The following is a 144,179-nucleotide window of genomic DNA, read 5'->3' as shown; positions in this document are numbered from 1 at the left end:
TCCGCTGTATTTTCTTGGCTTAGTGTGAACAGAAGAGACAGAGACAAATATCTATAGATTACTTATGGATTACTAAAATGTGGGCAAACTTAAAGGGGTAGTTCACTTGTAGATAGTCTTTTAGTATTGTGTAGACATTTATATTCTGAAGCAAGTTGCAATTTGTGCTTATTTTTTTATTTTTTGTGGTTTTTCAGTTATTTAGCATTCAGCTTTTTATTTCAGCATCTATTTGGTTGCTAGGGTCTTATTTACCCTAACAGCCAAGCATGGGTTTGCAAGAGAGACTGGAATATGAAAAGGAGAGGCTCTAAATAGGTAGATAAGTTATATGAATGAATAATACTAATAATAAAATGTTAGCCTCATGGAATAATAGTTTTTTGGCCGACGGGGTCAGTGACCCCCATTTGAAAACTGGAAAGAGGCAGAAGAAGGAGGCAAATAATAAGGTAAAAATGAAATAATGAATGTTGATTGAAAAGTTACTAAAAATATGATAGTCTGAAAGTTAATGTAAAGATGAACCACTCTTTTAAGACTTTTTATTACATTGCACCATTTGTTTGGCCAGGTCTAGAAACATACAAAAAACAATAAGCTGTTTGTTTTCAAACAGCTAAATAGTAAATGCTAGATTCTGAATGGTTGCTATGAGTTACTAGACCTTGATGTCATCTACATTATTTTAAAGTACATACCATTTCGGGTTCTGCAGTCAATTCTGTGCATTTATTGCATACATCTTGCTTATTTTCTAGTTCTATAGCAAACAATTGGCAGGTAGAATTTACATCTGATTGGTTGCTATGCATTACTCAAGCTACTGCAAAGATTATTGCATTTCAGCTGAAATACTGAATACAGTAGCAGCATTTTGCATTTGGAATTATTCACCTTATATTAGCATATGTGCAACTTACCTGAGCTTGTCATGCATGTATCTACAACCAAAAGAGGAGTTTAACGTTAATGATGCATATGAATTTATTTATTTAACATTTTCAGATACTATTAATGGAAATCCTTTTATTCAAGTGAATTTGTCCCTTTGGGGAGCTGTCGATCTTCAGTAGTATGTCAATGCGGGGAAAGTACAGGATTTTTTACTGGATAGATTGAACCACTGCCTTTTTGTAAACTGTTCATAGTCTTTGCACCAAATTTCGAATGGTCGAATATGGCTACTTCGACCATCGAATTGGCTACTTCGACCTTCGACTACTACTACGACTTCGAATTGAACGATTCGAACTAAAAATCGTTCGACTATTCGACCATTCGATAGTCGAAGTACTGTCTCTTTAAAAAATTCTTCGACCCCCTAGTTCGCCACCTAAAACCTACCGAGGCCAATGTTAGCCTATGGGGAAGGTCCCCATAGGCTTCATAACAATTTTCTGATCGAAGGAATATCCTTCGATCGATGGATTAAAATCCTTCGAATGGTTCGATTCCAAGGATTTAATCGTTCGATCGAGCGATTATTCCTTCGATCGTTCGATCGTAGGAATATCGCTAAATCCTTCGACTTCGATAGTCGAAGGATTTACATTCGGCAGTCGAATATCGAGGGTTAATTAAGCCTCGATATTCGACCCTATGTAAATCTGCCCCGTAGTATATTGCAATGTGCCATTTATATAATATATAAACATTTCCATAGAAGGGCTACATTGAATTTGAATTATTTGATTTAAATGGAGTCTATGGGAGATGGCCTTGCTGTAATTCGGATAACGGATCCCATAACTGTATATAATAAGTTACAGTTAGCGCAAGCTCTTGGCACACAGAGCATCTCCCCTTTTTCCAATAAAATCAGAGCTAAACACACATGGTTATCTCTATACAAGTTCAACCATAAAAAGGGGACAAACACACCACAAAGGTGAACTAACACACAGAATAGATGAGATACACACAATATCAGCAGATAGTGTTATAATACTTACATGATGGTGTGCATGCCTTTACACCGGATCTATAAGATGCCAAGAAAGAAATCAGCAATGTTAGCAATATATGCATTGCCATTTTTTACCCTGAAACAAAAAACACAAGTTATTTCAATGTTTCAAAGCAGCTTTCAGATGCAATGTTCTGCAGGTTGACTAGCTGCCCCTTTTATAGGGATTTCTAAAGGTGGTGACAATTATGAGATGTCATGATGGAATTCATATCTCCTATATGTCCATTTATGTCACGTTTACATTTTTAACATTACATTTTTATTAACAATAGGCGATAAATCATTTAGCAGTGATGTTGCACAAAAGGAAGTGACTTTTTTTTAAAGGCTAGGCATAATTCAGCTGTTTTTTACATTCCTTTAGATTGCAAAACTAATGTACAGTAAATGCTGTCCCATTCCTATATCTTTGCTTCTTTAACTGCCTTGTATAGAATACAGCTGGTAGTTTCAATATTATTTACTGTTTATGTCATGGTTATCCCAAATGCAATATTCCATACACAATAAACACCTATAAGTGGTGGTCATGCACTCTAGATTCTTGGACCGACCTAGCAAAGAGAATTAAAATTAGAGAGGTTGATGCCTAGTCCTACATGTTCTAGATCAGTGATCCCCAACCAATAGCTTGTGAGCAACATGTTGCTCTCCAACCCCTTGGATGTTGCTCCCAGTTGCCTCAAAGAAGGTGCTTAATTTTTAATTCCTGGCTTTGTGGCAAGTTTTGGTTGTATAAAAACCAGGTGCACTGCCAAACAGAGTCTCAATGTTGGTTGACAATCTACATAAGGGCTACCAAATGGCCAATCGCAGCACTTATTTGGCACCCCAAGAACATTTTTCATGCTAGTGTTGCTCCCCAACTCCTTTTACTTCTGAATGTTGCGTACAGATTCAAAAGGTTTGGGATCCCTGTTCTAGGGGAATGGGTTACCATGTGTGGGGGAAATTCAGCAACCACCTTTTATTAGATGTGTTGAGGTTTAAGTTCTTAGGCGCTTGAGTCGGACGAATAAATTTGCCAGGCATGGATTTGCGGCAGATTTCCACATTTTGCCACCATGAATAAATTCTAAAAAATGCAGAGAAAATTTGCCATGACAAAAAAAAATTGTTGCAGGTCAAAATTGCGGTGCACATACAAATTGTTGTATATCAAAATTATTCAGATGCCTGTTGACTTTAATGCATTTGGACAAAATAGTCGTGCTTATAAAAATTGACGATTATTGATGCCCTTTGACTTCAATGCCTTACGCAAATTTTTCACAGTTTCACACATTTTTTCACCCCTTTAATTTGAGAAAAAAAAATGTGTTGGAAAAATGCAAATACAAATACAAATATTTGACCAAGTCGTTTCTGAAATCTCAAACACAGTTATGGCACCTTTTATGCAGAATGCTCGAGACCTGGGGTTTTCTGGATAACAGATCTTTCTGTAATTTGGATCTTCATACTTTAGAAAATCATGTAAACATTAAATAAGCCCAATAGGCTGGTTTTGCTTCCAATAAGGATTAATTATATCTTAGTTTGGATCAAGTACAAGGTATTGTTTTTTTTTTTATTACAGAGAAAAAGGAACTCATTTCAAAAAATTTGGATTATTTGGATAAAATGGAGTCTATGGGAGATGGCCGTTCTGTAATTTGGAGCTTTCTGGATAACGGGTTTCCGGATAATGGATCCCATACCAGTAGTTGGGATTTATTAAAGAAAAAAATCCCAAAATGTCACCAAACAAAAAACTTGCTGAAAATGAATGGAACAATGTTATTTTTGCTTGTGTGCCACTTTTCTTTTCAAATAAAAACACAAGTGCAAATAATGTTGCGTCTTTTTCTCAAATAAGGTAGTGCTCCCAGAATTAAAACTTCAAAATGCGATACAGTATATTGCCCTCCCTGTGTAAAATAAATGTGAACTATATAAAATATTTTCCCCAACCATGGATTTGTGATGGGTTAGTTAATAGGCTTTGTATAAAGAGCTCAGCAGGAAGTTATACAAAGTTTATAATTCATGGGGTTCAACTGGGAGAGAGAAGCCAGATAATTCCCCAAAATAGAGTTAATAAAAACAAAAAAAACAAATCTATACACAGATGATATCTATAGATAATCAATATACATAAATGGTTCAAAACTGCAAATTACAGGTGAAAAATGACAGATGTATATGTTGTGAATGTTAGAAATAGAGTAATATTTTCAAAGCGAATTGACTGACATACATAACTGCTGTTTGAAGATACAACAAGCTTCATTTACCAATGCAATGCAATGTGCAAAATGCAAATTTTGGATGAATTGCCAGATTTTTCATTCACTATGCACTTTTTTTCATGGGCCCTGCCGTTCCAGTGTTACTTGATTTGCAGCTCCCCCCCCCCCCCCGATCATTTTGGAAGTTATGGAGGAGTCACATTGTGGGGTGGGAGTTTGCGACAGGGGGGCAACCTTGAGATGGCAGACCAGGTGAGCCCAGTCCAAAAGTGGCTTTTGAATGAGGCTTCTTAAATGAATCAGTGTGATTATAATATATGATAATCGTATATTATCACGTACGCATTACATATATTTTGGCCGTGTCCAGAATAGAAATGCCAAGCAGAATTTGTAGTACTTCCTGATATCCACAAAGTGGCAGTGTTAATTATCTTTATGATACAAATAGCATTTGTATGCAAAGCAGCAGTTATCCAAGGGCAGCAGGCCAAGTTTCTATACACATTTTCATTCTGTACTCTAGAGCAGTGGTTGCCAAGCTTTTTAACGTAACGCCCCACTTTAATGTTCAACTTTTGGCCAAGAGCCCCCTTGATTATACACCCTTAATCTGGACACCCCTTTAACTCTTCTACAGATATAGAAAAATATTGGTGAATCAGTCATTTAGTCATGTTTTCAAGAATATTTTAAAATATAAGCATCACTCCCGGTAAAGTGCTGCTTTGCTTATGGCTGAAACAGCACTGCTGCTTCTCCCACACGCTGATCAGAAAGCTTTGCATAATAGTAATGTAAGGCTATAGTAAAATGGAGAGGCCCCTTTCTCCTGAACTATAAGTGTTACTATAAATTGCTCCGGATAAGACGTTTCTTTCCCAGTTATAAGCCCTCAAATGTAGTAAAGGCAGTGTGATGCTGAACTACAATTATCTATAGTACACAATAATGGGTGCCAGTGGTTCCAAGGACAAAGGAGACAGAATAACATAGGAACAAAGAACATTTGTAGATGGGCATATACTTACAGACACACGTCAGTGTGTAAATATACACACAGGGTAAGCAAAGAGAACAGAGCAGCATATATAGCTTTCAGGCCTTATGCTGAGTGGAACCCAAACACATCTCTCTTATCCCTGAGTCCATATACTTAGTTCTAAACTTCTGGACGATGATTCACCTGGGAATCTCATCCCACCCACACTCCTTGGTGGAGCCTTGGCTGCTCACTTTGTAGCACTAATCTGTTTGGCACTCCTAGACTGACCTATTAAAGAGAAAAGTCTTGCACTTACTAGATCTGACCTGTCTAGGTTCCATGAGACCCTTCCTGTCTGCTCAGGTAAGTGGAGCTACAAAATGGACCCTCAGCACATGTGTGCTCAGTTTATTCTTACATATCAAAATAAAAACATATAGGGTTCATACTTTGACCCAGGAAGCAAGGCCTTACCTCCCTTACAAGGCTGTCTAACTTGTGCGAGGCCCACATAGCTGACCAAATATTGGGTGACTATTCTATAATTGAAGATAATGTACCAGTCCCCTACACTACTTAAGCACCAAGAAGCAGGGGGGACAGGTATATGGAATCTGATAAGTAACTGACCTTATTTTGCTTTAGAACCTAATGGGTGAGTTTTAGGTATGGGGTATTCCATAAAAATAGGAGCCTTGGATGAGGGAGAGAAATTTGATAGAAGGTATTGGGATTCTATGACAGTACAGTGCACAGAAGGTGGATTGTGATCACCCAGTATATCACAGTAACTCAGTATTCATACAGACTAGTGATGGGTGAATCTGTTTTGCTTCGCCGAAAAATTAGCGAAACTCTGAAGAAAATCTGCAAAACGGTGAAAATTTTGCGAAATTCATTGAAGTCAATGAGCATCAAAATAATTTTGACGTTATCAATTTATTAAGGACATTGAGACATTTTAGTGCATTAATCTACTAAACTACTAAAACAGTGATTGTATGTCCATATAATGTCACAGCCTTATTTCTCTCCTGCCTAATGGTTTAACATTGACTGGTCAGCACAACTCTCCCTTTTTTGTTATAGTATCTCAGTATTGTTCAAAACAGTCCTATCAAATTTCCCTTTCTGAAGACCATTATTGTTAAAACCACTTAAATAGGACATCTAGGTCTTATCAATGGTGATGGCTAGGGATGGGCGAATTAGAACTGTTTCACTTTGTCAAAAATACGCCATCAGCGAAAATTGCTGAAATGCATTAAAGTTTATGGACACCCACATTGAAAATGTCAAGAGAGAAGAGAATGTCATCCCATGTGTGGTATTTAATGGAGATTTTATCTCCTCACATTGAACTTGTGATGAACAGTAACAGCCTGCAGGGATCACATGCACTAGCCCATTTATTTCGCAAAAACTCAAGTGGCTTACATTCTTCTGGTTTTATTTGAATATGATGGTATTTTTTTTGTTGATTAATATTTTACTTTCTTTTATTTTGTATTTAATGCAAACGTAAAAAAAAATTAAGGAAATGTGGCGTTGCACATGTGCCCTTCCCCTGAGTGATGGGGACAAAAAAGTTATCATCTGCAAACGATGTGACTAGTGCAGTATTAAGTATGCAGACCTGTACCAACTGGTGCTGACCATAATGAGCTTAGAATAAGGCTATCCAGTTTGATGTTCAAAGGGCACAGCTTCTATACATAATCGATATAAGCAAGATACAGTATATGAATGTAGGCACACATAACATAACATAAGCCATAACATAAGAGAGTGTAATATTAGCAAGCCAAAACTGATTTTAGTAGCAAACATTTTAATTGGAGCATCCTATTGCATTAGTAACTAAGTTTGTGGCACCTCGTTTTATGAACTAGGGAATGACATTAGAATAGTGATGATCAGGTTGAAAAATATTCTGCCCACACCCAACCCGAAATGGCAGTAACCCAACACACACCTGACCTGGCCAGGCTGCTCCAATTTATATTTCCAAGCCCATCCCTTGTCTGACATCATTGGGGTAGCAGTGTGAAGCCAACTATATCAACAAGCTCCATGCCATCATTTGTGGGGCTTGGCATAGCACAAAGAGGTCATTAGAGCCGGCAAATTTGGGCCGCCTGCCATTGGAGACAAATGGTTTACCAGTACATGACTAAATGAGATCCTCTTACATTCCCTGACGACTAAAACCCAAAACTACTTTTTCCTTGATATCCATCTTCTCAAAAAGGTATGACTGCTTGGTAAAGGCAAATCTTACCCCAAAACTGCATATTGCATCTCATGTATCAGAGTAGGCACTAGTATTTATGTGTCTCATGAATATATGTCATTAGTGATGGGCGAATAAACTTGCTAGGTTTGACTTTATCAATATATTAAGGACATTGAGACATTTCAGTGCATTAATCTACTAAACTACTAAAACAGGGATTGTATGTCCATATATTGTCACAGCCTCATTTCTCTCCTGCCTAATGGTTTAACATTGACTGGTCAGCACAACTCTCCCTTTTTTGTTATAGTATCTCAGTATTGTTCAAAACAGTCCTATCAAATTTCCCTTTCTGAAGACCATTATTGTTAAAACCACTTAAATAGGACATCTAGGTCTTATCAATGGTGATGGCTAGGGATGGGCGAATTAGAACTGTTTCTCTTTGTCAAAAATACGCCATAAGCGAAAATTGCCGAAATGCATTAAAGTCTATGGACACCCACATTGAAAATGTCAAGAGAGAAGAGAATGTCATCCCATGTGTGGTATTTAATAGAGATTTTATCTCCTCACATTGAACTTGTGATGAACAGTAACAGCCTGCAGGGATCACATGCAATAGCTCAAAAAGGTATGACTGCTTGGTAAAGGCAAATCTTACCCCAAAACTGCATATTGCATCTCAAGTATCAGAGTAGGCGCTAATATTTATGTGTCTCATGAATATATGTCATTAGTGATGGGCGAATAAACTTGCTAGGTGCGAATTCGCGACAAATTTCCACGTTTCGATGACGGCGAATAAATTTGCAAAACTGCTGTGAAAATTCGCCGGCGAAAAATCTGCTGTGTCTAAAAAATTTGGGTGCACGTCAGAATAGTCACGTGCATAAACATTGTCGAGCAGCAAAATTATTCGGACGCCCATTGACTTTAATGCATTTGGCCAAAATAGGCGCATGTATAACAATTGTCGCTGGCGTCAAAATTGATACGCGTCATTGATGGCCATAGACTTTGACGCAATTTTTTTGCCGAACGGGACAAATTCTCCCATCACTATGGGGGTTATTTATCAAAGTCAGATTTTATCTCAACATTTACACTTATTTATTATTACATTTTCCCGAAAATTTGCTTTGCGGGAAAAAAAAAAAGATTTTTACTTTTTTTTTTTCTTTTTTTTTTGTGGAGAGGCCACCAAGGCCCGGGCCTAGGGTGGCAGGATTTAAGGGGGTGGCATGCTGCCCAACCATACCCGCATTTGGTTCAAAAACACTGGAGAGGCGCAGGAGATACAATCGTTTTTAAAATGTCCTGTATGCCAATCCCCATTGCTCCGGTCCTGATGATGAAATTTGATTGAATAAAAGTGAGGGGACTGGGCGATGAACGACAGTGGGCCTAGGGGCGCCTTCTATGCAAATCTGCCCTGCCTTTACACAAATTTAGCAAAGGGTGCAAGAGTCAAGGTTCTTACCAAAATAGAGACATAAAATACTCTAAGCTACAAAAGTTACTCTGCACACCCCATCATAAGTACAGACACTTAAGGCATGCAATTAAATGGTTTAATAGACCATATCATTACAACAATATATATTACAAAATCATTTAAACAAATAATTGAGTACATACCAAAGGGGGAATCTCCTTGACAAAGGACTTGGCGTCCGAAACGTTGGGGGATTCTCCCACACACCAACGTCCTTACCTCTGCCTTACAAGCCCGAGTGCTTTTGGTTTTTTGGGACACTGTGTTTGGTATGTACTAAATAATATTTTAATGACTTTGTAATTATATATTGTTGTAATTATATGCTTTATTAAACCATTTATTTCCATACATTTACATGTGTCTGTATTAATGATGTGGTGTGCAGAGTAACTTTTGTAGCTTAGAGATTTTACATGATACCTGGATTTCACAACACAGGCCGAAATTAAAAACATTCAAGCTGCAGGGCATATCACCTAAGGGTTGAATAACAATATATTGCAACATAAAAACTACAGAGAAAACATGACATGGGCAGGGACAAATACCTGCCGCTTTCCCCCAAACTGGCCTAGGAATAACCAACTCGCTCACCATACATTTTATTTATTGGAGTCTTTTTGTCCACAGCTTTATTGCAAAAAAGATTATTCAACAATAGATAACACATATATCAATAACAGTTATATTAACAGTGTTATAAACATACAAATATGAACAGCGATGTACCATTAACTTTTTAATCCTCTGCAAGGCCCCTGGCAATGGACCCAATTAGGTAAATGCAATCGTATAAGCCACCAGCCGTTGGGGCCTTCTAGCATGATAGGTACACAGGACTGCATGCTACCACCAATACAACATACCCTCCCAGAGACCACCACTCTTAGAGAGGAACACCACCAACCAAGTTCCATTAACCAACTTGGGACTTGGTTAAGGGATTCACTTAAAGGGATACTGTCATGGGAAAAAATTTTTTTCCAAAATGCATCAGTTAATAGTGCTGCTGTTACAGCAGAATTCTGCACTGAAATCCATTTCTCTAAAGAGCAAACAGATTTTTTTATATTCAATTTTGAAATCCGACATGGGGCTAGACATATTGTCAATTTCCCAGCTGCCCCAAGTCATGTGACTTGTGCTCTGATAAACTTCAATCACTCTTTACTGCTGTACTGCAAGTTAGAGTGATATCACCCCCCTCCTTTTTTCCCCCCAGCAGCCAAACAAAAGAACAATGGGAAGGTAACCAGATAGCAGCTCCCTAACACAAGATAACAGCTGCCTGGTAGATTTAAGAACAGCACTCAATCGTAAAATCCAGATCCCACTGAGACTCCTTCAGTTACATTGAGAAGGAAAAACGGCAGCCTGCCAGAAAGCATTTCTCTCCTAAAGTGCAGGCACAAGTCACATGACTTGGGGCAGCTGGGAAACTGACAAAATGTCTAACCCCATGTCAGATTTCAAAATTGAATATAAAAAAATCTGTTTCCTCTTTTGAGAAATGGATTTCACTGCAGAATTCTGCTGGAGTAGCACTATTAACTGATGCATTTTGAAAAAAACATGTTTTCTGATTACAGGATCCCTTTAATTAACTCTCCCCATTGCCAGAGACCCACCGCCCGGCTGTGACAACAGGCTATTCCCTCTCATCACCTCTTGGTTAGTCAGCCCAATACTTACCATTCCACATCAACTTATCGTGTCCCCCACTAACCCAGGCCACAATTGTGACAACTAGCACAAAGGGTTAATTCAAGGGAGGGAGGGTGGGACTCATTTTCTTCTTCCAAAATAGATGCCCTCCTTAGCAGTTAGTGCTATACATCTTACAACTCCACCCCCCAATTACGTCACTAAACCCATTGCTAAACCCCTGCCAGGCAGCTTTGTCCCGCCCCTGTCATGCACCCTTTGCCAGCATGCACTGTCCTGGGTTTCACTTTCTAGAGGCAAATTAATGAATACTTATTGAACCATTTCCCTAAATGTTCTCAAAGGTAATACAGGTGTGTATATGTCTATTATATCTATTAATTGTAATTAATCATATTGTCCATTAAATTGATGTGCCATTGAGTCCAAATATTCCTAAGGAACGGAAGTGGGAGGTTGGGTCCCGAAGGGGCCTTTAGCAGCCAGACTGTTCTGTGATTTGTCTGTTGCTGACCACAGCGAGTGAGCAGATTGGACTCAATGGCACATAAATTTATTGGAAAATATGATTAATTATAATTATTTGAATAAGTTTATTTGTTTAAGTGTGATCTTTAATTAATTAATTTTCTGCATTTCTGCACTTTTGCACACATTTTACCAACTTATAAGTTTTAATGGATGATGGATTTTTTGATTAATTTAGGAGTTCATGACAATAAAATTTAACGAATTAAGATATACATAGAGTGCATGCTTTGAGATTCTTTTTTTTATAAATCTGATTTTGTTTTGTTTTTTGGATCTCATGCACCACTGGCTATTTGCTGACTTATGTGTATCTCTCTTATACAGGTGAGTTTACAGTCGCTCATATATTTATAATTGTTACATAGTATGCTTAACCAATGTTTCAGTCCCTATTGGGACCTTTTTCAACTGAAATTAGATTTGTAAAAAAAGAATCTCAAAGCACGCACTCCATGTAAAGTATATTAATTTGTTAAATGTTATTGTTATGAACTCCTAAATTAATAAAAAAAAATCCATGATCCATTAAACCCCATAAGCTGATAAAATTTGTATATATCTGAATTCATGAGCCACCCCTGTAGCATCCCTGCAGCTATGCTTCAGGACAACACAAATGCTGTCAGGTTGTGCTGCAACTCCTCTGTCTTTGGGAGAGGAGTCATACTGCACCTGAGCTCCTGACCACCTTCCAGACTTAGGCCCAGCAGTGGTTCTCTCCCCGCCAGGCCCAAGCAGGTAATGTCATATGTGACAATGGGTGCAACCTGCTGGCCGCCCTCCACCTAGCCCGACTGACCCATGCGCCTTGCTTTGCACATGTTCTCAACCTTGTAGTGCAGCACCTGCTGGAGCACAGTGCCAGGGGTACTCAGAGGCAAATTTGGTATGTTTTAGTGCAGACCAGTGGCAGCAGATAAGGCAGCTCTGCCAAGTACTTGCCTCCTTTGAGCAGGCCACACATTTTGGTAGCAGGGACAATGCTTCATACCCCTTGATTTTCTCTTCAAGCACACGTTAGATGGCCTGCTAGAGGAGGGTGATGTGCCACACCACCCAACAACTTCAACTATTGTCAGTGGATGGGAGGGCAAAAGGAGGTAAATGATCTGCTGTATCTGTAGAGCAGTCATGGAGAGGTTGGTTGGGGCACCTCTTCTACATGGCTGCCCATACGCAGACTTGCTTCCAGAGCAATCTTTGGATCTGCTCCATCAAGGACTGTGAGGATTACTGGGTGGCCACTATGCTTGACCCACGGTACAAGGAAAAGTGAGGGGGGATTCTTCCTCGAGATGATGCTACTCAGACCGGGAGCTTGACTACCACCACCACACTGACCTGCTGTTGGCTCTTATTTAGGTCAATGCAACGAGGCAGGAGTGTCAAGGAACACGTCAATGTGTAATAATCCACACAGGGTAAGCAAAGAGAACAGAGCAGTATATATAGCTTTCAGGCCTTATGCTGAGTGGAACCCAAACACATCTCTCTTATCCCTGAGTCCATACACTTAGTTCTAAACTTCTGGACGATGGTTCACCTGGGAATCTCATCCCACCCACACTCCTTGGTGGAGCCTTGGCTGCTCACTTAGTTGCACTAATCTGTTTGGCACTCCTAGAGTGACCTATTAAAGAGAATAGTCTTGCACTTACTAGATCTGACCTGTCTAGGTTCCATGAGACCCTTCCTGTCTGCTCAGGTAAGTGGAGCTACAAAATGGACCCTCAGCACATGTGTGCTCAGTTTATTCTTACATATCAAAATAAAAACATATAGGGTTCATACTTTGACCCAGGAAGCAAGGCCTTACCTCCCTTATAAGGCTGTCTCACTTGTGGGAGGCCCACATAGCTGACCAAATATTGGGTGACTATTCTATAATTGAAGATAATGTACCGGTCCCCTACACTAATTAAGCACCAAGAAGCAGGGGGAACAGGTATATGGAATCTGATAAGCAACTGACCTTATTTTGCTTTAGAACCCAATGGGTGAGTCCCTGAGTCCATACACTTAGTTCTAAACTTCTGGACGATGATTCACCTGGGAATCTCATTCCACCCACACTCCTTGGTGGAGCACCCCCTACCTAATCCTTGACAACAGGCATGGGACCTGCTATCTAGAATACATGGGACCTGGGCTTTTCTAGATAAGTGGTCTTAAATCTATGAAAACCCCAATAGATTGTTCTGCTTCCAATAGCGATTAATTATATCTTATTTGGGATCAAGTACAAGGTACTATTTTATTATTACAGAGAAAAAGGAAATTATTTTTTAAAATGTAAATTATTTGGAAGATGGCTGAGCTTTCCGAATAATGGATTTCTGGATAATGCATCCTATACCTGTAGTTTATACCATAACTACCCTATATCCTCTAAATACAAATTAAATACCTAACTAAAGTACTAAAAAAGGGTAAATCAAACTAATTAAAAAGGCAACCTTGGTTTCTATTGTAGCACACTGAGGGAGAAGTCTTTGTATGTTGGCTGTATGTTGCAACATGTAGCACAATAGGAGAATTCCATTTTTTCACGTGCACTGGTAATGAAATTAGTAAATTACATTTTTCTGGAGGTTGAATATCTATATATTGCGACATTAAAAAAAAAGGACAAACACCCATACATCAACACACGTGGAACTCCTCACATGCATCAGAATAGGAGAGGTAAAAGGTAAAATATATACTGCTAACACAAAGGCTGTTAAACTATCCAACTCCATGAAATGACACCCCTTACTGGAAGAGGGCATTGAGCAACCAGAGAGGGCAACCAGAACTGCTCTGTGCCATAGATCTGATAAATAAGGATTACACCTATATATTTTTCATTGATTATTATCTAAAAATTTCATTCAAGTGTTAAGTTGAAAAAGTTAATTCAAGTGTTATTAAACCTCAATTTTTTTCTGGTCGAGCTTTAAAAGGAGAAAACTCACATTTTTAGAGATTTATTATACCCCAAAGCTGCAACAAATTCAAGTCAACAGCAGATGTCCCTGAAGATGTTTCTTGACATCGTGATCTGTGCTGGTTTTCGTACGATAATACAAAAAGTTTGCTGTTTTCAGATGACAACTCAAAAAAAAGTAGAATTTGAGTGTCAAACTGGAAAAAAATTGTATGATTCAAATTGTCGCACGATTTTTTGAGACCTTTCCTGCACTGCCTTTTTCAAGCTGATTTTTTTTGATAAATGAGTTAAATTTGTGAATGAGAAAAAAATTGATAAATTTGAGTTTAAGTAAATACCCCCTTAATGTTTGACAGAGATGCTGTCCTTTATCAGACCTAATGGTCAGAAATTAAATTTAAATGCATACCAACTGCAACAGCAAATATACGTTTCGAAAATGGAGGCTCTACAGACATGATATTTATGAGGTAATGTAATAAAAGAATGTAATAAAAGTAGGGATGCACCGAATCCACTTTTTTGGAATCCTTTGCAAAAGATTCTGCCGAATACCGAACCGAATCCGAACCCTAATTTGCATATGCAAATTAGGGGTGGGAAGGGAAAACATTTTTTACTTCCTTGTTTTGTGATTTCCCTTCCCATCCCTAATTTACATATGCAATTTAGGATTCAGATTTGGTTCGGCCAGGCAGAAGGATTCGGCCGAATCCGAATCCTGCTGAAAAAGGCTGAATCCTGGCCGAATCCCGAACCGAATCCTGGATTCGGTGCATCCCTAAATAAAAGTTGGACATGAAAAAACTTCAAAACAGTTATTGCAGTACACATTTTTTGGTACAAATATAATGACTTTTTTTTTACCATGTACTGCACAATGGGAAAATAATTGATTTTATATTTATTAATATGAAAATGAATAAAACATTCAAACAAATGCTGAGGATTACTATGATACCTAGATGCTGCAAAAAGGAGCAGAACAGGGCTATTTAATTTTTTTCAACTTCCCCCTTACTGATCAATATGAAACGAAAAACATAAGTTGAATGTGTAATCACATTTACTGATACAAATCAGTGTAGCAGAGATATTCAGGCTTCAGGGCATATCAGGCTGGAGGAGGAATAACTATATATTGCAACATAAAAAGCACAAAGAAAACATTCTAAAGGCAACTCAGTAATGACATCCATAATAGAGTCTATCTATGGAATTTCCACAAGGCATTCATGAGAGGTATTTTTATATAATAAAAAAATAAGGAAATAAAAAGAAATTCAAGTAGTAAAACAGTGCAAAGAATGACAAAACAATGCCATCCAAACCAACTCTAATGGTCTCTTATTTAAAAAAAAACGTGAATGGAAAAAACTCGATTCTGCAAGTTGTGAATTAATTGAGTTTTCAGCGGAAAAAAACTTGAATCGCTTGAATTGAGTTTTCAGGCAAAACCCTCCTAAAAAAACTCAAACATCATGAAGGCTATTAACATCTTCAAATGGTTCAAGGGACCTCTGCCATTGACTCCTACATTACCTCAACAGGTTTTTTGAAAAAAACTAAAAAAAAAATTAGTTTTTTTTTAACCCATAAATGTCAGTTTTGACCAAAAAAATAACTTTGAAGACTCGAAGTTTCCTGGGTGGAAAACACAAGTCGAACATTGATATATAACTTCCCGTCACATTTTAAGAGTTTTAGGGGCGGATTTATCAAAGGTCAAGTTGTGTTTGCAGTTTTTGAGGGTAGTTTTCAGTCAAAAACTCGAATTTTGTGGTTTTATAAAAAAAACTCTAATTTTTTTGGTCTTTGTAAAAAAAACTTGAATTTTTTTAAATTTCTTATACCCCGAAGCTGGAAATACTCCTGCTAAATCCTGTCGAGGTTATGTAGGAGTCAGTAGCAGAGGTCCCTTGAACTATCTGAAGATATGTTTTTTATCGGTGGGTTTGGCTTGAAAACTTGATTAATTCAAGCACTTCAAGTTTTTTTTCCTGCAGAATACATGAATTTTCAGGTTTTTGACCCCGAATTCAAACATTCGAGTTTTTTCCATTCGTGTTTTTTCTTAAATTAGAAAAAAATCTAATTGTGAGTTCATTCGAGGTATAAAAAAACCTAACAAACCTCTAAAACTTGACAAATAACCCCTTTGATAAAAAAAAAATTATTTAAAATTATGATTTATGAAAAAAACAAGAAATTGAAATGTTTGTAAATCTGCCCCTTAGATTTAGTTCTGTATTCCTCTAAATCTTCTCTGAAGAATTACATTTTCGGCAGAACCTAAAAATGTGGCCTCCCTATTCTAAATAGAAATTATATTTCACAACTGTCTCTTCAGTGTTTTGGAAATCATTCATCATGCACGGTAAGAATAGCTGTGTGCTAAAGGTCGGACCCTTTTTTCTTGTAGAAGAGAAAATATTAATGCCATTAAGCCCATAACAATTAGTTTAGTTTTGTAATATCTTAGTTCAGACCAAGAAGCTTGTTTCCCAGGTGCAGGTTTACATTTTTTATATAATATTTTATTAACAGACATTCACAGTTTATTGTTACAGTTTAGAGGATGTGATGGTCTTGTTTCTTGTTCAGAAATTCACATAATTACACAAAGGTGTCATGGCAACTCATTACATCTTTATAAGCTTCTCACAAGGCTTACTAGAAAAAATAGCTCTTTTAAAAGAGAACTAAACCCTTCTAATAATAAAAGCCTTATCCACTAACCTAGATAGTCCCCATCCATGCTTCCACCCCGCAGAGCACATTATTCCAAAAAATGTCCCTGAATATTATGCTCATGTATTCATGCAGAGTAGTGCAGTGGAGCTCATGAGCACCATCTTCCTCATCTTCAGTCTTCTCTAGATCCTTTTCCCTTCCCTTCAACAAATTTTCAGAACTTTTCAGAGCATGTGCAGTTTGCGGAAATATCGGTCTGGCTCCAACTGCGCATGCAACAAAGAGCTCAGTGTCAATGGTCCTTTACAGAAGAAGACCAAAGACCGAAGATGCAGAAGATGGCATCCTTGAGCTCCATTGCACTACTCTACATGGATACGTGAGCATGATATTCAGAGACACTTTTTGGAATAATCTGCTCTGCTGGGAGGAAGCAGGGAGGGGAGCTTTTCTTATTAGGGGGGTTCGTTCTCCTTTAAATCAGTGGTGAGCTGCGCATATCAGTGGCACTTCCTCAGTTACCCCGATATCACTTACCAAAAATCCACAAATCTCTAACACACCCCCAGGGTAGACCAATACTCTCAAGCATTGATTACCTAAATGAGGGACTTTCAATTTGGATTGACCAGCGTCTTCAACCAATAGTAAAAAATGTAAAATACTATCTAAAGGACAGGAGTCAGTTCTGAATTTAAATCGAATATCACAAACAAAATATTTAAAAATAACAAGTATAACAATTGCTGTAGCAGTCATGTGGTATATTTATTAGAATGTAAATCGTGTTCCAAACTGTACATTGGTCGTTCAACGCATCCTCTTAAAGACAGGATCAGAGAGCATTTAGAAAAAGGTGACAACAAATCTCCAATTGGTAAACACTTTAAATCTTGTAGTAGAAGCGGTGTTTGGATTTAGGAGTCAAGGTGGTTGAGAAAGTATATACCCCTTTAAGAGGGGTAGACCCGTTATGCCTTTTAAACACCCGGGAGGCCCCCCTGCCATCAGGGGTCACTGTCAGCTTTGACTATTTACATGATATTCTTACCATGCTCTCCAGCAGCGTGTTTTAATATGGATTAAATAAAGATTCCCAACTTTTAAAACTGCAGTTCAGTGTCTGGTGTGCAGAACTCCGTCGCTTTCTCGTTTGCACTTCCTTAGTCCCTCCATACCCACATTCTATGACCAGTAGTCAAGGTCTATCCCATTCCCCGGCTAACTGCCAGAAATTGGTAATTTAAAGAGATCCAAAGAAGTAATTAGCTGCACACGGTGAATGAGTTGTTGGCATCGGTGAATGAGTTCTTGGCATCGGTGCCAAAACTTACAGTCGGTTAATCGCATCATCGTCCCCATGGAATAAGAATGGTAATTGAGTTAAGGTTTGTGACATCCCTTCAAATTCAGATGGCACATCAGTTAAAGAATCCACCAGACCACATTGATAAAATTCCTTTACCCTTTGGCTGGGGCTATATTATAATAAGTATAATATAATAAGTAACTATCATTGTTAGGTGGAGCAGCAAAGCACCTATCATTGTTAGGTGGAGCAGCAAAGCATGATGGTTGAGACCAAAAGGATTTATAGCAACCATTTTTTTTTAAGTTGAAGCCATCAGTGCCAAGTAACATTAAGGAGAGAGCAGAAGGATCCTGGTAGCAGAGTTTAAGATTGATTGGAGGGGAGAGAGATGGGAGTCAGGAAGAGCGGGATAAGATAAGGACATGGATTAGTGTTTTGGCTGGTGTTTGTGAAAGAAAGAGGTGCATCTCGGCTATATTACGGAGGAAGAAACTACAGGTTTTGGCAGTATTCTTAATATGATTAGAGAAGGAGAGGGACTGGTCAAAGATGATCCCCAAGCAGCGTGCAGAGTTAATGGTAATGCCATCAACAGTAACGGTGAAAGGAAGAGAAGGGCTCGGTTTGGATAGAAAGACCATGAGCTCAGTCTTGGCCAAGTTGAGATTGAGGTGGCATTGGTTCATCCAGGAAGAGATAGCTACTAAGCAGTCTGCTATCTGGGTTTGAACATCAGCGGTTATTGAGGGAGTGTCTAAATATATCTGAATGTCATCGCCATACAGGTGATATTTAAGGCCAAATGAAGATATAAGGTCTCCTAAAGAGAGAGAACCCTGAGGCACCCCCACATTAAGATGAACAGGAGGAGAGGATTTGTTTGCAAAACTAACAGAGAAGGAGCAGTTAGAAAGGTAGGAAGAGAACCAGGATGCAGCATGATCATAGATACCAATCGAATGGAGAACTTGCATTAGAACAGAATGGTTAACAGTATCAAAAGCAGAAGTCCAGGAGAATGAGAATAGAGTAATGCCCTTTGGCCTTAACAGTCTGGAGATCATTTGCAACTCTAAATAAGGCAGTCTCAGTGGAGTGTGCAGGTCAAGCAGATTATTGGTGCAGAGAAAGTTAGTAATACGGGAGAAGACGAGACATTTAGAGGCTAACAGTAAGAGAGAGAGACAGGATGGTAGTTAGACAAACATGATGGGTCCAGTGTAGACATTTTCAGGATGGGCTTGACACAGGCCTGTTTGAATAATGAGGGGAAAGTAGCAGATGTTAACAGGGCCAACATTAGAAATCACGGGGCCCAGTACAACAACATTTTTGGGGCCCAAGCCCCGCCCCATATCCCGCCCACTCCACATCACAGTTAAAAGACCACACAGACATCAGCGTTAAAAAGTAACCCCCCCCCACACACACACACAAGTTATAAAAAGCTACTGATTGTCAGGGCCCCCTTATAAATTTAAAAAAGCATTGGTGCCAGGGCCCCCTTTACAAGTAAAAAAAATTGGGGCCCCAAAAATATTTTTTAAAAAAACATTGGTGGCAGGGGCTTATAGAATATTAAAATAATACATTGGTGACCAGGGTATTAAAAAAAAACACAAATTGGTGTTCAATAGAATTGAACTCATGGCTTCAGGACTTCACCTCCTTTAGGGTCTTTTCGCCGCTTCAGAACTTCAATTTCGGCTGTTTTCGTGACTTCGGTTCTTTTTGCCACTTCAGGACTTAAATTTCGGCTGTTTTCATGACTTTGGGTCTTTTTGCCACTTCGGGACTTCGGCTATTTTCGTGGCTTTAGATCTCTTCGCCGCTTCGGGAGTTCTGGAGTTCGACTGTTCGGCTTTTCGGCACTTCCGCATTTTCGGCTGTTCAAAAATGCCCGCAAATTGTCGGCGCTTGCAAGGGGGCCAGGCTCTTTCAAAAGTGCAGCACTGTCAGGCCCCCCTTCATGCCTGGGCCCAGGACACTTGTCCCCCCTGTCACCCCCTGATGGTGGCCCTGGATGTTAGTGAGGAATTGAATATATGAGTAAGTACTGGAGTAAGGACAGGAGCCCACTGTTTTAGTAGAGGTGATGGGAAAGGAAGTGAGCAAGTTGTTGATGGAGAGGATAGGAGAAGTTTAGAGACTTAAGGCTCAGATATACGATCAAAAGAGTTGAAAATGGAAAAAGAAGCTTTATGGGGAATGATAATATTGGTATCTGAGGGGTGGGAAAATTGTGTGTGGATAGAATCAACTTTGCTTTCAGATAAGTCAGCAAAGTCCTGGGGGGTATGTTCAGGTGTTATCGTATCATTTGTAGAGGGATGAAGTAGTGAGTTGAATATTGAAAATTATTTATAAGTGTATTGTAGAGGGGCATGGGTATTCATAACAGCAGACAGAACTGAGTTGTTGGTATTTACTAGTGAATCAGGATAAGAGGAAGTAGTAATGAGAGAGTCAGATAGAGCAGTTACATCAACAGTTGCGGGTGTTACGAACCAGAATTTTTGGTTGATGGTTAGCAGAGGGGGTAGTGTGCGAGATAGAAAAAGAGATAAGATGGTGATCAGAGAGAGGAAAAGGATCAATGTTAAATGTAGAAAGTTTTAGGTTTTTGGTAAAGACCCAAACATACATAAATCCGAACATTTTATTACAAAGAAAGTTAGTCACTTTGTATTATACACACATGCACTGATATATATATATATATATATACACTGATATATGTGAGTATTTATGTGAGTATCATATACCCATGTGCATATGTGTGTGTAGGTATATTCTATGATGGCTTTATCTGCTATTAACCAGGTGACGTGACCTTATCTCAGCTTCATTTCTCCTCCACATTTGAAAAACACTTAATTAAGGGGCCGATTCACTAAGGGTCGAATATCGAGCGTTAATTAACCCTCGATATTCGACTAGGAATTAAAATCCTTCGACTTCGAATATCGAAGTCGAAGGATTTAGAGCAAATAGTACGATCGAACGATCGAAGGATTATTCCTTTGATCGAATGATAAACGATTCGAAGGATTTTAATCCAAGGATCGAAGGAATATCCTTCGATCAAAAAAAGTTAGCCAAGCCTATGGGGACCTTCCGCATAGGCTAACCTTGGGTTTGGTAGCTTTTAGATGGCGAACTAGGGGGTCGAAGTTTTTTTTAAAGAGACAGTACTTCGACTATCGAATGGTCGAATAGTCGAACGATTTTTAGTTCGAATCGTTCGAATTGAAGTCGTAGTTGTAGTCGAAGGTCGAAGTAGCTCATTCGATGGTCGAAGTAGCCCAAAAAAAACTTTGAAATTCGAAGATTTTTAACTTCGAATCCTTCACTTGAAGTTAGTGAATCGGCCCCTTACTGTGACATATGTTTTCATTGTATTATTTCTGAATGTTATGAAACACATAAATCATCTCTCAGTATATTAAAACACAATGTGAACTTTTATGATGCCAGTAGCTAGTCTAGAATATATGTATTGTAAGTATTTCCACCCACCATTTCATTGTTAAAAGAAAAGGACACTGGTGCACAAGAAAAGTATTTCAAAATGTATTTTCATGTTTATGTGTTTGTCTCACCCCAGGCTGGGTTCAGCTTGTACATAATTCTCCAAATTAGCATTCCTTTCCATTTAAATCAGCACATTGCTCATAAATAAAATCTATTACCTAGAACTGTAATAGGGATCAGCCAGACACAATAAGGCATTGTCGGAATACCTTTCTTTTGGGGAAAGACATCAATGCACATAATTAAATATCCACATTTATTACATTCCATCATGTTATTAAAAAAACTACTCCTTCCATGTTAATGGTATGTAAAGTACTAGGGCTCATTTTCTAGAAAACAAGGTGCAGAGTGGGGATTCAACATGGATACCAGTGTAGTGGGTTTTTGGCATTTATAAAAATTACTTTTCAAATTCTTTAATATGGAGAAATGCACAGATAAACGTAAAGAATTATAACATAATCAAAACTAAAAGAAATACAAGCACTAAAAAAAATGGTGACAAAACGCATGCAACTTTTTTTCAACTTACCTTTACTACTAACCCCCTAAGAATATTTCTTCTTTTTTGATGACTTTTAGAAGGGACAATTTGGAACATACGGGATGTCATATTAAAGGATCCCTAGCAATTTGTCCCCATTTAGCAAAACCTTCCTCATTGTCAGAATTTTTGTAATACAAACATTTATTGATACCTGCTTTTGGCAGTAGTGATGGGCGAATTTGCGCCGTTCGCGAAATTCGCGAAACGGCCAAAAATTCACGAAACGGCGCCAGCGTCTAGTTTTTGATACCGGCGCCAGTTTTTGACGCTGGCGTCCGTTTTTTCGAAAACATTTTTTTTTGGGCGTTTCGCAAATTTATTCGCTGGCAGCGAATCGCGCAAATTCGCCGCGAATTCGCGCCTGGCGAATAAATTCGCCCATCACTATTTGCCAGTTTAGTGGAGGGTATTTGAGCAGTTGAACTCCTTTATGGTTTGTAGAGGTAAATGATGATCAGCACTTTTAGCATATTTAGATGACTTAAAAATAGCCAAACACGGTCATAAGTAGAAATATGTCAGAAAGAATAAACTGTGTATTTATATGGGCAGAAAATGAATAGTGAATCAGTCCAACATTTTTATTTTAACCAAATTGAACGGTGTCATTCTAATGTAGCTAAAGTATCTACAGTCATCTGAAGTATATACATGTATATATGTGTGTGTGCAAATGTTATCTTAAGTTCTTCTTTGTGCCTGTTAGTTTATATTTTTGCAAAGAACATTTATTACTGTTTGGAACAATGTTCTGACTGAGCTTAAATTGTAGTGTTTGACATAAAGAAACCTTGATCTCATTCAGGTTGATATGTTTCTATGTCTTTATTTCTCTCTTGTTGGAAGATGTCTTCTGCATTCTTATTAATTGAAGATATTGTTGCCGTGATGTTAGGTAGAAAAAAAGAAGAACTGGAAAAATCAGTTTTAAGGCAACATCTGCATCTAAACGACTCTCCATCCCTTCGCTACTAAATTCTCTCTTATTGCATTCCAGATTGATAACTGATCATAGACTTCAGAATATGAAAGTATCCAGTTGGCGCTAACACATGCTTTTCTTTAGGTAACATATTAGGGTAGGTGTAATAACAAAAGCCAGATATTTCCAAAGGCCCATAACAAAATCATTTTAGGGGCCCCTTGACCTTCTGGCATTTCTCTCCCCGTCAAATTATATGTTAAAGGGATTCTATCATGATTTTTATGGTTTACTTTTTATTTCTAAATTACACTGTTTACATTGCAAATAATTCACTGGACCATTTAAAATTTTATTCTTGAAACAACAAAAGTGTTTAGCTGTAATATTAGCGTGGAGGCAGCCATCCCAGTGCATTGTGCCTGATTCTACATTTTGAGAAGAAGCCAGCACTTCAGGATGGAACTGCTTTTAGACAGTTATTGTTTCTCCCCTTCTCATTGTACTTCAATATGGCCCAAGCCTCTCTAGCCCCACCGAAGCAGGAAAAAGCAGGGCACACTTTTAGCAATGCAAACTAATCTTTCAGCAGAGGTGTCAGGTAGTTGCTATCTGGTTAGCTGCTCATTGTTCTGTTGATAGGCTGCTGGTGGGCTGCTGGGGGGAATGGAGGGTGATATCACTCCAACCTGCAGTGTAGCAGTAAAGAGTTACTTAAGTTTCTCAAAACACAAGCCACATGATTGGGGGCACCTGGGAAATGAACAGCATGTCTAGCCCCATGCCAAATTTTAAAATTAAATATTAAAAAAAACAGTTTGCTCTTTTAAAAAAACAGATTTCAGTGCAGAATTCTGCTGGAGCATTTTTAAACAAACATTACATGACACTATCTCTTTAACGTGCCCTGCAGTTCAGATATAAATATATACTTTAAAGGATAAGTAACCCTTTGAAACAAATGTAAATTTATAAAAATTGCTATTCTAAGCACTTTTGCAATTTACATTCATTATTTATTTATTCTAAATTCCAAGATATTAAAGAATACATGTAATGTTAATATGAATATATTTTGTTACAACAGCACCATCTGCTGGTCATTTTCTGATCAGTCTGAACACCAAATAGTCAAGGAAGTTGTCAGGAAAGAGGCTGCTCTTGATTTTAAATGCACCACAAAGGCTGGGGATTAAAATCTCTCGTCACTTGAGCTCCTGATTTAAGGGTAAGTGCACCATTGTCTACTCAGTCACATTGGTTGCTAGGGAACTTGATTTTAAAATCACTACAAACTTATAATGCTCACATAATGTATGACTCGTACAATGAGGGAACTTGACGTAGCAAGTGAGCTTACATATTTTGGCCAAAGTGTGGTACTAACTTCGTTTTTTATAACAATTATTTTTAAAGGCAAACTGAGTGCTGGCAATTTTTCTTTTTTTTATGTATTTTTCCAGCTGATCTTTTTAAACATAATTTAGTTGATTTCTATTTTCCAGTATTACATTTGCTAGTTACCAGATACTAGAATGTTTTAAAAGGAGGGGGCGAAAAAATTCAATCACAATATTTCTAATGTTTAAATTCTTTAATATTGTTACACAACCTTAAAAAATGAAATCACTTATATGAATGTATTGCCCCCAAACCCACCATATTCTTAACTAGTATTAAAATGACATCTTTCATTATATGCATTGTTTTTAAAGCTATATCACATGAGAAATCACATTCAAAGCAAGTAAGCGATTAACAAGCAAACAGCAAAAGTAAACAGAGAATTGATGTTAAGGAGGTCAGTGATGGAACTGCAACTGGGGAAAAAAGAATAAAAAGATAGATTAACAGAAATATATATATATATATATATATATATATATATATATATATATATATATATATATATATAAACATATGTACATACACATATATACAACTGCTATATATATATCTATATGTTTTGAATGTAACTATATAATATAGTAGTAATATAGTAGTATAGCATGAATAGTTACTAATAGTAACTGTATAAAATTACAGTGACAGTGTCCAAAGGGTAAACAGGAAGAAGTGGGTTCTAGTGATGGGCAAATAAATTTGTCAGATGCAAATTTGTGGCAGGTACTGCCCCCTATCACTTCTACATATTTGTGCACCCACTAGCCCAGTGCTGTTCATTGTCAACAAGACATCACAAAGAGGATTAGCCCCTGCTGTTGTCTCCTCCCTGTAGACTATACAAGATGCAGACCCTCTGGGTAGCTGGGGATTTGCAAAAATTTGAGTGGGTTCACAGGTGACCTGCAATTTTGCATGCAAGCTGTGGCCTGCCATTTTAAATACTGTACATAACAGGTCACCCTTGGTTTGGGGGGGGCTGAGAAATATTTTTGCATGGGGGCCCCCTTACACCCCAACTGAGTGGGAACAGTTATTGAACACTTACTGCACACCCTGTATACATATAGTTTGAGGGGGCTGGAATATGAGCAAGATAGCTTGGGTAATGGGGAATGTGGTTATGACATTAGTTGTAGGGATGTAGCGAACCGCCGAGTATGTGTTCGCGAACGCCGTTCGCGAACACCGGCAAAAAATGCGAACAGTTCGCGAACTGTTCGCGAACTTCGAACATCCGAAAATCGTTCGATTTTAGCGATCGAATGGTCGAACGATTTTGACGCGAACGCCTATTGGCGAACGTCGCGCGACGTTCGCGAACTTGCGGCGGACGCGAACAGTCGAAGTTTGCGCGAACTAGTTCGCCGGCGAACAGTTCGCTACATGCCTAATTAGTTGCAAGTTGTTCTATGACTATTGTAAAAGAAAGAGAATGTGCTACTTGGAAACACATAATAAAGGGGGAAGAAATAAACGAGTTTCATAAAACATAACATTACTGATTAACTCCTGTTTACTTGGAGTTGAAAAGATGGGACTCATTTAGGAAGCACAATGTGGTGACACTTCCCCTTTAATAGAATTGTTTTATATTTGGTACAACTGTGAAATAAAGCTTACCTCCATTTGAAGAATGGGCTTCAGGAAGCTTTGCGGGTGCAGGTGCGGGTTGCATTGATGCCCCTAATAAAAACAATATATATATATATGTAAGCAGATGTAATTTGTCCCAAACTGAGACCCTGAATGTATTATACTTTTATAGAGGTATAGGATCTATTTTCAATAATGCTTGGAATCTGGCATTTTTGTAAAGTCCAACACCATGCTACTGAAATCATGAAAATGTAAAAAAAAATACAAAGTTTTAAGAAGATTTCTCCTTACTGGGGGTCATTTATAAAGTTTGTGCAGAGCATATTTTTCGCAAATGGTTGTATTGTGCATGTTTTTTCCTGAACGCTAATATATTGCACTGCTCTGCCCGTCTTTCCGTTTTTTGCGAATTCGCAGTGTGAATAAATTGTCGCAAATGGCGCGCAAATGAGGAGTTTGCGCAAGCGCACCCAATGTGCGAGGTTGTTGTGCGCGAAAATAGCATTGACAGTAACTTAAATTCGCAGTTTGCAAAACTGTTTTGCGAATATTTTATCCGCCACCAAAGTTGTGGCGTAATTGATTCGCAAAGTGTGCGCATAAAGATTTGCAATTTGCGAATTGTGACATATTTATAAAGCCCCTTTAGACATTCGCATTGTGAACAAAAAATTCGCAATTTTTTTTGCACCCTCTTATTCAGCTTTATAAATATAACCATGCGCAGGGCAAATATATTCACTTTGCGAACCAATCTGCCCTGCGCGATGTTTATAAATGACCCGTGTCTTCTAACCTACTACAGTTAAGTTTACCTCCTTATGTTCAAGGGTGCTCTATACTTTGCCCTCCTCCCCTTTTTTTAAATGGAATGACTATCTGTCAAAAGCTTACTACATATCATGCATTTTTCTGAGACAGTTCTCCTGACCCTTCACGTCATTGAACACTAAGGGGCTGATTCACTAAGGGTCGAATATCGAGGGTTAATTAACCCTCGATATTCCACTAGGAATTTAAATCCTTCGACTTCGAATATCGAAGTCGAAGGACTAAGCGCAGATAGTTCGATCGAACGATCAAAGGATTATTCCTTCGATCGAACGATTAAATCCTTTGAATCGAACGATTCGAAGGATTTAAATCCAACGATCGAAGGAATATCCTTCGATCAAAAAAAGTTAGCCAAGTCTATGGGGACCTTCCCCATAGGCTAACATTGACTTCAGTAGCTTTTAGCTGCCGAACTTGGGGGTCGAAGTTTTTTTTAAAGAGACAGTACTTCGACTATCGAATGGTCAAATAGTCGAACGATTTTTACTACGAATCCTTCGATTCGAAGTCGTAGTCGAAGGTCGAAGTAGCCCATTCGATGGTCGAAGTTGCCCAAAAAAACCTTCGAAATTCAACGTTTTTTTACTTCGAATCCTTCACTCGAAGTTAGTGAATCGGCCCCTTAGTAGTGAATTTGTGATGGGTTTGTGCTAAACTGAAAGCCTGCAGGAACAGCGACAGAACTGTTGGAGTTCTACTCCGAAGAGATGTGGCATGTGTCTGGAGCCAACGCTGAAGTGGGCACAACACGGAGTGAAGTTTTATGTTTACTTCTTCGGCTTAATATGAACTTTTACTATACTATGCTATACTTTTACTATAATGCAGACAAAGTTGTGCTGATTCTAACACTAATGGGCAGATTTATCAAAGGTCGAGGTGAATTTTCAAAGTTAAAAACGAATTTCAAGTTATTTTTTGTGTAGTTAACTTTGATTCGAAGTTGAAAAAAACGTTGAAATTCGAATATCGAAATGTATCTCTTTAAAACTTCAACTTTGACCATTCGCCACCTAAAAGCTGCCGAAGTGCTGTTTTTAGCCTATGGAGGCGATTGGTGGAGATCAAATTTTTTTGGGGGGAAAACTTCGAATTGAAGTAGATCGAAGGCGCTATTCCTTCGATCGTGCGATTCGAAGTAGGCCGAATTCGGACCACTTCGACCCCCAAAAACCTCTATTCGGTTAGTCTTTTTTAATTTGAAGTTCGAAGTTTTTTTAACTTCGAACTTTGACCCTTGATAAATATGCCCCTAAATGAGTCATTTACCTTTCCCATGGGAACACGTACAAGAACATTCACTTTCCAAGCATTATGTGATTAAACTACCAATGTTTGAAGAATCTTTTTCTGCAGAGTTTCATATAGTTAAAAACCTATTAACTTTAATGATCTATTAACCTTTAATTTAATATGTCAAATACATTTTTGCACAAGATGTTTGCTCTCTAGTTAAGCTGCCCATGCTTAGGCTGATATTGTCTTCTTACTCTCCCACTCCTTACTCAGCGACTGAAGAATGGGGCTAAAGACACAGCCTCCCAGACTAATATCTGATCAAGCATGGTGTAGATATATATTGGGTGAGTTTAAAAATGCAGGCCATATGGTTTTTTCACAATGGATGCATGGGCTCCTGCATAGTGATGGGCGAATTTGCGGCGTTCGCGGAAAAAAATTCTCGAAACGGCGCCGGCGTCAAAAACGAGACGCCGGCGCCGTTTCGAGAATTTTTTTTCGCAAACACCGGCGCCTGTTTTTGATGCCGGCGAATTTTTTCCACTAATTTTCGCGGGCATTTCGCGAATTTATTCGCTGGCGGCGAATCGGGCAAATTCGCTGCGAATTCGCCCATCACTGCTCCTGCAGGATTGCTCAGATCAGTCCAATATAACCCACTACCTGAATGGCCAGATAAGGCAAGGATCCTACTGCTGCATTAATGGCTATCTTAAATATCCGGGTGTTGTTTCCATTATGCTTATAAATTACACATTTTACCTGTGTTATATATAGGACCAAGTGTTAAACTCTGTGTGTCATTATTGTTATCTATAGAAGAGGACTTCATCCTACAGACCTGAAAAAGAGAACATGTGTAAGAAATATATGGCATTTAATAATTATGTACATATAACATTTATCCATCTGTTTTTCTTGAAATTGAAAATTTTCTTGAAATTTTCTTGAAATACAAACAATGTTATTTTGCCGTTTCTCACAAAAGTAAATTGTGTTGGAAAATCTTAACCTGTGCTATAGCTTTGCTTGAGTAATTTAAACAGAACTTTGAAAGCTCTCTCTTCAGAATGAAAAATTAGCAGATAACTCACATAACTGTTCTTCCTTTCCTCCCTCCGTATAACAAGAGCATAATAAAGCAAATCACACAAGAAAGATTTCGTTCCCACTTACAGGAATGCAGATTTCAGTTGATGTATCACACATGCGGATCTGACAGTGTAAAAAGAGTGTGTTGTAGCCAACGAACTTGAAGAGCTGAACAGAAAATCTACCACTGAGGGATTTTCCATTCTCTTCCATAAAAACTGTAGGGTCATTAACATTAGGGCAACTATGGAAAAAAAATATGAAAAGGAACAAGATAAGGCATACAGTACTTAAATATAAAATAACTATCCTGTGACTGTTTTGAAGCTAAACTTGTAGGACCACTGCTCTACCAGTTTCTAAAAAGCCCAATAACTTGCAAAAACACAATTAATATTTGTTTTATATTTATTTTACAGGGTCTAGGATGCACCGGAACTGGAATTTTCTGGATATGGGGGTCTTTCTATGTTACTATAAGTCTACAAAAAATTATTTAAATATTCAATAACCCCACTAGGAATGTATTTGCCACCAATGCGGTATCCAGGGCCGGACTTTCGGTGAGGGCGGCCGTCATCCATCGCCCCCTCCTTCTTAAAGGATAGCACGTATGCGCATCCTTTCTTCTTGCTGGAGCACTACCGCCTAGTGGCTAGTGCTCCGGAATTAAACTAATCGGCTGTGCGACTGGGCGGCATGCCGTCCCTAAATTTATGCCGCCCTAGGCCCAGGCCTTTGCAGCCTCGCGGGAAATCCGGGCCTGATGGTATAAGATAAGGGATCCAATATACCTGTACAGGTATAGGATCCCTTATCCGGAAACCCGATATCCTTAAAGCTCCGAATTACGGAATGGCTCCCATAGACTCCATTTTATCCAAATAATCAACATTTTTAAAAATTATTTCCTTTTTCTCTGTAATAATAAAACAGTAGCTTGTACTTGATCCCAACTAAGATATAATTAATCCTTATTGGAAGCAAAACCAGCCTATTGGGTTTATTTAATGTTTACATGATTTTCTAGTAGACTTAAGGTATCAAGACCAAAATTACGGAAAGATCCGTTATCCGGAAAACCCCAGGTCCCAAGTATTCTGGATAACAGGTCCCATACCTGTACTATATTTATCCAGACAACAGGTACTTCAAAAAATATCTCAGAGAATTAGAACCAACAATGCATCAATCATGGGCCTATTTGCAATAACAAAAATCATTTAGATATTAATCAATCATACTATGAAAAAGGGAATGAATGGCATATGATTAAATGAATCCATTATTAATGGTTTCATTGCGTGAAAATAAATTCACTAGTCTTGTTTATGACCTAGGGGCCAATTCACTAACTTCGAGTGAAGGATTCGAAGTAAAAAACTTTGAATTTCGAATTTTTTTTTGGGCTACTTCGACCATCGAATGGGCTACTTCGACCTTCGACTACGACTTCAACTTCGAATCGAAGGATTCGAACTAAAAATCGTTCAACTATTCGACCATTCGATAGTCGAAGTACTGTCTCTTTAAGACAAAAATTCGACCCCCTAGTTCGCCATCTAAAAGCTACCGAAGCTACCGAAGGTCCCCATAGGCTTTCCTAAGTTTTTTTGGTCGAAGGATATTCCTTCGATCGATGGATTAAAATCCTTCGAATCGTTCGATCGAAGAATTATTCCTTTGATCGTTCGATCGAACTATTTGCGCTAAAATCCTTCGACGGTTAATTAACCCTCGATATTCGACCCTTTGTGAATCGGCCCCTAAATGTTCTGTATTTCATTTATGACCTGCGTTCAAGTAACCTTTATACCACTGATATGAGTATTTCTGTGCAGAGCACCCTATTACCGCCAGGATTAACACTTAAATGTAAATTAAATTAAGAAAATCTTTTTCATATTTCTTTGGACAAATAACAAGCCAAAGAAGGTCATTTCTATTCACTGATAGTCATAAAATTCTTCCGCACTTGTTCTTTATGATGTAATATTTGACAGGGTGCCCACTGTCTCTCGTAGGTGTTGCATAACAGTCCTTCATTTGTAAGACAAACTGAGGTTCCTTTGTTTCTTCCACCATTACTCCAACATACAACACGGTTTCTGTGCTTAGCCATATTTCTGATCCCTCGTAGGGCCTCGAATAATCCCAATTTTGAAAAAGGGACATTCTTGCTGTATAGGATCCAGTTCCACCAACTGAAATATTGACAGAGCTATAAAAAAATTAAAACATGTTCTAATTATAATGCGTAATAACCACTTAGTTAATTTTATCACCCACAATTGCTCCTAATTGTAACTAATGCTTGCGACAGCAATAAAAACTGGAAGTCTAGGGGAGAAAACATGGCAATTAACCCTCAAAAATGCACTTTGCTCACTTGCAGTCGTAAATGACCCCTTATGTCTTGAGACAGAATCGCTTATACTTCATGTAAGATTGTAAATTAAAACAAATAGCTTTGGGATTGTAAAAATGTGTATTTCTGTAATTTGCAGTTATTATTTCAGAAAAAAATATGCTTTAGAAAACGGGTGCATTTCAAAATGGAGTAATGGAAGTAAGCTCCTTGCTCTACAGAACCTGTAGCCAGTATCTTTTTTTCCGTACCTGAGAACTGGATTTATTGCTGTCCACAGACTGACTTGCATGTTCCGTTCATAAGAGCAAAAAACTTCCAATGCTATCTCACCCCTCTGAATCATTTCATCAGATTTTGGAGAAACATATACGGTATTTATATATGTAAAATGTGTTGCATTAACCTAAAAAAATGTAAACTGTGTTAGTTCAATGAAAAAAATTACTTTTCTTTTTAGATCAAATAGGGATCCACCAAATCCATTATTTTGGGATTCAACTCGAACAATTCATGAAAAATTTGATTGAATCACAGAAGTGATTTTAAGGGTTCGGATTTGGTTTGGCCAGGCATTTGGATTAGACCGAATCCTGGCCAAATCCTGAACCAAAGCTTCTTTTCAGTGCCTAATATCAAATTAAATATATTCGTTAATATGACCCATATCATTTACCAGCCTGAATGCATTCCTTTATTTCAGACACATGAATGCCATAAAAAATGTAGTCATTCAGAAAAAAAAACGTCCAGGTAAGTGTTTTCTAAGATTGGTAAGCATTTTTGATAAATTAAGTAATAAAATAAAATAATACAATTTGTATTTATAACATAAACAATAGCTTATAAAGGAGATGCTTCAAAGGCTTGATCCATAGCTTCACTAAGAATCAGATGAATGCCACAAACCTCACATGGCATTTGGTAGAACCTGAGTTTTTATTATAGGGCTGATCATGTTGTGATTCATTTTTATTATGTTGAGTAAAGTCCACATTATAAGTTTTAATTAGAACTTAGAATAATATTGAAGCTAGTCTTTTATATTGGATAATGTAAATCCTAAAACGGTTGGTATGGTTAAACTCATAAAAAGCCTATTAAATAAACAGTGACATTTGGTCATCTTGCAATCCATTTAATTAGTTTAGTAAATGCATGTAATCTATAGCATTGAGTTCGACAATGGTGTCAATGTAGGGTTGCCACCTGTCCTTTTGGAAAGGCTGCCCACGTCAAAACTGAACGCCGGTTTTCAAATTACGAAAGCTAGGCAGGACTAGTTGTGATTGACATGGTGATCATCCACTTGCCGCATCATAGACCCACCCTGTGACATCATCACCCACCTCTTCAATACCAGTGCCAGATCCAGTAACTTTATCATCCCGCCTGGAGTTAAGGCAGGGAATGGTGGCAACCCTATCTCACTGACTTTTCAATACACTTGTAGACACCCAAAACAGAGATAGTTCATTGTAGTATAACTTGCCCTTAGCCAGTTTATTTAAAGCTTCTTTCAAGATGAAGAAAGCAAAACAAAATAAAGAAAATAAAACACTGTACCTGCCCTGCTCTACCTTATATAAAGGTGGCTTTCCTGTCTATTATGGTGTGAGGGAATATTGCCCAAGCCCCTTAAAAAACAGAATTCTCTTAGGAAAACACAGGGACCATTCAGCACTGTGGCTCTCATTCTTTATTACATTCAGGAAGAGCTGTCTATCCTTCACACATCCAAAAAAGAGGGGTGTGGGAGCACACCCATTTTACCTGTAGAAGCAGCTCTGCTCTCAGCTACCACTTTATTACCTGGCTGTGAATGGAAAGGTAACACTATTTCTCTTAGGCACCCCTCTGCAGCCCATATAATGTACCTTAAACCCATACTTCCTTGTACCTTTCTAGGCTGTCCTGCTACAAATCCTAGTTCAAAACATTTTAAGCTTTAAAACTGCACATTTTTTTTTTTACCTTAATTTGACCTCCACAGAACCCTCTTTGTGGCACCATGTCAATTTTAACCATTTGCATATCTTCTCTTTCGATATAAGCCTTGCAGCCATTATCTTTTAAATGTACAGTCGATGTATCCATTCCCATCTTCTCCAGTAGGCATTTTCTATAGGAGAGTCTCATTAGGCTTGTGCTGCATGTCAACTTAGGAAGAGGGAAATCTGTAATGATGAGAGAGAATGCAATGCACTACAGGTGTAAGTATAGTTTATTATAAAACTAAACAACTAGCTTTAAAGGTCATGTAAAGGCAAAAAAATAAAATCCCATTTGTACTTTCTTTAATAAAAAAGAAACCTATCTCCAATATAATTTAATTAAAAAATGTGTACCATTTTTATAAGAAACCTGACTGCATGCAGTGAAATTCTCCCTTGATTTACTGCTGTGGATAGGAATTGTCAGATGGTCCCTAACTGCTGAGCAGGGAAACAATCATACTTATGAACAGCAGGGGGAGCCCCCACCTTACTTCCCAGTCATGCAGAACTCAAGCAGCTTTGTTTATGACGATCCCTAAGCAGCCCAGACCACACTGAGCATGTGCACAGTCTTAGTCTTGCAAAGATGTTTAACAAAGTAACAAGATGGTGACCCCCTGTAGCCAACTTTGAAAGCATAAATCATTTGTTTGATTAGGCTTCTGGTGCAGTAAGTTCATGTTTATATTTAGTATACAAAATACAGCATTTCTAGCCTTATTCTATTTTAGACTTTATATGCCCTTTAAGTAAATGTGTGAATAAATACCTTCATGTATGTCGCCATGTATATCATCAGAATGTGTGCAGTAACAGCCCAAAACTCCGTTCACTCTCTTGCATTCTTCATCGTGAGAACAGTACAGAGATGAACAATTTAGCATTTTTAGATTTGGCTCTGTATAAAAAAATAACACTCTTAGTTTGACCTGTACTGAAAGGTGACCATATTCACCTCCTGAAAAACGAGGGGGGGGGGAAATCACTTCATCACTTACCAACACAGTAGGCTGAATTGCATGATGGGGTTCCAGTCAGTTTATACACATAAAAATCACCTGGACAGGCTTTAATTGAAACAGAAGAGCGCCAGTTGCAGCAATCTCCCCAGTTTGAACAAGTTGTGCGATTTACTATTCCGTCTTCTTCTATTGGATGAGTGCCATTCAGCCATATTGGACTAGATGTGCCACATCTTTGTTCCGCTATACAATATTCAGGAATCTTCTGATCAGTTTTTCCTTGAAAGCGATACCAACCACTAAGATAATTATCACAATGATACCAGTAGTAGTCATAATAATAATAATAGCCTGGAGGTTTATTATCCAGACTGCGCCATGGTTCATCTAGTACTGTATGGTTAGAACATGGATCTGAGCAGGTGTAATGCCCTTTGTATTTAATGCACTCTGTGTTGGGGTCACATGGTGTTCCTTGTTGGCATTCATTAACTTCACAGAAATAACCATCTCCAAAATATCCATATGGGCATCTACAACTGTACCAACTCCAATAATTGAGGCAAAGAGCCAAAGGGTGGCAGTTATTAAGATCTTTACTTGAACATTCATCAATGTCAACACAGCCTTCTTCAGTATATTTCAATCCACTATAACATGAGCAGTTGTAAGAACCTTCTGTATTCTCACAATAACCATTACACCGATTGAGCCAGTAATCTTCACATTCATTGATATCATAGCACTGAATTCCATCACCTCTAAATCCTTTTTTGCAAGTACATTCCTGATAGCCACCAAACTCCTCACATGTAGCATTTGGGTGGCAGTCAGAGTTGGAACATTCCCCTGTAGATCAAACAAAAACGGGGTTACCTGCTAATAAACCCCTGGTAATACTTTGTAGGTTGTGTTGAATAGTGTATTACTTACCTGTCAGTGGCAAACCTGAAAAAGCAATGTAGACAAAGTAAGTATATACAGTATAGCTACATTTATTTATAAATACAGATATCTCAACTATGACAATGACGACATATTTTATTAATCTTATCATTAGTAACAAATAACAACAGAAAAATAACTAATCAAATGGGAATCAAAACATTTCTTAATGATAAGATGCAAAGCTTTCTCTAAAAGTGTCAAATGGTCAGCGCCGTTTCTGACGAAGCAGCAGCCTGAGGCTTGTAATGTCACCCCCTCGCCATCTTACCTTTCCGGGGTGGATGCAGCAAAGCTAGTGCTCTCTCACACTAGTAAAGCCGAATTTCTGGTTTAAAAATCGGAAATTTGGCTCTTAAAGGCACCAGGAGTGGCTTTTTGCTGCCCCTGGAAAACAATCTGGTGCAGCCTCCTGAGGCGAGTTATTCAACTTGCCTCATTGGCGGAGCGCCCCTGCAAATGGTACAATATTTTTTGAGTAGTTTAACATCACATTGGCTGAAATGGCGGAAGAAACTATTGATGAAACCCAAGATTTATTTGACCCCATTTCCTTACTATGACTCTTTATGTATTCCCAGACCCTGGGTCTCATTAGGTAGCTTTTATTAAAATACAGGTATAGGAGCTATTATCCAGAAACCTGTTGTCCAGAAAGCTCTGGATTACCAGAAGGCCATCTTTATAGACTCCATTTAAATCACACAATTAAAATGTTTAAAAATTATTCTCTTTTTTCTGTAATAATAAAATTGTACATTGTACTTAATCCCGACCAAGTTATAAGAGACAAAACAATCTTACTGGGTTTAATTTATCTTTCAATGATTTTAAGCAGACTTAAAGGAGAACTATCACAAAAAAATTCATATAAAGCTTCAGTATACTGAAATAAGAAACGTTGTAAATACAATAAATTAAATATTCGGCATAATTTCTTAAATAATCAAGTTTATGTTCACTCTCGCTCTTTAAATATCTGTTTCTCTTCATTCTCTCTTCATGCAGGAGTTGGGTGTCAGATATTCATTGACAGTTAGATCCAATATATGTTATAGGGGGGGCTTCCTTTCCCAGCAGATGTATTAGAGCTTACTCAAATAACTAATTCCAGTACAAACAAAATCTAACAAAATAACTGCCTTTTGCACACATTCTGCATGTCGAGAGACAGTATTTCTGGTGATATTAAAAGAGTGAGATCTAATACATCTTCTAGGCAAAAGGAGCCCCCCTATAAGAGATATTGGATCTAACTGTCAATGAATATCTGACACCCAACTCCTGCATGAAGAGAGAATGAAGAGAAACAGATGCTGAGTGACGATAAACTTGATTATTTCAGTAACAGTATGGAATTTTTAATTGATTGTATAGATTTAGTTTCTTATTGTATTCTTAAGGTTTGGTGATCCAAATTACAATAGAGTCTATATCCAGAAAACTATAGATTTCAGACATTTTGGATAATAGATCTCAAACCTGTACAACCCAAAGCATTGCTCTACTGCAGTGACCCCCAGTGGCACATGAATAATATGTTTCTCACGAAGCCCTTGGATGTTGCTCCCAGTGGCCTCAATGTGACCTTAGTTTTGAATTGCAAGCTTGGAGGCAAGTTTTGATTGTATAAAAACCAATTTTACTGCAAAAACAGACCACACTTGTGTTGCTCTCCAACTTATTTTTACATCTGAATGTTATTTACAGGTAAAAAAAAAACATCCTGTCCTTGGGAGAATAATGGGAGATCCATTTCAGTACAAAATGTGGATGGACAACTGAATACTGACATGGTGATACTATCTTGCCTTACTCACATTTTCACAGTCCCTTTTTAGTTAGAAGATGCAAGGTCTGCCTGTAATGTTTGCTGTTGGGAGGACTGAAAATGTGCTCTTAAAGGAAAACTATACCCCCAAAATGAATACTTAAGCAACAGATAGTTTATATCAAATTGAATGACATATTAAGGAATCTTACCAAACTGGAATATATATTTACATAAATATTGCCCTTTTACATCTCTTGCCTTGAACCACCATTTCGTGACTCTATCTGTGCTGCCTCAGAGATCACCTGACCAGAAATACTACAACTCTAACTGAAACAGGAAGAAGTGAGGAAGCAAAAGGCAGAACTCTGTCTGTTAATTGGCTCATGTGACCTTACATGTGGTTTGTATGTGTGCACAGTGAATCTTACGATCTCAGGGGGTGGCCCTTATTTTTTAAAATGGCAATTTTCTATTTATGATTACCCAATGGCACATACTACTAAAAAAGTATATTATTATGATAATGGTTCATTTACATGAAGCAGGGTTTTACACATGAGCTGTTTTATTCAGTATCTTTTAATAGAGACCTACATTGTTTGGGGGGTATAGTTTTCCTTTAATCTTTCTACCACCTGCCTTTCTATTTACCTACATTGTCCAACTTAATTCTAAATAGAAACGTGTTAGAAAGAGTTTCGATGTACTTCCTAAGCAAAGGCAAGAGAAAAAACATTTTTATAAAATTAGTCTGCATTTAAATTACCATATTTTATGGTCACACAAATGTGGGGTATCTCCCTCTTTCCGTTTGCAGAATATTTCCCAAGTCACTGTACATTATTTTTTCTTTGTACAGTATGCTAAGCGGTCACCCACTTTTCAATGGGGATAGTGACTCTGCAATATCCTTTAAATTGCATATAATGTAGGATGCAAGAAGAAATGAGAGGCAGCATGAAATTAGAAACATTAATTGCAATACTCCTAGCATTCCCTTTATGTAATGTAATGTATTCCTAGAGTGCATGGCTATCTGCTGCCTGCATTGGGGGCATTGCTGCTTTATTACCATCTTTCAGACCCATAGACCAGCTGGGAACCTAGAAGTGATATCTGGATTGGTGGTATTAATAATGGATTGCAAGGTGGTGCTAGTGTTTTTGAAGGATCTTGATACATTTTGGAACTTTTCATTATCCCTTGAAATATAGAAAATAAACTGTGAGTGCTGAGTTGAGACATGTACATAGGTATGTGTATAGCAAATGAACTATGCATGGAACTGCTGACATTTCACAAGTCTCACAATGTTTCCACCTCCCAATATTTAATGGTTAATAATTATTGGGAGAAAACTTACCAGTAAAGCCCAAAACCATAACAGATATAGACCCATTGCATCTGAGATCTAAAGTCCATTCTCCCGACACAGAATGCTTCACTAGATAAGCGTGTCCAGAAGAGTACAATTGACTTTGTACAATATCTGGATCATTCCCTATAAACAAAGCAGAAGTATGGTTTAAAAAGATGTAGAAAGAACAATCTCTACAAGAATGAGATAAATCAATCAAATATTTAGTGGTTACAACCACTAAACAGCACATGAATTCCCCATTGTGTTCAAAAAGTAAGTTGTAGATGCCAATATAGTATACATATACAGTACATTAAGCATGCAAGTTTAAAATAAATTCTATTGTTTCCTCATACAGCTCAGACATTAAAGCATAAGCTCATGTTAATATACATGTATGCAATCTGGAAGTTTAAATACTCACTTTTAAGGGGGTTATTACTAAACCTCAATTTTTTCTGGTCGAGGTTTTTTGGGACAAACATTCAAATTTTTTGTTAAGAAAAGACTAACATTTTTTAATATTTATTATACCCCGAAGCTGCAAAAAGTCAGAATCTGAAAATCCAACCTGTCAAGGTCATGTGTAAGTAAATGGGAGATGTCCCTTTTAAAGTTTGAAGACATCATGATCTGTGCTGGGTTTCTTCTGATAATCTGAAAAACTCTTGGTTTTCGGGTGATAACCCGAAAATAGAGAGAAATTTGGGCATCAAATCCAAAATAAAATTGTACGATATGGGTTTTTACTCAATTTTATCTAGCTTTTTCCCAACCCGAGTTATTTTATTGATAAATACGATAGAATCATGGTTGGAAGTTTGGTCTAGCTTGGTTTCCTAAAAATATTAGATAAATTTAGTTTAAATAAATAATCCCCTTAGTTTCTTTATAATTATTATTAAATCATCTAGAGGTCTTTTTCATTGTGTCCAATTATGTATTAACTATATCAATAATTTATTCAGTGAACATACAGTCATGTGAAAAAGTTTGGGAACCCCTCTTAATTCTTTGGAATTTTGTTTATCATTGGCTGAGCTTTCAAAGTAGCAACTTCTTTTTAATATATAACATGCCTTATGGAATCAGTAGTATTTCAGCAGTGACATAAAGTTTATTGGATTAACAGAAAATATGCAATATGCATCATAACAAAATTAGACAGGTGCATAAATGTGGGCACCCAACAGAGATATTACATCAATACTTAGTTCAGCCTCCTTTTGCAAGTGTAACAGCCTCTAGACGCCTCCTATAGCTTTTGATGAGTGGATTCTTTGTGGCAGTATTTTTGACCATTCGTCCATACAAAATCTCTCCAGTTCAGTTAAATTTGATGGCTGCCGAGCATGGACAGTCTGCTTCAAATCATCCCATAGATTTTTGATGATATTCAAGTCAGGGGACTGTGATGGCCATTTCAGAATATTGTACTTCTCCCTCTGCATAAATGCCATTGTAGATTTCCAAGTGTGTTTAGGGTCATTGTCTTCTTGGAATATCCAACCCCTGCATAACTTCAACTTTTTGACTGATGCTTGAACATTATCCTGAAGAATTTGTTGATATTGTTTTGAATTGATCTGACCCTCGACTTTAACAAGGGCCCCAGTCCCAGAACTAGCCACACAGTCCACAGCATGATGGAACCTCCACCAAATTTGACAGTAGGTAGCAGGTGTTTTTGTGGAATGTGTTGTTCTTCATCTGTCATGCAAAGAACTTTTTGTTAAGAACAAATAACTATTTTTTTGTCTCATCAGTCCAAAGCACTTTGTTCCAAAATTACTATGGCTTGTCTAAATGAGCTTTTGCATACAACAAGTGACTCTTTTTTGTGGTGTGAGTGCAGAAAGGGCTTCTTTCTCATCACCCTGCCATACAGATGTTCTTTGTGCAAATTGGGCTGTAGAATGATGTACAGATACACCATCTGCAGCAAGATGTTCTTGCAGGTCTTTGGCGGTGATCTTTGGGTTGTCTGTAACCATTCTCACAATCCTCCGCATATGCGCTCCTGTATTTTTCTTGGCCTGCTAGACCTGGGTTTTACAGCAACTGTGCTTATGGCCTTCCATTTCCTGATTAAATTCCTTACAGTTAAAACTGACAGTTTAAACCTCTGAGATAGCTTTTTGTAGCCTTCCCCTATGATACTGAACAATCTTTGTTTTCAGATCTTTTGAGAGTTGCTTTGAGGATCCCATGCTGTCACTCTTCAGAGGAGAGTCAAACAGAAGCACAACTTGCAATTGGCCACCTTAAATACCTTTTTTCATGATTGGACACACTTGCCTATGAAGTTCAAGGCTTAATGAGCTAATCCACCCAATTTGGTGTTGCCAGTAATCAGTATTAAGCAGTTACATGCATTCAAATTAGCAAAATTACAAGGGTACTCAAATTTGTGCACAACCAGTTTTTTACATTTGATTTAATCTCATACAACTGAATACTGCTTTACTGATCTTTGTTCAGAAAACACCCCAGTACTCAGATGTTCCTGTGAAATGAAAGACATACCACTGTTATCTTTTTTGTTGAAAGTGGAGTAAATTATTATGTAGGCTGAGAGGGGTTCCCAATATTTTTCATATGACTGTAGAATAAATGGAAAAATCCTGATTCCCTCCTATAGTCCACTTGCGTTATAATATTCTCACAAAATATATGATATGTGGCTTAACAGCAAATGGTGTGTGGTACTATAATTTCAGTGCTAAATAACCTAAATCTTTGTGACATTAAAGCCAGTGCATGGTCTTTTGGTTTTGCACATTCTTGTCTGCAGTTTTATGCATTTTTATTTGAGACATTTTCTGCACATGCATGTGCATCCATTATGAAACCCTTTATCCAGAAAGTTCTGAATTACGGGAAGGCTGTCTCCCATTGACTCCATTTTATGCAACTAATTATAATTTTTAAAAATGTTTTCCCTTTTCTCTGTAATAATAAAACAGTACTTTGTACTTGATCCAAACTAAGATATAATTAATCCTTATTGAAAGCAAAATGTACTTGATCCAAACTAAGACATAATTAATCCTTATTGGGTTTATTTCATGTGTAAATATTTTTTGTAGAACACTTAAGATATGAAGATCCAAATGACAGATCTTCTGTTATCCTGAAAAGTGAAAACCCCAGGTCTTGAGCATTCTAAATTACAGATCCCATACCTGTATATACTTCTGTTCTCTTCAGTCCTATGGTCTTTGTTTGGATATTGTCTTATCAAACTGAGGCAGTATCTGTCATTGTGTTGCTTACCCAGTTTTTCCTTTATGGTTCCTGTCTTCTGATGTTGCTGTTCCTGTGCTCTGACTTTGTCTTCCTTAATTGTTCCTCTATTCCTGACATTACAACTTCTTAATCATTACTAATTTAAATGGTATTTATGAAGAACCAAGGTAGTGTTATACGTTAGATGAGTTTATATATACATCATAAAAAATTACATATAATTACCAATTGATACATTTAGAGCAAACATACCCTACCTGCCACCTGCACAGACCATGGCCTTTATCTCACCTATGCAATCCAACCCTCTACTTAGACCCTGGTGTGGATCTATGACCATTCAATGACATGAACTTACTCCATCACCTTTGACTTTTGCCCCCCATTTGAGTCCTGGTCATCATTCTGGGTCTCTTTCTATCAGTGTCTTACATCTTGATAATTTATGATATTATGATATTTTAGTATATGGTGGAACACTTACCATCAGGATTAGTCAGAGTAATGTTGACATTCCCATTAGTATAAACCAGCAGATGAGTTAGAGCCGTTGTATTGAAAGTCTCTTTGATCTCACCAGATGCATTTACATTTAGATTCAGAATGCGCACTGAAGCATTTAATGGTTTGGTGAGAAATAAATCCAAGCCATAGATTGCCTGCAGATCAACACGATTTTGAAATTCATATAATACATCATTATTTAATCCTAACATTAAACTAAGAGGCTGAATTAACAAAAGTTGGATTACAATTTGTATCACTATTCTGGGTTTTTAGAGCAAAAACAACATGGTTGTAAAAATTTGGCATCTAAAAGCTGGCGAGCGTATGTAGAAGTTGTTCTAGCAAAACATAAGAAATTTTGGTTTGGTTTGTAGACCTGCTGAAAATAATTAGAGTCAAATATGAGTTTGATACATTTGAGTTTTTTTTATTCAATCAAGTTTTTGTTTTTATGTTTTTTTGTTTTTGTTTTTTTTTTAGAAATAACCCACACATTCAAGTTTGGTAAGTTATCAAGTTGATTTGAACTAAAATTCACAAATTTGAATTTTGGCCTCCCAAACGTAATCACCCTTTAGGTGCACAAATTGGTAAATAGAAGGTATCAATAGTTACATGGAAAGGTATCTCTGTAGAACTACAATATAAAGGAGAACTAACCCCTAAATACAAATGCTGTGATGTTGGGTTGATTCAGAACCCTATCTACTTCTAATTAAGCCTTAGTTCTCCCTTAAGTGGGTGGGAGTGAAATTAGTGAAGCATTTCTCAGTAATGAATGAGCTTCTGTGGTACATATTCTGTAAATCTGTGTTTGAAGATTCTTATATAGATCAAGAAGTAAAGAATATAATTACATATAGAGGTATAGACCAGCTTTGTAAACAATGCTGGTTGTATATAGGAGTAGGAAGGGCTTACAAGATGTAAAAAAACAATGAAATAGATTAACAGATGTATGGTAGAACAGAAGGAAAGAAGCCATAAAGCACAATTTTAGACTTATTTATAAGTAGGAAGACCTTCAAAGAAAGTTGCAGTATTCTAAGCAGGATAGAATTAGAGCATGCATTGCCATATTAATGATTGCTTGTACAGTGTTTGTAAGAGTGTGTTAAGATTACAGTATAATTATTCTCGATATATGACAAAGTTCAATTCACAATGTACTTGTCCCTGCACAAAATGTACCTAACCCATGCTCTCACTTTTACTAACCTTGTGACAATTTGCCTGCTATACTACTTTAGTGTATGGAAAGAAGCATATTATCCTTCACCACAAATTTGAAATTACTCTTTAATAAGGTTAAGAAGATAGGCAGGTAGCCCATAGAAAGAAAAAATAATAATTTAAGGGGCTGATGTATTATTGCTGGAGGGTCAGGATCCTGTATATTGATGTATTCTTTATCATGACTACGTTTTTTGTATCAATTGCTTTTTAACCCTTCTTGTTTTATTCAGTGTAAACAAATGCAATTATCATAAAGTACAGGAATGACTCGGTTATGATTATGGCATAGTATTGTTATCGTAATTAAAGGGGTTGCTCACCTTTGAGCTAACTTTTAGTATGATGTAGCGCAGTGCTGTCCAACTTCTGTGGTACCGAGGGCCAAAATTTTACTGTTTTATGTGGTGGAGGGCCAATAATAAAAGTCAGTGTTGGCCACTCCCCCTTTTAAACCACACCCACTGTAAACCACACCCATGTTACCACAACAACTTTTAAGATCATATCCACATTAACGGTGGTAGCACACCAAAAAACCAAATGGTTGGTGATCACTGCAGGGAAATACCTCATCGCTCATATGTGAAAAATTATAATCATGTTAAAAACATACCCTTAAATCCATATGCCTCATCCTCCCCTGTGGATAATACAACAACCCCCCAACACATGATTAAACACCTTAGGGGCCCTTAACAACAATTTCCAAATGCTAACAAACCCCAAGAACAAACCCTTAACATTCCACAGGTAGCGTAGGACAAGCAGAGAATGGCACACTCAAGCAGCACTGGGCAAGCAGAGAATGGCACACACAAGCAGCACTGGGCAAACAGAGAACGGCACGCCCAAGCAGCACTGGGCAAGCAGAGAATGGCACGCACAGGGAGGGAAGGCAGAACAGAGCAGGAAACGGGAATCAGGACCAGTCTAATATGTACTACATACAGTGACACAGTGACACAGTGCTGGTGCCCCATTAGCATTTTGAATAAAGTGTGAACAGGTGATCAATGTGGGCAGTTTCAGTCTGGGTCTCAGGTAGAACAGTACAGGGCTGTAGGGGTGTGAACAATAGAGGTGTCACAGGTGTGAACAATACAGGAGGATCACAGGTGTGAACAATACAGGGGATTAGTCTGAATTTGAGGTTTAAACAATGCAGGGGCCAGTTAGTCAGGTGACGAAGGGGCAAGCCCCTAAAACGTTTTGCTTTTGTTTGACCTAATAAACACGTAGGGGATCACCCCTTTGCTATTGCTATTGAGTGCCAGTACTTTTCACTTTGAGCATTACTGTATTGTGGGGATTGCCGTATCCCCTAAGGACTGGGCACCTAGCAGGAATGACTAAGGAGGGCCAGGGAGTAGGGATGGGTGAATTTGACCCATTTCATTTTGCCAAAAATTTGCCACTGGTGAAATGACGCAGACACCCATTAAAGTCTACGGGCATCAAAAAAATTTTGCAGCGTGGCGAAATTTTTTTGACGCCCGTCTTTTTATTTTGGCGCACAACGCCATACAAGTCTATGGGCGTCATTTTTTCAGCAAAAAAAATTGCCCATCCCTACCAGGGAGTGCAAGCGGAAATCGTGTTGGACTGTGCTTTCATTAGCCCACGAACCAACGATCTAGTGCCTACAACACGCACAGGGAATGATCGCACATGAGCAAAAAAAAAGGAAAGGCTCTCATGCGATCAAGTCTAAAATGGTGGACGCAATCTGCTAATGGAAGGAAAGAGAACACTGTAACATTATGGACTTTACAGAGGGTATTTAAATAAAAAAAATTAGCCATCCGGGAGAGGGGAATATACCAATTCAAATGATGTACTTAGCAAAAAACAGGTTTCCTTGTCCTTTAAGGGTGAACCATCGCTTTCAATTACAAATGTAATCCTTATTGAGAACTTAAATACATCCACAAATTCGATATAATCGAAAACAGATATGTATTTTAAATATTGGATTACACAACATACTTACCCCCCAGATGTCATAGATGTAAGTGTTTGAAACCAGCCCATAACTGCGAGAAGCAATGTATTGAAGCAAACTGTTTTGAACATTTTTGGGAGTCCAATACCAATACACCATAAAGAACACCTGAAGAAAGTTGTAATACAGCGTTTCACAATGTGTTTCCAAAAAACAGAATTTCTAATATAATTTTTTAACTAGTTACCTGTGACTGTTTATCCTCAAGTAGACTATAAATGTCATTTAATAGTGCCGTGTCATTTGCATCAGAAATAGTGCCATCAGTTAAAACCAGAACAAATGAACCTGGAGGTGAAATGAGCAATGCTTCCTTCAACCCATACAATAGGGATTGATTGCAGTAATACTCTGGACCATAGAAGTAATAAGAACAGGATGAATAATATGAATAATCGGAGTTTATCTGGTTAACAAAATCATCCTTGGAGTGTGTAATATATTCAGAAATATCTAAAAACAAACAGAGGAAACCAAATCAAAAACAATTTACTAAAATCCATATTTCTATTTTTTTCACGAATCATATTCATTCTCAGAAATTCCATTTTCAAAAATTTCTCTAAAGCTGTAAAAATTTGGGATTTAAGGGGGTTATTTATCAAAGGTGGGGCGTTAGAGTCTTTTTTTTACCTCGAATGAACTCGAATGACCTCAAAACACAAAAGGTATCTTATTTAAGAAAAAAACAGAATGGCGAAAACACGATTCTGGGAGTTTGAGTCCTGCAACATGAAAACATGAAATTAATCGAGTTTTAGGTATAAAAAAAAACTTGAATTGATCAAATCGATTTTTAGATTCGAGTTTTCAGGCAAAACCCCCTGAAAAAAACTTGAACATTAAGCAGGCTGTTAAGCTATTTAAATGCTTCAAGGGACCTCTGCCATTGACTTCTACATGACCTTGCCAGGTTTTAGGTGGTGTATTTTTGGATTCAAGCTATATCCAGGGTTGGGGTATAATAAATCTAGAATATTCGATCTTTTGGGGGTTTTTTTTTTGGAAAAAAACTACTTGAACCTTAATAAATCTGCTCCTGAGTTAAATGAAATAGTAGCTTGATCCAAACTAAGACATAATTAATCCTTGTTTAAGGTAAACCCAATAAAGGCATGAACATCCAAATTATGGAAAGATCCGTCATCCGGAAAACCCCAGTTCCTGAGCTTTCTGGATAACAGGACCCATACCTGTACCAATTAAAAGTTTCCGTACCTGTGTTTTTAATTGATACCGATGTGTACTGTCTGATCCCACAGGGAAATCTGTTTGTTATTCGATTCAAAAGCCTCGCGGTTGAATAACTATACATCCATGAAGGTATGTAGTCCTTTACCAGTGTGAACGATGTAAGCTCTGCAAAATAAAATAATTCACTGTTATTGGACTGCATGCATGAAGTATAATGTGAGAGAATTCCAATAAATTAGAATGAATATTTTGAATTAAAAAAATCCATACAAATTAAGCAAATATAGGCACAATATACAGTATTTCTGTTTGGTGCAAGTGTTGGCCTGACAGCAAGGGCACTGCACAGTAAGCCAATTCAATAAGAAATAAAATCATGAACAATTGGCAAATAATAAAGGTAACCCAGTCATTGCATCAGCTGGCATGGATCTTGATCTGCAGTACAGTACTTCTGGCACTAACAGACTTGTGAGGCAAAATAATTACAGGTATGGGAGCTGTTATCCAAAATGCTCGGGGTTTTCTGGAAAAATAATTAATTATATCCTAGTTTGGATAAAGTACAAGGTACTGTTTTATTGTTACAGAGAAAAAAGGAAGTCTTTTTTAAAAAGTTTAATTATTTGGATAAAATGGAGTCTTTGTTAGTTGGCCTTCCCTTAAATCAGAGCTTTCTGGATAACGGTTTCTGTATAACAGATCCCATACCTGTATAGCCAAATGGTATGTCAGTGCACTACTAGGCTGTTCTGGATGTCCATGTGTACTCTAAAGGGCAGATTTATTTATGGCCAGATTTATCAAAGGTTGAGGTGAATTTTCAAATTGAAAAAATTCGAAAAAAAAAAAATATTTAAGTGTACTTCGACTAGAGAATAGTCCAAATTAGATATGAATTTGCAAAAAATTCAAAAATTTGAATATCGAAATTTATAATGTACTGTGTCTTTAAAAATTCGACTTCGACCATTTGCCATCTAAAACGTGGTGAGTTGTTGTTTTAGCCTATGGGGGACCTCCTAGAACCTATTTGGAGTCAATTGGTGGACTTTGAAAAATATAACTTTTTGGGGGGGAAAAACTTTGAATTCGATCTAATGCGCTATTCCTTTGATTTGCACCATTCGAAATCGGCCGAATACGAACCTATTCAATCGAAAACAGACATATTCGACCCCAACAACAAAAAATTTGACTTCATTTCGGTTGGTCTTTTGGAATCCGAATTTCGACATTTTTTCAATTCGAAATTTGACTCTTGATAAATCTGCCCCTAAGGGTCGAATTGAAAATTCTGGTCAAAACTGTCAAATTCGACTAGGGAATTATCCAAACTCGATTTGAGTTTTTTAACAAAAAATTCTAATTAGATTGTCGAGATTTATCATAGTCTGCCCTTTCAGAATTTGAATTTGATAACCACCTCAAACCTGCCAAATGACTGTATAAGTCAATGGGAGAGGTCCATGGATCAATTTGTTGATATTTGTAGCCTTGCTGACATTCAACTTTTTTTTTGGAGAAAAAGCTCAAATTGAGTTTTTTTAAATTCGAATCTAATTCGATTCGAGTTTTTGGATTGGTAAAATTAGACCGAGTTGTAACAATTAGATTTTATTAATACATTTCCCCAAGTCGAATTTCGAATTCAATCAAAGTTAAGGGAGTTTTAAAAAACTCACATGAATTCAAAATTCGACCCTTGATAAATGTGCCGCCCCATCAGAGAATGGTATGGTGTGCCCAGGGTCAGATTTTTCAAAACAGAGCCCCAAGGCCACATAGTCCCACATAGTACTTGCGTGCACACACCCCCCCCCGGCCGCCGCATGGTTCTAGCGCTGGCCCCTTAGCATACCCTCTCCGTGCACGCAATTGAACGCTCTCAAGCACTGGAGCACTGGGAAGATTTGAGTGCGCCTTAGGGATGTGACTGGGCGGCATGCCGCCCTAGGCCTGGGCCTTTGTGGCCTGACACAAATCCGGGCCTGGGTGTGCCTCAGTATACAACTCAGTCCATAAATTGTTGTTGCCCATGGACTACCTTTGCATTAAAGGAGAACTAAATATATATTATGATTATGGCTAGTTAGGCTAATTATACTAAACTTGCTGCATTACCCTAAAGGTTTAGCATCTCTATTGCATTAATGAATCAGGACTTCAAAGTTGTCATGGGAGTTCATCATTTTGGATTTTATTAGGCATGCCCATGGTACTGCACATGTTCAGTGTTTTTCTGGGCAGCTGTTGAACTTAGGGGTTACAAAGCATTAACCAATAAATGGGAATTATTATAGAAGCAGGTACTAAAGGGAATAAGCTATGGTCAAGCAAGTGAGAGACGCACAAAGCCTATGAATCAGCAGAAAATATGATGGGAAGCCATTGGGGGCATTTCTTAAGCAAAAGACCAATAATATCTTTGCTTTAATTCCAACTTGTAGTGGCCAATTGCTGGTTGGTTGCTAATGACAATGGAAGTTTAACACCTATGTTGGTAAACAAGCCCAACTGTTTACATGAAAAAAATAGTAGTTTAGAAAATGTTTTTATTACATTTAAAATAACGTTACATGCTTTTGTCCATTTTACTTTCTGTGAAAAAAAACACAGTTCTTTCTTGCTTTATAACAAAGAGTCAAGATATACACCAAGTACTGTATAACAGTTATCTCACAGGACACAGAGAAGGGTCTATTTCATTTTATCTAATAGTATAATATAACCATTCTCATGTTGTATCTTCGCAGACCATTCTCCAGGACGTCCAATGTTGAAAGGAACTTTCTATGCATACAAGACTTCCAATAATAATGAATAAAAAAAAAATAAGAGGCATTCTTCCCTGTACTTGTCAGTAATTTTACAACTTAAAATGTTGCTATATAGTACCTTTTGCTCGGCATGTATACCCTTCTGTAATTGAAGTGTAATAAGGTCCATCAGCTGAAAAAAAAATTAGATGTTTAATAAAATAATTTGAAACTTTGTAACTTGAATGCTTTTAACCTTTGTCATGCTGAAGAATATTAAATATATATATATATCCCTGTATATGGAACACAATCTTTTGCTTTTAATGCTTAATTGTCCCATGTCACTGATTTTACATGGAACTATCTATGATTGCATAAGTAGTCCTTTAGAAGTGGATAGTCTAGTCTTGGAGTCAATTTACAAAGGAGAAAGGGCAGGGATATCACCTTATATTGTATTCACCTTGTACTGTAATCAACAGAAAATGAAATGTAAAAAAAATATTTCTCTAAACCATTTTTTTTTGTTTCGACTACATAGTTCATGACAAAAAGAAAACAAAGGAAAATAAACCTAAGATTAAATCTGATATTGAATTCCTAATTTGAGAAGTTGCCTGAGGCTGTGAACATGGTTTATGTAATAAAGGCATTGTTTGTCACAAATATGCTGCACAAAATCAAATTAACATTATTAACAAAGCAAACACTAGGGGGGTTATTTACTTAAACTCGAATGGATCTCATTTTTTTTATTAATACAAAGTCGACCTAACTCCCATCCACAAAGTTAACTCATTTATCAAATAATCCGCTCAAAAAGGTTGATGCAGGAAAAGTCTTGATAAAATCGTGCAACAATTTAAATTGTACAGTTTTTTTAGTTGAACACCCAAATAACTATTTTTTCGAGTTGTCTGCAGAAAACCCAGACTTTTCCCGATTATTGTAGGAAAACCAGTGCCGATCATGACATCTTCAAATTGACTTCTACATGACCTCGACAAGTTTTAGCTGGAGTATTTTTGGATTTTTAGCAGCTTTGGGGTATAATAAATCTCTAAAAAAATTTAGTTTTTTCTCCCCTCAAAAAAAAAATCAACGTTTAATAGGTCCCTAAATAAGAAGAATATCTTCATTTTATACTAAATTAATCTGATCTTTCATGGAGATATGTAAAAACATCCCCCCTTCCACACAATAACCGACTTTTTAACCATCATTTTTATTTATTTTTCTTGTAAGGTCATGAAGAAGTCAAGGGGAGCGTTGTAAAATATTTATTTACTTAATTTTTCTTTTTTTCCACTTGTAAACTGATGAAAAATGTGAGTAAATGATAAATTCCCAAGTAAATTAGTTTTGAGGTATTTTTGAGGAATTTGAGATATTTGTGTTTGTTCCATGATTTTTTTTTGCTTTTTGTTTTCTGATTTTTTAATAAATAAGGAAATATTTGTATTTTTTTAAAATATAAGTTTATGTCTGATACAAAAATTCTCTAAAATTACAGAAACACTATTTAAAAAACAAACTAACCCCTAAGAGGAAACTCTACATCTTATGTTAATGTTGACCAAAGGATAAAAATACCACTGTTGGCATGAAATAATTGTAGTCAAGATGTCGCTCCATCAGAACTGCATCAACAAGCCAATGTAGTACTCATTTAACAGGATTTACTAATCTGTCCAATAGGCTGTTTATTTGACACCATACAAATGTCAGTAAGCTCAGACTCAGTCTGGATGGCTTGAGTTAGCAGCTGATAAAGTCTATCCAATTTTAGAAGTGGAGAAATAAACCGCCAGTGCTCACATTCTGGAGTTGACCAGCTGCTAGAAGTGATAAAAAGCCATTATTTGTACACAAAAAGGAGAATAATTGCCAGCACACAGTTTGCCTTTAAAAATAACGATTACAAAAAAAGAGGTGTTACAAGAGGACAACAATTCTGCAGCCAACTCCTATAAGAATACTTTCTTTAAGAACAAATCTAGCAGGGACATATATTCTAATACACCAGAAAACATTGGTATAAAAACTGTATTGAAAGTCATTATAGATTCCAATGTTGAATTCCTGTGTAAAAATTAATTCCCCTATAAATTACTTACTCCATTGGGATGTAGTCAACTGAGTAACTAGGAGAGCAACCAGAAGGTGGAAGACATATGCCATTTTAACAAGTGCATCAGGTATAAACAATCACCCCCTGTAAAGGAAACAAAGTCTGTCATCTTTGAAACAAGGTTTATTCTCTTTTCAATCTGTTTTACATTTCTTTATATTGCCCTTGTTGTGAAGATGTGATTTCATTTAAATGTAAAAGAAGAGCCTAGCTAAAATTGTGCCTAATGCAGGCTTCTTTAAAATAGCTTCATGGAGGATAACTTTTGAAATATGTGACCAATTTACCAAAAAGGTAATGGCAAGTCCAGTGACCTCTTGCACATGACATATTGGAACAAGGGCAAGTGGGGTTCCAACTAGCCAGATCTGATCATTCATCCTGCAGGACCACGGCCAGGTTACATAATGGCCTAGTGCAGACCCACATCTATGGCCAAGTGCATTTCTTTTCTGATGAGATTCTGTGGTCTGACAGATTGATATCTGAAGAAACCCTTATAATGATTGAAGAGGCCATTGTTTTGGACCCATACATAGGCAAATCTTGACATTGTCATTTCTTGATGGCATCTAACATAAATCTCAAGATACTTGCAATTGTTTAACTTACAATTAGATCTAAGATAATTTAATTTGAGATTGTTAGATTTTTAGCACATTATCTAGCACTGTAAACATATACTGTCAACGCAACCATGTTTTGAAAGTTGTTAAGCCATCAAATAGTGAAATTGGACTTTCGGGGTCCAGCCAAGAAACAAGAGTTTTCTAGGTTTGGTCAAAGTTGAAGCAAGTGTATGAAAGTAAAAACACATGAACAACTACAACACAATTTTCTATTTTGTAAATGAACTGTTTTGGCTATCCCTAATTCATCCTAATTTAGGCAAACTTTTCTCATTTATTTATAATATTTGCAAATATTTTCTCTGCCACAAATTTCTAAAAAGTTGTGTTTTTTTCATATTTTAATAATAATTTAATAATTTAGTAGTCAATGGGAGCTGTGCTGATTTTAAATCATTTTTTTTTTTATCAATTCTTTATTTTTGGAATTATCAGAAGAAAAGTAGAGGAAGGAGGAGTTACAGAAAGAAGAGGGAGGGGGGGATGGTAACAAAATTCCACAACAAACTCACATCTTGTACAAGAATTACAAGAAACAACAAGTCTTTACGCAAAACAGTTCATATGATCACATGTACATACTTATCAACACTTCACAATAAATTCTAAAAAGAGAGAAAGTAATTTTCAGTCATTCAAAATTGGCAATGGCATATTAGTATACTCTCAGGGGAGTAGGTCATAAGTAAGGCGAACTTTCCGACAATATTTCTCAAATAAGTTGTTATAAGGACTTCAAGAACTCTACCCAGGGGTTCCATATTTTCCAATATTTGGGAGTCTGATTATGTATTAAACATGTAATTTCTTCCAATTGTCTCACTTCTTCAACTTCTTCTCCATTCCCGCCATGAGGGAGCTTCTATTGACTTCCATTTTAAGGGGATTAATGCCTTAGCAGCTTGGAGAAGATGTAAAGTGAGAGGGTCTTTTATTATATTCCCAGTGTCAGAGTGCCTGTTTAATATGATTGTTTCAGGTTTATCAATGCGTACTTTCTGACCTGTCACCTTACCTATAATCTCAAGAACCACTTCCCAATATGTCTGTATAACAGGGCATAGTATCCACACATGAGTATGATTTCCTTCATATGTATTACACCTCCAGCAAAGCCCTGTACTATTGGGGTACATTTTTTTAACTTCATTGGCGTATAATGCCATCGTGTAAGTAGTTTGTACATAGCCTCCCTTGTTCTGGCAGCTTTAGATGTTTTGTAGACAGATTGAATGGATTCTTTCCACATAACATCTGTTATATCTACGCCCAGTTTTGTAGCCAAATCTTTGCGTTGCGATTCTGGACTTGTAGCCAAAGCTTCTACTAGGAGTTTATACAACTTAGATGGTTTATTGATATCTATCGGAGAAGATAATAGAGATTCCCAACGTGTTTCCGGTCTATGCCAATCTTGAGACCCCTTCGATTGGAGATATACGTGTAGTTGATTAAAGCCCCAAACATCTCTAGGGTGCCTTCCCCATCTCCTTTGTATGTCGGCTAAAGGAATGGTCTTTCCATTTTTTATTAGGTCACTTAGCGTGGTCTCTCTGGAGCCCAATAATCCCCATCTGGTAAATGACCCTTTCTCCAAGCTTGGAGCAATTTCAGGATTATACATTAGCGGTTGTAGGATATAGGGAATTTTTGTAAATCCAAATCTACATTTATTCCTATGCCATACTTTCAATGTAGCCCCCACCAGAGGGTGCTGCCACATTGCCTTAGGAATGTGTTCTTTAGAAATCCATAGGTAGTTAGCCAACGGGAAGCCTATTATTATGTGTTCCAGTTCTCACCAATCTTTTTGTTTAATTTTAGATTTTAAATCAATTTTAAAATCAATTCGACCTTTTAGGGGGGGTTTTCTATAGGAATTGTCCAAAAAACGAAGAGGTTTTTGAGCTATTAGTAGGATTTAGCTCAGTATTTTACCTTTCTACTTTTTTTTATTCAAATCTTATAATCAGTGTCATGACATTCATAGTTTTAAGGATTTGTGAGTTTAGTCATAGTTTCAAAAACCTCTAAAACCACTAAAATCTGACCTTTATCTTCCTATAAAAATTAAATTGAGCCTTTTTCATGTGTGTCCAGCTTATGAAATAGATGTCTTACTAGAAAATATCTTGTTACACTACAAATAAAAATGTATGGCACCTTTAACCAGGTCGTAAAAAGCACTTGTAATAGTAAGAAAATAGTGATGGGCAAATAAATTTGCCCGGTGCGAATTCACAGTGAATTTCCTCGTTTCGCCGCTGGCGAGTAAATTCACAAAACTCCAGTGAAAATTATCGAGTTTCACACAATTTCATGAATTTCACGTGAAATTCTCAAATGTTCCGGTGAAGCGAAAAGGGAGAAATTCGCCCATCGCGTAAATCTTGTGACATTGAGAAGCTCAAATGTTCTCTCTTATTTTTTTCAAAACTTTCATATTGTTTAAAAATTTGTTCCAACTATCGTTAATAACAATTTAGATTCATATCTAGTTATCTAGAACCACTGAAAAGTCTGGTAAGCAAAGAGAGAAAGTATAACATCACAACCTGCTTCAAGGCTATGCATTGCTTAAGTATTACACTATCATCTCTACAACATTCAGACAGCTGTATAACCTACTGTTGAAAATACAAAATAGAGAATGGTATCTGCAGTACTTACTTCTAGTAGATTTTGATATCAGAGAATAAAAAGCTTTAACGTGTCTCTACTTAAATAGGTTGCAACAAAAACAAAGAAACCAATCTATTCTATAGCAAAGGATTAGGTTTCCTATTGTTGCTGATTTTTTCCCAAATCATGATTGGGTTTCTCCTATTATGAGTGAGCACACCCAGTAAAATAAACACCTTATATATCCTGCAGTGTTTTGCTGTACATTTGGTGAATAGGTAAAATGCCTTTCTATGTTAGAAGGGTGTTTGAGGAAATAGTAAGCAAATAAAATGAAATCTAATCTCTTTATTTGTAAGAAAAAAACCTTGTGCAGGAGTAGTTTCATTTCTGGAGAAATGGGCACTGATAAATTAAAGGGACACATTTTCTGTGATTGTATTTTATTATATATATATAAAATTATGTAATATAATGTAATATAATAAAAATTCTTCAGTTTGGTCGCATGTTGAATATCATAGCAACAAATCATATGTTGTTTTCAAACATTTGTTACATGACCTCCTCTATCTCTAATAATTCTACTCACTTTCTGTGCTTTGTTCCAACTCCTGATTAATAATTAATTCTATCCTACTTCTTAATTTGGGAGTTAACAAAAATGTATGTTGTCTATAAAGATTCTCATCCATCCAGGTCATGATATAAAGTACAGTATAAGTAGAACTAAGTCAAAAGGCAACAAGCCTTTTCTTGAAAACGTTTCGCCACTCATCCATGTGGCTTCTACAGTTCTTGAAACATTTTTAAAACAGAATGTATGTTGTTTGGTCCCTGCTTTCCAGTGACCTGGTAATTTTCCTAATAAATCCAACAGTATTGCTTATGGGGCTGGGTACCTTCATCTGCCTGTAATAACAGTTACCCCAAAATGTAAAAAAATGCTCTTGTTCAGACTATCATCAAACTTATTATCTCCTTTTTCTTCGAAGCTTCTAGAAAGTATTGATCCTCATTTATACTGGGCAGTAACCAATAGCTATCAATCATTAATTAGTTTTTTTTACAGCATGCTGTGGGCAGAACAATGAAAGCAATACTTTGGCTGGTTGCCATGGATACTGCCCAAGTGCAAATTTGCCCCAATTGATCCATAAAAAGAACACCAAAGTCTGAAAAGTCTGTTTCATGGCATTTTCTGGCTTTTCTGGCTTCTTCTACTAGTGTTCTGTAACAGCAAAAATGCCTCATCTCTCATGCTACCCTTCTGTTTTGACAAAATTAACAGAATGTTTACTAAATATACAGTATTCTTGGTGCAAAAAACCCCCAATTTTTCGGATTATCGGACAAAACCCAGAGCGGCGCAAGATATCTTCAAATTGTAAAAGGGACATTATAAATTGACTTATAAATGACCTTGACAGGTTTGAGATGGCAGATTTTCGTATTTGGACTTTTTTAATTTTCATGGTATAATATATCTCAAAAAATGTGTTTTTTTCCTCTAAGAAGTCGAGTTAAAAAAAATCTCGACCAGAAAAAATGTTTCAATTTTCTTCAATTTATATTTACTGAGCCCCTGTAAATGTCAGTATGTTTTACAAAGTTCTTCAAACTCCCTTTTGAGTAAGTTGTTTGGCTGTGCTCTATACTTTTTTATATTTTCCACATTTTTGTTTTGTCACAATAAGGGGGTTATTTACTAAACCTTGTTTTTTTCTGGTCGAGATTTTATGGGCAAAAACTTAAATTCTTAGAGGAAAAAAAAAATTCACATTTTTCGAGATTTATCATACCCCAAAGCTGCAAAAAGTCCAAATACGAAAAACCACCATCTCAAACCCAGGGCCGCTCCTCAGGCGGCACGGAGCGGCCAGTTACCAGGAGCGGCAAAAAGCCGCCTCTGGTAACTTTAAGAGCCGAATTTCCGTTTTCTAAAACGGAAATTCGGCTCTTCTAGCGCAGCGAGCGCAATAGCGCTCACTGCACTAGCGATGCGGCCCCTCCTCCACCCGCTCCGACGCTGGTAGTTAGAAGAGCGGAGCAGGAGGAGGGGCGGCATTGGGGCTGCTGCCTCAGGCGGCAGCAGCCCCTGAAACGTGCCTGCTCAAACCTGTCGAGGTCATGTATAAATTTTTAGAAATCAACCCCTGAAACCACAAAGTAACCACCTATTACCTCTTGTAGTTTGACTCTCCTGCCATATTATTATATAGGTATGGGATCCTTTATCCAGAAACCCATAATACAAAAAGCTCAGAATTACGCACATTTTTAAAAATTATTTTATTTTTCTCTGTAATAATAAAAAAGAACCTTGTAATTGATCCAAACTAAGATATAATTAATCCTTATTGCAGGCAAAACCAGCCTGATGGGTTTATAAATTGTTTACATGATTTTCTGTAAGGCTTAAGGTATGAAAATCCAAATTACGGAAAGTTATCTGGAAAACCCCAGGTCCAGAGCATTCCGGATAACAGATCCAATACCTGTACTTGATTGAGTTTTTAAGTATCCCACCTGATAAGTATTTAAGGAACCAGAAGTTCTTGCAGTATATAACAAAGTCCTTGTACTTGATCCCAACTAAGATATAATACATATGCATTGGATGCAAAACAATCCTATTAAGTTTATTTAATGTTTACATTATTTATTTGTAACCTTAATGTATGTTAATCCAAATTACAGAAAGATCCATTACCTGGGTCCCAAGAATTCTGCATAGCTGGCTCCAGACCTGCAATAACATGGATGCAGAAAATAGCTTGAAAAAGGCCATAACTTGTTTACCAATGATATTTTAACAATACATTGTTCATTATTAAACAATTGAAACACTTTAGGCACTCCAGAATTTTTTATGTAACAAAAAAACTTGAATCACTATAACAAGAAGAAAATGGGAGAAAATGTGCGGAAAAAGCCAACTTACTCCAATGCATTTGGCACAAAAAAACATGAGAAAAAAATCCCCATTGGCTCCAATGCGTTAGTGCAAGAAAAAACAAAGCAAAATGCCCATTGACTCAAATGCCTTTGGTGAAATTTTGGCAAAACTTTATCATTTTTAGAATTTTTTTTTCAATTATTTTAGAAAAGGGGCAGTTTTTCTCACTCTGATGCAAACCTTTAGGTTTCAGAAGCGAGCCTATGACACTTGCTAATGATCCGAGTTGGTTAATCAGAAAACATTTATTGTAGGACACAGTTTGCCTCCCTGATATAAATATGTTCTATATGGAGACTAGAATGATAAATATGTCATATAAGAGCATCACACAGAGTTCCACAGCACAACAGGTCACAGCATTTGGTATGATAAGGTGTGATAAAATTTAAATTGAGTAACATGAGCTATCTGATCCAATGCCAACGTAATGACTCTTCCATACTTAGGTTAAGCATTACATAGCATATATGGTACAAATGATACCACAACAAAAGGGCCACAGAAATCTAAACAAAGAGTATTGCAACCAGTTTTAAGCCAATGAAAGAGGGCTCTTTAGTAGGTAACAAAAGCCTGTTTTTTTTCTGGCATATATATTTTAAAGCACATCTGTGGCCTTAGAAAATGTCACAATAGATCACTCTACATGCCAGTTACAGGAAAAGAAGTTCATTGTGCTTTGAACACAAAACAAAATAAAGCTCTCTCTTGGTTCATATTATATATATATAATGGAAGCTTTACTTAGCTTTAGTACTCTTGAACTTTCTTTAAAGGGATATTGTCATGGGAATTTTTTTTTTCCAAACCTCATCAGTTAATAGTGCTGCTCCAGCAGAATTTTGCACTGAAATCCATACCTCAAAAGATCAAAAAAAAAATTATATTTAATTTTGAAAATCTGACATGGGGCTGGACATATTGTCAGTTTCCCAGCTGCCCCAGTCATGTGACTTGTGCTCTGATAAACTTTAGTCACTCTTTATTGCTGTACTGCAAGTTGGAGTGATATCACCACCTCCCTTTCCCCCCAGCAGCCTAACAAAAGAACAATTGGAAGGTAACCAGATGACAACTCCCTAACACAAGATAACAGCTCCCTTGTAGCTCTAAGAACAGCACTCAATAGAAAAAGTCAGGTCCCACTGCGACACATTCAGTTACATTGAGTAGGATAAACAACAGCCTGCCAGAAAGTAATTCCATCCTAAAGTGCTGGCTCTTTCAGAAAGCACATGACCAGGCAAACTGACCTAAGATGGCTGCCTACACACCAATTATTTGCAGTGTAAACAGTGTAATTTAGAAATAAAAACTACATCATAAAAATCATGACAGAATCCCTTTAAGTTCAGAGGAACTGATCCAACAACTTCTTCATAAAGATGAACATCAAGTTATTTGTTGCGGCAATTTGTCTGGACAGCGGTAGTGCTTCAATTTAATGTAATTTTATTCTTGTTTAATCCCACCACACCACCCTTCTGCCTTTTCTGTATATTATGTGTATGTACAGGAGTATTCTGGATAAGGGGGTCTTTCTGTAATTTGGATCACCGTACCTTCAATCTACTAAAAAAATTATACCCAATAGCATTGTTTTACCTACAGTAAGAATTAATTACATCATTTTTGTTGATTATTATTTGATTGTAATAAACCATACCATATCGAATGAAACAAAACAAATTAGAATTGAATAGAACAATAGATGGTCCCTATAAGGTACAGTAGTGTTGATTGGTGATAATCAACTACAGTCTTGTTCAGACAACATGAAATTGTTGCTGGCGATTGCAGGTTTGTATAAACAGTAGTGATGGGCGAATTTATTCGCCAGGCGCGAATTCGCTGTGAATTTGCGCGATCCGCCGCCAGCGAATAAATTCGCGAAACGCCCGCGAAAATTCGAGGCAAAAATTCGCCGGCGTCCAAAAAAAATTTTCAGAAAAACCGGACGCCGGCGTCAAAAACGGGCGCCGGCGTCAAAAACGGGCGCCGGCGTCAAAAACGGGCGCCGGCGTCAAAAACGAGACGCCAGCGCCGTTTCGCAAATTTTTCGCCGTTTCGCGAATTTCGCAAATTTTTCGGCGAAGCGAAACGGTGCAAATTCGCCCATCACTAATAAACAGTGGTGGTGTATTTATGTTTACATGATTTTATAGTAGACTTAAGGTATGAAGATCCAAATAACGGAGAGATATGTTATTCAGAAACCCAGGTCCCAAGCATTCTGGATAACAGATCCCATACCTGTACATGGAAGAATTTTATAACTTTGAGGTGCAGGTCACATACACACATAAGTAAGATAACAGCTCCAGAGTGTCTAGTTTACACCAAGCCCCTACACCGTGACAAATTTATAATTTGCTCCCCGTATTTCAGATGGTAATTTGATACACATCTAGTAGTTCAGAACATTATGGAGGGGGGGGGGTATCTCCCATCCAATCCATAATCACAACCTTCCCTGCATAAAACATAAGAGATTGCTGCAGAATTTAGGCCACATTGGTGGGTAATATATCATCAACCACCCCTGGTAAGCAGACCACTGGGTCAACTATTTGTGTTGTACCCAGTTTGGTGGCCAGGTCCTCCTTTATGTTAGACCGATTTTGCATCAGGTGACAAGAACCTGATGCAAAAGGCACAAGTCATCCTGTCTTTTGCCAAAAGAAAAATATAAATTCTTATGATATACAGTAAGTCTGTCTACATAATTGAGATTAAGAAATTATAGGCAGTGTCTGTAACTTCTTCCCATTGGATTTTATCAGAGATGGATTTGGGGAAATGCAGATGTGGGGATGTAGGGATGTATGCTAGCCTCCTCAGGCACCAGTAAAAGTGTCCGAATAATAAGTAATGACACCAATACCTGAGGGTCAAACGTGGGTTGTTCCCTATTTTATTTTGGTGCTCTGGAAACACAGAATAGGATTGTATACAGTGTGTCAAGAGCACCACAATAAAATTGGGAACATCCTGCTTTTGAACTTCAGGTATTGATGTTATCATAAAAATAGACAACACAATAGAATTACATGAGAAATTATTCATATTATTATCATTATGACTATCATCACAACTTCACTACATCTGTTGCACATCTATGTATGGTAAAAAATTATAATTTTTAGCTAGGATTGCACAGAACAAAGTTGTGTGAGTGCCATTTGGTTATATTGTGATGTATGTGTAGGGATGTGAAAATTTAAACACCCTTACACATTATTGACAGGCACATCCCTATTGATATGGACGCCTAAGGGGTCCGCCTTATGGGGATCTTGTGCTTATGTAACCTCTGTAGTACTCACAGTGTACACCTGATGGCACTGTGTCAGAGTATAAAGGTCTTGGAAACCATGAGGTCTGGGTCCATTGCTTTAGCCCAACCAAGCAGGCTGGAAGGGAATGGGTATTGTGACCCTAGGCGCATTGGCCCTAGTAAAGTGATAGTATACTAGTTTATAGGTCACTCTAGGAGTGATAGAGAGGTTATATAGTTGAGCAGCTCAAGGCTCCGACAGGGATATTAGAGGGATTAAGATCCCAGGGTATTACTGACCCAGAGTAGGGACTAAAGTGTTGAGACTAGGGATAGTAGGAATTCCCCTAGACTGCCACTCAAAGAGATCCTGAAAACTGGGCAATACCCCTCACAAGCTGCAACTCTCTCTGCTGTGTATTCCCTGGCCTGCAGGGATTCAGCCTATACTGGTAGTGTGAGTATATGCTACCTTTATGCTGTCTGATTGTTCTAAGCTCCATTGTGGATATTTGCTATGTTAAATAAATACAGTTCATTGGTTAAGCATTAAAGAACTACTGGCGCCCATCATTTGTGCTATTTCATCTGGTTACAGTTGCACTACACCCTGCCTCCACCCCGCTGCGAGGGCTTACCCCTGGAGAGAGGGCCTCATATGTGGTATAACCCCACACCGATAGTAGCTTAAACTGGCCACAGTAAAGTCAGTTTATTATAGCTCTACATATGAAATTGTGATATATGCAATTCTTCAACAGGAATATGAAGTACCAAATAGAGCACCACCTTGATATGGACTCATTACTAAAGCTACAGACAGGGGCTTACTTTATGATTTATACTATCACAGTCCCACGACAACTGTGTAACTTCAGGATCTTAGAAATAATTATTTTGTGTCCTTGAAGACCTGAAAAACCCACCAACAGGAATGAGAAGACCTCTTTATTACTTTCAATATATTGGGTAGATAGAGAAATGACAGTAAAAAGTCAAAAAAATAGTGAGACTCTAATGTTTCTTCATTAAAAATACTTTATTGATTGAAGCATCTGTTTTCATTGACTTCATCATGTTACATATTGTTTCCTTAAATATTTATCACAGAATGTTGTGCATAAATTATTGATACATTTTTCGATTTGACAATCTTTAAAGAATATTACTCTGGCTTTCATTGTTAAACTGGGCATGGTGTTAATACAATACAATAGATAAACCATATTCCTCTATGGAAAATCATTTTGGAACATTACGTACAAACGTATATATATATATATATATATATATATATATATATATAGATATATATATATATACTGTATATGTATGTTACGTACAAACAAATATTATATAATGTGGGAAACTTCTAGAGGATCCAGCAAAAAGGGCTACTGCTATTGCATTTACTACTGTAACTCTCCTTCCCCCCGGAGATTGTCACCTCTTCAGTCTATAATGAACACTGCCACCAGGCTCATACATCTCAGCAACCGCTCCTCCTCTGCCATGCCACTCTGCCAATCCAAAACTGGCTTCCGCTACCTTTCAGAATAAAATTCAAACTGACATTCAAAGCACTTCATGACTCTGCCCCTGCTACATCTCTAAACTCATCTCTAGATACTCGCCCAACCGCTTACTACGCTCCTCTACAGACCTGCTCCTCAGCTCTTCTCTAATTACCGCCTCACGTGCTCACATTCAAGTCTTTACAAGAGCTGCACCCCTCTCTCACACTTCTGTCCAACTTTCTCCCAACCTATCTACATTCAAAAGATCTCTTAAAACATAGTTATTTCAAGAAGCCTACCCTCACTCTGTTTAGCTACCAAATGCAGTTCCATATGCTACGTCTCTTACCTGCACCTTGTGTCTCATTCCCTTCCCCTTTAGATTGTTAGCTCTTTTTTTCACAGGGACTTCCTCGTCTTTTGTACCAGTACTGGTTGTTATGTATGTTTGTGTATGTTTGATATACTGTATGTACTGTATGCAGTTCTTTGTATAATAATACTCAATATGTTGGCATTCTAAAAATACTTGTTAATAAAAATAGTTAATATACCTCCTTGTTCAACATGGGTTCAATGTATAGGGATTGTGCTTAATATTTGTAGTCTATTGTTTTAATTAAAAAAAATGTTTTTTGTCAGAAAGTTAAACTAACTCCTGTTTTGAATGTCCTAGTTTTTGCGTGGTAGTTTAATTCGATTACCACTGTACACTCCCCCATATGATGGACTTCTCCTTATCTGTAAGCCAAAACAGTTGCAGCAAAGGAATAAACGGGTCAGGGACTTGTTTCTATTATTATCTCTATCTAAACTAACAGAGCTGATTACAGGGAGGTAGAAACTCTAAAACTATAACGGTTATCCGCTATTGTTTTTTAAATGAATATTAAAATATGGGTTGTTTAAATTAAAAGAAGGGATAGCGTACATTTTCAGCACAAGTTCTATTTCATTTGTTCATACTGAAATAAAGGTGTGTATCGATGCATACTGCTCTTATGAAAACAATGAGTTGGCAATCGCTGCAACCTAACAGTTAGTAGACGTGTCCCTGATTTTTCAAATGATCTAGTTTCAATATAAGAAAATACATTTGGAATGCAACGCGTCATGATATTTTACAGTAGGAACTGTATTGGCACTCCCCAAACCATGCTGATGTGTTCCTTTCAGTTACCTATGCCTGCTCTAAAGGAAGATGCAGAAAAATGTATGTCATGCCGTGCAACCTGCTACCCGAGTAGTATAATTCCAAAGGCTGGAGCAAAGAGATTCTGAACATCCATTTAAATAAAATATATTTATATGAGTTTATAAATATAAACATATGTTTCATCTATGTATATGTTTCATCTGACCATGATGCAGCTGATCTTTTTTATTGTTTTCTTCTTTCCCACTTTACTTAAGGTTCATAGGCATGAAGCTGCCCCCTTGACCCCCATTTTGGCATTGGTTCTTATTAGCAGTGTTTTGGCACACTTTTTATCTAAAAGGGCAGCCAAGAATCCAGAAAAACTTTTACTAACAGTGAGAAATTTGGCCCCATGCAGCGACTAGTAGCAAACTGTCAGAACATTGTTTTCTCTATTCTACCTGCAGCTAACCAAGAAAAACTTATGGCTCACTATTCGCTGTGGGTTACTGCACAGAAACAGATTTGACCATTGTTATTATATGATCCCCAGAGATTATCTAAACAGGTATTATAGAATGATCGTGTTTACAATAGCCATCATCAAATAAATTGCATTTCATAAATTATTATGAAATTAATAATTACATATGTCTATTGGCAAAATTAAGGTTCTGCAAAGGTGTCAGAATAGTACAGCTTTTGAAAATTTAAAAAAACAGATAGCTTGATAAAAGAAATCCAAAGAGCATGAAGCCACCCGAAGTTGACTTTCCTGTAAAGAAAAAAACAAAACAAGTTAATTCAAAGGCAATGGTATGGGAAGCGGAGAAATATGCAGTAGATGATAGACAGATAGGGACATATTGATCAAGGGTCCAATTTAGAGTTTATAGGAGTTTATAAAAACTCCCATAAACTTGAACTTGGAAAAAAATGACCAATCGAAATTTATTAAAAAAACTACATTTGTTTAAATTCAGGTAAATAGGATTGACCTGCAAACTTGAATCAAATTCGAATTGAATTAGATTCGAGTTTTTTCACCAACATTTTTTTTTAAAATTAGATTTTCAAAAGTCCACCAAACAACTCCAAATTGATTGTAGGAGGTCCCCTATAGGCTAAACCACCAATTCAGCAGGTTTTAGATGGAGACTAGTCGAATTTGAATTCTTAAAGGGACAGTACATGATAAATTTCGAAATTCACATTTTGAATTTGTTTTAAACTCGAATCGAATTTGGATTATTCCCTAATTGAATTACACTTAAAATAAAAAATTTGAATTTAAGAATTACATTTTTAAATTCGACCCTTGATAAATCTGCTCCATAGACAAGTATGTGAGTTTATGCTAATTCTAAAACATCTATGGAAATAATGCACATCACCAGCTTTTTATTGACATTTGTTCATACAATTGACAAAAGCTACGTGTTTACTTTCCTTGTAAACGGCACTACCTCCAGGCCAGTTTGATATAAACCCTATTGGCTGGCAATACTAGTCATGCTATGAACGAAGAAGAAAGGGAATTCCTGCTATCCACTGTCTATCTCTGCGAGGAAGTAGTGGAGAAGGAGGTTAGTGACCCACCTCCTCAACTCCAAAAGGACCAATATCTGGTAATCCCCAACTATTTTCAAAACATTTATTTTGAAAACAGGGAACAAATGTTAAAATATGGTGAACATCCCTTTTAAAGGGCATGTAAAGTCTAAAATAGAATAAGGCTAGAAATGCTGTATTTTGTATACTAAAAATAAACATGAACTTACTGCACCACAAGCCTAATCAAACAAATAATTTATGCTTTCAAAGTTGTCTACAGGGGGTCTCCATCTTGTAACTTTGTTAAACATCTTTGCAAGACTAAGACTGTGCACATGCTCAGTGTGGTCTGGGCTGCTTAGGGATCGTCATAAACAAAGCTGCTTGAGTTTAAGCCAATCAGTCATTGGTTGCTATGGGTTACTGCACATGTGCAAATTTGCCTCGTTTTGATAAATTAGCCTTTTAAATTCTTCCAATGCAAACAATTAGTTGATATATTTTAAGGCATCAAGGTGCTGCTGTACATCATGTCATTTGGTATCATTAGTATTTCCATTCTCTGACTTTGTGATTTTGAGTTTATTTTGAGCTTTCCAAAAAATTTTCGCATGATAAGGGTAAGATTGCAGTTATGATACAGACAACATTAGATGGGGAAATTAAAGTGTTTTTTCACCTTTACAATACATTTTCAACAGTGTGTGTGTGTCTACATGTATATGTCAATATGCAGTATATCAATTCCCAAAACATTACTTACCAGCAGCATCTGTAGGAGGATCTATAAAACACAAGAAACCACAATAAAAAAAAAAAATTATGGTCTGGTGCCAACAGGGATTAGTCTAAGGGGTGTTATATAGGAAACTGTATTTTTTCTGGAATTCTTTTATCCAGAGTTGTTTTATATTTTATATTCCCTTGTGTATATATATATATATATATATATATATATATATATATATATATATATATATATATATATATATATATATATATATATATATATATATATATATATATATATATATATATATATATATATATATATAGTTGTCTGGGTGCAAAGAAGGGTCTGAGTGCTAGTATGCAGGGATTATCAATAGAGGTTATCAAAAAACTAATTTGTCTAATTCTTTGGGTGAGTATACAAACATTGGGGATATTCCATAGGATCCATAGGAGTCCCATGAGGTGGGTTTAGATGATGAGTATTGCAATATATTTATTTCAATGTTGTGTGTTGGCTGATCTGTACTGTGAGTGTAATGCAATCATAGAGCTGCACATTTATGGGGGTTTTTTTTTATCAAAGTCCGATTTTATCTCAACATTTCTGCTACAAACGCTGATCAAATCCGCTTGGGTTTTCTGCGCTTATTTATTATTAAATTTTCCCTAAAATTTGCTTGGGGCGAAAAAAAATCAGGTTTTAAAGATTTTCTCAGATTTTTCTTATGCTTTTTGCACGAAAACTCCAAAAACCTCGACAGATCTGAGAAGCCGGATTTTCTCATTTGGACTATTCCATCCTCGGGGTTTATGAAATTTCGAAAAATTCGTGATTTTTTTTAAAAGTCCTATGTTATAGAAAAAAATTCACAATTTTTTTTGCTATTTTTGCATTCGGAGTTTAGTAAATCGCCCCATTATTGTTATTGATACTTTAAATTGCTCATCGTTCTAACCAGGCTCTCTCCTATTCATATTCCAGTCTCTTATTCAAACCAGTGCATGGTTGCTAGGGTAATTTGGACCCTAGCCGCCAGATTCCTGAGATGCTGCTGAGAAATGTATCAATTAAATGCAGCAATGTAACAATTGTTACAATTAGATGTACCAGTTCAGAATCTAACTAAGATATACTTAATCCTTATTGGAGACAAAACAATCCTATTGGCTTTATTTAAGGGCAGATATACTATGGGGCTGATTTATCAAGGGTCGAATTTCAAATTTGAAAAACTTCGAAATTCGAATTCAAAAAGACCCGAAACCCGAAATTAAATCAAATTTTTTTTTGGCCGAATAGTTCAGTTTTAGATCAAATAGGTCCATTTTCGAATTCAAATACACACAAATCGAAGTAATAGCACATTCGATCGAATTTGATTCAAAGTTTTTCCCAAAAAAACTTTGATGTTTCAAAGAATAGGTCCGTTTTTGATTGAATAGGTCTCTATTCAGCCAGATTTGAACCTTATGAATCGAAAGAACAGCGCATTTGATCAAATTCGATATAGAAGTTTTTCCCAAAAAAAAACTTTGATGTTTCAAAGTCCACCAATTGACTCCAAAAATAATCTAGGAGGTCCCCCATAGGCGAAAACAGCAATTCGGCAGGTTTTAGATGGCGAATGGTCAAAGTCGAATTTTTAAAAAAGAGACAGTACATGATAAAGTCTGATTTTCGAATTTTCGAATTTTTTTCAAATTCAAATCGAATTTGGACTACTCCCTAGTTATCTTGAAATTATAATTTTTTTAAATTTGAATTTTCACTTCGACCTTTGATAAATCTGCCCCTAAGGGTCATGTTGTGTTTTCCATAAAAATTCACGTTTTCTAGGGTATTTTTGAGGGCACTTCCTCCAGGCCAGTTTGATATAAACCCTATTGGCTGGCAATACTAGTCATGCTATGAATGAAGAAGAAAGGGAATTCCTGCTATCCACTGTCTATCTCTGCAAGGAAGTAGTGGAGAAGGAGGTTGGCTACCCACCTCCTCAACTCCAACAGGACCAATATCTTGTAATCCCCAACTTTTTAGGATATACAAAAAATAAGTGATTTATGTTAAGCCTCTGTTTTCAAAACACTTATTTTGACAACAGGGAAACAAATGTTAAAATATGGTGCACATTCCTTTTAAAGGGCATGCAAAGTCTAAAATAGAATAAGGCTAGAAATGCTTTATTTTGTATACTAAAAATAAACATGAACTTACTGCACCATAAGCCTAATCAAACAAATAATTTATGCTTTCAAAGTTGGCTACAGGGGGTCACCATTTTGTAACTTTGTTAAACATCTTTGCAAGACTAAGACTGTGCACATGCTCAGTGTGGTCTTGGCTGCTTAGGGATCGTCATAAACAAAGCTGCTTGAGTTCAAGCCAATCAGTGATTGGTTGCTATGGGTTACTGCACACGTGCAAATTTGCCTCGTTTTGATAAATTAGCCTTTTTAAATTCTTTTGAAAGCCAATGCAAACAATTAGTTGATATATTTTAAGGCATTAAGGTGCTGCTGTACATCATGTCATTTGGTATCATTAGTATTTCCATTCTCTGACTTTGTGATTTTGAGCTTTCCAACATTTTTCGCATGATAAGGGTAAGATTGCAGTTATGATACAGACAACATTAGATGGGGAAATGAAAGTGTTTTTTCACCTTAACAATACATTTTCAACAGTGTGTGTGTCTACATGTATATGTCAATATGCAGTATATCAATTCTCAAAACATTACTTACCAGCAGCATCTGTAGGAGGATCTATAAAACACAAGAAACCACAATTAAAAAAAAAAAAACATTTTATGGTCTGGTGCCAACAGGGATTAGTCTAAGTGGTGTTATATAGGAAACTGTATTTTTTCTGGAATTCTTTTATCCAGAGTTGTTTTATATTTTATATTCCCTTGTATATATATATATATATATATATATATATATATATATATATATATATATATGTATGTATGTATGTATATATATATATATATATATATATATATATATATATATATATATATATTGGTCTGGGTGCAAAGAAGGGTCTCAGTGCTAGTATGCAGGGAATATCAATAGAGGTTATCAAAACAAGAATTTGCCTAATTCTTTGGGTGAGTATACAAACATTGGGGATATTCCATAGGATCCATAGGAGTCCTATGAGGTGGGTATAGATAATGAGTATTGCAATATATTTGTTTCAGTTTTGTGTGTTGGCTGATCTGTACGGTGAGTGTAATGCAATCATAGAGGGATATTTACTAAAGGGTAAAAGTGAAAATATGGAATAGTTTGACTGAAAATGTAAATTCCCCTTAAAGGAGATGTTCACATTCCAACGCTTTTTTCAGTTCAGTTTTTTTTTTTTTTTTGGATTGTTGCCAAAAATAAAGACTCTTTTCAGTTACTTTCTATTTTCTATTTATGACCGTTTTTATTTTTCCCCTTCTTATGTTTTCTGAAGCAGCACGGGGGGGTCACACACTTTGTAATTGTTCTAAATTGATACATTTTGTTGATAAGTTTCTTGTCCTTGTCCCTGCTAAGCAGAATTCCGGGGTTTCATTAAAGGAGTGGTTGACTTTTAGTATGTTATAGAATGGCCAATTCTCCTTTCTCAATTATCAACTTTTCAATTGGTCTTTATTATTTTCTTTATTTTTTATAATTATTTGCCTTATTTCTTCTGACTCTTTCCAACTTTCACTGACCCGATCTAAAGACAAATGTAAGGCTACACATTTAGGGTGTTATTTATCAAAGTCTGATTTTATCTCAACATTTTCTGCTACAAACTCCGCTTGGGTTTTTTGCTCTTATTTATTATTACATTTTACCTAAAATTAGCTTTGGGGGGAAAAATGATTTTTTGGGATTTTTCACCAAAAAAACTCAGATTTCCTGTGCTTTTTGCACAGAAACTATGAAAACCTGAGGTCTGAGAAGCCAGATTTTATGATTCTGACTTTTCCATCATCGAGGTTTAGTAAATTCAAAAAAATTCATGATTTTTTTGAAAGCCGGATTTTATAGAAATAAAAATCACAGATTTTTTGGGATTTTTTTTTATTTTTTTTAAATTATTTGCCTTATTTCTTATGACTCTTTTCAACTTTCACTGACCCCATCTAAAGACAAATGCTTTGTAAAGCTACATATTTATGGGGTTTTTTTCATCAAAGTCCGATTTTTTCTCAACATTTTCTGCTACAAACTCTGATCAAATCCGCTTGGGTTTTCTGCGCCTATTTATTATTAAATTTTCCCTAAAATTTGCTTGGGGGGAAAAAATCTGATTTTAAAGATTTTCTCAGATTTTTCACCCGAAAACTCAGATTTCTTATGCTTTTTGCACGAAAACTCCAAAAACCTTGACAGGTCTGAGAAGCCGGATTTTCTCATTTGGACTTTTCCATCCTCGGGTTTATGAAATTCCGAAAAATTTGTGATTTTTTTAAAAGTCCTATGTTATAGAAAAAAAATTTACAATCTTTTTTGGTATTTTTGCATTCAGAGTTTAGTAAATAGCCCCATTATTGTTATTGATACTTTTAATTGCTTATCGTTCTAACCAGGCCCTCACCTATTCATATTCTAGTCTCTTATTCAAATCAGTGCATGGTTGCTAGGGTAATTTGGACCCTAGCAGCCAGATTCCTGATACTGCAAACTGGAGAGCTGCTGAATAAAAAGCTAAATAACTCAAACCACAAATAATAAAAAATTAAACCCAATTGAAAATTGTCTCAGGATATCACTCTCTATAGCATACTTAGGGGCAAAAAAAAAAAACTTCGAAATTCGACCATCGAATTAAAAAACTTCAACGCTTTTTCAACAAATTTGGCTCTCCTGTGGTCGAATAAAAATCGTTCGAATCGAACGATTTGAACGATTTTAGTGATTGATCGAAGGATTTTTATTCGATGTGTAAAGACTTAGAAAAATGTTGTAGAAGGTCCCCATAGGCTAACATAGCACTTCGGCGGGTTTAATTTGGTTTAGTATTGAAGTCGAAGTTTTTTTAAAGAGACAGTACTTTGATTATCGAATGGTTGAATATTCGAACGATTTTTACTTTGAATCGAAGTTGAAGTAAATTCAAAGTCGTAGTATTCTATTCGATGGTCGAAGTGTCCAAAATATTTCTTCGAATTTCGAATTTTTTTACTTTGAAAATTCCCTCGAATTCACTTTGACCCTTAGTAAATCTGCCCCTAAAAGTTAACTCAAAGGTGAACAACCCCTTTAAAGGCAGCTGTTATAGTTGATACAATAGTTGCTAATAATCCAGAGATGCTGCTGAGAAATGTATCAATTAAATGCAGCCATGTAACAATTGTTACAATTAGATGTACCAGTTCAGAATCTGCACCTGGATTACTGAGTTACCAAACTGAAATGCCAAAGTCAGGAACACAAACCTTTAGACTTCAATCTCGGAAAAAAGGTAAAAATTAAAAGTGAAAAGTAATTGATAAAAGTCTTTATTTCTGGGGAACAATCTGAAAACAACTGAACTGAAAAAAAGTGTTTGGAAGGTGAATAAACCCTTTGCAGTTCCTCTATGCATGAGTATTAATTCATTTCTCTTCTCCAGATGAAATTTCTCCAGTGAATATTCTCCAATTTGCTAAGAGCCAGTGCACAGTAGGCGGCCGATTCACTAAATTCGAGTGAAGGATTCGAAGTAAAAAAACTTCGAATTTCGAAGTATTTTTTGGGCTACTTCGACCATCGAATGGGCTACTTCGACCTTCGACTACAACTACGACTTCGAATCGAAGGATTCGAACTAAAAATCGTTCGACTATTCGACCATTCGATAGTCGAAGTACTGTCTCTTTAAAAAAAACTTCGACCCCCTACTTCGGCAGCTAAAAGCTACCGAAGTCAATGTTAGCCTATGGGGAAGGTCCCCATAGGCTTGCCTAAGTTTTTTTGATGGAAGGATATTCCTTCGATCGTTGGATTTAAATCCTTCGAATCGAACGATCGTAGCATTTGCGCTAAATCCTTCGACTTCGATATTCGAAGTCGAAGGATTTCAATTCCTAGTCGAATATCGAGGATTAATTAACCCTCGATATTCGACTCTTGATGAATCGGCCCCCAAATGTAATAAAACTTCTTACTGAAAAAGTTTGCTCCGAAAGAAATCACGACACCTTCAAACACTTCTTAAGAGTGCGCAATTGAAATTCGCAATGCAATAACAGTTTAAGGAACAATATTACATTGTGAGTTGTGCATTTTTATTCTTATTGGTGTGAATAGTTTTTCTATTTGCGACTTTTATTACATTTCCCGATATCTGTTCTATGTGATATTATATGGGTAAGTGTATACTCCCTGAAATTTTTATACAAGTTATAGGACCCATTATCCAGAAACCTGCTATCCAGAAATCTCCATATCACAACAAGGCCCATAGACTTCATTTTTCAAGGCCCTAAACGTCTAATTTTTAGAACTGAATTCATTTTTCACTTTAATAGTAAAACAGTAGCTTGTACTTGGGCCTAACTAAGATATACTTAATCCTTATTGGAGACTAAACAATCCTATTGGTTTTATTTAAGGGCATATATATTATGGGCAGATTTATCAAGGGTCGAATTTCAAATTTGAAAAACTTTGAATTCGAATTCAAAAAGACCAACCGAAATTAAAAGGTTTTTTTGGCCGAATAGGTCTGTTTTCGATCAAATAGGTCCAATTTCGAATTCAAATACGTACAAATCGAAGTAATAGCGCATTCGATCAAATTTGATTAGAAGTTTTTCCAAAAAAATACGTTGATGTTTCAAAAAATAGGTCAGTTTTCGATCGAATAGGTCTCTATTCTGCCAGATTTGAATCGTATGAATCGAAGGAACAGCGCATTCGATCAAATTCGATATAGAAGTTTTTCCCAAAAAAACTTTGATGTTTCAAAGTCCTCCAATTGACTCCAAAAATGTTCTAGGAGGTCACACATAGGATAAAACAGCAATTCTGCAGGTTTTAGATGGCGAATGGTCAAAGTCTAATTTTTAAAGAGACAGTGCATGATAAAGTTCGATATTCGAATTTAAGAATTTTTTTTCAAATTCAAATCGAATTTGGACTACTCCCTAGTTGAAGTACACAAAAATTATCTTGCACTTCTAATTTTTTTAAATTTGAATTTTCACTTCGACCTTTGATAAATCTGCCCCTAAGGGTCATGTTGTGTTTTCCACAAAAATTCACATTTTCTAGGGTATTTTTGAAGGCACTTCCTCCAGGCCAGTTTGATATAAACCCTATTGGCTGGCAATACTAGTCATGCTATGAATGAAGAAGAAAGGGAATTCCTGCTATCCACTGTCTATCTCTGCAAGGAAGTAGTGGAGAAGGAGGTTGGCTACAAAAAACAACAAAAAATTTGCGATTTCTGTTAAGCCTCTGTTTTCAAAACACTTATTTTGACAACAGGGAACAGATGTTAAAATATGGTGCACATCCCTTTTAAAGTGGCCATGACACTTGTATAAAGCATTATTGAGTGTGAAACTGTTAACAAAGTCCCCAATGAGGTAAAATAATCCCCATGGTAAGAAGCTATTTTTATTGAATTATATTATATATATTATAAATAATTACTATTATTGAAAGATTTTGAGAAGCTACACTAGAATTTCAACAAACATTTCATTTTGTGGGGGGGGAATATTTTCTTCACGTAGGAATAAAATGCACGTTGACTCTCCTAAACAGGAGAAAAAAAGTCAAAAACTTTCCATTGACTCCAATGCATTTGGCATAAGAAAAATACTCAGTTTATCAAATCTGGGCAATTTTCCTGTGGGCAGTAATTACTGGCAACCAATACAAACTGTTGCATTTGTTGTTCTACCAGCAGCTGGCTTAAAACAAGCCAATCAGTGATTGGTTGCTATGGGTTACTGCACATGTGCAAATTTGCCTCGTTTTGATAAATTAGCCTTTTAAATTCTTTTGAAAGCCAATGAAAAGATTTATTTGATATATTTTAAGGCATCAAGGTGCTGCTGTACATCATGTCATTTGGTATCATTAGTATTTCCATTCTCTGACTTTGTGATTTTGAGTTTATTTTGAGCTTTCCAAAAATTCTGTTCCGCATGATAAGGGTAACGATTGCAGTTATGATACAGACAACATTAGATGGGGAAATTAAAGTGGTTTTTTACCTTTACAATACAATACAACAGTGTGTGTGTGTGTGTGTGTGTCTACATGTATATGTCAATATGCAGTATATCAATTCTCAAAACATTACTTACCAGCATCATCTGTAGGGGGATCTATAAAACACAAGAAACCACATTTAAAAAAAACATTTTATGGTCTGGTGCCAACAGGGATTAGTCTAAGTGGTGTTATATAGGAAAATGTATTTTTTTGGAATTCTTTTATCCAGAGTAGTTTTATATTTAATATTCCCTTGCATATATATTGGTCTGGGTGCAAAGAAGGGTCTGAGTGCTAGTATGCAGGGAATATCAATAGAGGTTATCAAAACACAAATTTGCCTAATTCTTTGGGTGAGTATACAAACATTGGGGATATTCCATAGGATCCATAGGAGTCCTATGAGGTGGGTATAGATGATGAGTATTGCAATATATTTATTTCAGTTTTGTGTGTTGGCTGATCTGCACTGTGAGTGTAATGCAATAACAGAGGGATATTTACTAAAGGGTAAAAGTGAAAATATGGAATAGTTTGACTGAAAATGTAAATTCCCCTTAAAGGGGATGTTCACATTCCAACACTTTTTTCAGTTCAGTTTTTTTTTCAGATTGTTGCCAAAAAGAAAGGAATTTACAATTTGGGAATTAATTCCTGCACACTAATATCGGACTAACTGGATTCACGTTGGCTTACTAACTTTGTCATGCTCATTAAAAAAGTGGCTATTATGCTCACTAACACACTGTAGCATGAACTTTATCGAGCTACAACACAGCGTTGAGTTCAAGTCCACACCATTCACTTTTTCTTACTTTAATAGTAAAACAGTACCTTGTACTTGAGCCTAACTAAGATATACTTAATCCTTATTGGAGACAAAACAATCCTATTGGCTTTATTTATAGGGATGGGCGAAATTTGACCCGTTTCGCTTCACCTGAAATTCATCGCCGGCAGACGCCCATTAAAGTCTATGGGCGTCAAAAAAATGTTGTCGCGCGGCAAAATTGTTTTGACACGCGGCTTTTTTTTTTCCGCACACAGCCATACAAGTCTATGGGTGCCATTTTTTCAGCAAAACGAGGCGAAAACATTCGCCCATCCTGATTTATTTAGGGGCAGATATTTTAAGGGGCAGATTTATCAAGGGTCAAATTTCGAATTTGAAAAACTTCGAAATTCGAATTCAAATAGACTAAGCGAAATTAAATCAAAGTTTTTTTTGGCGAATAGGTCTATTTCGATCAAATAGGTCCATTTTCGATTCAAATAAGTACAAATCGACGTAATAGCTAATTCGATCTAATTCGATTTGAAGTTTTTCCAAAAAAAACTTTGATGTTTCAAAGAATAGGTCCGTTTTCGATCGAATAGGTCTGTATTCGGCCAGATTCGAATCATACGAATCGAAGGAATAGTGCATTTGATCAAATTCGATATCAAAGTTTTTCCCAAAAAAAACTTTGATGTTTCAAAGTCCACCAATTGACTCCAAATACTTCTAGGAGGTCCCCCATGGGCTAAAACAGCAATTTGGCAGGTTTTAGATGGCGAATGGTGGAAATCGAATTTTTAAAGAGACAGTACATGATAAATTTCGATATTCGAATTTTCGATTTTTTTTTCAAATTCGAATCGAATTTGGACTATTCCCTAGTTGAAGTACACAAAAATTAGCTCGAAAATTTGAATTTTTTAAATTTGAATTTTCACTTCGACCTTTGATAAATCTGCGTTTTCAAGGGTATTTTTGAGTCAAAAATCGTTTTTTTTTCGCGTTTAAAAAAAAAACTAATTTTTTGAGATTTATTATAGCCTGACCCTGGAAATAGATTAAATCCAAAAATACACCATCTAAAACCTGTTGAGGTCATGTAGGAGTCAATGGCAGAGGTCCGTTGAACCATTTGAAGAGGTTAAAAGCCTTGTTTTTGCTCAAAAACTCAATCAATTCGAGCATTTTGAGCTTTTTCCACAGAAAACTCAATCAATTTGAGTTTTCGAGTTGTTAACCCCGACTTCACTGATTCAAGATTTTTACATTCAAGGTTTTTTTCTTAAATTAGAAACCATTCGAATTGTTCATTCAAGGTCTAAAAGAAACTCCCATACTGTAGCTCTAAAATTCGACCCTTGATAAATAACCCCCTTAGTGTGTAAACAATTTCAGTACATCAATCCAAATTACGGAAAGAATCCTTATCAGGAAGTCCCCCAGGTCCTGAGCTTTCTGGATAACAGGTCCCATATCTGTATATCAAAAGTCGTTTTGTTTCTAATATTCTCTTATAAGCTGCTTTTCAATTGGGCTTAGCACAAAAAAAGGTTTTGCTGCTAGGACACAGGGAATAATATCAATTTAGAATCTGAATCAACTGATTGCATGTCTAATAATGTAAACACTGGGCATATTCCAGTGGATCTGGACACCTATGAGGGGGACATGAATAATGGGTATTGCAGTATATTCCTTTCTGTTTTGTGAATTGTCTGTTCTGTTGTGTGTAAGGTAATCATGTCATCTAAAGGTGGGACATTGGGTCCGAAATCTCACATAAATCATGTCACTGTTCATTAAAATACTAGGGCTCATTTAAAAAATAAATGGGGTCACAGCACTCGTTTATTCTCTGCAATTTGACTCAATAACATTTACAATTTGCACTTCTAGAATATAGGGCAAAGAGCTGTATGCCGCAATGAGGCTACACATGGACATTCCCTGCACACCCCTATTATGCACATCATTTAGAAAGCACAAGCTGGGAAGAGCTGAAGGCCTCAAGCCACTAGGGAGCCCTAAATGTTATTTGTCTGCTTTTGGCAAACATTATAGGAGATGTTCACCTTTCAGCACTCTTCAGGTTGCAGCTGGGGCCGCCCCTAAAACTTCCCCTTTGTGGCCTCGCCACAAATACGGGCCTACTTCTGTTAAACTTTTGAAACCTTTACACATATAATCCTGACTGCTACTATTAAACCATGAAGGCATTTAACCATTGATGACCTTTTTAGTGACGTAACTAGAGGGGGGCGGGCCCTGGCGCGGGACGCGCTGCCGGGCCCCCCGCCCCCCTCCGTACACCCGGAACCGCCTGGGAATCGTGGCGTGTGAGCTGCCGGGGGGCCCTAAAGGGGGGGCGGGCCCTGGCCCAATCGCACCACCTGCTCCCCCGGTAGTTACGCCACTGGACCTTTTATTATATTAGTAAATTGTTAAATTACTACTGAAGCAAAAATGTTTCTACCTGAACGGTTTATGGGTCCAAGTCTCAAAGAACCAAGGGCTTCTGGAAGTTCATTGTTGGACTTTCTTCCAAAGCAGTTCTGTTAAAGGGAAAAAATATATATACATGTAAATTATTACTGTATAAGCATCTTTATGTTTTTTGGTGTTTTATCTGGGTGTTCTATCTTTGCTTCAGAGAACAAGAGAAGGAAATTGGTCTAAAGGAAATGTAGGTCAGTGTCAGATGCTATGACCCCTTCTCAAACTGTTTTGTCCTGACTTTCAGTGAATTTATAGGTTTATAAAGCAAATATGATATTGATATAAATCACTGTTGCCATGAAAAAGTATAGGGCTTGTTTATAATCTCTGGGCTGCAGAGGTCCCAATGCATAAAAGAACTCTGGAAGCAGGGCCGGAAATAGTAACAGAAGAGGCACCTGCCTAGGGCACAACAATAAGAGGCACTGAGCAGGTACCGGCCACCTTTTTTCATGGCTAGCCAAATTTGATCCCACCAGTGTGTAAATAAACCCTTACATTTGTATCTGTTCTGTTGAACAAGTTAATAAGAGTAAGCATACCCCTATGCATGTGTATCTTGATGATTAATGGATGTGCACTCTATGTATTTACTTACAGGCTTGCATGATTTTGATTTATGACACAGGTACACTTCACAGTGCAAATAAACTCTTGAGTGATCCCCAATGAACTTGAACATTTGCACTTGAAATTTCCCTTTGCTTGATTCTCCATTTTCGACAATTTTGATGGTCTTATCCAAAGTATTAGAGCATCTGTGAAAAAGGATGAAGCCCACTGAAAGGCGTTTGAGTTGACACAAGAGATTTTAGCAGCATGGATGGTTGCTGCAATAACATGTAAATTGGAGTGGATAATGAAAATATCTTCTTAAATGGCCTAACTACTATTTCTTCCTGAAGTGATTATGTAAATAACCTACCATTAGCAATTTCTTGTTCTTCCTTCCATATCTTCAAGAGAGGTGCTTTCTTACCGAAGAGCTATTGCTTCATCCTAGCTGAAAATTACCCCATGTTTCAGCTAGGGTTGCTAGCTGTCCATTTTTGACGCGGACAGCCCGGTTTTTAGGGAGGGCTATCCAGGTCAAAACTGAGTGCCCCATTTTCCTGATTTTAAAAAAAAACGGGCAGGATTCCGTAAAATTGGTGCGATGATCTTCCAGTTGCTGATCGCAACATCATAGCTTCACCCACTGACCCGCTCTCATCACATCATTAATCCACTCACAACATTGCCACCCCACCCCTGTGATGCCATCGTCCCACCCCAGTAACTCCTGGCAGGGAAAGGTGGCAAACTTAGTTTCAGCCACCAGCTGAATAAGGGGCCAATTTAACATTGCTCATGCTTCTTGAATCAATCTTCAAGGAAACCCCAAGTTTACCAATCACAAAGATTTCTGTGCCGATAAAGCTTGTCAAACTTCATAATTTTACCTGAACATGCTTTCAAAACAAAGGAAAACTTTAGCAGCTTTTAGCTTATTTGGCCCCTTAAGAGAGCTAACATAATCGTTATGGGGCTGATTTCCTACTATTCAGATTCATATTTTTTTCACAAATCTCTTAAAATTTGTAGTGTTTTTTTAAATATTTTTATGAACCCCAAAAAATGTGATATTTATTAAGTGTAAAAAACATGAAAACCTCTAATTCAGGTATGGGATCCGTTATCTGGAAACCCGTTATCCAAAAAGCTCAGAATTACTGAAAGGCCATCTCCCATAGACTCCATTTTATAGAAATAATCCAACTTTTTATAAATAATTTCCTTTTTCTCTGTAATAATAAAACAGTAGCTTGTACTCGATCCCAACTAAGATATGATTTACCCTTATTGGAAGCAAAACCAGCCAATTGGGTTTATTTAAATTTAATTTAAATTTAAATTATTTTCTAGTAGACTTAAGGTATAAAGATCCAAATTACGGAAAGATATGAACATTCCGGATAACAGGTCCCATACCTGTACAAAAAATTTGCCAGGTAAAAGTTGCTGAGGTTCTATAGAGGTCAGTGGGAACTGCAAGGATCTTCTTAGACCATTTTTAATCAATTAAAGCTTTTAGAGGTTTTGTCATTTTTTGCTAGGAATTGTCCAGAAAACTCAAATTTTTGGAGGTTTTAGAGATATTCTTATGTATCGATCATCGATTTTCTTCATTTGTGCTATTAAATTCGGAACTTTTATAGATTTATAGATTATATAGTACTAACTGAATTGTGTAGGAAGAAGTTATTTGTGACTTACCCCTCCATGATTATATCGTATTTCTTGAGATCATTTGGATTCATTGTTGGTGTAGCATAACAGTTTTTCATTACCAAGTTAAATTCATTATTATAGTCATTATAAATAAAGACTCCAACATATAACATTGCATGTGTTGACAAAAAAACATCAGAATCATAAGGCGTAATGAAGCTGGCATCTTTGTAAACAGCCATCCCCACTTGAAACTCCCCATATCCATCAACAGGAATACTGATGATTCTGTAACAATAGAAGATTGGGTTTATTTATAAAAAAAATTCAAACTGTTATTTCTCACACTAGTAAATATTTTTTTTTAAAAAGATATATATTTAAAATATTTTATTTAGTTTTCACATAAACATGAGAAATTAACATGACAGCCAATACCATGCAGACTTAGATAGTGTGTTTACACTAGTACACTGATGTGAATTATTCACTCCTCTAACCATATGACATAGTCAGGTGTCTGACCATCTGGTAAACTGAATTATAGTTAAATCTCTAACCATATGCTTCGATGTATTTAATGTATTTAAAATGTATTTGCAATCCAATTATGTCAAGGGATTCTAGTAAAACCTCAACAACATCACTCTATTTATACACTATATATACTTTGTTCTGATTGGCTGAAGCTGGACTGAGAAGACATATTGGCCAATGGCTGCATAGATTTCTGGAGTAAGCATAGACGGGGCTTTTTTCTGAAGCAGCAGTTTGTACCTTATCTTATTTCAATACATCAGTATATTGGGTATCTATAGATTCTAGAGAGAATCCTTTGATATAAAGGGATGACTTTAAATCCCCTTTTAAGGTGCCTAACTACGTGCAAAAGTTAATGATGTTCCAGTATTTAGCCATATGTTTAGCTAAATTATATTTAGCGGTCTAATGTCCAACAATATGCCTTTATGTACACTGCATTCAAATATCAGAGCCAAATAGTATTCAGATGACCCACCAGGTGTCACATGTCCAACCAGTGCTATGATGAATTATATTCTGTATCTAACCATATGGTATACATTAAAGTAGACAACTATAGTCACATTATTCAGGGCAGAAATATATTTCCTGTTCATTGGCTAACAGGTTTTTGCCAAATGCAGCCCCCATTGTCAACATTGTTCGTCTAACAACCTCTTAGCCTATGATTAGTGATGGGTGAATTAATTCCCCAGGCGTGAATTTGCAGCGAATTTCTGCAATTTGCGAAATTGCCACGAATATTCGCCGGCATCAAACTATTTTCGAAGCTGTTGACAATTCCGATGCTGGCAACAATTCTAGGCGCCGATTTACTTTAATGGGCATCAGAATTGTTGCTGGTGTCAAAAATATTTTGACGCCGCGTCAAAATTTACATTTCGCCCATCACTACCTATAATCCAAGAACATATGCACATGCTGTGCAAATGTGGGAAGTAAAAATAACACTGTATTTAAGTACTGTAATTGTCAGACAGGAACTCTCTGACTTGCAGATATGTAACCCAGTGATGCAGCAGGGACAGAAGTGCTCCTATCCAATCACAATATAATAAACAGTTAGTGGTCATTGAACGTTTATTATGTGGGTAAGAACTGGAGAAGTTTCTGTTTGTTAGGAAGTTAGGTCAGAGTGGTCAGGTCCAGCTCCAACATTGACAGTGAAGATTGTGCTTTTGATGAAACTCATATGATGGTAGAATCTATTACAGGGAATCCATGTCTTCAATTGTTGATTTAATGAGACCTGTTGTTCCAGTCACATCTTAGATGCAGATTTATTAAAGTTTACGTTGTGTTTTCCACAAAAAATCTGGTTTTCAAGGTTATTTTTGAGTCAGAAATTGTATTATTTATTATACCCCAACCCTGGAAATAGCTTGAATTTGAAAATATACCATCTAAAACCTGTCAAGGTCTTGTAGGAGTCAATTGCAGAGGTCCCTTGAACCATTAGAAGATGTTAATAGCCTTCATGATGTTCAAGTTTTTCTCGGAGGGGTTCTCTCGTGGAAAACTCGATCAAATCGAGTTTTCAGGTTGTCCACCCCAATCTCGCTGATTTGAGTTTTTTTCCATTCAAGTGTTTTCTTAAATTAGAAACCATTTGAGTTCTGAGTTCATTTGAGTTCATTCGAGGTCTAAAAAAGCTCACATAACTAAAATGTGACCTTTGATAACCCCCATAATGTCAAAATTACATATGTCAGGAGGGGAAGTGTTAGCTTGGAATATGGTGAAGCCGTTGAAATTAAATGAACATGCAGGGCAAATGGCAGAGCTAAAAACACCTATTTGCAGATAAAAATATTTTAAAAAAAATTGTAAAGATAGATAATTTTCTTAGAATACCAAAGACTAAGGGGACGATTTATTAAAATGTGAGATTAGAGCTCACCACAGTAAAATTTGCCCACTTGCTAGTTATTACTAGTTATTTTTTTAGAAGCATATTGATCAAATGCCAAACTCTAACTTTTCACCTATTTCTCATTCTGATAAGTCTGCCCCAAAAGATTAGTAGCAACAGTTAGAAGGCAACAAGTCGATTATGTGAGTAGCAAAAAATACATACACAATGATGGGGTACAGGACCGTCCCAAGAGATGTTAACAAATCCAGAGGAAATGTGCAGGAGACATTGAAACGGTACTCCTCTCGGTATATAACATAGACAGGATCCGGTGGCAAAAACATGATATTTTTATATGTGACGTGTGTATCGGTTAGCTATTTAAAAGAAAACAAATAAACAAACTGGTTAACACCTAAAAGCTTCAACAAAGTTAATGCAAAAGTTAAAGTTCAGGCAAACTTCCAAATATTGCCAAGCTTTTTTTACCACAAAAAAACCCCCTCATGATTAGTAAACTCACATGGTGTTTCCTTTATGATTGCCTGAGCAAGAAATATCAGCAATCATAAATTGGCCCAAAAACTGGCAACCTAAGTCAAATATAGTATGATGGTCTTGTTTTCCAAAGTTTTATTAGACAAAGTATTTTTGAATTGTTGATAATATACTCACTTCAGCTGTGGTTCCACATACAAAAGCTCCTAATGCCCAGTTTATGCATACTTTATCACCAATAACATTGGCTTTACATGATCTGTCCAGCAGGTGAATATTATAAATGTCAACTTTCAAATCTAAGAGCTCTTGCTTATCAACGCAAAATCCAAAGTTATTAGCGTCACATGTAAGTTTGGGGCAAACAGCTTTAAAGAAAAAAAAAAAGAATGTCAGCAAATTACCAATTTGACTGTATCAGGTTGAGTTTGCAAAATATTATGTTAATATTATTACTTTAAAATACAGTTTTAATATGACTGAATTGTGTATTTCAGCTACATGGCTTGCTGTCAAATTTAAAAACACCTTCAATAATGATCCCCTTAAAGAAGCCAGAAGGATACATGTCTTAATTAACAGGGGCATTTAGGGGTATAGTCAGCCTAATGGGGCCGAGTGCATCATTCTGCTTTATTATTTGTAAGGTTGTGGGAATAAAAGGAACAGTAATACCAAAAAAAAAAAAAAATGTTTAAAAGTAATGAAAATATCATTATAGTTCATATAAACAATTTAAGAACAAAATCACACCAAAGATCCCTTTGTTTATTGTAAGGTTTTTATCCTTATGATTCAAGCAGAGGTCTGACCTCAGTCAGTACTTAGTAAAACACAATATAAGAAAAGAAAGAAAAGTATCCCGCTTGATCAATGAAACTAGAACAGCCACAATATAGGCTATCTTTTAGCCCTCTTCAATTGCCAATTAACTTATAAATTAAAATATACACACTCAAGTGAAATCCCCCCGATTGTCCTCTAAGTTTGAGCAATCACTGGAAAATTAGAATAGATAGTAAAGGGCCATGCAATAAATGAATATCAAATATATAAGTTAACACAATTGATTGCGTTAAAAAAGTAATAAAGTGCCGTGCAATATCATTCATACAATTAAATAGCTTTAAAACCACTTAGTGATCTTACCCACACTAGAACCAATAATACAGAGGAGAAGGTCCCTTAAAAGAGGTTTCTACCCTCCCCAATTAATTGTGTAGCAACATTGCTCTAAAAAGTAAATTAATTAGATTACTACATCAATTAAAAAAAGTGTTTAAGTCTTTAAGGCGCCACATACCCTTCTGCCCTAATACAAATACTATTTGCCAATTGTTTTAAACACAAGAAAGGACTGACTGTGAAACTGACTCTACTCCATGTTTGGTCCTTGTGAGGCAGATAATTAAATGACCATTACACAAACCACCCTTAACTGTTTTTTGTGACTGTTTTGTAAGCAAGAGTCGATCATGCAAGTGGATTATCTGTGCACTGGGAATCTAATCTACCTTGCAAGGATCCATGTTTTCCCTAATAAATAACAAAATCCTTTTTTTATCATAAAGTATTTTTATTTGGCTTTATAATACAAGAAAAAAGGGTTCAGTAAGACCACTGCACAGGCTCCCAGAAACAACCTTATCTCACACAAACTAATGTATGGACAATAACATGATACTTCATTCCAGTACCAAAAGGAAATTATACATTTGATAAAAAAAGAGTAACGGTACCCAATAGTATTAAACACTCTTCATAGATTACATATTAAGGGCAATTCTATCATATTTTACATGCATTGCAAATATGGTAATATAGGTTGCCAAAGTTTACAGTATTTATGGACAGTATTTAAGGTGACATAGTATATTTTTTCATATTCTACATTTTCTTTGAGTTTTTGTATGACACTTTAAATTTTGGATTAAGTTCCTCCATGCCTAGGTTGAGTACAGGTAATGCCGGATTTGTTTTATATTTTTTCTTTAAGATCTTTGAGATCATAATGAATACTTTATAATTCATTTACATTTTATGTAATCTTGCCAGCACATAATACCAAGTATATAATATCTTTCTGGAGGTTTCAATATGAGTACAATAAGTACAATGCATGGTATTTTCTGTAATTGCGTAAGCCCATTGCTTCTCTAAGAATCTTTCTCCTAGTCATTTCTCCCATTTCCACGCATAAACATTCATAATTTAGTAATTTAGCATCCGTTAGTTGTTTATAACATGATGAGATACCTTCGGGTCCTCCTGTTGTTTGAGACATTTTATTTCAAATTGAGTCTTATTCTCAGATATTTCTGACTCAAAGATTCATATGTTTACAGATGCCCTTTAGCATATAAATTCTTTACCATATATATTTTCTGTCCATTGTGATAGCGCTAGATCTGGCATATACATTTTTAACGCCTCTAAAGGCATTATTATTAAGGGAATATTAGTTAGTTTGTATTTAACGTCATCTTCAGGTTATATTTACTGATTCAAGCTGAATATTACAATTTTGGGTATGCAACCCATTGCTCCATAACAACTGTGGAAGGGTCCCTTCTTTAAGTCCCAATGATTCAATGATTTATATATTGATTTATATATTGTTTCGATCTGGGTCTCTTGTCATTCCAGATATAATTATTTATTTCTTTTTGAGATTCTTTTAAAAAAGTAACTAAAACGGCAATTCGGCAGGTTTTAGATGGTGAATGGTCGAAGTCGAATATTTAAAGAGACAGTACATTTTGAAATTCGAATTTTAGATTTTTTTAAAATTTTAATCAAATTTGGACTATTCCCTCTTCAAAGTACACATAAAATAGCTCGAAAATTAGAATTTTTTAAATTTGAAGTTTCACTTCAACCTTCATGTACCTTGCTGGACATTAATTGCAAGGGCTTACATTTTTGTAACATTCAATTTGTAATAAGAAATAAAACTATATTGCAAAATCCATTTTTTATGATTAAAACAAAAGGCAAAAAGTATGTTCAGTACAAGCCCTGTTCACCCAACTCATGTTGGCAATATTGCCCATTTAAAACTCTTAGAAAGCATAAAAAATTAAAAACAATAAATCTGGCACTGGGCTTTAAAAGTGCAGGACAGTACATTGGGAAAGTTTATTTGTTTGCAGAATGATTTGACTAAGTTGGAAAACTGGGCAGCAAACTGGAAAAATTAGGTTCAATGTTGATAAATGCAAGATTATGCACTTTGGCAAAAATTATATAAATGCAAGATTTACACTAAATGGCAGTGTGTTGGGAGTTTCCTTAAATTAAGGATCTTGGGGTTTTTGTAGATAACAAGTTGTCTAATTCTGGGCAGTGTCATTCTGTGGCTACTAAAGCAAATAAAGTTCTGTCTTGCATAAAAAAGGGCATTAACTCAAGGGATGAAAACATAATTATGCCTCTTTATAGGTCCCTGGTAAGGCCTCATCTGGAGTATGCAGTGCAGTTTTGGGCTCCAGTCCTTAAGAGGAATATAAATGAGCTGGTGAGAGTGCAGAGACTAAGTGCAACTAAACTGGTTAAAGGGATGGAAGACCTAAAGTATGAGGGGAGACTGTCATGGTTGGGGTTGTTTTCTCTTGCGAGGGAACATGATTCCAATTTACAAGTACATCAGAGGACATTATAGACAAATAGCAGGGGACCTTTTTAACCCATAAAGAGGATCACCGTACCAGAGGCCTCCCCTTCAGACTAGAGAAAAATAACTTTGATGGCTGATTCTGTTAATGTCTTTAAAGAAAAACTATGCCCCCCCTCAAACAATGTAGGTCTCTATAAAAAGATATTGCATAAAACAGCTCAAATGTAAAACCTTGCTTCATGTAAATAAACCATTAATAATATACTTTTTTAAATAAACCATAATAATAATATACTTTTCTAGCAGTATCTGCCATTTGGTAATCATAAATAGAAAATTGGCATTTTAAAAAATAAAGGCCTGGGATCCTACGATTCACAGTGCACAGAAACAAACCAAATAAACTATACTTGTTAGGTTACATGAGCCAATTTGCAGACAGAGTTCTGTCTTTTGCTTTCACACTTCTTCCTGTTACAGTTAGAGTTGTAGTATTTCTGGTCAGGTGATCTCTGAGGCAGCACACAAACCATCACTAAATGGTGGCTCAAGGCAAGAAATGTAAAAGGACAATATTTACTTAAATATATAGACCAGTTTTGTAAGATTTTTTAACATTCCACTTAATATGTTGTAAACTTTCTGTTGCTTAAGTATTCATTGTGGAGGTATAGTTTTCCTTTAAAAGTCGCTTGGATGATTTCTTGGACAGACATAATATCAAAGGCTATTGTGTTCCTAACTCTATAGTTAGTATAGGTATGGGTATATAGAATTTATGTGAAAGTAGGGAGGGGTGTGTGTATGGATGCTGGGTTTTCATTTGAAGGGGTTGAACTTGATGGACTTTGTCTTTTTTCAACCTGATTTCACTATGTAACTGTAACCCTGGCCCGAAGAAAAGTTCTTTGAGCAAATGTAACATTCTAAAGGTTTTAGGCATGATATTGTGCTTATCAGGGTTGAATATAAAATTTTACTGGTAGAAGTGGAGCCATGTAAATGTGTAAGTGAACATTTTAAATGTGAAATAAACTGACAAACATAGAATATTTTTTATGGCATTTGTTCCACAACTGTTTTACCCTAGGGAGTCCTGCAGCAGCGGCTGGGTGGCCCTGTCTTAAAACCAGTTAAGGTGTTTTTTGGGGCATATTGTGTGAGAAAAATATTTACTGTGTGTATTGCACCTACACTTGTAATTAAAATTGTCACCTTAGTCTGTAAACAGGGCTTAATGAAAACACAGCCCTGCAGAGGGATGCCCGTTTTATTCAATGTAATGATCGACTTAATATGCTGCCAATTACTAAATAACTTGTATGCTACAACAGTTCTGCAACAATAGTCTGGAATGGCTCCAGTTCTCAGCTAGGTTCAGTTTTCTATTGGGAGATCATTATATCCTCTTTGCACATTCTAGGAAGCCAAACTGTATGGCTAAAGAACCCTAATGGGAAACCAGTTCAAAGTTGATGAGGGTGTTCATGCAAACATCAACCGCTTACTCATAGTTTCTTATGATTTCAGCTACTAAAATATATTTTTCTATTAGCACACATATTAACAATATATATTCATATAAGTGCATGTGTATACAGTAGTAAAGTAAAATCCGGTACCTATTTTTTGTGGGCATTCCAAAGCTGATCTCTGAACTCTTAGATGAGTGCTAGATACTGTAGGAAACAACAAAGAAAAATACAACTTATTTATCTTTTGAGAATAATGTGCAAAAGACACACACACACACTCATTGACTTACTTGAACAGGAGACAGATGCAACCGCACAAAGGAAGATTATAGTTGTGGGAAGCTGCATTTTTGTTCTTAAGATGATTTTCTTCACTGCAAATAAAGTATGATAGTAACTTGCATGGTTATATAGCAGTAGCGATTGAAAAAGCACACACACGCTTCAAATTCAACATCACCTAAATAACAAACATTTTGATACCTAACACTTAAATATATTCTTCAGCAATGAACAATGCATGGGTTAGTGTAATGAGACATGCAGAAAAATACAAACGTATCTCATACCTGAACAGTGTAGTATATGTGTCTTGGCAATATAGAGTGTTAAGCATTAAACAATTCTCTTTTTATATAGAAAGGGAATGGGAGGCTTAGATGCAAGATGACACATTACATTGCTATTACTTAATTACGTTGTTTAAACATCAGCTTCTCAGAAGCAATTGCAGTCCATAAAGTAACTGGGGTAAGGTGAAACAGGTCAGTTAAAAAGAAAATGTAGGGAAGTCTCAAGAAAAACAAGCATATAGCAGATTTAGTAAAGCCTGGCATTTTTTCTATTCTTGGAATGGGTCATTTTTGTATTTTCTGGATGAATGATGACAAAGCGGTAGTTCTGTTGTGCTTCATTGAGAGTTAAAGGGGAACTCCGGCTTCCAAACCAAAACACAGAAATCCCTAATATACCCATCACAGTTACCTGTTTCTTCAAAAAGTATGGATAAATGCCATTGTCTATGCTGCAATCCAGCTGGTTAACAGTTCTTTTCTTTCTGCACCATTTGAAATCCTGGCAGTGAAGGAGAGACGAAACACTGATGTTACAAATTGTAACAACTTCTTCGTAGCTTGCAGACAGCATGCAGGAACTACATAACCCACAATCCATTGCTCTGTCATGTTCCATTCCTGAGGTGTAAGAACATACAGGGTTGTAGCATAAGGCTTAGCTCTAGATAATGGAGTGTTTAGTGAGGTCCAGACATAAGCTCTTTAACAAGATATGATAATTTGTCTGTGGGTTTTCAGAGAGAGAGAGAGAGAGAGAGTCTCCTTTTTACTAAACGGTTGGCACCATTCTGTCAGATTATGTGGATGCTTGCATTTTACTATCTACATATGTTGTCAAGTAATTCAGCTATATGTAGAGAAGGACTGAAAAAAACTCAAATAAAAGAACCTGTAATAAAATTAAATATGCCCTGTAATATGCTCAACGTACATATTATTTATCTAGAAATATGTTATACCTGCAATATACCTACAATAAACTCTGTTTATACATTTCAGTTCAGTTTAATATTGTGGAGATACCACAACAGCAGTAATATAGATTGATCTTGAAGGACATGTTGATCCAAAATCCAAATACTCCTGTATTAATCTTGAATGAACAAAAGCTGCTAGGCCAATATTGCTTTTTGCTTCACCGTTTTTAGAAACACTGTACAGGTATGGGACCTGTTATCCAGAATGCTCGGGACCTGGGGTTTTCCGGATAATGGATCTTTCCGTAATTTGGGTCGTCATGCCTTAAGTCTACTAGAAATTCATTTAAACATTAAATAAACCCAATAGGCTGGGTTTGCTTCCAATAAGGATTAATTATATCTTAGTTGGGATCAAGTACAAGCGACTGTTTTATTATTACAAAGAAAAAGGAAATCATTTTTAAAAATTTGGATTATTTGGATAAAATGGAGTCTAAGGGAGACAGTCATTCCGTAATTTGGAGCTTTCTGGATATCGGGTTTCCGGATAAGGGATCCTATACCTGTATTAAAAAAAGAATTAAAAATGTTAAGTTTTCAGCTAAAAACACAGAACAGAAATAGTTGTCATTTAAAATAATATTAAATCATTACTGTTCTCAATTTATTCCCCTCTGTTACAAGGTATTTCCTGTAAACTGTATATTGATTCTAAAAAATCTGACCTTTGTGTATATTTGTCTTTTCTTTTTACAAGACAACACCATAACTATGTAATTATCTTGTTCTTGGTTGTTACTGTTTCAACTGAATTGTGTGTGTACAGTAAATACATTGTCCAAAAATATTTTATGAAAGTTATATTCTGTTTACACAGACATAATTGGGCTTCTGTTGCTGTCATAATGATTATTGGGCAGAGACAGACTTGTGTGGATTTATACAGCACGTAGCTACAATAATATGTTACAAGAAGTACAAAAATTGTTAAGGACTATCAACCCTCATATTCATTCTCTGATAAGCACTGCACATAAATAAACAGAACCTGAAATGTAGTAGGTTCTTCAGTATTCTGATATTCACCTCAACGCGTATTCCTAATTCTATTCCTTTTATATTGATGTTGACACACTAGAGTCATTTCGAGTCATTTTGAGTTATTTCTTTGATTGTTCACTATGGTTTACATTGGCCCAACAAGGTTTATTTTTTAATCTGCATAGTCCTTAGGTATCTTATCTAAACACATATATATCTTGAAATATGTTTTTAGTCTTTCTCTCCAGCTATTTTTCTGAGGGTCTTTAGCTGGTGGTTTTATGTACCAAGTAGTACTTGACTTGTGTCTATATTTGCATTGAAGGAGTTGGTTTTTGGTGACCTTGGTTGCTCTGTGAATGTTGTGATCTACTTGGTAGTCTCTGCTAAAGGGGTCATTTACCTTTAAATTAATTGTTATTATGATGCAGATAATCTGAGACAATTTGCAGTTAGTTTTTATTTTCTATTGTTTGTGGTTTTTCACTTATGTAGCAGTTATTTCAGTAGTTTTCCAGTTTGTTATTTCAGAAATCTAGTTGCGAGGATCCAAATTACCCTAGCAGCCATGCATTGATTTGAATTACAGACTAGAGAATGAATAGGAGAGGGCCTGGATAGAAAGAGGAGTAATAAGAAATAGCAATAACAATACATTTGTAGCCTTACAGAGCATTTGTTTTAGATGGGGTCAGTGACACTCATTTCAAAGACTGAGTCAGAAGAAGAAGGCAAATAGTTCAAAAACTATAAAAAAAAAAAAAGCAAAAATTAAGGCTCACTGCAAAGTTGCTTAGAACTGGCCGTTCTATAACATACTAAGAGTTAACTTAAAGGTGAACCACCCCTTTAATAAAGTCTTTCCTGAGGTTATAATGTGTGGATCACTTTCTGAGGTGTAAGAACATACAGGGTTGTAGCATAGGGCTTGGCTCTAGATAATGGAGTGTTTAGTGAGGTCCAGACATAAGCTCCTTTACAAGATATGATAATCTGTCTGTGGGTTTTCAGAGAGAGAGTCTTCTTTTTACTGATATATATATTTTTACGGATATAATGTTGGCACCATTCTGTCAGATTATGTGGATGCTTGCATTTTACTATCTACATATGTTGTCAAGTTATTCAGCTATATGTAGAGAAGGACTGAAAAAAACTCAGATAAATGAGCCTGTAATAAAATTAAATATGCCCTGTAATATGCTCAACATACATAGGGGCACATTTACTGAGCACGAGTGAAGGAATAGAATAAAAAATACTTTGAATTTCGAAGTATTTTTTTTGGCTACTTCGACCATCGAATTGACTACTTTGACCTTCGACTACAAATTCGACTTTGAATCGAACGATTCAAACTAAAAATCATTTGACTATTCGACCATTCGATAATCGAAGTACTGTCTCTTTAAAAAAAAAATTCGACCACCTACTTCGCCACCTTAAACCTACCGAGCATCAATGTTAGCATATGGGGAAGATCCCCATAGACTTTCTAGCCAATTTGGGATCGAAGGAAAATCGTTTGATCGATGGATTAAAATCCTTCGAATCGTTCGATTTGATTTGCGCTATGGCAAATTGGACGTAACTACGCTAATTCACTAACTTGCGCATTTTACTGAACGTTACCTCTTGCGCCAGACTTGCCTTTGCCACCTCAGACCAGGCGAAGTGCAATGGAGTAGATAGTCCCAAAAAACAATTTTTTTCCTTTTTTAAGGGTGATAGGCTAAAAAAGATCGTAATTTTTTTTGGGGGTACCCTCCTTCCCCCCTACATTTCCTAACTTATGGCACCTAAACTATACAGTGGGCACATGTGTAGGGCAAAATAACCTTTTATTTGATGAAGGTTTCCCAGGCTTGTGTAGTGTATTTGCTGCTACATATACGTCCATTCAAGTTTAACTTGTCGCCGTATGCAAGTTAGGCATCACTAGCGTAACTTCGCTTTGCTTGACGAATTAACACTTGTGCAAATTCGCTACCATTCGCCTCCCTAAGCACAACTTCGGATTTTAGTGAATTAGCAGCGCCCCTGCCGAAAATTCGCCTGGCGAAGTGCGGCGAAGGCGTCGCTAGCGTATTTTCGCCGCTAAGTGAATTTGCCCCCATAAAAGCAGTATGAATCTTGAATGAACAAAAGCTGCTAGGCCAATATTGCTTTTTGCTTCACAGTTTTTAGAAACACTGTATTAAAAAAAGTTTTCAGCTAAAAACACAGAACAGAAATAGTTGTCATTTAAAATGCTATTAAATCATTACTGTTCTCAATTTATTCCCTTAAGGAGTTAATGTAAAAGCTCTAAAAATCACCCTAGGTGGCTTAATATAAAAGTAAAGAAGTTAATACGAAAAAAGAGAAAGGCATTAAAAAACTACAAGTCTGTTGGGAAAGAAGCTGCATTTAATGAATAAAAATACTATAATAAATGTTGTAAATCAGCAATCCGGAAGGCAAAGAAAGGAAATGAAGAGTGCATTGCGGCAGAGGATAAGACTAACCCCAAAAAGTTTTTTAAATATATTAATAGTTAGTGATGGGCGAATTTGCGACGTTTCGCTTCGCCGAAAAATTCGCGAATTTCGCACGAAATTGATATAAAACATTTTGACGCCGGCGAATTTTTCCCGCGAATTTTCGCGGGCGTTTCGCGAATTTATTCGCTGGCGGCGAATCGCGCAAATTCGCCGCGAATTCGCGCCTGGCGAATAAATTCGCCCATCACTATTAATAGTAAAAAGACGCAGGTTGAGAGTGTTGCTCCATTAAATAATGGTACCAGTATGGCTCCTTTACAAGATATGATAATCTGTCTGTGGGTTTTCAGAGAGAGAGTATGGTTGTTAATGGTACATTCTCTACTTGGAGTAAGGTTCTTAGTGGGGTCCCTCAGGGCTCGGTATTGGGTCCACTTTTATTTAACTTGTTTATCAATGACTTAGGGGAGGGTGTTGTAAGTAATGTATCAGTGTTTGCAGATGACACAAAACTATCCAGCCCAATTAATTCCATCCAGGATGTGGCATCCTTGCAACATGATCTTGACAAAATGGCAATCTGGGCAGCTAAGTGGCAAATGAGATTCAATGTTGATAAATGTAAAGTCATGCACCTGGGATGTAAAAATATCCAAGCCACTTATACCCTTAATGGGACTGCACTAGGCAAATCCATTATGGAAAAGGATCTTGGAGTCCTTGTAGATGATAAACTTGTCTGTAGCAAGCAATGCCAGTCAGCAGCATCAAGGGCAAATAAAGTCTTGAGCTGTATTAAAAGGGGCATAGAGTCAAGGGAGGAGGGGGTCATTCTTCCACTTTATAGAGTACTGGTAAGGCCCCATCTAGAATATGCCGTACAGTTTTGGTCTCCATCACTCAAACAGGACATTATTGTATTAGAGAGGGTACAGAGAAGGGCAACTAAGCTGGTAAAAGGTATGGAAAATCTTAGCTATGAAGAAAGACTGGCCAAATTGGGGATGTTCACGCTGGAGAAGAGGCGCTTAAGGGGTGATATGATAACTATGTATAAATATATAAGGGGATCATATAATAATCTCTCTAATGTTTTATTCCAACTGACATGAGGTCACCCATTCCGTTTAGAAGAAAAGAGGTTCCGCCTAAATATTCAGAAGGGGTTTGTTACAGTGAGAGCTGTGAAGATGTGGAATTCTCTCCCTGAATCAGTGGTACAGGCTGATACATTAGATAGCTTTAAGAAGGGGCTGGATGGCTTTTTAGCAATGGAGGGAATACAGGGTTATGGGAGATAGCTCATAGTATTATTAACATGTATTTATATAGCGCCAACATATTAGTAGCACTGTACAAGTTGATCCAGGGACTAGTCCGATTGCCATTTTGGAGTCAGGAAGGAATTTTTTCCCCAACAAAAAATTGGAAGGCTTCAGGTGGGTTTTTTTTGCCTTCCTCTGGATAAACTGGCAATTAGGCAGGTTAAAAAATCAAAAGGTTGAACTTGATGGATGTGTGTCTTTTTTCAACCTAACTTACTGTTACTATGTTACTATGTTACTTTTTCCAATTCTTCAAGCTGCAAAAACTAATCATAAAACATATGCAATTAGGTCTAGTCAGCCAGTGGGAATATTGATGTGCTATTGTCTATCAGCTCTTCGTGCTACAGTATATCTAGTAATACTTTCCTTTAAGATTATTTATGATGTCAGCATTTAATTAGTTGCCTTTATTTACAGAATTATAATATTGTAAAATTGTTTTGTGATATATTTACTAAAACATTGTAATATTTTACCTTCAACAATTTAAAAGGTTTCATTTTTATACATATATGTATACACAATATTGTTGCAATGCTTTAACCCAAAGGTTTCTAACCTTTTTCACCTGTGAGCCACATTCACATGCATTAAGAGTTGGGGACACATGCTTTGTGAATGCCAAATTAGGGCTGTAATTACCTATTTGGTAGCCTAAAGGAGCCACCCTAATTGGTAGTATACCTGTTTTTTCCTTCAATTAAAACTTGCCACTGAGCCTGAAATTCAGAAATAAGCACCTACTTTGAGAACATTCGGATAAACATCCAAGATATTGGTGAGTATACTCAATATCACCGCAATGCTTTACTTATTTACCTGAGACAAGGCATTTTTTGTAGTGGGGTCTTAAACCATGGAAAGGTAGAACCTTTGGTAAGCAAAGGATTCTTTGAATTTTTATTTCTGTATGTATGTGCATTTGTGTGTGTCTGTGTGTGTTTTTGAACTTGGTTGTGAATCAGTACCCTGACTGGGACATATCATATTCAAGATTGTATTTGATATCACATCAAATGTCACAAATATGGTGCTGGAGATAGTATGAAGAGGTGCTGGAGAGGTGCTGGATAGGGTATACTTCCTCCTGCCCACCTCTCATGAACACATTGTTTCTGAATGCAGGAAGCACAGTATTCAAGGAGCAAGCACAGGTCACTGTGGTCTCTTTCTGAGACCTGCAAAAATTATTCTTTGTGCAAGGCAGGGCACAAAGTGCATAAACCTAGCCACAGACAACAGCATCTGGTGATTTACCAGGGGTGGAAAAAAGCCTAACTTTAGGAGCTGAATTCCCAGTTATTATAGATGCAGTTTTTAGGAATACCCTATACCAGCAGAAGGTAATTAGTAAACCTAAATCTGATCCCATGGACACCAAGAAACTAAATGAAAAGACAAAAAACAAATGTTTTTGGAGTTTTTATGTTTATTGCAGTTTAAATAGTAGACAGAAACTAGAGAAAACAATTGCTAAAGGTTAGGTGGATACATTCTTAATGGTTTTACAAGGTACCAACAGATTTAATGGGCAATCAAATGTAATGTCCCGTGTTCTGTATTGTAGCGTATTCAGACAGTATTTGAAAAGGTAGCATAGTTAACAGTAATATGCTGATTAAGTCACCTCTCTTTTCAATCTTATTAACTAAATCTGATTCAGGTGAGTTATTCATTGCTTAGCTCTATGCAGTCTTCACTAAGTACAACTACTGTACAAATAAATAGCAACGGCCTATTTGGCATCTTTTTTATTTTGCAAATTAATTCTTGCATAGCGTATTTTCAAACATGTCAAACAAGAAATCAGAAGACATTGGTGTGCTTCATGGCATCAACATTTTTAATACGAAGACTCCAACAGTTGTCACAAGAACAAAGAAAATGTCTTTCCCTGAAAAGGAAAATAAGAACTTTATTTAAACAAAGGAAAGCTTGAAGATAATAAATCGTATAATATTTAGTTAATATTTCCATTGTAGCTTTATAGGAACAGTTCAGTGTGAAAATAAAAACTGTGTAAATAGATAGGCTGTGCAAAATAAAAAATGTTTCTAATATAGTTAGTTAGCCAAAAATGTAATGTATAAAGGCTGGAGTGACTGGATGTCTAATAAAACAGCCAGAATTCAACTTCCTGCTTTTCAGCTCTATAACCCTGAGCTAGTCAGCAACTTGAAGGGGGGCCACATGGGACATTTCTGTTCAGTGAGTTTGTAATTGATCCTCAGCATTCAGCTCAGATTCAAAAGCAACAGATATGACCCATGTGGTCCCCCCTCAAGTCTCTGATTGGTTACTGCCTGGTAACCAGGGTAACTAGTCACTGTAAACCAAGAGAGCTGAAAAGAAGTGTTCTGACTGACATGTTATACATCAAATCACTTCATCCTTTATACATTACATTTTTGGCTAACAAACTATAGTAGAAACATTTTTTATTTTGCACAGCCTATCTATTTACCCAGTTTTTATTTTTACACTGAACAATTCCTTTTTAAAGGAGCTGTCGATTCCTACATATGGAATGGACAGGGTTAATTAAAAAAAATGACCTGCGGGAACCACACAAATGAATCTAAGTAGGTTTTGAGGCAACACTTAGGGATGTAGCGAACGTCGGAAAAAAAGTTCGCGAACATATTCGCGAACTTGCGCAAAAATGCGAGCGGTTCGCGAACGGTTCGCGAACCCCATAGACTTCAATGGGAAGGCGAACTTTAACATCTAGAAAAGACATTTCTGGCCAGAAAAATGATTTTAAAGTTGTTTAAAGGGTGCAACGACCTGGACAGTGGCATGCCAGAGGGGGATCAAGGGCAAAAATGTATCTGAAAAATCTGCCTGTGTGTGCTTGGAAGAGATAGTGTAGGGGGAGAGCTGTTAGTGATTTCAGGGACAGATGATAGTAAGCTTGCTGGCTAGTAATCTGCTTGATACTGCTCTGTATTGGAGGGACAGAAGTCTGCAGGGATTTGAGGGACATTTTAGCTTAGGTAGCTTTGCTGGCTAGTAATCTACTGTTCTCTTTAAACAACTGCCATACGTTGACCTTGTAGGCATTGTTTGCCCAGTTTTTTTGGACGCAGCCACTGAAGCACAGTTGCCAGAAAAAATATGCCATATAAATGCTGAAAATAGTAATTTTTCGCCATACGTTGACCTTGTAGACATTGTTTGCCCAGTTTTTTTGGACGCAGCCACTGAAGCACAGTTGCCAGAAAAATTATGCCATATAAATGCTGAAAATATAAATTTTTTTGGTTGCAGCCACTGAAGCACAGAGGCCAGAAAAATTATGCCATATAAATGCAGAAAATATGCATTTTTTTGGTCGCAGCCACTGAAGCACAGTTGCCAGAAAAATTATGCCATATAAATGCTGAAAATATAAATTTTTTTGGTTGCAGCCACTGAAGCACAGAGGCCAGAAAAATTATGCCATATAAATGCAGAAAATATGCATTTTTTTGGTCGCAGCCACTGAAGCACAGTTGCCAGAAAAAATATGCCATATAAATGCTGAAAATAGTCATTTTTTGCCATATACGTTGAGTCAACGTATGGCAAAAAATGACTATTTTCAGCATTTATATGGCATATTTTTTCTGGCCTCTGTGCTTCAGTGGCTGCGGCCAAAAAAACTGGGCAAACAATGCCTACAAGGTCAACGTCGTTGACCTTGTAGGCATTGTTTGCCCAGTTTTTTTGGCCGCAGCCACTGAAGCACAGAGGCCAGAAAAAATATGCCATATAAATGCTGAAAATAGTAATTTTTTTGGTCGCAGCCACTGAAGCACAGTTGCCAGAAAAATTATGCCATATAAATGCTGAAAATAGTAATTTTTTTGGTTGCAGCCACTGAAGCACAGAGGCCAGAAAAATTATGCCATATAAATGCTGAAAATATAAATTTTTTTGGTTGCAGCCACTGAAGCACAGAGGCCAGAAAAATTATGCCATATAAATGCAGAAAATATGCATTTTTTTGGTCGCAGCCACTGAAGCACAGTTGCCAGAAAAATTATGCCATATAAATGCAGAAAATATGCATTTTTTTGGACGCAGCCACTGAAGCACAGTTGCCAGAAAAAATATGCCATATAAATGCTGAAAATAGTCATTTTTTGCCATACGTTGACCTTGTAGACATTGTTTGCCCAGTTTTTTTGGTTGCAGCCACTGAAGCACAGAGGCCAGAAAAAATTAAACCAGTAGGGTTTGCACCCTAGTTTGTAACGGTGGCGGAGGGAGGAGGAGGACGCTAAAGGACAGCTGTGTGTGGAGTCATGAGGCTTGAAGAGAAGGACAGCTGCATAGAAGTCAGAACAAGTCTTCCGGCGTGCAGTAACCCTCCGAGATCCACCCCTCATTCATTTTAATAAAGGTCAGGTAATCGACACTTTTGTGACCTAGGCGAGTTCTCTTCTCAGTTACAATCCCTCCTGCTGCACTGAAGGTCCTTTCTGAGAGCACACTTGAGGCTGGGCAAGACAAGAGGTTCATGGCAAATTGTGACAGCTCTGGCCACAGATCAAGCCTGCGCACCCAGTAGTCCAGGGGTTCATCGCTCCTCAGAGTGTCGATATCTGCAGTTAATGCCAGGTAGTCCGCTACCTGCCGGTCGAGGCGTTCTTTGAGGGTGGATCCAGAAGGGTTGTGGCGCTGCCTTGGACAGAAAAACATTTGCATGTCTGACGTTACAGACTGGCCAAAGGGCTTTGTCCTTGCAGGTGTGCTCGTGGCAGGATTACTGGCACCTCTGCCCCTGGAATGTTGATGAGTTCCTGAAGTGACATCACCCTTAAAAGCATTGTACAACATGTTTTGCAGGCTGGTTTGTAAATGCCGCATCTTTTCGGACTTGTGGTATGTTGGTAACATTTCTGACACTTTATGCTTGTACCGAGGGTCTAGTAGCGTTGCGACCCAGTACAGGTCCTTCTCCTTAAGCCTCTTGATACGGGGGTCCTTCAACAGGCATGACAGCATGAAAGACCCCATTCTCACAAGGTTGGATGCAGAGCTATCCATCTCCGCTTCCTCATTATCAAGGACTGCATCATCCACGGTCTCCTCCCCCCAGCCACGTACAAGACCAGGGGTCCCCAAAAGGTCACCACTAGCCCCCTGGGAAGCCTGCTCCTGTTGGTCCTCCTCCTCCTCCTCCACAAAGCCACCTTCCTCCTCTGACTCCACTTCTGGCACCTCTCCCTGCGTTGCAGCAGGTGCCTGGGTTCGTTCTGGTGATTCCGACCAGAAATCGTGCGCTTCCAGCTCCTCGTCACGCTGGTCTACAGCCTCATCTGTCACTCGTCGCACGGCACGCTCCAGGAAGAAAGCGAAGGGTATTAGGTCGCTGATGGTGCCTTCGGTGCGACTGACCATATTTGTCACCTCTTCAAAAGGTCGCATGAGCCTGCAGGCATCGCGCATAAGCACCCAGTAACGGGGGAAAAAAATCCCCAGCTGTGCAGATCCAGTCCTACCACCCAGTTCAAAAAGGTACTCGTTGACGGCCCTTTGTTGTTGCAGCAGACGTTCCAACATAAGGAGCGTTGAATTCCAGCGAGTCTGGCTGTCAGAAATCAAACGCCTGACTGGCATGTTGTAGCGCTGCTGAATGTCAGCAAGGCGTGCCATGGCTGTGTAGGAACGTCTGAAATGGGCCGACACCTTTCTGGACTGGGTGAGAACGTCCTGGAATCCTGGGTACTTGGAGACAAAACGTTGGACTATTAAATTTAACACATGTGCCATGCAGGGCACATGTGTTAAATTGCCTAGTCTCAACGCTGCCAACAGATTGCTTCCATTGTCACACACCACTTTTCCGATCTGCAGTTGGTGTGGGGTCAGCCACCGATCGGCCTGTGACTGCAGAGATGACAGGAGTACAGATCCGGTATGGTTTTTGCTTTCCAGGCACGTCATCCCCAAGACAGCGTGACAACGGCGTACCTGGCACGTCGAATAGCCTAGGGGGAGCTGGGGGTGCACAGGTGTGGAGGAGGAGAAGGAGGACCCAGCAGCAGAGTAAGAAGAAGAAGAAGACGAGGTAGAGAGCGATGGAGGAGTAGAGGTGGTGGCAGAACCGCGTGCAATCCGTGGCGGTGACACCAACTCCACTGTTGTTGTTGAGCTACCCATTCCCTGCTTCCCAGCCATTACCAAGTTCACCCAGTGGGCAGTGTAGGTGACATACCTGCCCTGACCATGCTTGGAGGACCATGCGTCAGTAGTCATATGGACCTTTGGCCCAACACTAAGTGACAGAGATGCGGTAACTTGGCTCTGCACATGTTGGTACAGGTGTGGTATTCCCTTTTTAGAAAAAAAATTGCGGCTGGGTACCTTCCACTGCGGTGTCCCAATTGCTACAAATTTGCGGAAGGCCTCAGAGTCCACCAGCTGGTATGGTAAAAGCTGGCGGGCTAAGAGTGCAGACAAGCCAGCTGTCAGACGCCGGGCAAGGGGGTGACAGTCAGACATTGGCTTCTTACGCTCAAACATGGCCTTCACAGAAACTTGGCTGGTGGCAGATGACTGGGAATGGGAACAGGTGGTCAAGGTGGAAGGCGGAGTGGAGGGTGGTTCAGACGGGTCAAGGAGAGCAGAGGTAGAGCAGTAAGATGCTGGACCAGAAGGAGTGTGGCTTTTAGTTTGCCTGTTGCCTTTGAGGTGTTGCTCCCAAAGTGCTTTGTGCTTGCCGCTCATGTGCCTTCGCATAGAAGTTGTACCTATGTGGCTGTTGGGCTTACCAAGGCTCAGTTTCTGACTGCACTCATTGCAAATTACAATGCTTTTGTCAGAGGCACACACATTAAAAAAATCCCACACTGCTGACTTTTTGGAAGTGTGCGATCTGGCGGTAACAGTAGAAGTTGGCGGAGTTGGCGGTATTGGCGGCAATGGCGGGTGCGTTGGCCGGCTGAACACAGGTGCCGATACATGTTGTTGCCCTGCTGATCCCTGCGGGCTGTCCTCCCTGCTTCTTCTAAGTCTTATTCTCCTACTGCCTCTCTGACTCTCCGTCTCTCCATCTGAACTACCCTCCTCTTGCTCTCTTCTACTAGGCACCCACAAAACATCAATCTCCTCATCATCATTCTCCTCAGATGCATCAATTTCTTCTGACACATCACAGAAGGAAGCAGCAGCGGGGACCTCCTCCTCATCACTCATTATGTCCATCTCTATCGTGTTCTCTGCCAGAATTAAATCTGGTGTAAGGTCCTCATCTCCTTCATCTTCTTCTGGCAATAATGGTTGCGCATTACTCAGTTCAAGAAACTCATTGGAAAATAACTCCTCTGACCCCAGTGAAGAAGGGGCACCGGTGGTGGAGGAAGTGTTACGTGGGGTGGCCATAGCAGTGGAGGATGAGGAGGATGTTGTGGTAAAGTTAGAAACGGTAGAGGATGGGGTGTGCTGTGTAAGCCAGTCAACTACCTCTTCAGCATTTTGGGAGTTCAGGGTCATTGGCTTTTTAAAACTGGGCAATTTGCTAGGGCCACAGGATTGCATAGCAGCACGGCCCCTAGCACGGCCTCTGCGTGGCGGCCTGCCTTTGCCTGGCATTATTTTTAAAAAACAACAACAATCAATATTAGACAAAATGGTGAAACAAAGTCACACAGCTAGATGGCGGGTTGAAGAAAACACTGTGCAAATAATGCCTACAAAGGCAACGTATACACTACTACAGCGGTGGATACGGATTACGTAAAATATATGAATGCTGCTTGAAAAAAGTACTCAGTGGTTTTTCTGGAGACGATAAAATTATCATATTTAGACAAATGGAACAAGCTCACACAGCTCGATGGCGGGTTGAAGAAAACACTGTGCAAATAATGCCTACAAGGCCAACGTATACACTACTACAGCGGTGGATACGGATTACGTAAAATATATGAATGCTGCTTGAAAAAAAGTGACTCAGTGTTTTTTCTGGAGACGTAATATTATGGAATATTTAGACAGAATGGGAACAAGGTCACACAGCTCGATGGCGGGTTGAAGAAAACAGTGTGCAAATAATGCCTACAAGGCCAACGTATACACTACTACAGCGGTGGATACGGATTACGTAAAATATATGAATGCTGCTTGAAAAAAGTGACTCCGGTGTTTTTTCTGGGGACGGTAATATTATGGATATTTAGACAGAATGGAACAAGGTCACACAGCTCGATGGCGGGTTGAAGAAAACAGTGTGCAAATAATGCCTACAAGGCCAACGTATACACTACTACAGCGGTGGATACGGATTACGTAAAATATATGAATGCTGCTTGAAAAAAGTGACTCCGGTGTTTTTTCTGGAGACGGTAATATTATGGATATTTAGACAGAATGGGAACAAGGTCACACAGCTCGATGGCGGGTTGAAGAAAACAGTGTGCAAATAATGCCTACAAGGCCAACGTATACACTACTACAGCGGTGGATACGGATTACGTAAAATATATGAATGCTGCTTGAAAAAAGTGACTCCGGTGTTTTTTCTGGAGACGGTAATATTATGGATATTTAGACAGAATGGGAACAAGGTCACACAGCTCGATGGCGGGTTGAAGAAAACAGTGTGCAAATAATGCCTACAAGGCCAACGTATACACTACTACAGCGGTGGATACGGATTACGTAAAATATATGAATGCTGCTTGAAAAAAGTGACTCCGGTGTTTTTTCTGGAGACGGTAATATTATGGAATATTTAGACAGAATGGGAACAAGGTCACACAGCTCGATGGCGGGTTGAAGAAAACAGTGTGCAAATAATGCCTACAAGGCAACGTATACACTACTACAGCGGTGGATACGGATTACGTAAAATATATGAATGCTGCTTGAAAAAAAGTAACTCAAGTGGTTTTTCTAGAGACGATAATATTATCAATATTTAGACAAAATGTGAACAAGCTCACACAGCTCGATGGCGGGTTGAAGAAAACAGTGTGCAAATAATGCCTACAAGGCCAACGTATACACTACTACAGCGGTGGATACGGATTACGTAAAATATATGAATGCTGCTTGAAAAAAGTAACTCAAGTGGTTTTTCTAGAGACGATAATATTATCAATATTTAGACAAAATGTGAACAAGCTCACACAGCTCGATGGCGGGTTGAAGAAAACAGTGTGCAAATAATGCCTACAAGGCCAACGTATACACTACTACAGCGGTGGATACGGATTACGTAAAATATATGAATGCTGCTTGAAAAAAGTACTCCGGTGTTTTTCTGGAGACGGTAATATTATGGATATTTAGACAGAAATGGAACAAGCTCACACAGCTCGATGGCGGGTTGAAGAAAACAGTGTGCAAATAATGCCTACAAGGCCAACGTATACACTACTACAGCGGTGGATACGGATTACGTAAAATATATGAATGCTGCTTGAAAAAAGTGACTCCGGTGTTTTTTCTGGAGACGGTAATATTATGGATATTTAGACAGAATGGGAACAAGGTCACACAGCTCGATGGCGGGTTGAAGAAAACAGTGTGCAAATAATGCCTACAAGGCCAACGTATACACTACTACAGCGGTGGATACGGATTACGTAAAATATATGAATGCTGCTTGAAAAAAGTGACTCCGGTGTTTTTTCTGGAGACGGTAATATTATGGATATTTAGACAGAATGGGAACAAGGTCACACAGCTCGATGGCGGGTTGAAGAAAACAGTGTGCAAATAATGCCTACAAGGCCAACGTATACACTACTACAGCGGTGGATACGGATTACGTAAAATATATTATGGCTGCTTGAAAAAAGTGACTCCGGTGTTTTTTCTGGAGACGGTAATATTATGGATATTTAGACAGAATGTGAACAAGGTCACACAGCTCGATGGCGGGTTGAAGAAAACAGTGTGCAAATAATGCCTACAGGGCAAATAATGCCTAAAAGGTCAACTTATACACTACTACAGCGGTAGTAAAATAAAAAAAAGTAAAATAAAAAAAAAATGAATATTAAAAAAAAAAAATTAAAGTTGGTGCTGCTGAACTACTAGGAGCAGCAGATTAGCACACCAGTCCCACTCCCCAACACTGCTAGACTAATAGCACTGGGCTCTTATAGTAGTAGTAGTAGTAGTAGTAGTAAAACAACAAAAAAATAAATAAAAGCAGTCCTTACAAGGACTACTGTTATTGCAGCAGTCAGCAGATGAGATCAGAAGCAGGACAGCTGCCCACTGCAGCTACATACAGAGCACTGCAGTAGAAGGTAGATTACTAGCCAGCAAAGCTACCTAAGCTTAAATGTCCCTCAAACCCCTGCAGACTTCTGTCCCTCCAATAACAGAGCAGTATCAAAACGATTACTAGCCAGCAAACTTTCAACTGTCCCTGAAATCACTAACAGGCAGCAGCTCTCTCCCTACACTATCTCTTCAGCACACACAGGCAGAGTGAAAAAACGCTGCAGGGCTTCGGTTTTTATAGGGAAGGGGAGTGGTCCAGGGGAGAGCTTCCTGATTGGCTGCCATGTACCTGCTGGTCTGGGGTGAGAGGGCAAAAAAAAGCGCCAACAATGGCGAACCCAAAATGGCGAACGTCGCGCGACGTTCGCGAACTTCCGGCGAGCGCGAACACCCGATGTTCGCGCGAACAAGTTCGCCGGCGAACAGTTCGCGACATCTCTAGCAACACTTATATACAACTATGAAGATCTTCATTCATCCAGGTCATGGTATAACTAGTATAGGTAAATCTAAAAACAACTGGACTTGCTGAGTAATTATTGAAGACGTTTCACTACTCATCCGAGCAGCTTCTTCAGTTCAACTGGTTGAACTGAAGTTGAACTGAAGAAGCTGCTCGGATGAGTAGTGAAACATCTTCAATGATTACTCAGCAAGTCCAGTTGTTTTTAGATTAACCGATACTAGATATTGTATATACAGTTCACTCTCTACATACTGTGTATCTAAGATGAACAGGAAGTCAGTTGTACAGGTTCTCCTGCTCTAATTTTTGTGGTAATGTGTGGGTAGAGAAGAGACACCCAACTTTCACTTGATCTCCATTACCCCACATGAGAACTCAGCAGGATATCCATATTCTACTGGATATGGTAGGGGCATAGAGGTTTAGGATGAACACTTAATTTATTGAAGATCTATCTCCCCACCATTTATGTACCAGTCAAATCAACTGGTCTTGCTGTATTCTTTCTTTTGAAGATGTTTTTCTAGTCATCTGACAGACTTTATGGGATACAGGAAAACAAAGAAAAGTGGGTAAAGAATCTGTCTGACAGGACTCTTACCCAGCCAGAGATGATAGTCCTAGCCAAGGGTTGGAACTTTGTTATTGCTCCCAAAACCATTGCAGCTACTGAAGTCTCAATTCATAACAACAAAGTACCACAAATGAGACTGAACAACTTTGCCTTAAAGTGTCTGGAGCCCTAGCCAGTGCCAAACTACCCCCATCAAACCTCACATTACAGGAAAGGAAGGCTCTGACATCCCTTAAAAAAGACTTGAATATCACCATTCTGCCTGATGATAAAGGAAGATGCACAGTTGAACATAATACATTGGACTACCATGCAAAGGTGACCAAACTACTTTCTGTATTGAGAAAGCCAGTAGGACAACTAGAGAAACATCTTCAAAAGAAAAAATACAGCAAGTCCAGTTGATTTGAATTAGTACTATAGATAAGACCTTGGCTTGTTTCCTTCTTATTTTCAGCAAACAGGGTAAAGTGTGGGCATCAAGGATAGAATAGTTTGGCAGGCTTTTGATTGTGCTAATGAGTAAATATACAGTGTGCAAAGCATGCAGAAAACATTTTGCAATTTGATTCATAGAGCTTATTCGTACAAATAATTTCAGGTTTTACTAACAAAATCCACAAATGCAAGCAAACAACTATGAGCTTTAAGAGCATAAAATCCCAATTTAAAAATAATTGGATCAATATAATCGATCACATTTTGGATTGTAGCCCCAGTGATGGGGCCACTACAGACAATGCCATTGCAATTTTTTATAGTCGATCTGGCAACTGCGCCACTGAAAACTTGGAACCTACACATACAACACAATGTGGTTTCCCATGTATGGAAAAAAATAGATGACTGTGTTTCCTAATTCCTAATCCTCAATTTCTTCTGCTATATTATAACAATGAAATAAATGTCTACACTTACCTGTATTGCTTCTTGCTTTACCTAAGAAATAAAGTGACAAAATATTAAGAATTTTGATTACAACACAGCAGGAATCAATAGCAGAGATGAGTGAAACAGATTGAGAAATTGTGTTTTGTCTGAAAAATGTTTCACCTCCCTATTCAAACACGAAATGGAACTAGAAGTAGAATTAATTCGTTTTTTTTACTACAGTCTGTTCTTCATTAATGTATGGCTTTTGGCTAAACTAATTTTATGAATAATTTTATAAATATAAATAAGGTCAATATGCAAAAAAAGAAGAGTGAATATAGAGATGTTGGTGGTTAGCACTACAAGAAATGTAGTGCACACGGAATGCAGAATTAAAGCAAGCTAAAGCCAAAGCATGGAAGCTGCCATATTTTAAGATAATGGAAGGGAGTACTTTGAAATTAATATTTGAGGTAACAGAGTCAGTTCAGAATAACTTATAGGTTCAAATAAAGCTTCTAGGTTGAAAACCTTGAGAGAAGCATAATGTTGAATAATGTTTCCATTATACAATAATGACAGTAAGAATATAGCAACAATATAAAAATTATAATCAAGAGTGAAGTACTATAAACTCCTAAGAAATATTTTAGCTATTTATCATATGTAAATACCAGGCAACTTACTAGCAGCTGCATTTCCACCCGTATCTGCAAACAAAGGGCACATACAAATTAGGAGACAATAAATACACTGATAAATGTCATTAATAAGAAAACAACATGCAAAAAAAGTTTTAGCTGAAAAATACACTTTAAAATCACCTGTCTTTATTAATTGAATTGCAAATATGATTTTATATTCTGAGCTTTATTACACAAATGAGATACTTTGGCCTTTGCTAAAGGCTTCCATTGTGGTTTTGGTTATTTATCTCTCTTAGTTGGTAACCTTTTAATTAACTAAAATACCTGAAAGTTCTAGAGGGGATACTTGGGGGCACAGTTACTATTGGTTGAATATCGAGGGTTAATTAACCCTCGATATTCGACCATCGAAGTTAAATCCTTCGACTTCGAATATCGAAGTCGAAGGATTTACCACAATTCGTTCGATCGTTCGATCGAAACGATTTGAATCCATCGATCTTCGATCACAAATTGCTAGGAAAGCCTATGGGGACCTTAGTTCGAATCATTCGATTCGAAGTCGTAGTCGAAGGTCAAAGTAGCCAATTCGATGGTCGAAGTAACCAAAAAAATACTTCGAAATTCGAAGGATTTGAATCCATCGATCTTCAATCACAAATTGCTAGGAAAGCCTTTGGGGACCTTAGTTCGAATCATTCGATTCGAAGTCGAAGTCGTAGTCGAAGGTCAAAGTAGCCAATTCGATGGTCAAAGTAGCCAAAAAAATACTTCAAAATTCAAAGTATTTTTCCTTCTAATCCTTCACTCAATGTGCCCCTTGGTATTTAGGGTTTTACAAATATATTACCAAATACTACTTTTGCTTCATTACATACATACACAACTCAGGTCACATGTTTTTTGAATGCATTCCTCATGCAATGAAATCAATATTTACATGTAGAGCTACATTGTCATTGTTTAGCGGTAATAGAAACTGCCATATCAGGAAAAACAAAATTAAAAATGAAAGGGGATCTAAACCCAAATAATTAAAAGATGTTAAAAAAAAATCCAAAAAAAAGTTAAAAGATTGTTTTGTTTTTTAAATGTTTTTCTAACATTAAAAAAAAAGAAAAGTAAAAATCTGTGAGTGAGTATTTCTGTGATAAACTCTAATCTCATATTTTGATAAATCTGCCCTGAATCATGGTAAAAAGTTTTATGTTGCTAAATCTGCCTCAAAGTGTTAGCAACTCAATGGGACAGATCTATCAAAATGTGAGATTAGACCTGACCACAGAAATAGCTCACCCGATGTGTTTATTTCTATGGTATTTTTAGAAGTGCATTTATCAATGGGGGAAGTTGGGGGCATATTTATCAAAATGTGAGATTAGTGCTCAAGTGATGGGCAAATCTGACCCATTCGCTTAGCCAAAAATTAGCAAAATGGCAAAAAAGTGGTCAAACGCAAACTGCACAACAATTTTTCAAAATGCTCAACAATTTTTTTACTAGCCATTGTAGACTATGAGCATTTTTTTTTCTTAGCGAAACAAGGCAAAATAATTTGCTCATCCGTAGAGCTCAACACAAAGCTCATTCATATTGGATTATAAGAATCATGTTTATCAGTGGGTGAAAGCTAAAGTTCACTATTTGATAAATACATTCTAAAAAGCTCTAATCTTACATTTTGATAAATCTGCCCCTATGGTTAACTGACCATACAAACATTGTGTGTTTAAAAGGTCTGTACTGTAAAATAACATAAGTTAAAATTTAGTTAGTTTAGTTTAGTTAAAAATGCATATAGTTAAATAATCTTAATAAGTATGTAAATAAAGTTTCTTTTAGATAAATAATGAAACATGGCTGCTGATTGCATCTTAATCATAGAATTGACTAGAGCTTCTCTTTACAAGCAGAGGTTCACAACTTAACTGTTATATGTTATAAATAAAGACAATAATAATGTAAGCAACATTATGGTTTTCCTATCTGTATTTTAGTTTATTGTGAATTATTCTTAATTGTTGTTATTTATTTATCCAAAAAAAAAACCCATGGTGACAACTGGGACTCATGATGTGAAATGAAGAAATGTGATAAGATATCAGTTTTTCAGCATTAGCAAATGAAGCACAGGACATGGCTCCTTACCAGGCATTTTGGGCTTTGGTGTTCCTGTAACCAAATATAAACAATTTAAAAGACAATAAAAGGGGGGTAATTATGTTAAAAAAAACTTTATAAACACAGGACACACAATAAAAGAAAATTAAAGTATAAAATTGTACATGATTCCTTAAATTATTTCTAAAATATATACATATTAGTTTAGGTAATTTAAAAGTTGTAGCTAACAATGAATATCCAATGACTTCAAATTACTAAATTAATTTATACCTACATTTAATTAGTATGTATTATATGTATTATATTTCTCCTAAAGTTTGCTAATTCTTCACAACAATAAAGGAACATAGTTTTAAGATCTCTGTACTGGACAAGTAGAAATACAAGATAAAAATAATTACAACAATTTCTATTTATCAATTGACATTTTAAAACTGATAACAGGAAAAGAGAAGTATATCATCTTATTTAGCAAAAAGAAAGATACTTTCTTTACTATAAATATTGGTTAACATAGTTTTAAATAATAATATACATCATTTTACCATACCTGGATTTTTTGTAGTCGTAACTTTTAAGATGAAAAAAAGATGGTATTTAATACAAATTGAAATTCTTTTGTCAACATAAATATTTAAAAATAATCTGACTATATTTATATATACACTTTGAATGAATATACTGTATATACTTTAAATTGTATTTTATTTCAATCATCACTTATTTAATAATAATCTATCAAATGAGAAAAACATAAAAATAATTGTCATAGTTGCTGGAAATTTAGGACAGAAAATACTATAATGAAATTATTTGTGTGTGCCGTGAGGTTCTTTCTACATTGCTGCTTTGGGGGGTTGCCGAGCCTCCACCCACGTGCACCAGGTACATCTTCACTTATCGACAAGGTGGGTGTGCTAATCCACACTACATTGCCTGGATTTGCAACAGTGGGCAGACACTTTGGGTGAAAAACCTCGAATCAAATTTGATCTAATTCAATTCAAATTTGATTTGAATTTTCAGCTCAATCCTATTCACGTGTTTTTTTTTAAAAAAAATTTCTATAGGTCGTTTTTTTTTAGAATTTTGAGTTTTTGGGAGTTGATGAGAGTTTTTAGTAACTCCCAAAAACTTGAAATTCGACCCTTGATAAATCTGCCCAATAGTGTATATATATCAACCATAAGGGTAACCATAAGGGTAACAAAAATGACTCTCAGAAGAAAATAAAACTTATTATTATAGATAACAAGATTATACTTAATTTATCCACATTTCAGATCTCAAAATTTTTAGTAGGCTATAGATAGCTAGATTCTATATTATATTATATGCCTGCACCATTTTGGTTGAACATACTAGGGAGATTTTTTTTTCATTTACTGCAGGTGATTCATACTAATCTTTTCTATTCTATAATAGAATATTCCAAATACATCTAATTCAACCATAGTTTGAAGCTCAAAAATGTTAGTATAGTACAGAATTTTCAGTCAAATATATTTAAAAAGTTATTTATTTTAGTGCGATATAGCTTATATTAAATTTTTATTTTTGCATTAGTTCTCCTTTAAATGAATTTAATAAACTCTTGAAATGAGTTACAAAAGTATACAGTCTACCAGGTATAAGTATATACAGTGTAAGGAACATGGGACTTAATGTAAATTATTAGTGGAAAATGTAAAATCCAATTGGATTATCTGAGGCTTTAGAAAAAATGATATTTGACACTTTTTATGCAGAATTTTGGAAGTAGTTATTAGAAATGAAATGTAATCAAATGAAATATCAATTTTACTCTAAACTGAAGTAATTATTGTATTAAAAAAGATTTTAACATTAAATTAATAAACTCCTCTAAAATAAAGACAGGGCATATGTATACTTTATGAAAGCAGCTGAAATGTGACCATTGTAAAAAAAAATCTAGACATTGAAAACCAGAAGAAAACCCAAATTACACATATATGTGTAATATATTTATTAAAATTCGAATTATGAATTTCTAAGTTTATTTAAATTTGAAAAACTCAAAGTTCACCAAACTTGGATGTGTACTTATTTATTATAAAGTTCTGATCACAATAACTCAATCAATTAAAAATGTGAAAGAAAATTGAAGGCAGTAAAATTCTACCAAAACCACAAATTAGAAATATTGCTTAAACTCCCATTGTCTTCTATGTGTACTTGTTAGCTATTAGATGCTTTTTGTGCTTAATAAATCTTGAACATTTAAGTTTCTCAAGCACAGGAAAAAATTCAATTGTGATAAAAAGTTGATGCAAATCTGCTCCTAAGATTTATAACTCTTCAAAGTAAGTCCTTCATCTTTAATTCATCTAACCCCTTATTGTGTAAAGACCTGGGAAAGTTTGATTTAAATCAGGTAATTCCTAATATTTATACTTTACTAAACTATAATGGACAACACTGATACCCTATTCCCTTTAAAGGAGAAGGAAAGGTTAAAACTAAGTAAGCCTTATCAGAAAGGTCCATCTAAATATAACAGTAAACCCCCAAAGTAGTGCTGCTCTGAGTCACCTGTCAAAAGAAAGACAGCATTTCTTTCCATCTATTGTGTACTCATGGGCTTCTGTATCAGACTTCCTGCCTTCAGCTTAAACCTCATTGCCCTGGGCAAGAACATGCTCAGTTTGCTCCTCCCCCCTCCCTTCTTTGCTGTAATCTGAGCCCAGAGCAGGGAGAAACTCAGGCAGGAAGTGATGTCACACCATGTTAATACTGAAGCTGCTATCCTAAACAAACAGAGGGCTTCTAGAGCTCTTTACTCAGGTATGGTAAAACATTCTACAGAATAAATATAGCATTCTAGCTTGCACAATTGCAGCTAATCTATTGGTAATAAAATGCCTCTGTAGCTTTCCTTCTCCTTTAACATAGTTCTGTGACTTTGTACTTTTTGGATTCTGAATTTTTCTATCCTCAGGGTATAATAAATCTTTCCACAAAAAAAAACAGATTTTATAGTAAAAATGTTTTTAATAAATCTCGAAAAATTCTTTTTTTTTGCTCTGAAAACTACAAATTATTCGAGGTTCGGATATTCAGAGCTTGATAAATAACCCTCAAGCTCTGAATATCCGAACCTCAAATAATTCAGAATTGTTTGGAGTTTTCCACAAAAACTTGTTTTTTGCAACAAAACCCCTAAATCATCCGATATCAGTACGGACATCAGCACAGACACTAGAACCTTCCCCACTGACATATACAGGACTTTGAGAGCTTTTAGATGCTCAAGCTCCGAATATCCAAACCTTATAATAATATAATAATTTTTAGTTTTCGGAGCAAAAAAACTAAAATTTTTCGAGATATATTAAAGTCCAATGGTCTAAAACCTCCGAATCTGAAACCCCGGCATCTAAAAGTTCTCGAGGTCCTGTATAAGTCAATGGGGAATTTTTCAGTGTCTGTGCTGATTTCCGTACCAATATCCGATGATTTCAGAGTTTCAGTGCAAAGAACTCAGAAAAAAACATTTTTGTAGAAAACTACAAACAATTCAGAGTTTTATGGGAAAGCTCTGAAGTTTGCCCGACTCTATTTTTTCTGGCTTTTTTAATAAGGTCCATTCAGGAATTCGGAGTTGCTTGAAGTTTGATATTAGAAATACTGAAATAAATTCATACCTTGATAAAAAAAAACCTTAGACTTTAATAAAAAAAAAACCTTTAGTATTAATAATTCATAATATGCTTAATTAAAATGGAAAACTAGTACAAAATTAAAAACACTCTGTAAAATGAATGGGTAAGGGATTCAGTCCATGATTGTAAAATATTATAACTAAAGTAATTATGAAATGCTCTTTGTGTTATTTAAAATTAAATTTTATTTTTAAACAAGTCAACAACTGGGACACAAACCTTGTCTACCAATTATACCAGAATATATTTTTCATTTCATGAGCACTAAGCAGGAATTTTGCACTTCAGTATCATAAAATGTACACTGTACTAATGCACTATATTGTACTAATATTGTGGTAGTAATGTTTTGCAAATACATACAGATTAATGTGTCAACTTTTGCTTGCTGGAATTTCAGGACAGAAAACTATTTTGAAAAATAGAAATCTTGAAAGCTGGGGTGCACAGCTTACCTGAAGTTTTGGAAGTAGTCTTATCTATAGAAAAGAAAATGTAGTAGTTATCATAATTACAAAGTTATAAGAAATGTGTATCTTATTAATAAGCAAAAAGGAATAATAAAGAGTTAGTTTAATTATCAAATTACATGGAAAGATTAAACTAGTTATATTTTGGTGTTTAGTGTTTAAAAACGCTTTACACATTATGAGCAATCAATGGGGAATCCTCTTGCAACTACTGTGCCACTAGCTGTTGAGATCTTAGAAAAAGTTTTATCGAGCAATATTGCTTGAAAGAATGCTTACCTTTATATTACCATTTAAGGGCAGATTACAACATTCTAATTAAACTAGTTATGCTTTGGTGTTAAATGCTAAAAAATTCTTTATATTAACTTTAGGGGCATATTTTTGAACATTCGAATTTCTTTTTGAGCTGCAATTCAATTTTTTGAAAAAAATTAAAATTGAAAACGTGAATATAAAAATTCTGCATCTAAAAGCTAGCGAGTTCATGTACAAGTCAATGGGAGCTGTATTAGCAAAATTCAAGCTTTCGATTTGAGTTTTTGAGATTAATTTGAAATTTAGCAGAATCGTGAAATGATTGGAAGAATGGAATTCCACTGCACATAAATTAATTATGTTTTTAATTGATAGAGTTCTTGAAATGTGGGTTTTTAATTATGAATACATTTGAAGTTTTTAAGAAAATTCAACTTCGAAATTCAAATTTTTCATAAATCATCCTTAAGAAGGACTATTTACTAATTAAACTTTAACTAACAACACGAGCACCAAAAAAGAATTGACAAAATTCTCAAAACTAAGAAAAAGTAATATTCCTGTATTTTTCATGGAAAATAGTTGCATTCCAATTAGAATCACAATGTTCAATTAATTTTCAGTGAGGCTTAAAACCTTGAATATTTTTATAAATTGTGAAATATTTTGTAAAGAACTGCTTGTGAATATTCCCACTGACTTCTATACAAACTCGTCAGCTTTTACCTGATGAGCATTTTCTGGCACCTTTTTAGTATGTTTTTTTCAAAAATGTACTATTTGAGGTTCTAAAGAATATTCTCAAGTATACTTTTGTTTGTGTTTTTCAGTGAATTTTGAAAAATCACCCCTTAGTATATTATAGATGGACCTGTTATAAGCAACACTTCAATTAGTCTTTATATATATATATATAGATATATATATATATATATATATAGATATATATATATATATAGATATATATATATATATATATATAGATATATATATATATATATATATATATATATATATATATATATATATATATATATATATATATATATATATATATATATATATATATATATATATATATATATATATAAAATCCAAAAAAGTGAAGTGCACACTGGGGAACTTTTGTTTAATTTAAAAAGTTCATTTTATTAAATATAAGTTAAAAATAGGTCAACGTTTCAGTCTGTTCCTGAGACCTTTATCAAGACCATTATATATGTATATGTATATGTATGTATATATATATATATATATATATATATATATATAGATATATATATATATACAAGGGAATATAAAATATAAAACAACTCTGGATAAAAGAATTCCAGAAAAAATACAGTTTCCTATATAACACCACTCAGACTAATCCCTGTTGGCACCAGACCATAACATTTTTTTTTTTTATTGTTGTTTCTTGTGTTTTATAGATCCTCCTACAGATGCTGCTGGTAAGCAATGTTTTGGGAATTGATATACTGCATATTGACATATACATGTAGACACACACACTGGTGAAAATGTATTGTAAATGTGAAAAAACACTTTAATTTCCCCATCTAATGTTGTCTGTATCATAACTGCAATATTACCCTTATCATGCAAAAATTTTTATATATCTATATTTGCTATAGTAATAGATACTGTTCTAATTTTTTTGATCTTTCAATATGACTTTCCTATTTAAGACCTAACAAGTCGACTGCAGGTGAAGTTTGGGTTTGATTTTAAAAAATAATGTTACAATAAACCCCCCCAAGATTAGATGTTTGTTAAATTTTAATATAGTGCATCTCTTTGCATGAGACATAAAATGGTAGTAAATTAATTTTAAGACTTGATTTTTCTGGATTAAAGCACCCCTGGGTAACATGTTGGTAATTTCAAGAGTATGCTAGAAATTATACTACAGCAAAATGTATGTGGAGAATTTAATGACATTTCTATGAAGGAAGTAGTATTAATTACAAACAGAATGTTTACTTACTTGGTGTTTTCAGAGTTGTTGTACCTATAACAAAATAAGATGAGAGTTAGTAAACACAAAGCACTGGTCAGTCTCCAGGTGATCTGTATAAATAGATCAAATTCGTATTTTCCTCAATAATTAAATACATTAATTTCATGTATTTCTACAGAGCAGAATTTGTAATGCTGCAATTTAAATGTTGACCGAAAATAGCATTAAATATGGTAAGTCAAAATAAATCACACACTTTTCTTGTTCGGTAAATAAACGTGGAAAAGAAAAAATCTGAAAGATGTTTACATCATTGTTTTCCCTGGTTCCTGCAGTTTTTAGATATTGCATGTGGTTTAATAGGCCTTAGCATAATATAAAATTACTTTTCTTCATCATAGACACCGATCTTTGCATTCAAAAGTGTTGATGGAAATTTCATTCTTACAGAAGGTACAGGTAGAAAACTTCTATGGGGGTCTCGGAACATGAAAAATTTACTTTTTTTTAAAGGTGCTTGTAAAAATGCATTGTATAGCATTGGTAGCTATTTTAATGACTTATCGAATGAAGTACTTAATAGCATCAATTACATTTTGAGCAAAATTTGCAATGAATGAATACGAATAGATATAACAAGAAATATATCTTTAAATGGTATATTATTTCATCACCGCGTATTCAATAACAATCCATCAAATGAGAAAAACATATAAATAATTTTCATAATTGCTGGAAATTTAGGACAGAAATTACTATAATAAAATTAAAACCAAATGAATTTAAAAAATACCTGGGGCTTTGGAAGTAGATGTAGCTGTAAGAAAAAAAAAACATATAGTATGTGACACAGTTATAAATGCAGTCAGAATCTTCTTGCTAGAAAGTATACTAAAGAAAACAAATATCACATCTTAAGCTAGTATTTTATTTTAATCAGCATAAAGAAATTTATGAAAGCTATAATTCATGATTGAAAACAATTTTTGTTTTTTAAAACATGAGAATCATTAACATATTTCCCAGAATTTTAGGACTGAAAACAAAAGGAAAGGAAATGATAACCACATAAACTTACTTCGGGCACTAGAAGTAGTCGTAGCTTTAAAAAAAAAAAGTAGTATTTCATATCATTAAATAGGGATCAAATTTATTTTAGGAAAGGTATAATATAAAACAATTGTAATGTCAGACCTTACCTGGCATTTGGGTAGTAGTTGGAGCTTTAAAAAGAAAATAAATAAATAAATAAAAACATTTATTTAGTAAAGATAAAAAATATTAACAAAATACCCCTAAAAGAAACACAGGAAGGATTATTTATCAAAATCAAATTTGTGAAAATGTCAACTTTTTTTCTAATGTGATTAAAATTAATAGGCTTCAATATGTTACCAAGCTCAAATCTTTGTTAATTTATAACAAAAGTTAAATGTATTTTTTTTTATAGAATAAAACACTGAAAAAACATTAAATACATTGAATTGATGTTCTACTCATCATTTTCAATGGGTCCAAAAACTCTCACAAATTAAAAAAATGTTGAATTGAAAAAATATTGCTTACATTTTGTCTAGAAAAATTTTTACCTTTGCATTCCAGTTTTTGAAACAATCATTTCAATTTGTGAGTTCTGGCACAAAGAAATTGAATTGGGGCTAAAATTTGAATTTGAATGTTGATAAATCACCCATAGTTTGTCAACCACAAGGGTGGCAAAAATGGCACTCACAAGAAAAACACAACAATGGAGGAAATGTATAATTATAAGTAGTGCAGATGAATAGAAAAGTCCCAATTACACATAATTTATCCACATTTCAGATCTTAATATGTTACTTATCTGCATCTCAGACACATCTTTACATGCAAAGGTGTTAATGGAACTTTCATTCTTACACGGGGTACAGGTAGAAAACTACCAGGGGGGTCTCACAAATACTGGACAAGTAATAGTATTAGTATTAAAAACACATGACTGTTTTTTATTTAAGGGCTTGTATAAATACATTGTATAGCATTGGTAGATATATTAATGACATATTGAGTTAAGTATTTAATTTTTTTAGTATTTAGTATTTAATAAAATTGTTATTCAGACCAGTTTCTGAACTGACTTTACTTATCCCCTTAGAAATAAAGTGGTGGTATCTATAGATACCAAACAGGGAGTGTCATGTCTCCAGCATAAGATGTCATTATGCTGCTACATTTCATCGCTCACTTGTAGTGAACTCCCTCCACTGGATGCCTGTTGTAATTACTCAAGGTCTTTTCATCTATTTATTCTGCACCTCCATATGGCTTAAAGCAAAATTGCATTTGGACTTATCTGGCTACTATAGTTCTACCATGTGACCCAGCACAGTGCCTTGTGGGAGCTAAGACTCCATTTTACAGTCCATGCTGAGGAAGAAGCACATACTTTCTCATTCTCCCTTCATGGTAGAATCGCTGGTAAGCAAATGAACTTAAAGTTACATTAAGCCACCTCTACAGCTGCCAGCACCTCAGAGACACTGCTGCAGACACATGTTATGCCAGATAATGTACTTTTTGTTGTGGTTGTGTACTTATGCATGTTTTATATTACTGTTCATTGCAAAACATACTTATTTCATGTTCTGTTATTTCTTACAGTTTCACCTCTCTACTCTCCTCTATTCCACTTGACTATCCAGTAAAATCTACAGACTCCACACTCTCTTTATTGGATTGTGGGTAGGCTTAGCTGCATGTCAAACTACACATTGCCCCAGGGTAATACATAGGGAGGACAGAACATATATATATGTATAATCTTTAACTTTAACTAAAATTAATCTCAGAATGGAAAAATATCAAGAAATGTGACCATTGTAAAAAAAATTATAGACATTGAAAATTAGAAGAAAAACTTAAAGCCACTTTACACATGTCTGTGTGATATATTTATCAAAATTCAAATTATGAACTTTGAGTTTTTTTAAATTTGAAAAAGCACAAAGTTCACCAAACTCGGAAATGCAATTACTTATTATAATGTTCTGATTACAATAACTCAATCAATTATAAAAGCAGCAAAATCACATTCTACCCATAATTTTCAATGAGTGTACCACCTGTCTACAACATGTCAAAGAATTAAAAAAAAATTGGAAAATTGCTTTAAAATTGCCTAGGACAACTCCATTGACTTTGATGTGTACTTGCTAGCTATTAGATGAAGAACTTTTACATTCAAGTTTTTTCAGTTTTTAGGGGACTTATAATAAATCTTGAACATTTAAGTTTCTCAAGCACAAAAAACTAAAATTGTGTTAAAAACTGGATGATAAATCTGCCTCTAAGATTTTATAACTCAAATCAGGTAGATCCTAATTATTTATACTTTGCTAAACTATAATGGACAATGCTGAGACCCTTTTTACTCTGACATAGTTATTTAACTTTTGGTTCTTGGGTGACTTATTTATGCCTCTCAGTTGGGTGAAAATAGGACAAATTAATTTAAAAAATACCTGGGGCTTTGGAAGTAGATGCAGCTGTAAGAAAAGAAAAACATATAGTATGTGACACAGTTATAAATGCAATTAGAATCTTCTTGCTAGAAAGTATACTAAAGAAAAAAAAATATCACATCTAAAGCTAGTGTTTTATTTTAATCAGATAAAGAAATTAATGAAAGCTATTATTCATCATTGAAAACACAGTTGTTTTTTTAAACATGAGAATCATTAACATATTTCCCAGAATTTTAGGACTGAAAACAAAAGGAAAGGAAATGATAACCACACAAACTTACTTCGGGCACCAGACGTAGTCGTAGCTTTAAAAAAAAGTAGTATTTCACATAATTAAATAGGAATCAAATATCTTTTAGGAAAGGTATAGTATAAAACAATTGTAATGTCAGACCTTACCTGGCCTTTGGGTAGTAGTTGGAGCTTTAAAAAGAAAATAAATAAATAAAAACATTTATTTAGTAAAGATAAAAAATATTAATAAAAGACCCCTAAAAGAAACACAGGAAGGATTATTTACCAAAATCAAATTTATGAAAATGTCAACTTTTTTTCTAATGTGATCAATATTAATAGGCTTCAAAATGTTACCAAGCTCAAATTTTTGTTAATTTATAACAAAATTAAATGAATGAAATGTTAAAATTTTTATATAATAAAAACCTGAAAAAACATTGAATGCATTGAATTGATGTTCTACTCATCATCATCATCATCATCATCATCATTTATTTATATAGCACCGACAGGATACACAGTGCTTTACCTTAGTTATAACAAACGAAATAAATGGTGGCTAACAAACAAGGGTTTACAGAGTACAATATTATTGAGATTGAGACATTAGGATTTTAGAAAATTGTTTAGAAATAATTTTGTTATTTTGATACAGCAATGATTGATTAATTAAGGTACATTAAATAAGCTTCTTTAAACAGGTGGGTCTTTAAGGAGTGCTTGAAAGTTTGGAAAGAAGGAGAAAGTCTGAAAGCTCGAGGCAGAGAGTTCCAGAGAAAAGCAGAAGCCCGAGAGAAGACTTGTAGATGAGAATGGCAGAATTGATGAGAAGAAAAGTGAGGCGAAGATCAGAGCAGAGCGATGGTTGCGTGAAGGAGTGTATTTGGAGATCAGAGATGAAATATAGGGAAGGGCTTCAGTATTAAGTGCCTTGAATGTGAGTGTTAGTAATTTGAATTTGATTCTAGAGGAGATTGGGAGCCAGTGAAGGGACATGCATATGGGAGCAGCTGATGTTGCACGGTAAGATAGATAAATGAGTCTAGCAGCAATATTTAGCACATATTGGAGTTGTAAAAGGTGACTTGTTGGAATACCTGCGGGAGTAGGTTGCAGTAATCAAGACGGGAGATGATGAGAGACTGAATCAGTGTTTTAGATGATTCTGAAAGCACACTCTGTTAAATCAAAAAATGTATTGCATGCTAGTTACCCCACATGGCAACAGCATGTCGCCCTATGCGTTTCGACCTACAAAGGTCTTCATCAGGGGCACAAAAAATAATATAAAAGGCCTTTTTATTATTTTTTGTGCCCCTGATGAAGACCATTGTAGGTTGAAACGCGCAGGGCGACATGCTGTTGCCATGTGGGGTAACTAGCATGCAATACATTTTTCATTTTTTGTTTTAACAGAGTGTGCTTTCCTTATTTTTTTGTTTCATGATTTATTGGAGACTACAGATGGGCAGCCTCCTTTAGGATTAGCACCTCGCAGATATTTGATTTTTTTGTATTTTCTGATTTATAACTAAGGAGTGTGCGCCTTCTGCTTTTGATGTTTTTTAGATGATTCTGAACTGAGATATGGTCATATTCGTGCAATGTTGCGCAGTTGAATACAACAAGATTTTGCAAGTGTTTTAATGTGTGGTGAAAAAGAGAGGTGAAATGAAAGGTTTTGTTGTTTACTGTGAGTAATATCTGAGGGACAGGGAAAGATCTTGGAGGAAATATAATAAGTTCTGTTTTTGAAAGGTTCAGTTTCAGGTGGCGCTGTGACATCCAGGAGGAGACAGTAGAGCAACAGACAGTATGTAACTTGGGAAAGGACAGAATAAGAAAGATCAGGAGTAGACAAGTACAGTTGGGTCATCAGCATAAAGGTGATCAAGGGATGGTGATCAAGGCTTGGATCAAGGGATGGTTTTTTGAGGATAGGAGTGATTAGTGCTTGTTTGTATAAGGATGGAAAAGTACCAGTAGAGAGTGAAAGGCTGAATAGGTGGGTAGGTGCAGGAGAGAGTGTATCAGAATTTGGATAGAGGAGGCGAGAGGGTATGGGGTCAAGGGAACAGGTTGTGGGTTTTAAGCAGGCTAGAAGTTTGCTAACGTCATCTAGTGTTGCAGGGGTGAAGGAGTGAAAAGTGGATGTGAGTGGACTGCACGTTAGTCTGAGATTGTTGTCAGATGGTATGCTCAGCCTAATGAGATCGATTTTATTCATTAAACAAATGAGCAAGATCTTGGGAAGTTACATTAATGGGTGGAGGGGTGGAGGCTGAATGGGAGTGAGTTAAATGTGGAAAACAGTTGCTGCAGTTTAGAGGACAGAGTGGAGATTAAAGAAGAAAAATATTGTTCTTTGGCTAATGATAGAGCTCGATTGTAGGAGAGCATGAATTTGAAGTGGATGAAGTCAGGATCAGTTTGTGACTTTCTCCACCGTCATTCAGCTGATCTACTACAATTTCTGAGGTACACTAGTGTGCAAGGGTTGGGGTTTAGCTGGTCGGCTGTGACAGTGGTAGAAGCAGCAAGGGAGACAAGAGCTGTCGAATGAGCATTGTTGTAGAGAGAAGCTGCCATTTTGGGACAGTAAAGATTGTTAATTTGAGAGATGGATTGTGCTGATACTGTTGATAATTGATGTGGATCATAAACATACTCATCATTTTCAATGGGTCTAAAAACGCTCACAAATGTTGACTTGAAAAAATATTGCTTACATTTTGTCTAGGAAAAATGTTACATTTGCATTCCAGTTTTTGAAACAATCATTTGAATTTGTTAATTATGGCAAAAAGAAATTGAATTAGGGCTAAAATTTAAATTTGAATGTTGATAAATCACCCATAGAGTGTCAACCACAAGGGTGACAAAAATGGCACTCACAAGAAAACAACGACAATTAAGGAAATGTATAATTATACATTATACATTATTAATTATACATTATTAAATGTATAATTATATATACTGCAGATGAATAGAAAAGTCCAAATTACACCTAATTCATCCACATTTCAGATCTGAATAAGTTACTTATCTGCATTTCAGAAACAGATCTTTACATGCAAAGGTGTTATTGTAAATTGCATTCTTACACAGGGTACAGGTAGAAATCTACCAGGGGTTTCACAAATCCTGTCCAAGTAATAGTATTAGTATTAAATACACATAACTTTTTTTTTTTTAGAGCTTGTATGAATACATTGTATCCAACATGAAAAGTTGTGGTTAATTAATGGGTCCAATAGGCAGAACTTTGCTGCAAAATTCAAGTGCTTTATTGTGTAACGACATGAGCAAAGCTCTTTCTCAAGTGTTAACAAAAAACCGTCTCAATTACATTCTTAAAGGGTAAACTCCACCCCTAATTAGTGGTATTAAGTAACATCACCATCCCCCATTCCCATTTGGTGTCAGTGTAGAATTAAAAGCTGGAAAACATATTGGCCACTGCCCTTGGGGTACAATTTAAGGGCCTAACCAACGCGAAGGAGTCCACAGGGATAAAAGTCCAAACAGTTTCATTTAAAAAGTCCAAAGATCCATGTAAAATGTCCAAACACGTTCAAGTCCTGGTAACTTATTTGACCCCGGCATTGCTCAAAGGCCTGCCCAGAGCTCAAGTTAGCATCACAAAAGAAATTACATCTGAGATGAACAACATTATTGTAATAGATGTATACATTTCGATAATGTTGTTTATCTCAGATGTAATTTCTTTTGAATTTTGCAGCAAGTTCTGCCTATTGGACCCATTATTAACCATAACTTTTCATGTTGGATATTATGCTTCATTGGACGGAAGCAGTGGTTATAGATCTTTTACACTGAATCTACCGCAATTTGGTAAATACATTGTATAGCATTGGTAGCTGTATTAATAACATATTGAGTTAAGTATTTAATTGCATAAATTACATTTTGAGCAAAAGTTGCAGATTGAATATGAATAGATATTGTAAGGAACTTACCTGGTGGTCTAGTGGGGGGACGGCAGGGACGCTTGCCGCCCCCTCGGCGGGGGCCCGCTGCAACGAACAGCTTCTGTTAGGCCGCAGGCGTCGGCATCTTAAGGCGCACGCGGCGAGCTCTTGGGTAACTTAAAGGCGCAGGCGCGCTGATGTAGTGACGTCAGCGCGCAATGGCGCGTAATTCAAACACTATTTAAAGCCCATTAGGGCTGTGGGACCTTGCCCGTGATAGGATATTGTTTCCTGGTGCTTCTGAGCCTTGTGCTATATTCTGAACCTGTTTGATTCCTGTTTTTGACCCCTGCCTGGCTATTTTGACTATTCTGACTTCTGGATTCTGACCCTTGCCTGATTACCGACTACCTCCTCTGATTAACCCTCTGATTGTCTTCCTGGTTTGACCCTTGCCTGCCTGATAACGTTTATTCTCTGCCTGCCTCGACCTGGCCTGTTCTGACTACTCTTTTGCCTAAACGCCTTGTACTACGATCTTCTGTCCAAAAGACTTTGCCTTACTGTCGTGCCCCTCTGCCTATCCAGAACCCTCATCTTGCACCTCTCGTTTAAGTCCAGGTGGCATCCAAGTAAGCCGAGGGCTCCTCCCGAGGTCCAAAGGCGGTCACACTACTGGTGAAGCACGAGCCGAGACCAGGGTGCCTGGTGTTTGTTCTGGTGTTGGGTGCCGACCGTGACAGATATAGCAGCAACAAATACATCTTTAAATAGTATATTGTTTCAATCAGCACTTATTCAGTAATAATCCATCAAATGAGAAAAACATACAAATAATTTTTTCTTGAAATTTAGGACAGAAAATATTATAATAAAACTAAAATCAAATGAATTTAAAGAATACCTGGGGCTTTGGAAGTAGCTGTAGTAGTAGCTGTGAGAAAAGAAAAACATATAGTATGTGACACGGTTACAAATGTAATTAGAAACGTCTTGATATAAATTAATGAAAAATAAAGAAAACAAATATCACATATTAATATAGTATTTTATTTTAATCAGCACACATAAATTCATTAAGGCAGATATAAAAAATGTCTTAAGCACAATGTAATTTCCCTATGCTTTATGGCAAAATTTTTCAATAGTTTCACTAATTGTTCATGTTTATATATTTCAGCAATCAGTAAAAAAAAGAAAAGGTGAGGTTTAAGACTATTTCAGCATATACTGGTTCCAGTCTCCCTGATGCTTCAGAAAAGAGGATTAAATATTTAATTCCCAATTACACTTCCTTGTATGACATATCACTCCTTTACCATAAACCCGAGACACAGGCTACATTTTGAAAAACGAGGATCAATAAAAAGAGTGGACTATTTCTCTGTAAACTTCTGATTGTGTTGGTAACGAGAGTCGTAAATGCAAGAATGGAAAGAAACCATGAACTGGGAGTGAAAGAGATGATTCATGTCAAGGTGGAGAAACCATCCCTGAACAGAGGCGGGGGCTTTCAACACCACCTGTCTGCTACATACAGCCTTGTTCTAACATCTGTACCCCTGCGGTTTCAGAACACTTCACCCATCCATTTATGCAATTTGCACAACTACGATTTGCTTCTAGGAGCTGCATGACACATTGGTAATCCTATCACAATAGCAGTATTTTCGTAATTGCAAATTTGCCCATGGGCATTTATCTATAGCAACCAATCAGTGATTAGCTTTTTGAAACCAGCTGCATGTAGAACAATTAATGCAGCAATCTGATCTGCCATGGGTTACTACCCATAGGCAACTTTGTTCAGTATTGACAAATGACCCCCTACTGTTTTTTAAAACAATACAGAAAACAAATGGTAAATGATTAAAAAAAAAAGTAGTATTTCACATAATTAGAGAGGGAATCAGATTTCTTTTTGGAAAGGTATAATATAAATGTTAAATGTTAGACTTTACCTGGCATTTGGGTAGTCGTTGAAGCTTTAAAAAGAAAATAAATATAAACATGTATTTAGTAAAGATAAAAAATATTAATAAAATACCCCTAAAATAAACACAAGAAGGGCTATTTATCAAAATCACAATTTTGAAATTGTGAACTTTTTTCTAATGTGATCAAAATTAATAGGCTTTAAAATGTTACTAAACTCAAATATTTGTTACTTTATAACACACTTGAAATGTAAAAAACTTGACAGAATAAAACCCGGAAAAAAAACTCAAATGCAGTGAATTCACATTCTACTCATCACTTTCAATCAGTCTAAAAACTCTCACAAATAAAAAAAAATATATAAAAATTTGAAAATCCTGAAGTGAAAAAAAAACGCTTACTTTTTGCATAGGAAAAATGTTACATTTGCATTCTAGTTTTTGAAGGATAACAAAAATGGCTCTCAAAAGAAAAACACAGCAATAGAGGAAATATATAATAACAAATACGGCAGATGAATAGAAAAGTCCAAATTACACATAATTTATCCACATTTCAGATCTCAATATGTTACTTATTTGCATCTCAGACACAGATCTTTACATGCAAAGGTTTTAATGGAAATTTCATTCTTACACAGGGTACAGAAAAAAAACTACCAGGGGGTCTCAAAATGTCCGGCCAAGTAAAAGTATTAGTATTAAATAAACATAACTTTTTTTTTAAAGAGCTTGTACAAATACATTGTATAGCATTGGTAGCTTTATTAATGACATATTGAGTTAAGTATTTAATTGCATCAATCACATCTTGAGCAAAAATTGCAATGAATGAATATGAATAGATATAGCAGCAAGAAATACATCTTTAAATTGTATTTTATTAAAATCAGCACTTATTCAGTAATAATCCATCAAATGAGAAAAAAAACATAAAAATAATTTTCATAGTTGCGGGAAATTTAGGACAGAATATATTATAATTCAATTAAAACCAAATTAATTTAAAGAATACCTGGGGCTTTGGAAGTAGCTGTAGTAGTAGCTGTGAGAAAAGAAAAACATAAAGTATGTGACACAGTTACAAATGTAATTAGAAACTTCTTGATATAAATTAATGAAAAATAAAGAAATTAAATATTACAGCCTAATCTAGTATTTTATTTTAATCAGCACACATAAATTCACTAAGTCAGATAGAAAAAATGTCTTAAGGACAATGTGATTTCCCTATTCCATTGACTTCAATGCTTTATGGCAAAAGTTTGGAGTTTCATGAATTTTTCAATGGTTTCACTAATTGTTCATGTTTATATGTTTCAGCAATCAGTAAAAAAAAAAGGTGAAGGTTAAGACTATTTCAGAATATACTGGTTCCAGTCTCCCTGATGCTTCAGAACAGAGGATTAAATATTTAATTCCCAATTACACTTCCTTGTATGACATATCACTCCTTTACTATAAGCCTGAGACACTACATTTTGAAAGAAAGAGGGGTCAATAAAAAGAGTGGACTATTTCTCTGTAAACTTAAAACTTCTGATTGTGGAGGTAACGAGAGTCATAAATGCAAGAATGAAAAGAAACCATGATCAGCCTTCAGGCTACATTTAGAACTTAAGTTCTCTACAATATTAAAGGAAAACTATACCCCCCAAACAATGTAGGTCTCTATTAAAAGATACTGAGTAAAACAGCTCATGTGTAAAACCCTGCTTCATGTAAATGAACCATTATCATAATAATATACTTTTTTAGTAGTATGTGCCATTGGGTAATCATAAATAGAAAATTGCCATTTTAAAAAATAAGGGCCACCCCCTGAGATCGTAAGATTCACTGTACTCAAATACAAACCACATGTAAGGTCACATGAGCCAATTAACAGACAGAGTTCTGCCTTTTGCTTCCTCACTTCTTCCTGTTACAGTTAGTGTTGTAGTATTTCTGGTCAGGTGATCTCTGAGGCAGCACAGATAGAGTCACGAAATGGTGGTTCAAGGCAAGAGATGTAAAAGGGCAATATTTATGTAAATATATATTCCAGTTTGGTAAGATTCTTTAATATGTCATACAATTTGATATAAACTATCTGTTGCTTAAGTATTCATTTTGGGGGTATAGTTTTCCTTTAAATATGTAATTAGTGTATGTCAATAATATCCTGTTGCAAAAAAAATATCCATTACATTGGACACATACCAGGGACTGTCAGGGTAGTAGTATCTATAAGGGAAAAAAAAAAGATAAAATCATCCAAAACCAAATCTTGGATAAAGATGGCCGCTGGTTTGAACGAGGAGTGAAAGAGACGATTCATGTCAAGGTGGAGAAACCATCCCTGAACAGAGGCGGGGGCTTTCGACACCACCTGTCTGCTACATACAGCCTTGTTCTAACATCTGTACCCCAGCGGTTTCAGAACACTTCACCCATCCATTTATGCAACTCGCACAACTAACACCTGCTTCTAGGAGCTGCATGACACATTGGTAATCCTATCACAGTAACCCCACAGAATCTACCCCTCTGTGAGTTTACAATGTCACCTATTTGACAATTGCCATTGTAATTGGATTAGTGAAAGAGTTTATAAGGGCTAGTCCACACGGGGAGATAGCCACGCGTTTGCGGTCGCGGCGACAAAGCGCCGCGCCAGTCGCCGCGACCGGCGCAGGTGACAGTTTTGTATGGGCGCCTATGTAAAAACGCCTGTGCTAACCACACGAGGCGATGCGCTTTTCAACAGTCGCCTGAAAAAGCCTGGCGAGGCATTTTCAGGCGACTGTTGAAAAGCGCATCGCCTCGTGTGGTTAGCACAGGCGTTTTTACATAGGCGCCCATACAAAACTGTCGCCTGTGCCGGTCGCGGCGACTGGCGCGGCGCTTTGTCGCCGCGACCGCAAACGCGTGGCTATCTCCCCGTGTGGAATAGCCCGAAGAAGAGGATTTCCCATACCAGTCAATTGAACTGAAGAAGCTGCTTGGATGAGCAGTATTTTCGTAGTTGCTGGAAATTTAGGACAGAAAATACTATGATAAAATTAAAACCAAATGAATTTAAAGGATACCTGGTTCTTTAGATGTAGTTGTAGCTGTGTGAAAAAAAAACACATAGTATGTGACACAGTTACAATTGTAATTAGAAACTCCTTGATAGAAAGTAATGAAAAATAAAGAAAACAAATATCATATCTTAAGCTAGTATTTTATTTTAATCAGCACAAATAAATTAATGAAAGCTACTGTATTATTCATCAATGAAAACACAGTGGGGCTCATTTATCAACTCTGGGCAAATTAGCAACCAATCAGTGATTACCTTTTTGAAACCAGCTGCAGGTAGAACAATGAATGCAGCAATCTGATTGGTTAAATACAAAATTCCTCTGCACTCAACCCATTATCAATATATTTAAGACAGAGACATATTGATAATGGGTTGAGTGCAGAGGAATTTTGTATTTGTCTATATGTATTTTGTGGTCACACCCTCATTGCACCCCCGCCTAATGGTTTTAAAAACTAGTGGTGAGCACAACTTTCCCTTGTTTGCAATCTGATTGGTTCCCATGGGTTACCACCCATAGGCAACTTTGTTCAGTGTTGACAAATGACCCCCACTGTTTTTTAAAACAGTTTTTTTCAATACATTTCCAAGAATTTTATGACAGAAAACAAATAGTAAATGATAACCATATAAAAAGACTTGATGTGCACCAGAAGTAGTCGTAGCTTTAATAAAAAGTAGTATTTCACATAATTAAAGAGGGAATCAGATTTCTGTTTGGAAAGACTTTACCTGGCATTTCGGTAGTAGTTAGAGCTTTAAAACGAAAATAAATAAAAACTTGTATTTAGTAAAGATAAAAAATATTAATCAAATAACCCTAAAATAAACACACACTTGTTTAAATGTAGTACCTACAGATGTACCCTCAGTGCCAAATAATGCATTGGGGTGCAGGTATCTCTATGGCAAATATCAGTAGCATCACTCCACATGAATGTATATGTGTATTTTTATGGAAACATTTTTGGACGTGCTACTTGTCTTTCTGTTCGTTCTTTTTCCTCTATACAATTTCATGAATGAGTCATAAACAGTGTTTACAATCTTTGCTTAATCTTCTAAAATACCCACGCATTGCCTATACAAGCACAGGCTAGACTTGTCTCTTTAATGATTAACCATTCTAGACTCCTTTCTCTAAGGCACTAAACTGTAAGGACTGGAGCATTTGTGAGTTAAAAGTCACAGCCCCTGCTCTTGTTATTTATACCGGAGAGCCAGGATATAGGTGCAAAGTCTGAGCCACTTTCACAAGTTTATGGATACTTTTACCTAATCATAATTCTACATGAAGCAATGCAGACATCGCACAGTGAACATATTTGCCCTGTCTGTGTTTCTATTTATAAAGCGTGACAAGATTGTGCAGACAAAATTGCCATTTTTGTATTCACATTGTAATTGTCCTTAAGACATAATCACAAATTGCAAAAATGTATGTGAATCTGAATTATTCCACCGTCTGACATTTCCTATCCACTGCACTTTAAAGGAGAACTAAAGCCTAACTAAAGAAGTAGGTTAGAAATGTTATACGTTATGTTTCAGGCTTCTGTACCAGCCCAATACAACCACTCCCCTTTAGCAGTGAAGATCTGTGCCCCGAAAGATGCCCCAGTAGCTCCGTGCTGTTGTCAGTTACTGAGCTTAGGGACCCACTCACAATATACAGTACAATAAAATACAAATGTCCGAATATAAGTCTGTTTACTAATTTTAATACAGATAATTACTACAGGGCAGCACAGAAACCAGTGCAATTAGCATCAGAATGTAATAATCAGCCCTGTAGCATCAGCTTATATTACAGACCAACCTCATTTTCTGCTTTATAATTTGTGATGGCAAAACAAATGACAAAAAAACAGAACTTCAAGTGACCCATAATATCGAATTTGAAGGATTTTAGCGCAAAAGCTTTGATCGAAAAATCGTAAACTAACAATTCGAGCGATTTTAAGCGATTGATCGAAGGATTTTTATTCAACAAAAAAAACGTAGAAAAGTGCTGGGGAAGGTCCCCATAGGTTAACATTGGACTTCGGTAGCTTTAATTTGGCGAAGTATGAAGTCGAAGAGACAGTACTTTGATTATCGAATGGTGGAATAGTCGAACGTTTTTTACTTTGAATCGTTCGAATCATTCGGTGCGATCAAATTTGACCAATTGAAAAAGTCGGGTCACCGACGAAACGCATCGGGCGGAGAGACCAACGAGCACCTGATGTCATCTTTAAGCACCGCAGAAGGAACACACGTGGCGGAAAGGCAACGCTGGTCAGAGCGGATCCGCTGCAAAGTGCTGGCGACTTAAAGATTAATGCTCGTTTAATCTTTCACAATTGTGAGTGTAATTTTAAAATATATATTTTAAGTGTGACACTAAAGTGTGGAATGCAAGAAAACCCTGTGGTGATTGTAGATTTTGGAAAGTGGGCTAATTAAAACAAAAAGAGTGAGAATATACTACACTATATTTTTTCTTTTTTTTTTTATACTACTTGTTTCCCTAAACTGTGATAGCGCTGACTCTTTACAAACCAAACTAAATTGGTTGAATCATACACTTATTATGTTATTATATTATGTTATTATATTATTATGTATTATATATTTTGTAGACTTACCAGGGATCGTAGGTGTAGTTGTATCAAGGATTGTAGGTGTAGTTGTATCAGGGATTGTAGGTGTAGTGGTATCAGGGATTGTAGGTGTAGTCGTATCAGGGATTGTAGGTGTAGTTGTAGCAGGAATTGTAGGTGTAGTTGTAGCAGGAATTGTAGGTGTAGTTGTAGCAGGAATTGTAGGTGTAGTTGTATCTATGATGGGGGAAAAAATGAATGTCAGAATCCAAAAAAATGTAAACATGATCAGCATAGCTGGAGACACATTCAGAGGTTTTTTATTTCTTTTTTTTATATAAATTTTAGGGAGAATGCACAGATCTGGCAGATTTCAAATGTTTCATGTTGTAGTGGGCAAAATGGCCAAAATGAACTGCCATCTACTCCATGGCCTAAGCCTTACGAGTGCTTTGATTGTAATCTGTTAGGTACACTAAAAGTACACAATATTAATTATTAGTTGTTATTGTTTTTCTTTAAATAAACAATACAAGTATCTTGACTTACATAGATAATTTCGGAAAAAAACATAAGGGAAGGCCTATCTAGAATTAAGTGATATAAATCAATCAATTGAATATTTTGCTAAAAGCAGAACAGGCAATTTCTTTTACTTTCAAATTATCACTTCCTAGATGTCAGTGCACTCCTGCATTCACCGTCCATCCTAACTAGTGATGGGCGAATTTGCGCCGTTTCGCCGAAAAATTCACGAATTTCGCGCGAAATTCGCGAAACGGCGAAAAATTCACGAAACGGTGCCGGCGTCTCGTTTTCGACGCCGCCGCCCGTTTTTCGACGCCGGTGCCCGTTTTTGACGCCGGCGTCCGTTTTTTTGGAAATTTTTTTTTTGACGCCGGCGAATTTTTTCCGCGAATTTTCGCGGGCGTTTCGCGAATTTATTCGCCTGCCGCGAATCGCGCAAATTCGCCGCAAATTCGCGCCTGGCTAATAAATTCGCCCATCACTAATCCTAACCATCTATATGTGTAGCCAGTGTATGGGCATCAGGTGTCCCATTCTGGCATATAAACACGATTTTGGCATGATCTAAAAGCTTGCCTTAATAACAGTGTCCACAAAATGGCGCCTGCCTGCTTGGTGTGAGTGTTAATTCTAAGACAAAAAAAAAATATATAAAAATATTTTGTATAGTGTAAGTGAAGTTTGACAAACATTATAAAATAGGATTTGGAACTATTTTTTAAGGTAACAGACCCCCTTTAAGTCATCCTCCCATTTTGCCAGTTTGTAAACATTCCAGGGATTGTAGTTGTATTTATATCTATGTCGAACAAACTATATATATATATACAGATATGTATATCATGCTCTGAAAATGTACACTATACACTTAGCACAGCTACACTGCACAGTTACAGTGCTCGTGTATAGTTAAAACCAAAAAGATTATTGGCAAAAGTTTGCGAGTTGCATTGTATAAATTGTACCATAAAGACAAATGTTTTTTTAAAAAATATGTAATGCCTTGCTTTCACCCAAGTACATTGTTTTCACCCAAGTGGGGAATTTTCACTGTATAAAGATAACAATGCAGAAAATTAGGTTCAGAGATTGCATATGTTCTGTTAATGGAAACTATACCACATTACTACATAATCTCCCTGCGTATAAAAGCACACAATGTAGCTGACACTTACCAGGAATTGTAGGAGTCGTAGTATCTATAATGAAAGGAAAAATACTTACAGACATGTACAGTATATCAAAACAATCTAAGCTATTATATGCACTCAGCACAACTTGAGACCCATTTAGACATAATTATATTTCATGTTTTATATATTTTTCCTGATGACTTTCATTTCTTTTAAAGGGGATGTTCACCATCCAACACTTTTTTTCAGTTCAGTTGGTTTAGATTGTTCACTATAAATAAAAGCTTTTTCCAATTACTTTCTATTTTCTATGTGTGATTGTTTTTCTAATATTGAAGTGTAAAGTGTAATTCTTCACCTTCTAAAGCAGCTCTGGGAGGGAGGGTCATCGACCCTGTAAACAGTTCTAAATTAATACATTTCTTATCTTTGTCCCTGCTGAGCAGCATCCACGAGTTTCATTACAGGCAGCTGATACAATAGTTGCTAATACTCCAGAGATGCTGCTGAGAAATGTATCAACTATGTATCGCCAGGCGCAACTTCGCACAAACAACGCTAATTCACTAAGTTGTGAAGTTTCGTTGCCAGCGCCGCACGCTTGCGAAGTTACTCTAGCATTATTACGGCAGGCATAGCGAAGTTGCTCTAGCGTTATTACGGCAGGCATAGCGAAGTTGCGCTAGCGTTAGATAATTTGCATACGGCGGGAAGTTAAATTTCAATGGACGTATATGTTGAAGCAAATACATTACAATACACAAGCCCAGGGAACCTTAATAAAATAAAAAAGAGTTGTTATTTTGCCCTACACATGTGCCCACTGTATAGTTTATGTGCCGTATGTGAGGAAATGTAGGGGGGAAGGAGGGTACCAAAAAAAATGTACAATCTTTTTCAGCCTATCTCCCAGTAAAAAGGAAAAGACGCCAGCTTTTTTTGGGACTTAGAACATTTTTCAACTAAATTTTAAGAAAGTCCTATCTACTCTATTGCACTTCGCCTGGTCTGAGCTGGCGAAGGCAAGTCTGGTGATAGAGGTAACGGTCAGTAAAAACAAAAACATAGTGAATTTGCGTAGTAACACTCTTTGGCCAGAGCGAAAATACGCCTGGTGATAGAATGCGAAGCTGCACTAGTCTATCTCCTTCGCTAGCGTAATTACACCAGCGTTGGTCACTTCGCCCTTTAGTAAATTTGCCCCAATATATTGTGCACAGATGATACAAACATATAATACCCTGTATACATTTTCCAAAATGTATCCCTATGCACTTACTAGGGGTGTGGTAGTAGCTGTCAAAAAAAGTTCCATTTTAATTTTAAAAGTTGTATTAAGAAACAAAATAAATATAGATTACCCCTATAACAACACCAGCATTGCAATATTTTTAAATGCATTCAAAAATCTCTCTTCCTTATTTTCTAACTGGCTCTATTAAAAGAATGCCTGTATATAATGATTCCATTTACTATTAAAGGATAGACCATTGATACTTTTCTAAAATTTCAAGTACGCAGTACATTTAATAAGACTAATAACATGATGAGATGTATTTTTATGTTGCCTTGTTCTAAAACAACAGTTAAAGGGTGTTAGAAAGAGTGTTGCTCAACTAGAAATTAAACAAATGTGACTGGACTACAGCTTCCACCATACTTCATCCCACTTCCACTATATCTCATAATTACCCACATGTAGGCAGTAGGGATGTCGCGGACTGTTCGCCGGCGAACTTGTTCGCGCGAACATCGACCGTTCGCGTCCGCCGAATGTTCGCGAACGTAACGCAACGTTCGCCAATTTGGGTTCGCCTTAGCTGGCGCTTTTTTTTGCCATTTCTCCCCCAGACCAGCAGATACATGGCAGCCAATCAGGAAGCTCTCCCTCCTGGACCACCCCCACACCCCCTGGACCACTCCCCTTCCATATATAAACTGAAGCCCTGCAGTGTTTTTTCATTCTGCCTGATTGTGCTTGGAAGAGCTAGTGTAGGGAGAGAGCTGTTAGTGATTTGAGGGACAGTTGATAGTAACTTTGCTGGCTAGTAATCTACTTGATACTGCTCTGTATTGTAGGGACAGAACTCTGCAGGGATTTGAGGGACATTTTAGGTTAGGTAGCTTTGCTGGCTAGTAATCTACCTTCTACTGCAGTGCTCTGTATGTAGCTGCTGTGGGCAGCTGTCTGTCCTGCTGCTGATCTCTCATCTGCATCTGTTCTTCAAACCACTGCCACCTAGCTGTGTGAGCTTTTTCACATTCTGTCTAAATATCAATAATAATACCGTCTCCAGAAACACCACCTGAGTGACGTAGTGTGATTTCTGCCCTTTACAGCACAAAACGCAGCGCTGTGTCAACAATGGATTTTTTAGAAACATATTTGCCCTTGATCCCCATCTGGCATGCCACTGTCCAGGTCGTTGCACCCTTTAAACAACTTTAAAATCATTTTTCTGGCCAGAAATGTCTTTTCTAGCTTTTAAAATTCGCCTTCCCATTGAAGTCTATGGGGTTCGCAACGTTCGCGAACCGTTCGCATTTTTTGTCCGGACGTTCGCGAACATGTTCGCGAACATTTTTTCCGATGTTCGCTACATCCCTAGTAGGCAGAACATCCCAAATTGCAGAACATTTCTGATAAGTACTTGCTGGGTTTTGGTGTATCAGGGGTGTGTCTAAGCAGAATTGTGCATATGGCCTAAATTGTTCCCATTTTTGAAATTTAGAAGATATGCTGTGTGCCTCCAAATCTGTTGTTCCTGATTGTTATTGATTAGGTCATATACCCAGACACTTACATATTTTGTAAACTTACCAGGGATTGAAGGAGTAGTTGTATCTATGATTAAAAAAAAAAAACAAATTATACAGGTATGAATCCTAACTACACTTCACAGTCATTACAGAGGCAATCTATTGTTGTTGTTTTTTCCAGAAAATAGACATTTAGGGCAATAGCACACATGACAAATTTCAAATCTTTTGCACAGCAAAGCCTTTACCTGTGGAAAAAGGCCTAAATCACAACCTGTTGTCTTTACTAGAGGCAATTATGAGCACTGGCGTTTGTCAGGCTAAGATGGCATGGAAAAGGCAAACTAAAGTGTATAAAGGCAACAATCAATTGACAAGTGCCAGGGGTGGTGACTGCCAGAACTTGCCATTTAACTACAGGGGAAATAGCAGGGTAGGATTTTTCCTAGTGGGCAAAACCTATATGTATGTATAAGTTTATTTATAAAACAAAACTAAGATACTAAGTACTTAGATACTAATACATTTAACACTTATGAGTATTTTGACTGTATGCTGTAACCGTAAAATTACACAATATAAATTATTATATTGTATAAATATTATGGCCATTTCTTCTCTTTAATTAAACAATAGTGATGTGCAAATCTGACCCGTTTCGCCAAAAATTCACAGCGAAAATTTGCTGAAATGCATTGAAGTCTATAGGCGACAAAAAAACTTTCTGGGTGACAAATATTTGACACACAACCAATTTGTGACATGCAACAATTTTTTTCATCTATTAGAGTCTATGGGCATCATTTTTACACCAAATCTTGTCGAACAATTTCGCTCATCACTTTTAAACAATCATTTGCATATTTTTACAATAAAGACTGTACATGCAAGTATCTTGGAGCACATAAATAGTTTCAGAACAAAAAAACATAAGGACATACCAGGTGATTTTGTTGTAGTGGTAGCTGTGGTACAATTAAAAAAAAATATTGTGGTTTAGGTGTTATAAATAATTGACTGTTTAGCACATGCAGAACCAAAATAACAACTGAGTGAAGTTTAAGTTCAACTTAAGCCTTAAAATAACCTCAAGCCTCTAAGGAAAGGAAAGTAGATGGATTCATCTATTAGAAATACTAGAACCAAAGGGACTTAACATAGATTTTAACCTAAGGGCATTCTTATGAAACAACTGTTTTAAAGCTGTGTTCATTTACCTTTGTATCATTAATACTCCAACTGTACTGTTGTATGAATTTCGGATTGAATTACAATGATGAGGTAATCAGTTCACCAAAGTAATACCATTTTAAGTGTGACACTAAAGTGTGGAATGCAAGAAAACCCTGTAGTGATTGGAGAGTTTGGAAAGTGGACTAACTAAACCAAAAAGAGTGAGAATATACTACACTATATTTTTTTCTTTTCTTTTTTCATACTACTTGTTTCCCTAAGCTGTAATAGGGCTGACTCTTTACAAACCAAACGAAATTGGTTGAAACATACACCCAGGTACTATTATTATGTTATTATATTATGTTATTATATTATTATGTATTAGAAATTTTGTAGACTTACCAGGGATTGTAGGTGTAGTTGTATCAGGAATTATAGGTGTAGTTGTATCAGGAATTGTAGGTGTAGTTGTAGCAGGAATTGTAGGTGTAGTTGTATCAGGAATTGTAGGTGTAGTTGTAGCAGGAATTGTAGGTGTAGTTGTAGCAGGAATTGTAGGTGTAGTTGTATCAGGGATTGTAGGTGTAGTTGTATCAGGGATTGTAGGTGTAGTGGTAGCAGGAATTGTAGGTGTAGTTGTAGCAGGAATTGTAGGTGTAGTTGTAGCAGGAATTGTAGGTGTAGTTGTATCAGGGATTGTAGGTGTAGTTGTATCAGGGATTGTAGGTGTAGTGGTAGCAGGAATTGTAGGTGTAGTTGTTGCAGGAATTGTAGGTGTAGTTGTATCAGGAATTGTAGGTGTAGTTGTAGCAGGAATTGTAGGTGTAGTTGTAGCAGGAATTGTAGGTGTAGTTGTATCAGGGATTGTAGGTGTAGTTGTATCAGGAATTGTAGGTGTAGTGGTAGCAGGAATTGTAGGTGTAGTTGTAGCAGGAATTGTAGGTGTAGTTGTAGCAGGAATTGTAGGTGTAGTTGTATCAGGAATTGTAGGTGTAGTGGTAGCAGGAATTGTAGGTGTAGTTGTAGCAGGAATTGTAGATGTAGTTGTATCTATGATGGGGGAAAAAATGAATGTCAGAATACAAAAAATGTAAACATGATCAGCATAGCTGGAGACACATTCAGAGGGTTTTTTTTCATTTTTTTAATATAAATTTTAGGGAGAATGCACAGATCTGGCAGATTTAAAGTGTTTCATGTTGTAGTGGGCAAAATGGCCAAATTTAAACGCCATCTACTCCATGGCCTAAGCCTTATGAGTGCTTTGATTGTAATCTGTTAGGTACACTAAAATTACACAATATCAATTATTAGTTGTTATTGTTTCCCTTGAAATAAACAATACAATTATCTTGAATTACATATAAAATTTCAGAAAAAAAAACCATAAGTAAAGGCTCATCTAGAATTAAGTGATATAAATCAATCATTTGAATATTTTGCCAAAAGCAGAAAAAGTGTGAAGATTTAAAGGAAGTTTTGAAATAGTTTTAAAATAGCTTGTCTGTTTTTCTCTAGAGCAACCAAAATACAGTAATTTATATATTTACATTATGCGGCACATTTACTTAGCTTGAGTGAAGGAATAGAATAAAAAAAACTTCGAATTTTGAAGTGTTTTTTTGGCTACTTGGACCATCGAATTGGCTACTTGGACCTTCGACTACGACTTCGACTTCAAATCGAACGATTCAAACTAAAAATCGTTCGACTATTCGACCATTCAATAGTCGAAGTACTGTCTCTTTAAAAAAAACTTCAACCCCCTACTTCACCACCTAAAACCTACCGAACATCAATGTTAGCCTATGGGGAAGGTCCCCATAGGCTTTTTAGGCAATTTCTGATTGAAGAAAAATCATTAGATCGATGGATTAAAATCCTTCGAATCGTTTGATCCAAAGGATTTAATAGTTCGATCGAATGATTTTTCCTTCAATCGTTTGATCGAACGAATTGCGGTAAATCCTTCAACTTCGATATTCGAAGGATTTAACTTCGACTGTCGAATATCGAGGGTTAATTAACCCTCGATATTCGACCCTAATTAAATCTGCCCCTATGTATTGTGCAGAGAAAATACAAATATATGTTGCACTTACTAGGGGCTGTGAAGAAAAAAGATGAACAAAATGAATAAAAAATACCCCTATAACAACAACTACATTATTTTATATATCATTGAATGCACATATCTCTCTTTATTTTTTTGCTGCTGGCTCTTACAGTATGCTGAGCACTGTAAGATTCCCTTCAGGAATTACACAACTGTGACTGCAAGACACAGAGTGCAAAGTGTTCATGCTACGTGTGGGTGTGGGCAAATAGCTTCAAGTCTCTGTGCTCTGTTTCTGACAGGACAGGGCTAGCTGCACCTGCTGATATAGAATATCAATAAAATCCATATTATTCTTCCAGTGCAATCACACAGCAAGAGGGAGAAAGTGCTCCTAGAATTGGCAATAAGGGGAGCGCTCTTGCACCCCTTTATGTTTTTAATTTGCACCCCCTGGTGTCAAGAATGATCCCCCATATCTTCTAATTGCCCACATTTGGACAGAAGAGACCAAATTGTGTGTCATTTTCTACAGAAAACCTGTGGGGTTGACGTGGATCATGGGTGTGCCTGAGGAGGATTGTGGGTGTGGCCTAAATTGTTCCTTTTTTTATTTTAAAATATTGGGAGGTATACTGTGTACCTGCAAATCTGCCTGTCAGGGCCCAATAGCTCAAATATTTTGGAGTCAGGACCAAGGAGGAAGTTAGTATGCAGACTTGACAGGAAATAGTCCAATTTGCAGTACACAAGGGGTTAAGCAGAACAAGTCAGTATTCAGGCAAGAAGTCAGGGGCAGGCAGTAATCAGATGTAGTCAATAGTCAAAGCAGGAAGGTTAAAAGCCAGTAAAAAGTCAAATTATAGAGCACCCAGGAACTCTCAGGAGAATAACCTATATTCAGACATTGAACCAAGGTCTCTGACATCCTTTTATTTCGACTTTGACTCCAAACTGCAACATGATGATGTCACTATGCCACGACGTGACACACAAGGATTGGGAAAGTGGCCCCAAAGAGAAGCACTCCTCACATTGCCCTTACTGATGATATTGCTTAAATGAGACCTGTCACCCAGACATAAAAAGCTATATAATATAATGCCCTAGGCATTAGAGTCAGGACAGGCAATTACTTTTACTTTAAATTTATCACTTCCTAGATGTCAGTGCACTCCCGCATTCACCGTCCATCCTAACAATCTATATGTGTAGCCAGTGTATGGGCATCAGGTGTCCCATTCTGGCATATAAACATGATTTTGGCATGATCTAAAAGCTTGCCTTAATAACAGTGTCCACAAAATGGCGCCTGCCTGCTTTCTGTGATTGTTAATTCTAAGACTGAAAAAAACCAAGATTTAAATATTTTTTATAGTGTAAGTGAAGTCTGACAAACATTATAAAATAGAATTTAGAACTATTTCTTAAGGTAACAGACCGCCTTTAAGTCATCCTCCCATTTTGCCACTTTGTAAACATTCCAGGGATTGTAGTTGTAGTTATATCTATGTTGAACAAACTGTATGTATACATATATATATATATATATATATATATATATATATATATATATATATATATATATATATATATATATATATATATATATATGTATATATACAGATATGTATATCATGCTCTGAAAATGTACACTATACACTTAGCACAGCTACACTGCACAGTTACAGTGCTCGTGTATAGTTTAAACCCAAAAGATTATTGGCAAAAGTTTGCGAGTTGCATTGTATAAAATGTACCATAAAGACAAATGTTTTTTTAAAAATATGTAATGCCTTGCTTTCACCCAAGTACATTGTTTTCACCCAAGTGGGGAATTTTCACTGTATAAAGATAACAATGCAGAAAATTAGGTTCAGAGATTGCATATGTTCTGTTAATGGAAACTATACCACATTACTACGTAATCTCCCTGTGTATAAAAGCACACAATGTAGCTGACACTTACCAGGAATTGTAGGAGTCGTAGTATCTATAATGAAAGAAAAAATACTTACAGACATGTACAGTATATCAAAACAATCTAAGCTATTTTATGCACTCAGCACAACTTGAGACCCATTTAGACATAATTACAGTATATTTCATGTTTTATATATTTTTCCCGATGTCTTTCATTTCTTTTAAAGGGGATGTTCATCATCCAACCCTTTTTTTCAGTTCAGTTGGTTTAGATTGTTCACTATAAATAAAGGCTTTTTCCAATTACTTTCTATTTTCTATGTGTGATTGTTTATCTGATATTGAAGTTTAAAGTGTAATTTTTCACCTTCTAAAGCAGCTCTAGGAGGGGGGGTCACCGACCCTGTAAACAGTTCTAAATTGATAAATTTAGTAAATACATTTCTTATCTTTGTCCCTGCTGAGCAGCATCCCCGAGTTTCATTACAGACAGCTGTTAGAATTGATACAATAGTTGCTAATACTCCAGAGATGTTGCTGAGAAATATATCAACTATGTATCGCCAGGCTCAACTTCGCACAAACAACGCTATTTCACTAAGTTGCGAAGTTTCATTGCCAGCGCCGCACGCTTGCAAAGTTGCTCTAGCGTTATTACGGCAGGCATAGCGAAGTTGCGCTAGCGTTAGATAATTTGCATACGGCGGGAAGTTAAATTTCAATGGACGTATATGTTGAAGCACATACAGTACATTACACTACACAAGCCCAGGGAACCTTAATAAATAAAATAGAGTTGTTATTTTGCCCTACACATGAGCCCACTGTATAGTTTATGTGCCATATGTTAGGAAATGTAGGGGGGAAGGAGGGTACCCAAAAAAATGTACAATCTTTTTCAGCCTATCACCCTGTAAAAAGGAAAAGACGCCACCATTTTTTGGGACTTAGAAAATGTTTCAACTAAATTTTAAGAAAGTCCTATCTACTCTATAGCACTTCGTCTGGTCTGAGCTGGCGAAGGCAAATCTGGTGATAGAGGTTACGTTCAGTAAAAACAAAAACGTAGTGAATTTGCGTAGTAACGCTCTTTGGCCAGAGCGAAAATACGCCTAGTGATAGATTGCGAAGCTGCACTAGTCTATCTCCTTCCCTACCGTAGTTATGCCAGTGTTAGTCACTTTTCCCTTTAGTAAATTTGCCCCTATATATTGTATAATACCCTGTATACATTTTCCAAAATGTATGCCTATGCACTTACTAGGGACTGTGGGTGTGGTAGTAGCTGTGAAAAAAAAGTTCCAGTTTAATTTTAAAAGTTGTATTAAGAAACAAAATAAATATAGATTACCCCCATAACAACACCAGCATTGCAATATTTTTAAATGCATTCAAAAATCTCTCTTCCTTATTTTCTAACTGGCTCTATTAAAAGAATGCCTGTATATAATGATTCCATTTAATAGAAAGAACATTGACACTTTTCTAAAATTTCAAGTACACAGTACATTTAATAAGACTAATAACATGATGAGATGTATTTTTATGTTGCCTTGTTCTTTATAAAACAACAGTTAAAGGGTGATAGAAAGAGTGTTGCTCAACTGGAAATTAAACAAATGTGACTGGACTACAGTTCCACCATACTTCATCCCACTTCCACTATATCTCATAATTACCCACATGTAGGCAGAACAGCCCAAATTGCAGAACATTTCTGATAAGTACTTGCTGGGTTTTGGTGTATCAGGGGTGTGACTAAGCAGAATTGTGGGTATGGCCTAAATTGTACCCATTTTTGAATTTTACAAGATATGCTGTGTGCCTCCATCTGTTGTCCCTGATTGTTATTGATTAGGTCATATACCCAGACACTTACATATTTTGTAAACTTACCAGGGATTGTAGGAGTAGTTGTATCTATGATTAAAAAAACAAATTTTACAGGTATGAATCCTAACTACACTTCACAGTCATTACAGAGGCAATCTATTGTTGTTGTTTTTTCCAGAAAATAGACATTTAGGGCAATAGCACACATGACAAATTTCAAATCTTTAGCACAGCACAGCCTTTACCTGCGGAAAAAGGCCTAAATCATAACCTGTTGTCTCTACTAGAGGCAAATATGAGCACTGCCGTTTGTCAGGCTAATATGGCATGGAAAAGGCACACTAAAGTGTATAAAGGCAGCAATCAACTGATAAGTGCCAGGGGTGGTGACTGCCAGAACTTGCCATTTAACTCTAGGGGAAGTAGCAGGGTAGGATTTTTCCTAGTGGGCAAAATGTCCAAAACGTATATGTATGTATAACTTTGTTTATAAAACAATACTAAGATACTAAGTACTTAGGTACTAATAAATTTAACACTTATGAGTATTTTGCCTGTATACTGTAACCGTAAAATTACACAATATAAATTATTATATTGTATAAATATTATGGCCATTTCTTCTCTTTAATTAAACAATAGTGATGGGCAAATCTGACCCGTTTCACCAAAAATTCCCAAAACAGTGAAAATTTGCTTAAATGCATTGAAGTCTATGGGCGACAAAAAAACTTTCTGGGTGACAAATTTTTGACACACAACAAATTTTTTCATCCATTAGAGTCTATAGGCATCGTTTTCACAGCAAATCTGGTTGAAAAATTTCGCTCATCACTTTTAAACAATCATTTGCATATTTTTACAATCAAGACTGTACATACAAGTATCTTGGAGCACATAAATAGTTTCAGAACAAAAAAACACAAGGACATACCAGGTAATTGTGTTGTAGTGGTAGCTGTGGTACAATAAAAAAAATATTGTGATTTAGGTGTTATAAATCATTGACTGTTTCGCACATGCAGAACCAAAATAACAACTGAGTGAAATTTTAAAGTTCAACTTAAGCCTTAAAATAACCTCAAGCCTCTAGTGCAGTGATCCCCAACCATTAGCTCGTTAGCAACATGTTGCTCTCCAACCCCTTGGATGTTGCTCCCAGTGGCCTCAAAGCAGGTGCTTATTTTTGAATTCCAGGCTTGGAGGCAAGTTTTGGTTGTAGTAAAACTAGCCTCAATGTAGGTTGACAATCTAAATGGGGGCTAGCAAATGGCCAATCGACAATCTAAATGGGGGCTAGCAAATGGCCAATCACAGCACTTTTATGGCAGCACAAGAAAATTTTTCATACATGTGTTGCTCCCCAACTCCTTTTATTTCTGAATGTTGCTTACGGGTTGAAAAGGTTAGGGATTAGGGATGGGCGAATTTGACCCGTTTCTTTTCGCCAAAAATTTGCCGCCGGCAAAATGTCGCCGACGCCTATTAAAGTCTATGGGCGTCAAAAAAAATTTGTCATGCGGCAAAATTTTTTTGACGCACAACGCCATACAAGTCTTTGGGCGTCATTTTTTCGGCAAAGCAAGGCGAAAAAATTCACCCATCCCTATTAGGGATCCCTGCTATAGTGCAACCACAATACAGGTATGGGATCCCTTATTCAGAAATTCATTATACAGAAAGGGGCAGATTCACTAAGGGTCGAATTTCGAAGTAAAAAATACTTCGAAATTCGACCCTCGAATTGAAATCCTTCGACTTCGAATATCGAAGTCGAAGGATTTAGCGCTAATCCTGCGATCGATCGATCGAAGGATTTTTCGTTCGATCGAACGATTAAATCCTTCGAATCGAACGATTCGAAGGATTTTAATCCAACGATCGAAGGAAAATCCTTCGATCAAAAAATCACAGGCAAGCCTATGGGGACCTTCCCCATAGGCTAACATTGACTTCGGTAGCTTTTAGCTGCCGAAGTAGGGGGTCGAAGTTTTTTTTAAAGGGCAAGTACTTCGACTATCGAATGGTCGAATAGTCGAA

General features: G+C 36.5%; 4 protein-coding genes across 5 annotated transcripts in view; all 4 read right to left on the bottom strand.

Moving 5' to 3' along the window:
• The window catches only part of LOC121397974 (uromodulin-like), a 16,376-nt gene extending 15,440 nt beyond the window's left edge, over nt 1–936 (bottom strand). The window contains exon 1 of the mRNA XM_041576298.1: nt 924–936. Coding sequence (XP_041432232.1) covers nt 924–936 — 13 coding nt within the window. The remainder of the gene's footprint in view (nt 1–923) is intronic.
• Nucleotides 937–24,646: 23,710 nt separating this feature from the next.
• Nucleotides 24,647–55,037, bottom strand: LOC121397879 (uromodulin-like). The gene is made up of 18 exons (XM_041575897.1): nt 55,023–55,037; nt 51,710–51,807; nt 49,729–49,782; nt 46,855–46,995; nt 45,824–46,089; nt 45,625–45,744; nt 42,376–42,550; nt 38,646–38,783; nt 35,494–35,508; nt 34,597–35,409; nt 34,368–34,496; nt 33,576–33,778; nt 31,853–32,007; nt 31,209–31,454; nt 29,318–29,477; nt 28,904–28,982; nt 26,093–26,155; nt 24,647–24,885 (listed from the first exon to the last, which is right to left on the bottom strand). The coding sequence occupies exons 2-18, from the start codon at nt 51,771–51,773 to the stop codon at nt 24,821–24,823; spliced, it is 2,886 nt and encodes a 961-aa protein (XP_041431831.1). The 5' UTR covers nt 51,774–51,807; nt 55,023–55,037; the 3' UTR covers nt 24,647–24,820.
• An 8,041-nt stretch (nt 55,038–63,078) lies between these two features.
• On the bottom strand, nt 63,079–88,508 carry LOC121397880 (uromodulin-like). 2 transcript variants are annotated; one of them, XM_041575898.1, is made up of 12 exons: nt 88,401–88,508; nt 88,122–88,205; nt 87,979–88,035; nt 82,918–83,108; nt 82,465–82,619; nt 79,890–80,132; nt 78,232–78,391; nt 77,611–77,689; nt 74,452–74,472; nt 68,903–68,923; nt 66,186–66,206; nt 63,079–64,643 (listed from the first exon to the last, which is right to left on the bottom strand). In XM_041575898.1, the coding sequence occupies exons 2-12, from the start codon at nt 88,177–88,179 to the stop codon at nt 64,579–64,581; spliced, it is 1,071 nt and encodes a 356-aa protein (XP_041431832.1). In that variant the 5' UTR covers nt 88,180–88,205; nt 88,401–88,508; the 3' UTR covers nt 63,079–64,578. The 2 variants fall into 2 exon arrangements, with proteins under 2 accessions (XP_041431832.1, XP_041431833.1); XM_041575899.1 differs by lacking the exon at nt 66,186–66,206.
• Nucleotides 88,509–95,599: 7,091 nt separating this feature from the next.
• Nucleotides 95,600–136,806, bottom strand: LOC121397881 (proteoglycan 4-like). Its single transcript, XM_041575901.1, has 24 exons — nt 136,730–136,806; nt 136,093–136,116; nt 135,213–135,236; nt 132,434–132,457; nt 130,776–130,967; nt 128,878–128,901; nt 128,147–128,170; nt 127,278–127,301; nt 126,091–126,120; nt 125,100–125,123; nt 124,043–124,072; nt 119,366–119,389; nt 119,248–119,271; nt 118,964–118,987; nt 116,663–116,686; nt 116,542–116,565; nt 116,257–116,280; nt 115,491–115,514; nt 113,228–113,251; nt 109,640–109,660; nt 109,114–109,137; nt 107,005–107,028; nt 106,364–106,384; nt 95,600–96,072 (listed from the first exon to the last, which is right to left on the bottom strand). Exons 6-24 carry the CDS (start codon nt 128,882–128,884, stop codon nt 96,005–96,007), a joined length of 489 nt encoding a protein of 162 aa, XP_041431835.1. The 5' UTR covers nt 128,885–128,901; nt 130,776–130,967; nt 132,434–132,457; nt 135,213–135,236; nt 136,093–136,116; nt 136,730–136,806; the 3' UTR covers nt 95,600–96,004.
• Between the last annotated feature and the right edge of the window lie 7,373 nt (nt 136,807–144,179).

The sequence above is a fragment of the Xenopus laevis genome, chromosome 9_10L, assembly GCF_017654675.1.
Source record: "Xenopus laevis strain J_2021 chromosome 9_10L, Xenopus_laevis_v10.1, whole genome shotgun sequence".
In the NCBI taxonomy this organism is placed as follows: Eukaryota; Metazoa; Chordata; class Amphibia; order Anura; family Pipidae; genus Xenopus; species Xenopus laevis.
The sequence above is the reverse complement of the archived record's forward strand: the minus strand, read 5'-3'. Positions and strand labels throughout refer to the sequence as shown.

Bases quoted from the DNA above. Each gene is read 5' to 3' on its own strand.
- LOC121397879 (XM_041575897.1), bottom strand. From the start codon at position 51,773: ATGGCATATGTCTTCCACCTTCTGGTTGCTCTCCTAGTTACTCAGTTG. The intron at 38,784-42,375 runs GTAAGTGTTCCA...CTTTGTTTATAG, and splicing joins TACTCTGACTAATCCTGATG to GGAATGATCCAGATATTGTA. The intron at 28,983-29,317 runs GTAAGTGGGAAC...TCTCTTTTTCAG, and splicing joins CAACTGAAATCTGCATTCCT to GTCTGTAGGATGAAGTCCTC.
- LOC121397880 (XM_041575898.1), bottom strand. From the start codon at position 88,179: ATGCAGCTTCCCACAACTATAATCTTCCTTTGTGCGGTTGCATCTGTC. The intron at 80,133-82,464 runs GTATGTATTTTT...CTATTGTTACAG, and splicing joins GTCCTGTACCCCATCATTGT to AATCATCAGTATTCCTGTTG. The intron at 77,690-78,231 runs GTAAGTAAATAC...TCCCTTTAACAG, and splicing joins AATCAAAATCATGCAAGCCT to AACTGCTTTGGAAGAAAGTC.
- LOC121397881 (XM_041575901.1), bottom strand. The intron at 119,390-124,042 runs GTATTCTTTAAA...TTCTTTTTAAAG, and splicing joins AGCTACTTCCAAAGCCCCAG to CTCCAACTACTACCCAAAGG. The intron at 107,029-109,113 runs GTAAGGAGCCAT...CTTTGTTTGCAG, and splicing joins ACCAAAGCCCAAAATGCCTG to ATACGGGTGGAAATGCAGCT.